This window comes from Haliotis rubra, unplaced genomic scaffold, assembly GCF_003918875.1.
Source record: "Haliotis rubra isolate DU_JTF1 unplaced genomic scaffold, ASM391887v1 Scf1481, whole genome shotgun sequence".
NCBI classification, from domain to species: Eukaryota; Metazoa; Mollusca; class Gastropoda; order Lepetellida; family Haliotidae; genus Haliotis; species Haliotis rubra.
The window spans coordinates 44,190-173,749 of NW_025765427.1; the positions used below are offsets into that span (position 1 = coordinate 44,190).

The 129,560-nt window shown below is 42.7% G+C and overlaps 4 protein-coding genes across 5 annotated transcripts; 2 read left to right on the forward strand and 2 right to left on the reverse strand.

Annotated features, from left to right (window-relative positions):
• The first annotated feature begins 14,983 nt into the window (after positions 1-14,983).
• On the forward strand, positions 14,984-24,005 carry LOC124269857 (bypass of stop codon protein 1-like). 2 transcript variants are annotated; one of them, XM_046704907.1, is made up of 4 exons: positions 14,984-15,055; positions 20,369-20,558; positions 20,946-21,321; positions 23,409-24,005. In XM_046704907.1, exons 1-4 carry the CDS (start codon positions 15,042-15,044, stop codon positions 23,990-23,992), a joined length of 1,164 nt encoding a protein of 387 aa, XP_046560863.1. In that variant the 5' UTR covers positions 14,984-15,041; the 3' UTR covers positions 23,993-24,005. The 2 variants fall into 2 exon arrangements, with proteins under 2 accessions (XP_046560863.1, XP_046560861.1); XM_046704905.1 differs by lacking the exon at positions 14,984-15,055 and adding an exon at positions 17,208-17,353.
• A 4,421-nt stretch (positions 24,006-28,426) lies between these two features.
• LOC124269862 (ras-related protein Rab-13-like) lies at positions 28,427-80,682 on the reverse strand. Its single transcript, XM_046704913.1, has 8 exons — positions 80,440-80,682; positions 77,715-77,889; positions 47,771-47,831; positions 45,748-45,808; positions 38,081-38,158; positions 32,678-32,794; positions 30,441-30,560; positions 28,427-30,026 (listed from the first exon to the last, which is right to left on the reverse strand). The coding sequence occupies exons 2-8, from the start codon at positions 77,845-77,847 to the stop codon at positions 29,850-29,852; spliced, it is 747 nt and encodes a 248-aa protein (XP_046560869.1). The 5' UTR covers positions 77,848-77,889; positions 80,440-80,682; the 3' UTR covers positions 28,427-29,849.
• A 2,274-nt stretch (positions 80,683-82,956) lies between these two features.
• LOC124269860 (RNA-binding protein squid-like) lies at positions 82,957-83,721 on the forward strand. The gene has a single exon (XM_046704909.1). It carries the CDS (start codon positions 82,957-82,959, stop codon positions 83,719-83,721), a length of 765 nt encoding a protein of 254 aa, XP_046560865.1.
• A 26,264-nt stretch (positions 83,722-109,985) lies between these two features.
• Positions 109,986-125,623, reverse strand: LOC124269859. Its single transcript, XM_046704908.1, has 6 exons — positions 125,518-125,623; positions 125,188-125,265; positions 121,324-121,391; positions 112,877-113,005; positions 111,141-111,215; positions 109,986-110,090 (listed from the first exon to the last, which is right to left on the reverse strand). Exons 2-6 carry the CDS (start codon positions 125,224-125,226, stop codon positions 110,045-110,047), a joined length of 357 nt encoding a protein of 118 aa, XP_046560864.1. The 5' UTR covers positions 125,227-125,265; positions 125,518-125,623; the 3' UTR covers positions 109,986-110,044.
• Positions 125,624-129,560: the final 3,937 nt, after the last annotated feature.

Consider the following 129,560-nt stretch of genomic DNA (forward strand, 5'->3'; position numbering starts at 1 on the left):
TGCAAAGCGGTATTAAACTCGACTAACTCACTCACTCAATCACTCACTCGCCGAATCACCCACTCACTCACTCACCCATCCACTCACTCACTCACTAACTCTCTACTCACCGTTTACACGCCATGATGGGAGCGACGCATTCTCAGAAACACACATATACATCTGTTTGACTAGCAGCAGGAAGCTAGTTACAAGATTGCTGGATTATTTTGGGATATGTTTACTTTCATTTTCAGAGCGTGTCAAGAACAAGGAAGTAGATGTGGTTCTTTCAAAGGACATTATTTGCACATTTCCAATTTGAACATAATTTCCTTAAAATGCAAACAATCAGGATGATTGTTATAATCAAGCAAAGTTTATTATTTGAAGCAATGGAAAACTCTTTTCGAGCTTGTTTTGACACGTTTGTATATGCCGTTTGAAAAAGTAAACGATGTAATGAAGAGCTTTTTATCATACAAAAGTTTAATATTATTAGACGATAAACCTTCTGCGTTGTTTTAGTGTAGTTTTAGGGGCGGTGGGGTAGTCGTGGTTAAAGTGTTCACTCATCACGCCGAACACCCGGGTTCGGTTCCCCACTTTTACAGATCAACATGCTGATTTTATAAATTTGAGTTCACTATAGATTCGATATTTCTTCTGGTTTGAAACTTCGATCATTAACGTTTTTTGACAATATCTCGTGAAAAATAAATACTTTTTTCTCTTTTCCAATGTTTCTTTTTTTTTAAACATTTATTTATTTTAGTTATTATTATTGTTTGTCTCATACAAATTCTTTGTAGAATAATAATACAAGAATATATAAGAATAACGGATTTGTATAGCGCCCAGTGCTGAAATTACAATCTGATTAATTATTATTACCGCGGATAACCCAAACAGCTGCCTGTGAGGTGCTAGAAGGTTAATAGTCACACCGGGTGACTTATCACACCGGGGACCCATTTTCTCCTGGGTGAACAGAGGCAATTTTGAACATACTGACACCTCTGTGCCTAGCTGTCTGCGTGCCTGTCACAGTTTTACATGCACACGAATGAACTCCGCAGATAAGGACCAAGGGATGTTTACCCAAAACGTCAGCTGCAAATAAAATGATTTGAAAGAAATATGTCAACCGAATGAGGTTCGTGTGAGATCAACTTATATCAATATTAATATATCGCGAGGTAGATAGTATCCTATTGGAAGCTCTGCATCATCACATGCTACTACAATAACGTGCGAACAACCCTGTTCGGAACTAAAGATCGGTCTGCCGAATGGTCACGAGTTGTTATTGAGTCATTACGACCAAATCCGTGAACGTATAAATATAGATCGGTTAATTCATGTATTTATTACTCAGACAGAGTCTCATGTTGATGATTACAGCGTATACAGAGAGATGTTACAAATGTCATTTTATAAAGGTTTACATCATGTAGAATACGTGATGATGTTAGCCAACTCCATGCTTGTAAGAGGCGACTATGTGTACAATGGGAACGGGTGGTCGGGCTCGCTGACTTGAAAGTGCAGCGTTAAACAGCAAACACATATCGATTAAAAGATTATGCAAGGACACTATGCTAAATACATTTTAGAACTGACACAGTTTTGTAATTGGATGAATTACGCCAATGACTCTTGATATATCCCGGTGTCAGGGGTTTTCGACGATGTAAGGCAAAAACGTATTTTTTATCTGTAATACCATTTAAAGTTCTTATTTTACTGACGTTGAGTGATAAAGGATATATTCATCTATTTCACATAAAAATATCAAGCGTTCCCTACAAATATAGTGTTGATGGCATCGTATCGGCGAAACTGTTGCCGCTCGTAACATGCGGGTATTTAGTATGGGTTTTCGACGAGCCATACTTTTTGCTCCGCACTACGAGGTAGTGTTGTGATCACGTGGCTTCCTATTTATATATTGCCTGTCACCAGCAGACGACTGATCTAACTGAATTTTCGCTTGCTATTTTTTGTTATAAAGGGAACTGATTTTGCATCGTAAGTGGTATTAACGATCTCGGGTAAATAATATTGATGTTTGTTTGCTTTTTATATAACTTTACTTCCCGATTTCCATTGTCAATAAAACTTCTCACGACACCGACTGGGCACCCGCCCTACCAGTGAAACTGTTTGTGCACTCCGATCGCACACGTACTCCCCCGATATAGCGCGTGCAATGCAATCGTCGAAATCACCAGAACGTCGAATTCAGCTCGTGTTGGGATATATAGTTCATAAACTCAACACGAAAGTGTTAAATTAAAATAAAATATATGCAAAACGCCTTGAATTCAAACTCACTTGTAAACACATCACCTGCTCTTCTGGTCCATGATATGCATACATACATATATGTTATTGCTTATATTTTTGCTTATATTTTGTTATTGCTTATTACCCGTGAAGACCCGGGTTATATTAGTGACTAACAGGATCCCGAATATGGTCAGGCTCGCTGACTTGGTTGACATTTGTCATCGAATCCCAGTTGCGTAGATCGATGCTCATGCTATTGATCACTGCATGGAGTGTCTGTTCATGCTGTAATCCAAACTCAATTATTTACAGACCGCCGCCACATACATACAGTTAGAATATTGCTGAGAGCGTCGTTTAACAACCAACCATCCAACCAATCGCATGCTTTTATTCAATTATTTTTCTTGCAGCTGATTAGCCGAAATATGTCGATAATGCACTTAAATCTCTCTCTTTCCTGTTTTCACCGTGTACTACCCGTGAAGGTTCGGGTTTGATCCCGCCAATCGCTATACTTACGTCAAGCATGCATGCATTTGGCTGTTGAAGACCAATTCTAACCTGGATCTTCACGTGTTTCATAATCTGTAATCATTGGCAATGTTGAGGGTTGCGGCCAATAATTCTGAGTTCGAATCCCATTTTCCCGAGGCCTAACTTTGGTTTCACCAAAGTAGACCAACGTCACATTGTTCCTTACCTCTCTTCCCCACATGGGTACAATGTATGGAACCCATTTCTGGTGTTCGCCGCCGTGATATTGCTGAAATATCGCTAAACGCAGCGTAAAAACATGCTCTCCCACCAATCCACTCACTCACTCACTCACTCACTCACTCACTAACTCGCCCACCCGCTCTTTCACCCACTCAACCACCCACCCATCCACTCACTCACTCACTCACTCACCCACCCACCCACTCACTTAGTCACCCAAAAAACCCCACCCACCTACCCACCCACCCAATCACTCACTCACTCACTCACTCACCAACCCACTCACCCACCCACCTTCTCACTCACTCACCCACCTTCTCACTCACTCGCCCAATTACTTACTCAATCACTCACTCACCCACCCACCCACTCACTCACTCACTCACTCCCGCGTCAAGTATACACGCCGTGATTCTGCTGGTTTACTGATCAAAGCTGCTTTCAACTAACTAACTCACTCACTCACTCACTGTAAGCTGCACGTTAGCATTTCGTATTTGATCTGCTACTTACTTGTACAAAAGTCTTACACAAAATGTTCTTTGAAGCATTTAATTACTACGCAGTTCATTCTCTCGAGTGCCTGACCTCCAGCTGAAAGGCCAGCCATATTAAACATCGTGTTTGTAAAAAGCCATACAGACAGCCTTCTATTCAACCATCTTTCAAGTTGTTTACATACATGACAGCAAATATGAATATTTCATAGCTCATCGTACTTCAGAGGATCTTAAGTGCAAACAAAACCCTCTTGCTCGAAAGTTCATTTCATGTTATCTGAAGAGGAAAATATCTAGTCTTTGTCACATAAAAGATGTTTTCGTTTACTCAAAAACGCATTCGGTGCATTAAATACAAACGTTCGAAAAGAACGGGATTAAGGGCGTTGTGCTGCGAGCAGCTGTTGCTCTCTGTTGTACTTCATAGCAAGTATAGGGCGGTGGGGTAGCCTAGTGGTTAAACGTTCGCTCGTCACGCCGAAGGCCAGGGCTCGATTCTCCACATGGGTACTATGTGTGAAGCCCATTTCTGGTGTCCCCCGCCGTGATATTGCTGGAATATTGCTAAAAGCGGCGTAAAACCATACTCACTCACTGTAAATTCAAGCATATCTGCATGGAATATATCATTAATATTGTGTTGAAGGTTTATATATCAGCAATTATAAATGGTTACCTTTATAGACATATATGATGTAATATTTCATATCAGCATATACGTATATTTTTCCAAATGAATGTTTTTCAATTGTTTCAATCATTTATCAGCAATAAACTTGGCCATAATGCGAAGAAAACCGGTGTCTGTTCATATCATGAAGTGAGTGAGTTTAGTTTTACACCGCACTCAGCAATATTCCAGCAATACGGCGGCGGTGTGTAAATAATCGAGTCGGGACAAGACAATCCAGTGATCAACAGCGTGAGCGGAAGACGATGACATGTGTCAACCAAGTCAGCGAGCCTGACCACCCGATCCCGTTAGTCGCCTCTTACGACAAGCAGGGCATGGGTTGCTGAAGACCAATTCTAACGGGTCTCATGTCAAGAAACAGTCCCGGTTTATATATATATAACTAAAACCAGCAATGCCACGAGATGTGCATGACACAGATAAGGATGGCCTGTTCCACCTGCAGCACCTGTCATTAATAAACGAAAAAAACAAACAAACCCAATTTAAAGTGCATGAGCCAGCGGCTAAACGAGTGTGACTTTTCCACATAAGAGTCATAGATTGGCTCCCCTCCCGCAGTGTAGTGGATAGAGTGAGCGAGTGAGTTTAATTTTACGCTGCTTTTAGCAATATTCCAGCAATATCACGGCGGGGGACACCAGAAATGGACTTTACACATTGTACCAATCGGTTACATTCTGCGAGGCCTAAAATTTACACCTAATAAATCCCACAAGTCCTAATTACAGTTTGCCCACATGACATAATTAATGAGGTATTTGGGGCGTGAAACAAGAGTGGGAGAGGCCACTGATCAGTGGACGGGGGTCACTCTGTTAGGGTTAGTTAAGTAATGAGACTTGTCTACTGTGAAAACATTAAGGTTGGATAGATGAAAGCACTTACTGTTAATCTTAATAAGATTAGATCTATTATCACTGGAGGAGTATTTACATGAAGTGGATATTAATCAGTTTCCTTCTCCACCTAACATGAGAAGGACGAAACTTGCTATAGATTAGACATATTTGACTTTGTGAAGCTGATCAAGCGTGAGCAGTCCAGGACCGAAGTGAGACTGATACAGTAGAGAGGTCACCCACGTGAACCAGCAAGGAGACGTCGCTATGTAGCAGATGACCAGGGCTTGCTGCGAGCCATGACCAGGCTACTCACTGGCACCATCACTGTCCTGGAGTACACACTTACTTGGTGTTGGGGAACAGTGAATAACAATACACATAAACAATATCACTTTGTCACCTGTGATAATATGCTAAAGGATACAGATTTTGTTGGGACAACATAATACATGATAATATGTTATGATTCCTGTGGTCAATCCACCCTTATCCAATAAAACCAGTGATACAAATGTAATAAATCACTGTTGAAATAAATATTTTACAATCATATTTGATTTTTGTTGTTTCTTATGATTCACCCCTTCTGTGGTCAATAATGGACCAGTCCAGCAATAATCCACCGTAATCCCATAAAACCAGTGAGGCATAAAGTCCCCCATAGCCTAATGAACTGTACGGTGTCCTCCCATTTGTGAGAACTCCCAGTTGTGAGACACATTAATTAATGGTTCAGTGCACATAGGTGGTGTTTCCACATCCCTACAATGAAAGTGTGATCTGCCCAGTTGTTGAAGAGTACCCACAATGAAATAGATTATCAAAGATTATATTTACACAGAAGAAATAGTTCATTAAATATTTTATTTATTCAGAAGAATATGTAATTATGATAACACATTTTTATTGACTATTATGAAGTTTGAAAGTCATTTTGGTTTAAACATATTTTATTATTATTTATGAAAGTGAATTGGGATTGGTGAAGTATTACTGCTTATGTTAGCACCGCTCCCATGCAACATAACATATAAAATGAAATGGAGGATGTGACGTCATCAATATTGACTATTGCAAACATATATCGGTCGCTAGATCCGAGCCTGAGGCAGCAATGAACGATTTGAGAAAAACAAGAGCCAATATACCTCTTGTTTTCGCTTTTTGTAATTACTTTTTAAATTTCTTTGAGACTGCATGACTCTTTGGAATTTGGTAGGGCATTCCATAAATTTATTGTGTCGGGTAGAAAGGGTTTGGCATAAGGGGCATTTCGACTGTAAATTTCAGAGTTATTTCTTAAACTATAGCTTGTAGTTTCGGAGACGGAGTAAATCTGAGTAGGTAAATTAATTTCTCTTTGATCACGAAGTTACTTACCCAAAGTGTTTAAGTATTTACCTGAGTATGTTAATCAATTTATCTTATAAAGTTTCATTAAGTTACCTCCACAAGATTCAGTTACATAACAAATCAGTAATTAGCTAGGGTGAATCCATTCTATCAGGCAGGGGAGTATGGTGTGTTTCGTTGTTAATTACCTACTCCACTGTCTCATAACTGGGAGTCTCACAACTGGGAGTTCTCACAAATGGGAGTAGACCAACTGTACCTACCTAATTGAATAATGTTAGGCCTCGTGGGACGACACCTACCAATCGAACCCGGATCTTCGGCGTGACGAGCGAAAGGTTTAACCATTAGGCTACCCCACCGCACCCTACCTGTTCTAACTGCGGCCTATCAGTATCAAGCAGTTATAACTGCGGACTAGTCGGCTCAGAGACAGTTTATAATAAATTGCATTGTATCTCATGGGACTACCTCGAAAAAACTAGTTCGAGCGAGTACAAATAAAACCGTCACAATTCCTGTGGGAAAATATTGTATTGAAAAGTTAAGTGCAGGTCGTCAATTTAAGTGAGAAAAACAACTGAAGTTGAATGTACTTTTTCATAAATACAGGTTGACCCCGTGAATTAACTTTTCTAGTATTTATTCGGCAGATTGCAAATATTTAGTACACACTGTGCCCCATTCATAGAGTTTGGAGCATTCGAGATAAAAAAAGACATCTTCGTTACAGGGAATGCCCCTGCCTAACATTTGGTGTTTGAAATGTCAACATTAAAATATTATTGTTTCAGAATTTCGTTTTCTTTACCTTTTGGTTTCACATTGACGTTTTTACAGTTAGTGTGAAGCCAAAGAACTATAGCTTCTTTCCTTTCCAACCCTTGTTCACCTTGCGGCAAGCTAATCCATGCATTCACACAACCATTGCCACGCATCTGTCCGTTTCAATTATTTGGACAACGTAAAAACCCTCAAGACAAAAACAAAATACTTTCTGAACCGAAGAGTGGGTGAGTATGGATTTACACCGCTTTCAGCAATATTCCAGCAATATTCCAGCAATATAACGGCGGGGGACACCAGAAATTGGCTTCGGAATTAAGGGGTTTGGTATACGATGTCTCAACCAATTGCAAGTCAGCGAGCCTGACAACCTCATCCCGTTAGCTGCCTCTTACGACAAGCATAGATAGCTGACGACTAATTCTAACCCGCATTTTCACGGGTATGTCCCCACTTTCAGAGACAAGATCCCATTGTGGAATGTGCTGGACAAATTAACCAGAACTCTTTGTAGTTATATTTTCTGTGTGATCTGTTCAGAAGTGGATCCAGGATTTGGGAGAAAGGGGGGCTGCACATCATGAGGTCTAAAGGTTAGGTGGATATGCTCCTCATGAAAAACATTCGGGGGGAGAGGGATGTGTGTGGTGGTGGGGGGGTGGGGTGGGTGTTTATTAGGGGAGGGGGTCTGGATCCGCCACTGCTGTTCCCCCTTTAACATCCTAACAGGCCCCATGTTGCCCTTGAATCTCACGGACGATGAAACGATGTTTACCTAGCGGGTGGGTCTCGTAATATGTATTGTAAACAGCCTTTTCTTCGTCATATAGAAACTCGTATATGACGCACGGGTACTAATATTTATCCCAAACTACACCATATGTGTTCAAAACGTGTGGACAACTTTTTCTTTCATATGAACTGTATTCTCTTCCAATGCTCCAGACATTTAACGACCGTCACCATGACACAGTCAACATGAACATGAGAAATGTCAATACTTCGCGTGAACTGATGATGAATGTGAATATGTGTAAGTCAAGGTTGCCTACTCTGACCCCTGTGATTCTATTCAAGCTTGTGTTAAGGGAGAACCGATTCACATGAAAGGATATGTTGAAGTACATATTTTATTATATTCTATCCATAAAATGAAACTGATATTTTTTTATCTGCTTCAGTGTTTCGCACTGTGTGGGGGTGGTGGGGTAGCCCAGTGGTTAAAGCGTCCGCTCGTCACACCGAAGACCCGGGTTCGATTCCCCACATAGGTACAATGTTCGAAAGGAACGGGATTAAGGGCGTTGTGCTGCGAGCAGTTGTTGCTCTCTGTTGTACTTCATAGCAAGTATAGGGCTGTGGGGTTAAAGCGTTCTCTCGTCACACCGAAGACACGGGTTCGATTCCCCACATGGGTACAATGTGTGAAGCCCATTTCTGGTGTCCCCCGCCGTGATATTGCTTGAATATTGCTAAAAGCGGCGTAAAACCATACTCACTCACTCGTATTGTGTATGTAAAGCATTCGTAAGCCTTAATTAACAACATGGATTATTTATTCACGTCAATTTGAAGTGCAAATTACGAGGCAATAGTTAGATCAATATGTTGCTAATGTACATATTTGTTTGGTATAGGCCTATGCACAATTCAGCAATGTGTCGATGTTGTGGTGTGTAGCTGCCCTCGTGTCATGGATAATGTACACACATTTCAAATACGGATAATGATTAAAGTAAATTTAGCACACACACACACACACACACACACACACACACACACACACACACACATATATATTGTATGTAAAAATGTTGGAACAGTTGAAATTTGAAGGTGTAAAGAAAGATGATAGCAAAATTAATATGCAATTAATTGACTAGAGAAGAGTATCGGGACCGGGTGGTCAGACTCGCAGTCTTGGTTTACACATGTCATCGTATCCCACTTGCGCAGATCGATGCTCATTGTGTTCATCACTGGATTGTCTGGTCCAGACTCGACCATTTATAGACCGTCGCCATATAGCTGGAATATTGCTGAGTGCGGCGTAAAACAATAAGCAAACCCGTATGTGTCTTACAAAGAAACCCCTGAAGATCCTGTTTGGAATTGATCTTCAGTGCTTGTCGTAAAAGGCGACTAACGGGATCGGTGGCCAGGCTCGCTGACTTGGTTTACACATGTCATCGTATCCCACTTGCGCAGATCGATGCTCATTGTGTTCATCAGTGGATTGTCTGGTCCAGACTCGATTATTTATACACCGCCGCCATGTAGGTAGAATATTGCTGGGTGCGCAATTAATTACCGAAAGACGTTTCGAGATTATAAAAAGAGAAGGTTCTAACAAGGACCTTCTGTCATCTTCTCATATAAATATGACAAATTTCGAAGCTTCCCCTGAACTTCTCCTAACTTTGAATGCCACATAAGATGTTACGAAAACGCTCCATTTCATCTCATCAACAACGCACGATACAACATCACGCTGTTCTGTAGAACATCCTGAATGTCCATTGATGCTCCACAAAGATAACAATACGAATCGTGCCACGTTCAATATCTGCCAACTCATCATGTTTTTACGAAAGGGGGAACCCGGTAATTAAATATTATATGTATTCACGTAGATTAGTTTATGTTTAACCTCACAGTTCATCAATGCAGAGTCGACATCCTTGTCGGGGGTCGAGTGGTTTGAGGTATGAATGCAGACTTCGTGAGGAGACTTACAGAGAGTAAACACTTACTTCCTTGGAGGTTGTGTTGGGTATAGTTAGTCCAACATGTGTCATGTTCATATTTGCGCAGTTTCGTTTCACGGTGCTTTCTCACCCGTGAAGATCGGGGTTAGAATTGCTCTTCAGCAACCCATGCTTGTCGTAAGAGGCGGCTAACGGGATCGGGTGGTCAGGCTCCCTGACTTGGTTGACACATCTCATCGTATCCCATCTGCGTAGATCGATGTTCGTGCTGTTGGTCACTGTGTTGTCTGGTCCAGACTGGATTATTTACAGACCGTGGCCATATGCATGGAATATTGCTGATAGAGGCGACTAACCAGTTTGTTTGCCATCTCAGTTGTATTTGAATAAAATACTGAAGCTAAAATCAAGACAGCTGACTTCAGAAAGATGTTTGACCGTCGAGCTGTCATCGGTTGACACACTAGCGGCGAGGGTTGTAGTTTAGTCAGGTCGTGGCTTGTGTTCAGTATATTTCATATTAAGGCACACAAACATTTCATATTAAGGGACACAAACATTTCATATTAAGGGACACATACATTTCATATTAGGGCACACATACATTTCATATTAAGGCACACACACATTTCATATTAAGGCACACATACATTTCATATTAAGGCACACACATTTCATATTAAGGCACACACACATTTCATATTAAGGCACACACACATTTCATATTAAGGCACACATACAATTCATATTAAGGCACACAGACATTTCATATTAAGGCACACATACAAACACATTTCATATTAAGGCACACATGCATTTCATATTAAGGCACACACACATTTCATATTAAGGCACACATATATTTCATATTAAGGTACACATACATTTCATATTAAGGCACACATACATTTCATACTAAGGCACACATATATTTCATATTAAGGCACACATACATTTCATATTAAGGCACACATACATTTCATACTAAGGCACACATATATTTCATATTAAGGCACACATACATTTCATATTAAGGCACACATACCTGTGGGTATTCACGGTAAACTAGTTTAATATCACGTGACATTTCAAACAACACGTGATGGGAGACATTGCTTGACAGAATGTTTCGCCTCACCACCAACGCTTTAGCATCAATGAAAGGGAAATCTTTAATCAACGCGTCAGTGTTTACCTTATGAAAGGGAATGTTTATTCAATGCGCCAGTGTTTACCTTATGAAAGGGAAATCTTTATTCAACGCGTCAGTGTTTACCTTATGAAAGGGAAATCTTTATTCAACGCGTCAGTGTTAACCTTATGAAAGGGAAATCTTTATTTAATGCGCCAGTGTTTACCTTATGAAAGGGAAATCTTTAATCAACGCGATAGTGTTTACCTTATGAAAGGGAAATCTTTATTCAACGCGCCAGTGTTTACCTTATGAAAGGGAAATCTTTATTCAACGCTTCAGTGTTTACCTTTTGAAAGGGAAATCTTTATTCAACCATCAGTGTTTACCTTATGAAAGGGAAATCTTTATTCAATGCGTCAGTGTTTACCTTATGAAAGGGTAATCTTTATTCAACGCGTCAGTGTTTACCTTATGAAAGTGAAATCTTTATTCAACGCGTCAGTGTTTACCTTATGAAAGGGAAATCTTTATTCAACACGCCAGTGTTTACCTTATGAAAGGGAAATCTTTATTTAACGCATCAGTGTTTACCTTATGAAAGGGAAATCTTTATTCAACGCGCCAGTGTTTACCTTATGAAAGGGAAATCTTTATTCAATGCGCCGGTGTTTACCTTATGAAAGGGAAATCTTTATTCAATGCGCTGGTGTTTACCTTATGAAAGGGAAATCTTTATTCAACGCGTCAGTGTTTACCTTATGAAAGGGAAATCTTTATTCAATGCGTCAGTGTTTACCTTATGAAAGGGAAATCTTTATTTAACGCATCAGTGTTTACCTTATGAAAGGGAAATCTTTATTCAACGCGCCAGTGTTTACCTTATGAAAGGGAAATCTTTATTCAACGCGTCAGTGTTAACCTTATGAAAGGGAAATCTTTATTCAACGCGCCAGTGTTTACCTTATGAAAGAAAATAATGAAGTTTCTTTTTTCATACAAATGAACTGATGGCATGTAGTACTTTCCTACAGTGTATCTTTGTGTGTATCTGTGTGTGTGTGCCTGTGTGAGTGAGTGTGTCTGTGCGTGTGTGTGTTTGAAAGAAAAGAACAAGAGAAAGAGTTAGTTCGTCAGTTCGTTCGTACGTTCGTTCGTTTTCTGTTCGTTCATAAGTTCAGTTGTTTATTTAGTTGAGCAATATTAGTTACTTTTGATCTTAATGTTACTTTAGTTTAGCTTCCCCGAAATAAATACATGAATGTGTGTGAGTGAGTGAGTGAGCGAGCGCCCGAGTGAATAATAAATAATTAAATAATTAAATGAATGAATGAATGAATATAAATAAATAAATAGTAAAATAAATAAATAAATAAATAAAAAAAATAAAAAATATAAATAAATAAATAAATAAATGAATAAATAAATAAATAAATAAATAAATAAATAAATAAATAAATAAATAAATAAATAAATAAATAAATAAATAAATAAATAAATAAATAAATAAATAAATAAATAAATAAATAAATAAATAAATAAATAAATAAATAAATAAATAAATAAATAAATAAATAAACCATGCAGCACCAGTGGTCATGTTTGAAAATAGGCCTAGCCTCGGAATCCAGGGTTAAAAGTGACCCTCACTCAACTGCTGATGAGACGTCTGTTCCTATAGCATCACTCTCATCATCTGGAACATTCTGTAAAATGTTTGGTTACACTTTGGTGGATTATTCCGGCAGTCCCATTAACCTTCACACTATTCTTAACTCACAGTCTGAAACCAGTATCGTAAATATCGCTTCCTTCTACACGACCACGTTAATATGGTTTTAGTCAAATCGAATTTTCAAGTTTCAATTTTCACTTTCTTTTGTCCGACAGTATATTTCATCGGAAGACTCGCAGTATCCAGGGTCCTTATTCTCGAAACGTTAGAAGACCTAAGAATTCTTAACTTTGATCGTAGCCAATGTGTTAAGAATGGGCTTAAGACGTTCGTAGGGCTACGAACGTTTCGAGAATAGCTAGCCAGGTATCCAAGGACAAACTATGGGCAGAAGTGGCCTGTATTTCCCCCTGTTCAATAGCAAATACTTTCCAGGTGTATTTCCCTAATGCTGACGGGGTTGTATGTGCAACCGCGACACACTTGTCATCATGGCGGCGTCTGTACACCATTCACCGACTTCGCACACGACGGCAATAGCAGTGACTTTCAAGTGTGCTATTCAAACACAGTCTGCACAATACCCATCTTGTACCAGATGAAATACAAAGTAGAATTTAGTTCCTCGCTCTAGATAGCCCTGTTCGGGCATGTACACTGGCGTCAGTCTCAACGGTACACTCGTCTCAACTCTGGACGGTCAACATGTCAACGTGTTAAGGTGTTTACACTCTTAACAGCTTTTATTCACGTTATCCATAACATGTGTCACGTATTCATGTTCCCCCAACTTCTAAATGCCAGTCAAAGACCTCTGCATATTAGTTCTGGAGTGTCTCCGGTTGGTATGGGAGCGTATTGGTGCCACAGTCTAAAACATGCCAAGATAATAGGTATATCAACGTAGAATATACACACTTGAATTCACCTGTATTATTATAATCTATTCTATGTACCATATGGTATCGAATTACCGTTGTTGGAGAAATATTTGTCCTTATCAGTAAAAGATATGGACAGAGGATGTCGCCCTGCTGTGGACCATATTGCCTCCCGCTATCAGCAACACTTCCCAATCTGTTTTATGCAACCTCTGGCTTGTTGAACACCGCACCTGGCACTGTTCCAGCTTTATAACGATCTGGCCCCGATTTCTCGAAACAAACTTAGGTCTGAGTTTTGACTTAAGTTAGAGTTTTTACTCAAATTTGAGAAAACGCATTTCCCAGAATGAACTGAAATCGATATCAAACTCAAACATAGTAAACAATTTGAGTTTGGTGGATAGATTGTTTGGGCTTTTTTATTTCAAAAATTGCACTTGAGTTAAATATTCAGCTGTTTCAAATTGTCAAACTCAGTTTGAAATTTGAGTAAAAACTTAAGTTTGTTTCGAGAAATTGGGGCCTGGTCTAATTAATAATGACCGATTTGCTGACTTTCAAACCCAGTGTGTCGTTATTGGTACTATCAAAACATTCAATATAGTTACCCTTCCTTTAAACGTGTCAAAGTTTTGGATAATGAGTTTTTGTTTCATTTTAATATTTTGAAATGATTACAGTTGTGAAAACATAACACAAAGTGAAAATATACGACAAACATGACAAACGTAAATTCTATGAAGTATATACAATGTTTTCTATAGCGAGGGTTGCAGCTTCACAACACGATACAATGCATTACAGACGATTACAAAATCATTTATTATGACGAAATTATCTTCTACATCGATGAAAGGGCCGAACATCTGATATTCTTAACCCAAAGGATTCTTCGCTGCTGAAGATGGACATCCTGATATTTTGGTAATGGTGAAATCTGTTTTTATAAAATGAAAGTAGTGACTGAATATATTCACTGAGCTACAGTTTACTACATTGCTATCGCCATTATATTTCCATATGCAAGACGCAATAACTGTCCGAAATGTAGCATTCCTGGTCAACATCCTGGTATACAACGCCTGGCTATTATGCACAAAAGACACTTATGGGACGTTTTTCCCAAATATAATTATATTTTTCTATTATGAGAGGAGTGATGGAGATCCGTGTATATTTTATATACGTATTTGCAATATCGTCACTCTCAAAGGCTTCAGAAGGGGTGCTTGGCAAATATTTGACGGCCTCGATGATATCAGACCAATAGACCCCCAGTGGTGTTCACAGAGAGAACTTGATCAAATAAATCCGGCTTTTGTTAGAAATTCTTTTCATAAATTACCTCATCTGTGCATACATGCTTACAAATTGGACTGTGTATATAAGAGAACTCAGATTGCGCTGCTCAGCTGCGCTCTTGCCGTTGTTGGCGATATTCGTGTCCTTAACAGCAAACCATAAGGATAGAGTATGTCGCCTTGCAGGTAAGTGGAACTGTTGCTTTTTCGTGTTAGTTAAACATACTTTTCTGATTACATTAGACTATTTACACGAATATTTACTTTATACATCTTTTTAGACTGAATTCTCATACTTTATGAGCTGATGATGAGCCTTACCAGCTTGACTGTGCCAGGATCACCCGAACCCTCTCTGCTGCATATTATCTTTAATCTGTAAAACATAATAATGAGGGCATTTATAACACGCCTTTTCCAGGCTATATATCCTGCTCAAAGCGCTCAATCTGATCATCACCCCAGATAACCCAAGCTGCCTGTTAGAGAAGGTTAATAGTCTCACGACTTATTTCACCGGGTACCCCTTTTTCTTCTGGGTGAACAGTGGCAATTTTGAACAAACACACTTGCCTAAGGTGAAACCACATCTATGACATGTGTATTCTTGTGGGGTATGACTGAAGTTCTAGGAACTCTCAGGAATCAAGCTGTCACATACGTCACCCATCCAAGATTCTCCGCTCCCAGCGTTGCTCAACTTCAACTGATTGTGACCTGAGCTCGAGGCCACTAATTAATTTATCAATATATTTATCAATATCCCCAATGATTTGGTTGTTTTTATGTTATAGCTTCACTATGTAAGCTAAAATAGACATATATTGGACAGTGATGAATTAAATATATCTGCGTGGTATTTCATGCTTTCACAACATAGCTGTTTTTCTCACGAATGTATTTTCGTGAGGACTTCATTCATCTGTATAAACTATATGGTATACATTTGTTGACTTGAAATCGTTTTGGAACAAAGAAGGTTCGAGATAACAAGGACACGGAAAGTATACCTATCCAAAACTGAAAAGCCTCGCAAGATTTTACGGTGTTAATTCAAACGTGTGCAAATGTCATTTAATTTGATTGATAAGGATGAATGTTAGCATGATGATCGTTAAGGTGTTCTGTAGACAAAATGAAAATACCCGCTTACGTTGACGGGGTGTGGAGGGGTGTGACATCCTGGCGTTCCGATCAGTACGTGGTGTGACTGTTGTGTCCTGGCCTGGACACCTGTTTGTTTTTTTGTTTGTTTGTTTGATTGATTGTTCGCATTTGAAGTGAGTGAATTTAGTTTTACGCCGCACTCTCAATAATCCAGCTATATGGCGACAGTTTGTAAATAATCGAGTCTGAACCAGACAATCCAATGATCAACAATATGTGCATCGATCTACGCAATTCGGATACCATAACATGTGTAAATGTAGTCAGCGAGTCTGACCATCCGATCCTGTTAGTCGCATCTTACGATAAGAGTTGTTAAAGACCAATTCTTCACGGATCCTTGACTCCTTTGGTGCAGACTGAATAAGTCTGCCGATTGCATGGTATTTACCTTCATTAACCCTGCAACGCGTACGCCAGTTGTGTAAGAGACTGTGGCGTATGTTGACGTTGACGTTGACGTTGAGATGAACGTCTATCGAGTTTATTCCACTGGGCGCTATCGGATTGAGATCCGTAGCTCTGGGAAATATTGGCAGAGCATTGACACTATGTGGTGAAGTGTTGTCGCCATGAAACAGCTCCACCTGTTGGTTGATAACCGACAGAAGATGATGATGATGCAAACTTTGGTCGATGGTTGACTTGCTGTCAAATTCCCAAGAACCACCTAGTTCACCATTGAAACAGACTCGCTGTTTCTCAGAGCCCATGCCTGTATGGGGTTGCTCTTTCGAAAACGTTGTCGGAGATTCAAACGTCTTAACGCTCCGACCTCTCGCAGACAATTCCTTTTTTGTTTGGTCCGATACTCACACCAGACGCTCGTCCTGCAGTCTCAGTTGCAGCAGAAGAACACGTAGAATAAAGACCCGGATGTAGCGGCCTTGCGCATGGGTGGTAACTCTTGGTCTACCCCGCTTGGACGGACCCGAGAAGATCCGGGCTAGAAGTGTAGAATAAAAGACGACTCCGAGGTTTTGGTTGAGAATGTAAAACCTCAGTGGACGCGCCCGAGGGATAACGCGCCCGAGGGATTTCCTGACACTGAGGTTTTACATTCTCAACCAAAACCGAGGAGGAGTCTTTTTATCAAACTTATAAACCGTCTAAGACAACAAAAATTACATATGTATTATTTTCAATTTGTGCATGTACTGAGTAGAACAACATTGATGGAACAGCCCGCAGATGATGGAACAGCCGGTGTCAACTGGGATGCGACTGGCAGCCAACACTTTGCCCCGCACGCGCAATGCTCGTGCCCTGCACGCGCTACCCGTGTCCTGCACGTGCGCTGCCCGCAGTACCTGTCTTGTGAGAAACACATGGTTCATACTGACAAACAATCTCATTCCTCACAGCGATCCTTCGTTGCGTAGTGGATAAAACCGTCAAGCTAGAGAGCGATGAGTTGCGGGTTGGAAACCAGTTATCGCCACTAAATATTGGAAGTTTTCAATAATGATATATTTTACGATCAGTCATAGCAAGACAAAGTTATAATGGTCATTTCGAAACCTCAAATCAGGGTATGAGGTTTTACAACGACCACTGTAAAACTTCGTACCTCGTATGAGGTTTTACAATGGTCATTGTAAAACCTCCTGCAATCGTAAAACCTCTACCGAGGTTATTCCATAATGCGAAGCAACTGCAAGAACAATAGACAACATTGGCCATAGGTTTATAACTAATCTTCTGCAACTCATGCTTGGCGACTAAGGGGATCGGGTGGTCAGACTTGGTTGACACATGTCATCGTGTTCCGATTGCGTAGATCGATGTTCAAGCTGGTAATCATTATCTGGTCAAAACTCGATTACTTACAGACCGCCGCCATATAACTGGGGCGCGGTGGGCGAGCTGGCTAAGACGCCAGGCTAGTGATCCAGCGAGGTTGAGGTGCCGGGATCGAGCCCACCTGTGACCGGGTGTAAAAACCTTGGAGTCAACTTTCTGTGCAGACTCTTTCAGTGTTGTCACAACCCCTAGTGTACAGTACACATCCCTGTGCACTTAAAAGAACCCACGAATCCGTTGGTATATGACCAGATGGTGGCCACATGAATACGTGCAAACACCTAGTTGCGGGTACAGCAACGTGCAGTGAACTTGGACAAAGTACTGTGACTATGTGTCCCAGTCCACCCAGCTGTGAATGGGTACCTCGTTAGGATGAGATAGCCACAATAACTCGGTGCGCCTAGTGGCTGCAAGAGTTGTATACTCCCCAGGGAGTTGAGATTGATAATACGATGTGCCGTTGAGATTGACATCCAATGATCGAGGGGAAAATACCAGCGCCTTGAGCATGCACTAGTTGCCTGGATATGTGCGCTATATAAATATCGTATAATAATAATAACTGGAATATTGCTGATAGTAGTGTTCTTCATAAATGTCATTTTCAATCTTGATGTGTGAGGTCGGGTGTTGTCGTGTTGAAAAAATACGTTACTTGTCTCATAATGGACAGGACGTGTGCCCGAAAAATGACGTTTTGTCATTAAATTGCCCGTGTGGGAGATGGCGGCCCACATCATTACACTTTCTCATCACTTCCTGTATGCAGTTTCGAGCATAACGTTCCCCGAGACGTCTGTAAACTCGGCGTCCCTTCCGCCTATGGGGGAAGAAAATAATGTGGCTCTACACTTTAAACCAAACATCGGTATTGTAGCCATATTCTGTGTCCTTGACTCGGGCGAATACCTGCGGCACGTAGACGGTACATCACTGTCTGGGCTGAAATCCTACGCAATCCTGGTACTGGTTTGTTGGTTTGTTGTTTAACGCCAGACAATCCTGTGATCAACAGCATGAGCATCAATCTACGCAATTGGGGATGACATCACGGCGGGGAACACCAGAAAAGGGAATTCGGGATTTCTGGGGTTGAAATACGATATGTCAACCCACTCAGCGAGCCTAACCACGCGATCCCGTTAGTCGCCTCTTACGACAAGCATGGGTTGCTGAAGATTAATTCTAACCCGGATCTTCACGGGTCTGTAGCTGTAGAGATGCCCGTGGTGAGTTTATCACGTTAGTGACGAGCCCGTATAAACCTGTACTAGGCGACCGGATATGGGGCGACCGGATATGGGAAGGTCACGTGTTGTCCCGTGCATCTGACAACGGTTCCATAGTCTTGTAATGGTGCCTTGAGACACGTGGAAAATCCTGTCTGCAGTCAAAGCCGAGTCGCCTGTCTGCAGTCGTCCGATGACGTTGTCGCGTTGAGCTTCTGTCAGTCGTGGCATTTGTTATCGTTTCACTTGCTGTACAATTTTGATGACAGACAGATGAAAACCCATCGTTTTCGAAGCCCAACAATTCATGTTGCACGCCCATCCCATGTCGGTGTGTTTGGCCGCCATGCGTTGGGCGTTACGCACACGTTTTCGTTATGTTTTGAATCACCCCCGATGCATCCAGGCATGAGAAATTCATATTTGGTATTCATTCTGTATGAATATCAGCAAAGTTCAGATATTTCCAATTTTTCTGCTTTTTCGTTTCTCATTTAGGCGTAGTTTATTTATGAGAGTGTGTGTAGTTTAACGCTACTAATAGCAATATTAGCACATGGGCACAATGTGTGAAGCCCATTTCTGGTGTCCCCCGCCATGCTATTGCTGGAATATTGCTAAAAGCGGCGTAAGACTAAACTCACTCACTCACTGTAGCAATATTCCAGCAACATTTCTCCGGGGGACATCAGGGTTGGGTTTTAAACGTGGGGAATCGAACCCGGCTAGACGAGCAAAGGTTTTAATCAGTAAGCTACTTTGCTGCTCCGTAATGCATTTATAGTCTGTTTGCAATGAAAACGTACCTATGAATTTCACCTTAAACAAAAAAGTAAATGAAAGTGAAAATAATTATGCGAATCTTCATAACTTTACCTCGCCTATTGAACATTAAAATTTCAGAATTTTATTGAACTTAGGATAAAAGTTGTTTAACAAACGATCATAGTTTCAAATCGCTATTATTGGTTTGTATTACAAGGGGGTATGCACATTAAAGGAAACCCCGAGAACAAGAAAGGTTGGTTTCTACGGTAGTCTATTTTAACACTTATCACGCACCGCATGCATTTGTTTCACTGTTCCAACTACTGCGGTTCCCAATTGCGCAGATCGATGTTCATGCTGTTGATCACTGGATGGTCTGGTCCAGACTCGATTATTTACAGACCGCCGCCATATAGCTTGAATATTGCTGAGTGCGGCGTAAAACTCAACTCACTCACTCTGGTGTCAGTGTTGGAATATTGCTAAAAGCGGCGTAAAACCAAACTCACTCACTCACTCACTCTTTCAGATTGAACCCGTCTGTTGTGCGTTCCGTTGTCGTGTGCACGTGGCTCGTGCTGGCGTGGACTGTGGTGACTGAGGTGGACGGCCATGGCTACATGCTAGTACCCCCTGGACGGTCAACAGCCTGGAGAATTAGCCTGGTGAACTTCCACGTCAACTACAACGACAACGCAAACTACTGCGGTGGCCGAGCTGTAAGTGATACTTTGAAACTGAGACCAATTGTTATGGGATTCAAAATGTATTTAAAATCCCGAGAAAGTTCTCACAAAATGGCGATCCAAAATGGCGGATACCCGTTAATCGCGCCAAATTCAAACCAAACTCACTCACTCATGGATATTATTTTAGAGGTAACAGTTTAAACAACATAAGAGAGTACAAAGCATCTGTGTTTTGTTTGGCAATGAAACCAGAACATAACGGACGGGTCTTGAGATTCTCTGTGCAAAGTTGCCTCCCTTTGAAGAGCAAGGATCCGTTTATCATGTGAATGAATGTGTCGTTTATTATGCCTGTTTGGGTTTTTCACGCCATATCTGTGTTTTCATCCCCCATCCACTTTTTATTTCCATTTTCAGACACAGCACGACATCAACAACGGCAGCTGCGGTATCTGCGGCGACGACTTCAGGACTCCTGTCCCACGTGATAACGAAAGGGGCGGGTTCTACTCAACTGGGAACATCGTTCAGGAGTACGCCCAAGGTGACGTGATCGAGGTCGCTATCGTCATCACTGCCAACCACAGGGGAAAGTTCTTCTTCGACATCTTCCCCACCAACGACCCCAACCAGCCGGAGCAGGAGGACTTGTTTCAGCCGCTGTACAATGCAGACACCGGGACGACGTACTACGACGTTCCTGACGATGCTGCAAGGACATTCACCGTTAAGCTCAAACTACCAGACAACATGCTGTGTAGCAACTGTGTGCTTCGCTGGAAATACGTTGCTGGTCAGTAAAACCGAGTCATGCAAAGGGAGGGAGGGCATGGGTGGGTGGAATTGTGTATGATAGCATTTGTACCGAGTGCATGTTCGACTCTGAGATTGGTTGTAGTGTCTGAAAAAACTAATATTCCAGCAATATCAGGGCGGTTGACGCCAGAAATGGGCTTCACGGACATTGTACCAACTTGGGGGATCGAACCCGGGTCTTAGGTGTGATGAGCGAACGCTTTAACAACTTGGCCAACCCACCGCCCGCACAAAACGAGAGATTGAATGTTTCTACATGACGTATGCTACAAGTTGTTACTACAAGTCACAGCGTAAAAACCTTTAGAGTCTTTAATTGGTGGGGCGGTGGGGAAGCCTAGTGACTGACTGACTGACTGACTGAGTTTAGTTTTACGCCGCTTTTAGCAATATTCCAGCAATATCACGGAGGGGGACACCAGAAATAGGCTGCACACATTGTGCCCATGTGGGGAATCGAACCCGGGTCTTCGGCGTGACGAGCCAACGCTTTAACCACTAGGCTACCCACCGCCCCGGAAGCCTGGTGGTTAAAGCCTAGTGGTTAAAGCGATTCCCCACATGGGTACAATGTCTGAAGCCCATTCCCCCGCCGTAATATTGATGGAATATTGCTAAAAGCGGTGTAAAACTAAACTCACTCGCCCTGTGGTGGGATCATTTCAAGAGACATTCGTCACCACTCGTCCCTTTCCGTAACCTCCAAGAAGACGCTATTCGGCTTGTCCCGGAATAACTTGAGTTGGTCACGAAGGCAACAATAGGCCATCAGGCAACAACCACGGATTTCCTTTCAGGCAAACTGTGAGTCGCGGGTGTTAAGGGTAATTAAGTGATCTGCTTTACCGGTAACACCCGGTGTCAACTTTACAAACACCTGAAATCTGTTTCGCTCGATCATTTACACTGACGTTTTGTAATATATAGTGTATTTATTACTCGCCCGTGGAGGATATTGCAGTGTAATATTTTTACGGCAAAATTAAATAGTCTATGTCGTTTTCAGACATACATTGAGTGAGTGAGTGAGTTAATATTTAACGTCACATCGGCAATATCTCAGCCATATCGTGACGAAAACAATTTATACAATATAAAGAGAAAACATTTTGAAGATTTAAACCTGTCGACGATGGACAGTAAAAATACTAGAGAATCACAGATATGAATAAAACTAGCGAGCAAAGCTAAAACATTTCAATTAAAGAGGACAATACAGTATAAAACACGGGCTATAGATCGCCAACAACTGAAGGTAGATCACCATACTAGGAAGACATACATTGAATACAAGCTTATCGATTATTTACTGTAACATATAGTCAAAAGTGGATAACATTATGATTTTATATTTAGTACTATTATTTATTATTTATTTATTACTTCTAGCTGTTTGATTTATAATATTAGCTTTATCTAAAGAATCTGTTTCCTAACATCCAAGCAATACATTCTCAGTGTAACTCTATGGTTTAAAATGTTTACAAAAAAATGATTGGTAATAGACCTTGCTTGACTCGCGGAAAGCTGTCCAGTCATGACAATGTAGGCAGTTTCTATAAATTTACGTTGGAGAGTAATGAACAGAATACTAAACTCGCTTCCGTGAAATACCATTTTTATTAAACTCGTGAAAGTTGTAGAATCATACTCGCTTTCGCTCGTTCGATACTAAATCATTAACTCATTTAATACAAATGGTATTACACGGTAGGTCGTTTAATATCCTCTATGTATTTGTTAATTTGATAGTTCACGTATGCCGGTGACGTCATCGTGTGTCTGTCAGTGACGTCATCGTGTGTCTGTCAGTAAGGTCATCGTGTGTGTGTCAGTGACGTTATAGTGTGTCTGTCAGTGGCGTCAACGTGTGCCTGTCAGTGACGTCATCATTTGCTTGTCAGTGACGTCATCGTGTGTCTGTCAGTAATGTCATCGTGAGCTGTAAGTGACGTAATCGTTTGCCTGTCAGTGTCGTCATCGTGTCTGTTAGTGACGTCACCATACGTCTGTCAGTGACGTCACAATTTGCCTGCCAGTGACGTCATCGTGTTGTTGTTGCAGGTAACAGCTGGGGCTGCAACAGCCCGGACGATTGCTGTTTGGGCTGTGGCAATCAACAGGAACAGTTCTACTCATGCGCTGACGTCATGGTCACAGAAGATGGAACAACGGGTATACCACCATGGGTTGAACTGAATAAAAACTCATCATCTGCCACTGAAGCAACTTCTTCATCAACCATTCCTACAACCACGACCCTTAAACCCACAACCACTACCCCTAAACCAACTACCTCTAAACCAAACACTACCGCTAAACCTACAACCACCACCACTACCATTGCCCCGAAACCTACAGTTGCCACGCCTAAACCTACAACCACTACCCGTAGACCGACAACCACTACTCTTAAACCCACAACTATTACACGGACACCAACAACCACTACCCGCAGGCCAACAACCACGACTACTACAACAACGACTACCAGCACGGCGGCTAATCCTCAGCGATTGACGACAAAGCTACCACTGTCTTGTTCAGCTTACTGTTTCGCTGTCTGTAAACCAAATCGTGTATCCATATTCTGCTACAAACAGCTTTGTGAAAAGTGCCCGGCGTATAAAAACATATTGAATAAATGATATACATGCTTTATTGCTTTGTTCCGTTTTTAATGTTTAAAATCAAATGCAGTGAAATGTCCAACTCATTCGTAAAAATATTTCGTTTAGAACGACAGAATTTCAATATCCAGGAATAATAATAATAATATAATGATGTCCCTTTTGACAGCACATTGGCAAGATTCAGGAAAAGCATGATAAGTATGCGGACCTCGCCTTTGAAATGTCTCGCTTGCATCCCAAGTACACTGTCGTCAGGCTCCCCATTGTTCTCGGTGCCTTTGGTTTTGGTATCTCCTGGTCTCTTGGCGCAGATCAGGAGAGTGCTCGGGTTCTCCACCGAGACCACAGCCCTTCTGACACTCTGGGTAATGCAGAGGGCTGCAGTGACGGGGAGTCTACATATTCTCCGGAAAGTTATTGGTGGGTTCGACTAGGCAGCATTTCCAGGGAGAAGTCCCATTTGCTGTCTGGGCTGCGTGTAGAGGGGGCGAGGGCCCTGAGCTAATGATGAGCCTTACCAGCCTGACTGTGCCAGGATCACCTGAACCCTCTCTGCTGCACTTTAAATCATAATCTCAAAAGCATAATATATTTATATAGCGCCGGACTTTCCACTAAGTTGCTCAGCGACGCCGTGGGAGGTCTATGGGAGTTCTGATGAAGAGTGAGTGAGTGAGTATTGTTTTACGCCGCATTTAGTAATATTCCATCAATATCACGGCTGGGGACACCAGAAATAGGCTTCATACATTACACCCATGTGGGGAATCGAACCGGGGTCTTCGGCGTGACGAGCGAACGCTGTACCTACTTGGCCACCCAGCCGCCCCTTCTGATAAAGAGGTAATGTGTTCCACTAAGTGGGAGAAATGACTGAGAAAGATCTTTCACCCAATTTTTGTTTTGGTGTCTGGTAGAATCAAGTACATTGATCGGTAGATCGGCTTGTGATTTGACAGTAGAGATTGAAGGCACTGTGGGTACGGAGGAACGTGAATGTCGTTGAGGTTGCTGCTGTGCAGCTCGGACTGTATCCGTTGTTTGACTGGCAGCCAATGGAGACACTGGAGTACTAGTGCCGCGCAATATAACCGGTTTACCGGTATTTACCGGTTCAGACATGAAAACGATACGTATTGCGCTGATCGAAAACCGGTATTTTGACATGCATTCGGAAAACACTCAGAAATCTTCGGATATTCCCGTTTTTTATGATGTTCCTTTCCTTTTTTTATTTGTGCCAAATATTATTTACATTTGTTTTTTGTCATGATTAAAAGTTTTTATTAAATCTTAATCAAGCAAAGTGATTTTGTTGTGATTTTGCTTTATAAATCAGGCATTAACTCGATTATACGTATTTTTTTGTTGAAAAACAATTCCTTGCAATTTATTGCAATACATATCGCAATATACGCTTTTGCATCGCAATATATCGCAATATGAAAATTCTCTGCAATACCCACCCCTATGGAGTACCGATGTGGTGTGTTCTGTTGGTTGGGCTCTTGTAATGATAAAGATTGCTCCCAGATTGCGTGCTTGATTGAAAGGTTGAACAATGGCTTCACCAACCTCCAATGATACGTGAGGAAATTTGAGAAGCCGTTGACGAGCTCCTAGGATCATGAACTCTCGTCTGCTCGTCATTCATCTTCGAAAAAAGTTGGGGGCATGGTGGGGGAGCTGTCTCAGGCGCCGCGCTAGTAAGCGAAAGGTGCCTGGATCGATCCCCACTTGTGACCGGGTGTAAAAACCTTGGAGCTAACATTACTTGCAGGCTCTTTCAGTGTTGTCACTACCCCAAGTGTGCAGTACACAACCCTGTGCACTTAAAAGAACCCACTCATCCGATGGTAAGCGACCAGATGGTGGACACACGAACACGTGCTGACACGTAGTTGCGGGAATTAACGTGCAGTATCACTGGACAAAATACTCTGACTATGTATCCCAGTTCACCCAGCTGCAAATGGGAATCTTGTGAGGATGAGGCTGTGTGATAACTCTCTGTGCCTTACAGATAACTCTCAAAATGGACAGTATTTTGATTGACTTATAAAGTGTTCACTGATTTAGGTTGTCACGCCATATCTGTTTATGGATATCAATACATCTTTGTTTAAAAGTTTGAAGGATTAACTGGGTATTTATAGTGTCATGATTGATCCATACTGATCCGAAGCCATAAGAAAAAAGTAACATCTTTACATTCAATGCCCAACACTCAATGTCTCTATTTGCAAGGCCCTTTTCATACAAATAAACATGATGTTTATGTTCTGGTTTAGCGTCCAAGCTCGCCCCGTCCAACTAAATTTGGAGTTGACCTGTACAAATGCAAAATGGTTTTATAAAACCTATCGCCAAGATTTGTAATATCATGGGGTACATGGAAGCCCCAAACTTCATTCCCATGAGTCATTATTGGCATAACCTTCACATCAAATATGTTGAGTTGAATAAGAAGAGGCAGTTTGTGAAAGTATTCGATATTAGATTTGATACATTGCAGGGCTTTATTACCTTGGTAAGCAAGTGTTTTTTGGTCTTATACCATGATCCACAGCTTGATAAGTGAACATCAAGGTATTTATAAGAAGATTCTATTTCTAGGGTTTCCCTTTTGAAATAGAATTTTTCTTATTTCCTTAGACGCCCCCCATTCCTAAAACAATAATTTTACTTTTTTCACTGTTGACTAACAACTGCCATTTGTCACAGTATATACTTAGTTTGTTTAGCCTTTTTGGAGACCTTATACTGTGCTATCAAGAATAGAAATATCGTCTGCAAATAGCAAGATAAACAATTGCACCAGGCCAATAGATACTGACCACTGATTACCTTCCCCTAAGAATTGTACCATGTCGTTTATGAAGAAAGAAAACAGGAATGGTGAGAGCTGGCAGCCCTGACGGACACCGAAAGCACAGTCGAAGAATTCAGTATAGCCTTCCTGGAGAGATACACATGCTTTTTACGTTTTTATACATATTCAACAGAAACTATGGTCTGGGGGTCTAGATTTGCTTTAAGTATCAAAGCTTATTGCAAGCATGGATCCTAGGTTTCAGTATGTCACTGCATCTTGTGAATCCCATACCTGTTATTGACAGGTGTTGTGCACTTGCCAATGACTCGTTCCATTATTTGCAAAATGGTTGGTGCCATGAAAACCATTCTTATGGTTACTCATGTATCAAGTGCATAAGGTTAGAGTGCTTCTATCAATATTATACTCAAGCTTTGGTGGATCTATACATGAAGAACTTAGTTAAGCACCCCTGACATATCTCTTCACACGATGAATGGCGTATACAGAGGATCAGGAAGGTGACAGGGGGTATGAGGAGGAGGGTGCTGGCTGTCATACAGTCACATGGAGATTACACTCGGTATTGACCTTGAATCGTGTAGGACACGCAAAATGACAATTTGAATGTTCATATTTTCCCAATAAATTCAACATTAAACATTCCAGGGCAATACTTGTACGGATACAGTTTTGTATGAGGGTCAGTCAAATGAGTAGTTGTCATCATAAAATGAAGATTACAATCTCTTTGTCGATTTTCATGAGTCAAAGGATCATACGGGTCAGAAAAACTCATGTTTTTCCATCGCGGTCACCACGAGAAGTTTTATTTAGGTGTTGAAAACCTATCATTGCAAAAATACAAGGGGTGCTTAATTAAATTCTTTGTGTATATGTTGAGCAAGGACAACTGGTTACATGTGAAGAACATTTATATGCTGATACAATAAAGTGTTCCCTGTGAAGCATGCACTTTACAGAGGCCAAGGACTGTCGTCAGTCGGGACAATTTACGCGTCTGCATGACAGACATTATCGCCCTCAGGAATATGCCAGGGCCTAGATTTTCGAAGCTCTTAGCGCTAAGATAGTCGTCAGTTAATGTTAATGCCCTAGCGCTAAGAGAGCTTCGAAAATCTAGGCCCAGCTATATGGCGGCGATCTGTAAATATCCGAATCTGTACCAGACAACCCAGTGATCATCACCATGAGCATCGATCTACGCAACTGGGATACGATGACATGTGTTCACCAAGTCAGCGAATAGGACCATCCCGTTAGTCGCCTCTCACGACAAGCATAGGTTCTTGAAGGCCTCCATTACCACAGGTTGTTCTTACCATTCCACTCATGGGAATCAGAAATGTACAATTGTTCACTGGAGCTAATGTTACGGTCACTATGGTAACCACATACCGTGCATCGTTGCTCGTGCTATCAACCACTAGCTTGCCAGGTTCAATTTCTGGGTCACAGTAATCATTTTCTACACAGTGAGTGAGTGAGTTTAGTTTACGCCGCTGTTAGCAATATTCCAGCAATATCACGGCGGGGGACACCAGAAATGGGTTTCCCGCCATTTTCAATGTGACAGGCAATACATGATTCCAATTCTTACAGAATCACTGACATTTGGATATAATCATTTTATTGCATAAAATGACACATATAATTGACATACAACTTTAATGAATTGCGAAAACATACATATTGCATAAAATCCCATTAAAATTCGTCTTCAATACTTCACTGGATTACATTCACTTCGTTTCATCGTCACCCGTGAAGGCTTTACGGTTCGTATCTGTCTTCAGTGACCTCACGAGTCCCTGCATGAACATTGTGCGAAGCCTACCCTTGCCTTCAATTGAAAGATGTGTGGAGTTTGACGGCAGTGAGGCTTTTTCACGTGTTGCACGAGAAAAATTGCTTATGTAATCTGGGCTTTGATTGGCCTCTCGCTGGGACCAGATAGAGGCTTCAAACGTATTTTTGGCACCACTTCCGGTTCTGAGCTGGTTCCCGGCTCCCTTGGAGCGCGCCAACTTGCGATATGCGAGACGGGGCCCAGCTTACTCCCGGTACAAGATTTCCGGTGGCAAGCGTATATTCAAGAGCCAGTTCTGGTTTCAAATTGCGCAACCAGCAAATATGACTTTACTGGACTGGAGTGTACGTCCATTCTTGGCTGTCACAGTTGGCTAATTTGGGGACGGTTAGATCGAACATGTGTTATTCCTGTAGGGATTATCAGTTCCTTACTGTCAACTGACAACCATGAGACCATTCGGAAAGGTATGACACGTTGTTTGTCACCGGAAGTACTAAAGTCTCGCTAGGTGCCGTGACCTACTTTTACCGACCCTATATGCGGCAACTGGACAGTGTCCGAATGTGTTCACGGGTAAAGAAGGAAGGGAGTATTCACAACCCAGTGAAGTATTAAAGGTGATTAAAATCATGCCTTATATTTCGATACGATATTATCTCTGTAAAACTCATATCCTCTCCCGCTAAACTCACAACGAACATATATCGCGGAATCATAATGAAATACATTGTATGAGATTTTAGTTTTTATCCAATCAGACATCTAATAGCAACGGATGTTGAACGGATTTTCCAGGACAACGATCTTCTGGGCAGTTTTGCTGGAGGCAAGCGGTAAAGACTATAGACACTTCACTGAAAACATCACCGAATTAACTGTGAAAATATAAATTTACCTCAGTACGGTCATTGTTATTGTTCATTCGGAACTGCCTGTTTACGTTCCTTTTATACATAGAGAAGTCGGATATACTGCCTGGAATTATTCGCTCCTCCGTTTCGAGAATTACGAAGTCTAGGCAGTTCATAGACGTGGTCTGCTCCAGAAAACTTACCAGACGTTGACTGACAGGTAATAGGTCTGATTGTAATGCATTCGTGACCCACTCGTGTTATTCCGGGAGAATCCGAGGTTATGGAAAGGTGCGAGTGGTGACGAATGATTGTAATGAGATGCTTTCATATTGTCATCCAATGGTGACACATATAGCTGGGCATCGTTCGTCACCTGAAACACCCGCAACACAAACTCTTTTTCTGTCTGACACACTTTTCCCTGTCTTTGGGTACAATTTTGTCTTTCTTGGTCGCAGTCTTTCTCGGTTTGATCTGGCCACGTGACTCCTCGGTTGTTTCCGTGTCGTCATAGCAACGTATCATGTAGGGGTGGTAGGATTTCATCTGTAATGAAAACAAACAAACATCGCTTTGAACTGTATACATGTATAAGGGCGCATTGAATTGCCGTGGGCGGAAATCTCACTTTTAAAGAAGCTCACTCACGCACGCACTATCAGGCACTTTCATACACTTTCACTCACTCATCCATCTCACCGACTCACTCACTCCACGTGATCTTACTCGTTAACCCATCTCACTCACTCACTCACCCATCAACTCACTCAATTGATCACTGGATTGTCTGGTCCAGACTTGATTATTTACAGACCGCCATATAGCTGGAACATTGCTGAGTGCGGCGTAAAAGTAAACTCACTCGCTCTACGTGATCTCACTCGCTAACCCATCTCACTCACTCACCCACCCACCCATCTCACTCACCCACTCACCCATCTCACTAACTCACTCACTCACCAACTTTGGGTTATGTATGTCAGTGACGTGGAATGCCAGACGCTGGAATGAGGGGAAGACGTTGGTTCCTGTCTTGGCGCTGGTCTCGAAGAACTCAAACGCCATTTCTTTCTCAGCCAACTGAAACACCAGACAAACGTTTATGTTCATTATCAGGTAGAAACTTCAGGGGGCGGTGGGGTAGCCTAGTGGTTAAAGCGTTCGCTCGTCACGCCAAATATCCGGGTTCTATTCCCCACACGGGTACAATGTGTGAAGCCCATTTCTGGTGTCCCCCGCCGTGATATTGCTGGAATATTGCTGAAAGCGGCGTAAAACCACACTCACTCACTGGTAGAAACTTCAAAAGTCACTGACAGAGGAGCAATAGCTTCAGAGCACGGGGTGGGATAGTAAATGCTGTCAACCCGTGAAGACCCTGGTTAGAATTAATCTTCAGTGACCTTTTCTTGTTGTAAAAGGGGACTGACGGGATCGGGTGGGTAGACTAACGTGATCGGGTGGGTAGACTAACGTGATCGGGTGGGTAGACTAACGTGATCGGGTGGGTAGACTAACGGGATCGGGTTGGTAGACCAGCGGGATCGGTAGTCAGGCTCACTGATTTGCATCATGACATCAGAGTGAGTGAGTGAGTGAGCTCCTCGCCGCTTTTAGCAATATTCCAGTAATTATCCATTATAAAGAAATAAAAAAAATAAAATAAAATAAAATAAAATATTCCAGTAATATCACGGCAAGGACACAAGAAATGGGCTTCACACAATGTACCCAGTTAGGGAATCGAACCCGGGTCTTCGGCGTGACGAGTGAGCGCTTTAACCACTAGACTACCCCACCGCCCTCGTGACATCAGACAGTGCTAGGTGTGTAAACACAATAGAAACTGTGCTGACAAATAAACAAATGCTTTCTAGGGTTCATCTGGCTCGGAATTTTCAAACAAAAACAGTGTCGTCATCAGCCCAAGACCCGACAGGCCAGTAGAGGCTGGCATAAAACAAAGCTCCGTCACCTTCAACCATCAAACTGCCCCCACAGTCCCTGAAGCGCATTATTTTGACTTCGCTCAACCCTTCTGCAATGCAAAACCCAGGAATACCTAGTTTCTATTGAGGCATCCTCCTTATCCACAGGGCTTGTATTTGGGTTAACCTAAACTAACTCCTGGGTCCATGCCCGTCGTTGTCGACTCACAAACAGCAACAACATCGACTCACAATACAGCTACATGGTTGATTCACGACCCCTATAGGACTACGTCGTCAACTCACATGCTGCTACATCGTCGACCCCCATACAGCTACATCGTCGACTCAAATGCTGCTATATCGACGACCCCTATAGGACTATGTCGTCGACTCACATGCTGCTACATCGTAGACCCCCATACTGCTACATCGTCGACTCACATGATGCTACATCGACGACCCGTATAGGACTACGTCGTCGACTCACATGCTGCTACATCGTCGACTCACATGCTGCTACATCGACGACCCCAATAGGACTACGTCGTCGACTCACATGCTGCTACATCGTAGACCCCCATACTGCTACATCGTCGACTCACATGATGCTACATCGACGACCCGTATAAGACTACGTCGTCGACTCACATGCTGCTACATCGACGACCCCAATAGGACTACGTCGTCGACTCACATGATGCTACATCGACGACCCGTATAGGACTACGTCGTCGACTCACATGATGCTACATCGACGACCCCAATAGGACTACGTCGTCGACTCACATGCTGCTACATCGTAGACCCCCATACTGCTACATCGTCGACTCACATGATGCTACATCGACGACCCCAATAGGACTACGTCGTCGACTCACATGCTGCTACATCGTAGACCCCCATACAGCTACATCGTCGACTCACATGCTGCTACATCGTAGACCCCAATAGGACTACGTCGTCGACTCACATGCTGCTACATCGTAGACCCCCATACTGCTACATCGTCGACTCACATGCTGCTACATCGACGACCCCTACAGGACTACGTCGTCGACTCACATGCTGCTACATCGACGACCCGTATAGGACTACGTCGTCCACTCACATGCTGCTACATCGTCGACCCCAATACAGCTACATCGTCGACTCACATGCTGCTACATCGTAGACCCCCATACAACTAATCGTCGACTCACATGGTGCTACATCGCCTACCCTGATATAGAGCCACAACGTCATCTCACAACGACATCGCCGACTCACTTTGTATCCCTTGTACGACTTCACTTGACGCTTCTCAACCATGTCGCACTTATTGCCGCAAAGGATGATGGGTATCGGCTCATATCTCCCGCGTCCACTGTGACAGTGCGCAACTTCCTGTAACAGGATTGTAGCACATTATAGATATTTAATATTTCAGTAAAAGAAGGTTACGTTTAACAACGAGTGCATTGTCGTTGCAGGCGTTGCTCGTGATCTCAGTCACTGGCTTTCATGGTCTGTTTTTGATAATATACCAGCCGTGAGTGAGTGAATGAGTTTAGTTTTACGCCGCACTCAGTAATATTCCAGCTATATGACGGCGGTCTGTAAATAATCGAGTCTGGACCACAATCCAGTGAGCAACAGCATGAGCAACGTTCTACGCTATTGGAATATGAGTGAGTGAGTGAGTTTAGTTTTACGCCGCACTCAGCAATATTCCAGCTATATGGCAGCGGTCTGTAAATAATCGAGTCTGGACCAGACAATCCAGTGATCAACAGCATGAGCATCGATCTGCGCAATTGGGAACCGATAACATGTGTCAACCAAGTCAGCGAGCCTGACCACCCGATCCCGTTAGTCGCCTCTTACGACAAGCATGGGTTACTGAAGACCAATTCTAACCCGGATCTTCACGGGTCTGTACCGGAATGAACAGGCTGAAATCTATAGCTCTAGCAGTCTATCTCAGAGTCTATGAACCACATTATTTTTCCGTTTTGGACAGTCCTTTATGCATTGCCATGACTCTAAACGAAGAAAAGCTACATTTCAAGATTGTCTATCTCATTGGGTTACTTTTCAATTTAAATTTAATTGTTTCTGTCAAAATTAAACATACTGAACAGCAAAAGAAACGCAAGTCTAGCTTTTTGTCAATTTTTTCAATAGAAGTTAACCAAAATTATGTCTAATCATGTATTCCATAGAAATCACTGTCAATTTAACAGCTGAAAGTTGCTGTTGACAATGAATTGCAATAGGTTCAAATTGATCACAGTCCGTCAAATGGAGATACCCCTGAACGCGAAAAGTGACAATCTCTTTAGTAGCGCGTATAGCCACCTTGAGCTTGCACACAGGCCGTGCAACGTCACCTCATTGAGTTCACTCGAGTCTGAAAGATTGCCTGAGGCAATTGGTTCCACTCAAACACCAATCTCTGTTCCAACTGTGCAAGTGTGAGTGGCTGTCTCCCTGCAGCAACCCTACGTCCAATGCCGTCCCAGAATGTTCAATGGGAGCCATATCCGGGGGGAAGAGACGGCCATGGAGGAACATTAATGTTGTTCTGAGCCAGATAATCCATCGACACCCGTGTTGTGTGAGGGCTGTAAACGTCGCTGGCGTTGTTGACGTGTCACTATTGCCTCACTATGGCCGTCGGCAGTGGATTCCAGCAGCCCGAAGACGACGCCCAATCGTATCGCTTGGCACTGCTCCCCTTGACCCATGAACTAGGGCTGATGTTACTGTTGCTGCTTGAGTTCGGTTCCTTAGGTGAGTGGCCCGGATGAACCGATCTTGCGCATGAGTTGTCACTCGTGGCCGTCCGGTACAGCCCAATTGTCTAGCTACAGCGGTTGCAGAGCTACCCCCGTGCAACATTCCCAATGGCCATTCCCCTCTGCTTAGTTGTTAGTCTTGGCATCGTTTGTGTGGCATGTACACCTCCTAGCATCAATACAGAGCCGTTTTTTTAGACAAACCTTTATGAAGGATACCTCAGAGTGAAATGCATGCTTTCCATCCAGAACCGTCGATGCACATGTTAAAATTATGGTTTTCCTGCACTGTGGGTGTGTTTGTGCGAATGTTTCGTATGGACGTCAAATTGCATGGCATCATCTCATCTGGGATCATTAAGTCACTTTACCATGAACGTTCCATAAACATGAACGCTTACTTGTATGAGATTTCATTTCTTCAAAACTTGCATTTCTTTTGCAGTTCAGTATATTTTCAGGCACTAAGCGTTAGTCTAAATCTATAGCTGACCCCGGCACTACCAGAAACCTGACTCTTATTTCAATCCTACCCAAAGATCCGACCGATTCACCCCGGCTCTTAAGAACTACACTGTTTGCAGTCAACTCACGTTGTCATCCTCTACTCTCGCGAGATCGGCCTGAGACTATCGGCCATATGTATCGGCCAATTTAATAGTGCTAATAGTGGCCAAGCTCCTCCCTCAGCTATTGATGTCGCTGAACAGAGTGTGGCGTTAAACGATGAGCAGACAATGTTGGACATTAAGAGTGGCCGAGGAAGTCAAGAGCCTGTTTATGGACGTAAGACATCCGATTCCGCCTCTTAAGGTATCCCAGCTAATTCGTACGGTCTCTTGTGTGCGATACTGTTTAGGCCATCAATAGTTTGTGTCTTATTCGCCATACTCAACCAAATATGGACAAAATATAATGATAAAAAATATAATGATAAAAATATAATGATAAAAAATATAATGATAAAAATATAATTATAATGATAAAAATATAATGATAAAAATATAATGAAAAAAAATATATTGATACAAATATAATGATAAAAAATATAATGATAAAAAATTGTAGGACGTTCCTCGCTTCTTGAGTTACCTTTCTGATGTTTTAAGTTTATAAATCTTTGTGGCTATAAATTAAATTATGACGAAAATGGTCTTTTTTCAGTAAACATAGCTGGAGAAAAATCAAGTTGATATTTTTGTACGATAGTGGCATGGTAGCACTTTCTTTTACCTGAGACTGACTGAGTAGAGGAGTGGCCTAGTGGTTAAAGCGTTCGCCCGAAGACACGGGTTCAATTTCCCACATGGGTACAATGTGTGAATGATGTTGCCCGACATTATATTGCTAAAAGCGGCCTAAAAACATACTCACTCACTTTACTGAATAGTGAGTGAGTGAGTTTGGTTTTACGCCGCTTTTAGCAATATTCCAGCAACATCACGGCGGGGGACACCAGAAATGGGCTTCACACATTGTGCCCATGTGGGGATTCGAACCCAGGTCTTCGGCGTGACGAGCCAACGCTTTAACCATTAGGCTACCCAACCGCCCCAAATGCAGATACGAAACCTTTCCACCATTTCACGTCGGAATAAAACTTAAGAATTACAGAAACAAAATACGGAGAGCCTAATAGAAAGTGGTACTTTTCCTTTCGCTCTGGAATTCTTCTTCAGGTTCCACGTTTAACGAAATAAAGTTCGTTTGTGTGTAGATGAATGCAACGTTTGTGATTTAATCCCTCGTCCAAATCCATGACATATTTGATCGCCTCCTTGGTGTAGTGGTTAGAGCGTCTGCCCGGAGAGAGGAAGGTCGCGGGTTCGATCCTCGACCGTGTCAAACAAAAAGACGTTAAAATATGGTACTTGTTGGTCCCTGCCTGACGCTCGGCATTAATGTGTACAACAAGGACTGGTCTGCTCGGAGTCGGAGTATAATGTGTCTGAATGCGGCATGGTACCTCAGTCAGCTAGCACTATAAACCAGCTTAAGTCTGGACTAGTACAAGCAGCCACACATACACACGCATGCATTTCGTCATGTGAGCGAAATATTCTTAAGTGCGACGTTAACCCCAATTTCACCTCACCTAACCTCGTGACATATTTGATAGATTTGTTTATTTAACCGCATTCAGCCACATCCCTGCCATGTGAGGTTGGTCTGTATATAATCGAGTGTGAGTCAGACGATCCAGTGATGAACGCCATGAGCATCGATCTCTTCATATTAGTGAAGGGGCCTAGTGGTTAAAGCATTCGCTCTCCTCGCTGAAGACCCGGGTTCGATACCCCACATGGGTACAATGTGTGAAGCCCAATTTCAGTGATATTGCTGGAATATTTGCTGAAATCGGCGTAAAACTAAAACTCACTCACACCCATAACATTAAACGTCCACTGATTCAACTGGAGGTCAGGTGAGGTGAAATTGGGTTTATCGTCGTGCTTGAGAATATTTCGCTCACATGACGGCGTGCATGCGTGTGTAAGTGTATGTGCGGTTGCTTGTACTAGCCCACACTTAAGCTGGTTTTATAGTGCTAGCCCACTGAGATACCATGCCGCAGTGAAGCATGAATACCCCCCTCAGACACATTATACTGACTCCGAGCCGACCAGTCCTTGTTGTACCCACAACAAGTACCATATTTTAACGTCTTTTGGTATGACGCGGTCGGGGATCGAACCCGCGACCTGCTCTAACCACTACACCACGGAGGCGGTCGATTCCACTGGAGTACTGTTCAATGTATCGTCAACCAATGCTCACTCACTCTGCCAATAAACTGAAATGCCGTGATGTTAATGAGACTGTTCAAAGCGGCTCACTCCATTTCACTCACTATAAAACATAAAACTAGATCACCTTGCAAGACCGAATAATCAGAAACAGCCTAAACTCGTTTTCTCTTTCGACGTAAAAATAGTTATTCTAAATTATTTGTAGCCGTTTCTGTTGCTACCGAAGCAGATGTTTCTTTCGATAAGTTTGCTTCCCAAACTCTTGAAATATTGGTCAAGAGAGTCAAATCCAATTCTCCAGAGAAAATCGGGCAAACTCCCAGATTATGAAACCTGTTCCAATCTGTGAGCATCTGTCAGTACCGCCAGCAAGGTGAAAGGCTCTATCAGAGCACGAACATGATTGGTGAATGTATAACAACAGATGCACGTGCAACCCGTGCAAAATAGAAATCACGACTTGCCACCTGTTCACGGATGGATCGGTCCATTAAGGTTTAGGGTAAGTTGATCACTTCCAATTGTGTCGGGGAACAGTTGTTGGAAGTGCCACTTTTCCCAACTGGCTTTGCTGGGAGATTTCCGGTATTTTCAGCCAAACATCTGATCTCTTTCTTGGTATAATTATCCGGGTTAGAATTGGTCTTCAGCAGTCCATGCTTGTCGTAAGAGGCGACTAACGGGATCAGGTGGTCAGGCTCGCTGGCTTGGTTGACCCATGTCATCGTATCCCAATTGCGTAGAACAATGCTCATTCTGTTGATCACTGGATTGTCTGGTCCAGACTGGATTATTTACAGACCGCCGTCAATATAGCTGGAATATTGCTGAGTGCGGCGTTAAACAACAAGCCAACCAATCTTGCTATAATTCCAGATGCAGAGTTTTGATTTAAGCAGAGGCAAAGTTGCGTCACCAAGACGTACAAGAAAGTTAAAGCTGATTCTTCGATTTCCGGATTTTCCGTGCTTGTGTTTTATGTAAGTTAGCACCGTGCTCGTGGGGTTTACAAAAATGTTAAACATCAAAGACGGGCATCACTTTAGGCTGTGCCAAACATTAAACCAACATGCCATGAAATACATGAAAAATCCTTCAAAACGACAATTAACACCATGTCACTCACATTTGGCAATACTTACATATTGTATACTCGAGATCCAGTACGTGAGATGTGAAAATGATTCGAAATTTGTGACGTCATACACGAGGACAATTCCCTGAAATGAGAAAAGATAACTGAAAGAAAGTTTTTTATCGTAGCCACAAATTGAGAAATATTTCACATGGAATTCCAAGACCATTCCAGGCATGTACATCCATATTTTGTGAACCGTATTTCCTCTGACAAGCCCCCGGGCGCATATTTTTTCAACGGTGCTTATTAGAGGAAAGACAGTATTTCATGTCTCCATTTAGAAGTGGTAATCTATGTCTGTGTATTAATGTGATATATGTGAACATAAGCTGACGTGTAAAGGAAAATACACACTAGGTGTTTGGGGATTATCTAAAATACACACTAGGTGTTTGGGGATTATTTAAAATACACACTAGGTGTTTGGGGATTATCTAAAATACACACTAGGTGTTTGGGGATTATCTAAAATACACACTAGGTGTTTGGGGATTACCTAAAAACACAAACAACGCCAATATTTTGAAAAGCGTTTTGAACCCCCCATGAAGGTAACGGTTAGAATCGGTCTTCAGCAATCCCTCCTTGTCATATTAGACGGATAACGGGATCAGGTGGTAATCCTAGCTGACCTGCTTCATGTATGTCGTATCCCAACAAGATCGGTGTTCATAATGTCAATCCCTGGATTATCTGGATTAATTTGCTAAACAACAAGCAAACTAACAAACAAAATCCTTCAGATACGGTCAGGATCATATTTCATTGGACAGTGGGTACAATGAGTGACGCCCATTTCTGGTGTCCCCCGCCGTGATATTGCTGGAATATTGCTAAAAGCGGCGTAAAACCAAACTCAGTCAGTCAGTCAGTCATTGGACGGAAATTGCCTTTGTTTCTGGAATGGGATAACAAAAATATATTCAAGCGAGCGAGTTGTCATATCTAGGGGTGGGTATTGCAGAGAATTTTCATATTGCGATATATTGCATTGCGAAAGCATATATTGCGATATGTATTGCAATATATTGCAAGAGTTTTTTTAACAGAAAATACTATTAAACGAGATAATGCTTGATATATAAAGCAAAAACGCAACAAACTCACTATGCTTGACTAAGCTTTAATAAAAACCTTTAATCATGACAAAATAATAATGTAAATAATATTTGGCACAAATGAAACAAGGAAATATCCGAAGATTTCCGAAGGCATGTCGAAATATAGGTTTTCGATCAGCGTATGCAATACTTGTCGTTTTCATGTCTGAACCGGTAAATACCGGTAAACGGGTTATATTGCGCAGCCCTAGTCATATCTAAAGGAATATTAATGGAACGACAGCTTAGGACTGACAGCTAATGAGGAATATACACAGTAATATTACATTCGTAACTACTTGTCCCTTTCCGTAACTGAAAGAAGCAGGTAACGGAAAGGGACGAGTAGCTACGAATGAGTGATATTATAGATAGGAACGACAAGGCAATTACGGCCGAGCATAAACATACAATTCCCCACTTCATCAGCGACATGTCAGCGGGCACGATGATCGATGCCCTGCCACGATCCGCTTATATCCTATTCCACTCATTCACTTTCATACTGCCTATTGGGGCGGTGGGGTAGCCAAGTGGTTTAAGATCTCGCTCGTCACGATTAAGGTTCGAGTTCGATTCAAAACATGGATTTGATATGTGAAATTCATTTCTAGCGTTTTTCGTTATTGGTTCTCTTGGTTTTATCAATGATTTTCCCCACAATCTTGTTCATCTCAGAGTGAGTGAGTGAGTGAGTTTAGTTTTACATATACCAGCAATATCACGGCTGGGGCCCAGAAATAGGCTTCACACATTGTACCCATGCGGGGAATCGAACCCGGATCTTCGGCGTGACGAGCGAACGCTTTACCCGGTAGGCTACCCCACCGCCCCGTTTATATCAGAAATGGCATTGTCATTGGAAACATCAATGTCATCATGAGTGAGTATAGTTTTACGCCGCACTAAGCAATATTCCAGCTGTATGGCGGCGGTCTGTAAATAATTGAGTCTGGACCAGACAATCCAGTGATCAACAGCATGAGCATCGGTCTGGGAACCGATGACATGTGGCAATCAAGTCAGCAGGCCTGACCACCCGATCCCGTTAGTCGCCTCTCACGACAAGCGTGGGTTACTGAAGATCAATTCTAACCCGGATCTTCACGGGTTGTGAGCAAGCCATGCATCGTGTATATGACTTTAAGATAAATGGGATAAAACACAACAAGTGAATTAATGGTTTTCTACATGATTAATTATTCATTTACGTTGGAAACCGTTTGTACATTTGAGGAGCGCTTAATACCCGCCTCAGAGATGCTCAGTGGCGTTGCTAGAACAGTGCTCAAAGCGGAGTAAAACCCGAATCACTCACTCACTCAGTGGCGTTAAGCGGGGCTGAGGGCAAATTATACACAAAGCGCTAGAAGGATTGTCTCGCTCAGTACCCCTACAATTAGTTAAAACAACACACAGCATTTACCTGTCTGACATAATGAACTAACCCAAAGGGGAGATTACAAGTGGAGCATACCGTGTGAGATTAAGCTGCACAGAGTATACAGAGGAGAAGGGAATAAGATTGTGCTGTTGTTATTAGGGTTTTAATAATTCATTTTAAATAATTGAAGTGAAGTAAATGCTGAACTAGGTTCCTGGTGTGGATAGTGAGTAGAGAGAATTTGCAAATCGTAATAATATCAGTTGTAATAGTGTTGGAGATAGTGGACTGAGTTAAATACAAAATGTAATTTCAGATGATTTGGGGTGGTATATACCAGGGGCGTTCAAAAAGTAGTCAGCCTAACTATATTCCCCATGTCCAATGACCAGATATTCAAGCTGGCATTGTTTACAATATTGAGATCTGACACTTGTGTGACCATTGCTTTTTATATTTTATGCACTTTAATGTCTAAGTTTGATTCTAGCGGACTTATGCCTATCTAAAACACACAAAGTGTTTCTTTCATATTTTGTTTAATGAAGCTTGTGATGTATTTAGTGCAGATTTCGCAAACTACCAAGATAAAAAGTGAAACAAAACGGGGGATCGAGAGGCTGGAACATGGCAAAACCAATTTGCTTGAGGTTGATAGATAATATGTAGAAAAGTAAAACATAAAAACATGTATTACGTTATGACATTATGATGTTTAATGAAGTTAATTGAACCTCAAGTTCAATATTATTGAACTTTTGTTAAAATATTTTTGTCATAATATGAATATCTTATCCCACCGGGTACCCATTCACTGATGGGTAAATAGATGTAATTTATGAACAAACTCACTTGCCTAAGGGGACGTGTCACGTGTGTTTCATCGTGGGGCAGTACTGACGTTCCAGAAACTCTCAGGAGTCAAGCTGCCAAATACCGTCACCCATCCAAGAACACTGCGTGACCAACGCTGATTAACTTCAACTGATTTATACACTTCCCAGCGCTCAAAGTAGCTACTAACCCGGTAGCCAAATGTTAGCTGATTGTGAATCGGGCCAGTAATAAACTCTGTCAAAAAAAGAAACGCAACCCCTGTCCTCAGATATGAAAAATTCGTTTGAATGAAGTTATTGCTTCCAAACTAAATGTTATTCGAATGTATTGAAATTATACACGTAATTAATGAAGATTACCATCCAAACAACTGCATTTGTACGCATAAGTGTATTTTATTGCTTATTCCGTCACAACGCATGAAATGACCCTCATGGTGACTTCGCACAAAAAAAACACATACAAATCATGAAAATGGCAGTTAATGTAGGGGTGTATAAAAGCCCATGTGCTTTCGTATTATATTCATTCATTTGTCGCCGAAAAGCTGTGTGAAAAATGCCACGATTGAGTGCTGCCGACCGAAATATCGCCATTGGTCGTGTTCAAGCCGGAGAAAGTTTTGGAACTGTTGCACGGCACCTAAATGTTCACAAAACAACGATATCCCGACTTTGGAGCCGCTACAACAACTTCAATTTGACCAACGATCGCCCGAGAAGTGGAAGGCCAAGAATCACGACCCCCCCTTCAAGATCGGTACATCCAGGTCCATCACCTGCGTAATCGGCATGCCCTACCAACCGTGACTGCCACACAAATACCAGGTTTGAGGAGAGTGTCAGCTCAAACGATTAGGAACCGTCTAAAAGAAGCGGGTTTACGTGCCTGTAGACCAGTTGTTGGACCTGTACTACGCCCCCTACATCTCCGCCGACGACTCAGGTGGTGCAACAACGTAAGGATATGGACTTTACAAAACTGGAGGCGCATCTGGTTTTCTGATGAATCCCGTTTTCTTTTGCAACATCACGACGGAAGAAAACGTGTGTATAGGAGACGTCATGAACGTTTTGCGCCCATCTGCGTCCGACAGGGGACAGATTTGGCGGAGAAAGCGTTATGGTTTGGGGATCCATCTCATACAACCAGAAATCAGACTTGGTGATCGTTGAAGGAACCTGACAGCCCAACGTTACATCAACCACGTATTACAGCCTCACCTTCTCCCGATTATTGACCAACAGACACAGATTTTTCAACCAGACAACGCCCGGCCTCATACTGCACGTGCAACAATGAACTTTCTGCAGAATTCCAACGTCAATGTCTTGCCATAGCCCTCTAAATCACCAGACCTCAACCCTATTGAACACCTGTGGGATACTCTGGGTCGACGCGTACGTCAACGTCAGCCGCCGCCACAGACGCTGCAACAGCTCGGCGTTGCACTGCAGGAGGAGTGGAGAGCCATTCCCCAGGAAAGAATCCGGCGTCTTATCCGTTCTTGTCCAAGGAGATGCCGTGCAGTGATTGCAGCTCGTGGTGCTCATACGAGATACTGAGAAAGACGCCCCCCTGGTGACAAACTGGTGTCTGTGAGATGACTTTTGAAATGACAATTTTAAACATGCCCATCTTGGTTATTATTCTGCCAAATTTCAGACTTCTGTCTTAAATAATAACAATGCTGTGTCGTCTTAAAACTTCAGATCAAAATCTCTAAAATACAGGGGTTGCGTTTCTTTTTTGACAGAGTTTATATTGCTAAAGCTATCCCGCCTGGCTAGCTGAAAACCTCAGATAGAAAGGAATCTTTTTGTGTTTGTTTGATATATATTGTTTCCAAGGGGGGACAATAACTTATCATCTTCAATTACCAAACATCACACCAATTCTGACCGATGTGCATTTTGATATTGATATAGATATTTTGCAGGGCCAGTGAAGTATGATGTGGGCTGGCACCATTTTATTTAACTAGCCCTCCTGGCCAGTGCCTTTTCAAAATTAATTCATACACTTGCACTACCACAACCAAAATTAACCAACATTCTTACGCCAGTGTTAGATCGGAGTGTTGAAATAGCGTAGAAATAGTTCATAGTTGTGGGTTTGAATTAGGGAGGTTCTTTATCACTTGTTCTTCTGTAGGGTTAATATTGTTTCACAATTGTGAATAATTTCTAATTCTGGGCAGAAACTGTCACCATCAGAGGACCGAATGACTGTTACATGGTATGAAGTAGATTCTCGTACATCACTAAATACAACTGCTGTGATCACAACACAGCAATTCTGCTACAAATTGAAAGCATTTCAATAATTCAGTCTATCTCCATGTGTTATCAGGTACGATGTAAACAGATCGATAACACACCCTTCATCCCCAGACCAATACACAAAGAGTTTCCGGTGGTCATTCCAGCGTCCAGATCCATCGCCTGACCACTCCAATAAACAACAGCATTTAACCCAGCGGTATTCAGATTTCAATACGCCATGCGTGGTCAAGGCAGTGAGTGACTATTGGTCAATCTGACAAATGCTATGCGATCATACAAGGTCGGTTCCACTCTGTCGCAAAGTGATAACCTGACTGTCTCCTCCACTTACATCGGGCATATTTCCTCCACTTACATTGGGCATATTTCCTCCACTTACATTGGGCATATTTCCTCCACTTACATTGGGTACATTTCCGCATACGCAAACAAGGACCACTTCACATTCCTTCAACATAAATATTCATTTACCAACGATACCTACTCCAAAATGTCAGCTCCATATGTGCGTAATTACAGAACACATTCACCAAATATACTCCTCACAAAATGTTAAGCTACACACATTTTAAGTCTCATTACATTTTCATTTCTTGAAATTGCAAATCATGGAATGATGCAATAGAAAGGTGAAACCTATGTACACACGATTAACAAGATGAAATGAAATGGTATTGAGCAATAATAGACTTATAAATCATCAAAAGCTTGTAGCCGTGAAACAGTCGTGCAACATGTGCTGCATTGATGGAGCAAAATGTTAACATTAAGTTTCAAGTCAGTCTTGGACAGTGAAGCAGTGTTCAGTAACGCGTATGACCACCATGAGCACAAATGCAAGCTTCTACACGTCTTTGCATTGACCAAATGAGCCTTTAAAGTTGCTGTTGTGGAATGTTCTGCAATTCTCTCTGTAACGCCCTCTAGGTCATCTAGAGCCTGGGGGTGAATATGGAAACGGTAAACACGACTTCCAATAATGTCACAAGCATGTTCAATGGGATTAAGTTCAAGTGACCTTGTAGGCCAGTCCATATGTGTGATGTTGTTGATCTAAACAACATCGTTAACAACACTTTCTCAGGCATGATCATCCATGGACGGGCATTATCATCCATAAAAATGAAGTTAGAACCGCTTGTTGTGCCAGAGGAATGATTACAGGTAGGTTTACACCGATCAGGGTGCATGTGTCAAGAGTGGAGCTCATTCATGCCACTCATTTTGCATGTTGTTTCTGATTGTGGTTGTGTTCGGGTAATGATGTCGATGTTATCAGATAAATCAATTTGATAGTCACTAAAGCTTATGTATTCTTTGAATATTTACCTTTCAGTAACATGTAGGCAAAAATCGCTATCGAGATTGATAAAGATATAACACTGAAAATACTTGTTGCTTAATTTTTTGTGAGGAGTATATGCCGACGGGGACACGGGCGGCCCAGTCGTCTTGGGCCATGAAATTTGCCGTGCAGAGTTAGGCATACCAGAATCCTCTGTGTATTGGAATCCAGGTTCGCCTGAGTGAGTGAGTGAGTGAGCATGGTTTTACGCCGTTTTTAGCAATATTCCAGCAATATGACGGCTGGGGACACCTGATGGGCTTCACACATGTTACCCATGTGGGAAATCGAACCGGGTCTTTAGCGCAACGAGCAGAGATTGTGTTTTTAACAGTGAGCCGACACGATGTGCTTTAACTATAATAGTGTTCAACCATTCCCACTGTCTCAACTTCTCGTCAATTGTACGGAATTCCCCAAGCCTAAACTCTACTAATTTATTCGACACGAATGTTTAGCTGAAATATTTTTTTCTGCGGCGATAGATAGCATTCACTCTCTCACTAAAGTCCCATGTCTAAACGAGTGAGTTTATTTGTGCGCCACACTCAGCAATATAACAGCTAAACAGTTTATATTGCGGCCATGTCTAAACGAGTATCTGCTTATAAAGAATTTCTTATGAAGAACAACACCAATGGTGTGAACTCAAATTGTGGGGTGTGCTCACACTATCGACCACCTGTTTTCCTGGTTCATTATCAGCAATGTTTTACCTACCTGTACTCCCCGATACTGGTACTTGGTGATAGACCGGAATCGCTCCTGTCCGGCAGTGTCCCTGTGTCACGAGGATGGTAAATATGTAAAAATCACGATTCGGGACATAAGAGTGAGTGAGTTAGTGAATTTAGTTTTACGCCGCACTCAGCAATATTCAAGCTATATGGTGGCGGTCTGTAAATAATCGAGTCTGGACCAGACCATCCAGTGATCAACAGCATGAACATCGATCTACGCAATTGGGAACCGATGACATGTGTCAACCAAGTCAGCGAGCCTGACCACCCGATCCCGTTAGTCGCCTCTTACGACAAGCATAGTCGCCTTTTGTGGCAAGCATGGGTTGCTGAAGACCTATTCTACCCCGGATCTTCACGGGGCTCAGGACATAAGATATCAGTGCATACATTTTGTTGTGACACGGTAATATATATATAAGGAAACGGCATGATGAATATCTTTTAACACTATGGTATTTCGGTGTTTATTACCCACGAGGTCAACGTATGGGTAGTTGCATACTAATCTCGTACGTCACACGAGTGTCGTATCGCGTTGACCTGTGTCGCAACGACTTGACCTGAGATTCTAACGATTTGATTGGATAACCGATGACCTGTCAATTAGTTCTCATTCTGACGTAACTATTTGTTCATTCATAACAAACACGTGAATTCATTCATTCTACAACTTAAATGCATTGTGGGAATGTAAACATTGCCACCGTTGCAATTGCCGTGTCGCTGTTTAATTGTGAGTCGAACTGAGACATTATATCCGTCGAAAAAATAAACGCAATGTTTCCCCCTGTGATGTTAGCCGAATGAAGCAACTGGAAACCAAGAAACAAGGTGCTACGGAGTAGTTTACTGTAGAAGGTTGTACGAGGCGATGACAACTGACATGCATCGTGACGTCGGTTACCATGGCAGTGACGTCATTACAGTGTGACGTCATGCAAATATTGTACTACAGTACAAAACTCTTCCGCAACCTCTTTATGAAACCGGTTTCGGTTTAGACCAAAAACATAACAAAAATGCGCTATTTTGCCAATTTAATGCATGTAAGACGTTGGTAATAAATAAAATACCACACTCGGTCTCATTACATACGAATACTACACCTGGAGAATACTACACGAGGTCTCATTACATACGAATTATACGAAACGAGTGTCCTTCCTATGGTATCTGACCGAGCGAAGTATTCTCCAGGCACCACATGCTTGCTGTAAAAGCCGCTTAGCGCTGATTGTATGATCAGACTCGCTGACGTAACTGACTGTCATCGTATCCAGATACGCTCTCATTATGAGTGAGTGAGTTTAGTTTTACGCCGCACACAGCAATATTCCAGCTATATGGCGGCGGTCTGTAAATAATCGAGTCTGGACCAAACAATCCAGTGATCAACAACATGATCATCGATCTGTGCAATTGGGAACCGATGACAAGTCAGCGGGCCTGACCGTCCGATCCCGTTAGTCGCCCCTTACGACAAGCATGGGTTACAAAAGGCCCATATTCCAACCCGGATCTTCACGGGTCTCTCTCATTATGAGGTGATGTGATATGGGGTTTAACGTCGTACTTAAGAGTATTTCGCTCACATGACGACGTGCATGCGTGTGTATGTGTGGCTGCTTGTACTAGCCCAGATTTAAGCTGGTTTTATAGTGCTAGCCCACTGAGATACCATGCCGCAGTGAAGCATGGATACCCCACTCAGATACATTATACTGACTCCGAGCCGACCAGTCCTTGTTGTACCCATTAATACTGAGCGCTGGACCAACAGAGGCCAACAAGTACCATATTTTAACGTCTTTTGGTATGACGCGGTCGGGGATCGAACCCGCGGCCTTCCACTCTTCGGACGGACGCTCTTACCACTACACCACGGAGGTGGTCGCTCTCATTATGATCCTTGGTCGCTTGGGGCCATTGCTAGCGGACACTGCTCAAAGCGGTGGTAAACTCAACTCACTCACTCACTCACTCATCATATCAGTACTCACCATATCACGAGTTGAATAAGTGCTCCATCAACTTCGAATATTTTCTTCACAAAGTCCACACCTGAAAGAGAAATAATTCAACACTGTTACAGTGACGTTTATAATTTTGATATCAAATTATTGTTATTGATATGTTTTTTTATTGATGTTGTTGGTTTTTTAGTTTTGTTTTTTGGGGGGTGATATGGGTGGGTGTGTTTTGTTATTTTGTTGGTTTAGTTTTTTTTAATTTGTATTTTTGTTTTGTTTTGTTGTTTTGTTTGCTTGATTTTTTGTTGTCTCGTGTGATTTTATTTGTTGTTGTTGTTCTCTTTTGTTCTTTCTTTATTTCCGTTTTTTTGTTTTGTTATATTTTTATCTAGTTGTTTTCCTGTTTTCGGTGTATAGTTTTAGGTTTTAGTTAGGGTTTCGACATTGTTCTGTCACTGAACAGCTGTACAGTTGTGTCATTGCGAAGTTAAATCTTCATCATTCGCTAAGTTCTATACTCACATTAATTATTATACATGATAGAATCTTGCTATCGCCAAAAGACAAATAACTGCCATTGGGTATAAAGGTAGGTTCTGTTCGTCCCGGCAAACGCTGGCACTAACCAGCTTATACTGCCTTAAACGAGTTGTTTATAATGGCGAAAAACTGAATATGCATGCGAGAATATATTGTGGATATCGATCGTATTGTAAGGGTAAAGCCCGAGGTCCTCCATTAACTGCCCGACTAAGGCTTTCGACTGGCAGATAATCTGGGTCAAACAAGTCAAAGCAACCCAAATTCCCGCTTTAAATAGCGGTAATATTGGCTTTCTTGTTGGTGCTAACCTTAACAATTGCACTATTAAGACTGTTGATGGACCAAAACCGAACACTGTCATAGTTTGACATGTTGCAGGCTATGGTCTTGTCAATGGCCAAGGTCGAATATCGTCGCTTTCTGTTGTGACGTCACTTGAATTGTTCGATAACGTAATTGCATTCGGGCAGTCAACCCCGTCAGAAGTTGATTTGGGTAAACTTACAGTCAAATTCCTTCATTGTTTCCTTTTTCTTTTCAACACAAATTCCATGTACTTTAGCAATAACGGTAATGCTATTTTTTGAGGGCATTATCATTTGCAGAAGCCCTCGGTCTTTATCAACTGCCCTCCTTCGTCGGGCAGTTAATGGAAGACCTCGGGCTTCTGCAAATGATAATGCCCTCAAAAATAGCATTACCCTTATAATACCATTACTACAACACTCTCGGCCTATGCGCCTGCGTAGATTCGTTTCGGAAGTGACGTCACCTCTCTCGACTCTCAAACCGAGCTGTTGTTTTGTTTGTTGTTTTACGCCGCAGTTAGCAATTTTCCAGTTATACGACGACCGTCTGTGAAAAATCTGGATCAGACAATCCAGTGATCAACATCATGAGCATCGATCAACGAAATTGAGATACGATGACATGACATTAACCAAGTCTGCGAGTTTGGCCACCTATCACAAAATTCTCTCGCACAAGCGAATGAGTATGGTTTTATGCCATTTTGAATAATTTTCCAGCAGTATCGCTGTGGTTGAAACAAGCAATAGGCTTCACACGTTGTACCGATAGGGTGAGCAGAACCCGGGTTTACAGGGTGCCAAACGCTTCACCGTTTGTATGCCCACTTTCGCGTATTTTAATCGGACGTTTATTTTTATCGCATGATTATTCGAGTCTGTATTAGTCCACGGTGTTTATGGCAACAAAATGGAGACTTGTGTTATAAATATACGTTCATGGCAAACACGGAAATCTAGACATACATTGTATAAATGCCATTCCGACTTCGGAAACAGATGCCACTTTTTAACAAACCATATCCGCTTTCAGGCTTTCAGACCTCGTTAAGCTTATCGGGTTATGGCCTATAGTTATCTGAGGCCGCAGGTGTGCGGGTTTCACCAAAGCTTGGAATAGGCAAAGTGGAAATGGGATCGTGCATTACATTTAGATGAGACCTCTGTATGTTTCTAATTCCAGAAGAAATTGGAGTAGAGTTTTAGTCCGACCGAATTAGTAAGACACGGTTACATTTCCCTGTAGGACCATTTCAGACCCCGTTATATATCGGCAATATCGTTCAGACGTGGGTAGACCACCAATAAACAAAACTACAATACCGCAAGACGCAGTGAGCTTGGTCACCCAAACCTCAGGCCCCAAGACGCAGAGAGCTTGGACGTCAAAAGTCAGGCCCCAAGCCGCAGTGAGCTTGGATGCCAAAAGTCAGATCCCAAGACGCAGAGAGCTTGGACGCCAAAAGTCAGGCCCCAAGCCGCAGTGAGCTTGGATGCCAAAAGTCAGGCCGCAAGACGCAGTGAGCTTGGATGCCAAAAGTCAGATTCCAAGACGCAGTGAGCTTGGACGCCAAAAGTCAGGGCCCGTTTAGTCTGGACGCCGTGAGTCAGGTCCCCGATAGTCTGGATACCGTGAGTCAGGTCCCCGTTAGTCTGGATACCGTGAGTCAGGTCCCCGTTAGTCTGGACGGCGTGAGTCAGGTCCCCGTTAGTCTGGACGCCGTGAGTCAGGTCCCCGTTAGTCTGGATGCCGTGAGTCAGGTCCCCGTTAGTCTGGATACCGTGAGTCAGGTCCCCGTTAGTCTGGATACCGTGAGTCAGGTCCCCGATAGTCTGGATACCGTGAGTCAGGTCCCCGTTAGTCTGGACGGCGTGAGTCAGGTCTCCGTTAGTCTGGACGCCGTGAGTCAGGTCTCCGTTAGTCTGGACGCCGTGAGTCAGGTCCCCGTTAGTCTGGATGCCGTGAGTCAGGTCCCCGTTAGTCTGGATACCGTGAGTCAGGTCCCCGTTAGTCTGGATACCGTGAGTCAGGTCCCCGTTAGTCTGGATACCGTGAGTCAGGTCCCCGATAGTCTGGACGGCGTGAGTCAGGTCTCCGTTAGTCTGGACGCCGTGAGTCAGGTCTCCGTTAGTCTGGACGCCGTGAGTCAGGTCCCCGTTAGTCTGGATGCCGTGAGTCAGGTCCCCGTTAGTCTGGATACCGTGAGTCAGGTACCCGATAGTCTGGATACCGTGAGTCAGGGTCCCCGTTAGTCTGGATACCGTGAGTCAGGTCCCCGTTAGTCTGGTCGTCGTGAGTCAGGTCCCCGTTAGTCTGGACGGCGTGAGTCAGGTCTCCGTTAGTCTGGACGGCGTGAGTCAGGTCCCCGTTAGTCTGGATACCGTGAGTCAGGTCCCCGTTAGTCTGGATACCGTGAGTCAGGTCCCCGTTAGTCTGGATACCGTGAGTCAGGTCCCCGATAGTCTGGATACCGTGAGTCAGGTCCCCGTTAGTCTGGATACCGTGAGTCAGGTCCCCGTTAGTCTGGTCGTCGTGAGTCAGGTCCCCGTTAGTCTGGACGGCGTGAGTCAGGTCTCCGTTAGTCTGGACGGCGTGAGTCAGGTCCCCGTTAGTCTGGACGGCGTGAGTCAGGTCCCCGTTAGTCTGGATACCGTGAGTCAGGTCCCCGATAGTCTGGATACCGTGAGTCAGGTCCCCGTTAGTCTGGATACCGTGAGTCAGGTCCCCGTTAGTCTGGACGGCGTGAGTCAGGTCTCCGTTAGTCTGGATGCCGTGAGTCAGGTCTCCGTTAGTCTGGACGCCGTGAGTCAGGTCCCCGTTAGTCTGGATGCCGTGAGTCAGGTCCCCGTTAGTCTGGATACCGTGAGTCAGGTCCCCGATAGTCTGGATACCGTGAGTCAGGTCCCCGTTAGTCTGGATACCGTGAGTCAGGTCCCCGTTAGTCTGGTCGTCGTGAGTCAGGTCCCCGTTAGTCTGGACGGCGTGAGTCAGGTCTCCGTTAGTCTGGACGGCGTGAGTCAGGTCCCCGTTAGTCTGGATACCGTGAGTCAGGTCCCCGTTAGTCTGGATACCGTGAGTCAGGTCCCCGTTAGTCTGGATACCGTGAGTCAGGTCCCCGATAGTCTGGATACCGTGAGTCAGGTCCCCGTTAGTCTGGATACCGTGAGTCAGGTCCCCGTTAGTCTGGTCGTCGTGAGTCAGGTCCCCGTTAGTCTGGACGGCGTGAGTCAGGTCTCCGTTAGTCTGGACGGTGAGTCAGGTCCCCGTTAGTCTGGACGGCGTGAGTCAGGTCCCCGTTAGTCTGGATACCGTGAGTCAGGTCCCCGTTAGTCTGGATACCGTGAATCAGGTCCCCGATAGTCTGGATACCGTGAGTCAGGTCCCCGTTAGTCTGGATACCGTGAGTCAGGTCCCCGTTAGTCTGGACGGCGTGAGTCAGGTCTCCGTTAGTCTGGACGCCGTGAGTCAGGTCCCCGATAGTCTGGATACCGTGAGTCAGGTCCCCGTTAGTCTGGATACCGTGAGTCAGGTCCCCGTTAGTCTAGATGCCATGAGTGAGGTCCCCGTTAGTCTGGATACCATGAGTCAGGTCCCCGTTAGTCTGGATACCGTGAGTCAGGTCCCCGTTAGTCTAGATGCCGTGAGTCAGGTCCCCGTTAGTCTGGATACCGTGAGTCAGGTCCCCGTTAGTCTGGATACCGTGAATCAGGTCCCCGATAGTCTGGTCGTCGTGAGTCAGGTCCCCGTTAGTCTGGACGGCGTGAGTCAGGTCTCCGTTAGTCTGGACGGCGTGAGTCAGGTCCCCGTTAGTCTGGACGGCGTGAGTCAGGTCCCCGTTAGTCTGGATACCGTGAGTCAGGTCCCCGATAGTCTGGATACCGTGAGTCAGGTCCCCGATAGTCTGGATACCGTGAGTAAGGTCCCCGTTAGTCTGGACGGCGTGAGTCAGGTCTCCGTTAGTCTGGACGCCGTGAGTCAGGTCTCCGTTAGTCTGGACGCCGTGAGTCAGGTCCCCGTTAGTCTGGATGCCGTGAGTCAGGTCCCCGTTAGTCTGGATACCGTGAGTCAGGTCCCCGATAGTCTGGATACCGTGAGTCAGGTCCCCGTTAGTCTGGATACCGTGAGTCAGGTCCCCGTTAGTCTGGTCGTCGTGAGTCAGGTCCCCGTTAGTCTGGACGGCGTGAGTCAGGTCTCCGTTAGTCTGGACGGCGTGAGTCAGGTCCCCGTTAGTCTGGATACCGTGAGTCAGGTCCCCGTTAGTCTGGATACCGTGAGTCAGGTCCCCGTTAGTCTGGATACCGTGAGTCAGGTCCCCGATAGTCTGGATACCGTGAGTCAGGTCCCCGTTAGTCTGGATACCGTGAGTCAGGTCCCCGTTAGTCTGGTCGTCGTGAGTCAGGTCCCCGTTAGTCTGGACGGCGTGAGTCAGGTCTCCGTTAGTCTGGACGGCGTGAGTCAGGTCCCCGTTAGTCTGGACGGCGTGAGTCAGGTCCCCGTTAGTCTGGATACCGTGAGTCAGGTCCCCGTTAGTCTGGATACCGTGAATCAGGTCCCCGATAGTCTGGATACCGTGAGTCAGGTCCCCGTTAGTCTGGATACCATGAGTCAGGTCCCCCGTTAGTCTGGACGGCGTGAGTCAGGTCTCCGTTAGTCTGGACGGCGTGAGTCAGGTCCCCGATAGTCTGGATACCGTGAGTCAGGTCCCCGTTAGTCTGGATACCGTGAGTCAGGTCCCCGTTAGTCTGGATGCCGTGAGTCAGGTCCCCGTTAGTCTGGATACCGTGAGTCAGGTCCCCGATAGTCTGGATACCGTGAGTCAGGTCCCCGTTAGTCTGGATACCGTGAGTCAGGTCCCCGTTAGTCTGGATGTCGTGAGTCAGGTCCCCGTTAGTCTAGATGGCGTGAGTCAGGTCTCCGTTAGTCTGGACGGCGTGAGACAGGTCCCCGTTAGTCTGGATACCGTGAGTCAGGTCCCCGTTAGTCTGGATACCGTGAGTCAGGTCCCCGTTAGTCTGGATACCGTGAGTCAGGTCCCCGATAGTCTGGATACCGTGAGTCAGGTCCCCGTTAGTCTGGATACCGTGAGTCAGGTCCCCGTTAGTCTGGTCGTCGTGAGTTAGGTCCCCGTTAGTCTGGACGGCGTGAGTCAGGTCTCCGTTAGTCTGGACGGCGTGAGTCAGGTCCCCGTTAGTCTGGACGGCGTGAGTCAGGTCCCCGTTAGTCTGGATACCGTGAGTCAGGTCCCCGTTAGTCTGGATACCGTGAATCAGGTCCCCGATAGTCTGGATACCCGTGAGTCAGGTCCCCGTTAGTCTGGATACCATGAGTCAGGTCCCCGTTAGTCTGGACGGCGTGAGTCAGGTCTCCGTTAGTCTGGACGCCGTGAGTCAGGTCCCCGATAGTCTGGATACCGTGAGTCAGGTCCCCGTTAGTCTGGATACCGTGAGTCAGGTCCCCGTTAGTCTAGATGCCATGAGTGAGGTCCCCGTTAGTCTGGATACCATGAGTCAGGTCCCCGTTAGTCTGGATACCGTGAGTCAGGTCCCCGTTAGTCTAGATGCCGTGAGTCAGGTCCCCGTTAGTCTGGACGGCGTGAGTCAGGTCCCCGTTAGTCTGGATACCGTGAGTCAGGTCCCCGTTAGTCTTGATGCCGTGAGTCAGGTCTCCGTTAGTCTGGACGGCGTGAGTCAGGTCCCCGTTAGTCTGGATACCGTGAGTCAGGTCCCCGTTAGTCTGGATACCGTGAGTCAGGTCCCCGTTAGTCTGGATACCGTGAGTCAGGTCCCCGATAGTCTGGATACCGTGAGTCAGGTCCCCGTTAGTCTGGATACCGTGAGTCAGGTCCCCGTTAGTCTGGTCGTCGTGAGTCAGGTCCCCGTTAGTCTGGACGGCGTGAGTCAGGTCTCCGTTAGTCTGGACGGCGTGAGTCAGGTCCCCGTTAGTCTGGATGGCGTGAGTCAGGTCCCCGTTAGTCTGGATACCGTGAGTCAGGTCCCCGTTAGTCTGGATACCGTGAATCAGGTCCCCGATAGTCTGGATACCGTGAGTCAGGTCCCCGTTAGTCTGGATACCATGAGTCAGGTCCCCGTTAGTCTGGACGGCGTGAGTCAGGTCTCCGTTAGTCTGGACGCCGTGAGTCAGGTCCCCGATAGTCTGGATACCGTGAGTCAGGTCCCCGTTAGTCTGGATACCGTGAGTCAGGTCCCCGTTAGTCTGGATGCCGTGAGTCAGGTCCCCGTTAGTCTGGATACCGTGAGTCAGGTCCCCGATAGTCTGGATACCGTGAGTCAGGTCCCCGTTAGTCTGGATACCGTGAGTCAGGTCCCCGTTAGTCTGGTCGTCGTGAGTCAGGTCCCCGTTAGTCTGGTCGTCGTGAGTCAGGTCCCCGTTAGTCTGGACGGCGTGAGTCAGGTCCCCGTTAGTCTGGATACCGTGAGTCAGGTCCCCGTTAGTCTGGATACCGTGAGTCAGGTCCCCGTTAGTCTGGATACCGTGAGTCAGGTCCCCGATAGTCTGGATACCGTGAGTCAGGTCCCTGTTAGTCTGGATACCGTGAGTCAGGTCCCCGTTAGTCTGGTCGTCGTGAGTCAGGTCCCCGTTAGTCTGGACGGCGTGAGTCAGGTCTCCGTTAGTCTGGACGGCGTGAGTCAGGTCCCCGTTAGTCTGGACGGCGTGAGTCAGGTCCCCGTTAGTCTGGATACCGTGAGTCAGGTCCCCGTTAGTCTGGATACCGTGAGTCAGGTCCCCGTTAGTCTGGATACCGTGAGTCAGGTCCCCGTTAGTCTGGATACCATGAGTCAGGTCCCCGTTAGTCTGGACGGCGTGAGTCAGGTCTCCGTTAGTCTGGACGCCGTGAGTCAGGTCCCCGATAGTCTGGATACCGTGAGTCAGGTCCCCGTTAGTCTGGATACCGTGAGTCAGGTCCCCGTTAGTCTAGATGCCATGAGTGAGGTCCCCGTTAGTCTGGATACCATGAGTCAGGTCCCCGTTAGTCTGGATACCGTGAGTCAGGTCCCCGTTAGTCTAGATGCCGTGAGTCAGGTCCCCGTTAGTCTGGACGGCGTGAGTCAGGTCCCCGTTAGTCTGGATACCGTGAGTCAGGTCCCCGTTAGTCTTGATGCCGTGAGTCAGGTCCCCGTTAGTCTGGACGGCGTGAGTCAGGTCCCCGTTAGTCTGGATACCGTGAGTCAGGTCCCCGTTAGTCTAGATGCCATGAGTCAGGTCCCCGTTAGTCTGGATACCGTGAGTCAGGTCCCCGTTAGTCTGGATGCCGTGAGTCAGGTCCCCGTTAGTCTTGATGCCGTGAGTCAGGTCCCCGTTAGTCTGGATACCATGAGTCAGGTCCCCGTTAGTCTGGATACCGTGAGTCAGGTCCCCGTTAGTCTGGATACCGTGAGTCAGGTCCCCGTTAGTCTTGATGCCGTTAGTCAGGTCCCCGTTAGTCTGGACGGCGTGAGTCAGGTCTCCGTTAGTCTGGACGGCGTGAGTCAGGTCCCCCGTTAGTCTTTATATTTGTACGATTCTTTTAGACAATAAATTGTCAATAGACATGTGTTGATCATTGAGATTTCAAAGGTACCTTCCTCATTGTCGAGGACTCGTGGTATATACGCTGAAGTTATACACACATGATTCTTCAAACCTGAAACATGTTCATCGAATTCAAACAATTACAGTTAACGCTGTTCTCTTACCAGTCAGGGGCGGTGGGGTAGCCTAGTGGTTACAGCATCCGCTCGTCACGCTGAAGATCCAGGTTCGATTCCCCACATGGGTACAATGTGTGAAGCCCATTTCTGGTGTCCCCCGCCGTGATATTGTTGGAATATTGCTAAAAAGCGGCGTAAAACCATACACTTTCACTCACTCACTCTTACCAGTCAGTTAACAGTAAAGACTTTCTTATTCACACCTTGGAGCAGATACGGAATGTGGTCGTTCGTGAATTGATGAAGTAGATCTTCATCCCTTGGGGACACAGTATTCTTCTGTATCCACTGTCAGTAAATATGGACTGGTCATTAACACTCCCGTGGGATATCGTGGACAGAGCTGATGTTTTATAGGCTACAATCACCGCCGGCCGCGTAGGTGTTTAGTTCGGGCGTAATGCGTTTAAATGGCATGCCGAACAGATGGCAAGTATGTATGGCAGATACCTTGAAGGCAGGTCCGTTTGATTCTAGGCACCTAGATTTATGATAATGCGCTTGTCTTGTGATTAGGTTTAGTTTGATGAGAAGTCTCGTAATTATACCTGATTCAGTACAATGCCAGTCTCGTTAGTACAACTGGTTTCAGTACAATGCCAGTCTCGTTATTACAACTGGTTTCAGTACAATGCCAGTCTCGTTATTACAACTGGTTTCAGTACAATGCCAGTCTCGTTATTACAGCTGGTTTCAGTACAATGCCAGTCTCGTTATTACAGCTGGTTTCAGTACAATGCCAGTCTCGTTATTACAGCTGGTTTCAGTACAATGCCAGTCTCGTTATTACAACTGGTTTCAGTACAATGCCAGTCTCGTTATTACAACTGGTTTCAGTACAATGCCAGTCTCGTTATTACAGCTGGTTTCAGTACAATGCCAGTCTCGTTATTACAACTGGTTTCAGTACAATGCCAGTCTCGTTATTACATTTGGTTTCAGTACAATGCCAGTCTCGTTATTACATTTGGTTTCAGTACAATGCCAGTCTCGTTATTACAACTGGTTTCAGTACAATGCCAGTCTCGTTATTACAACTGGTTTCAGTACAATGCCAGTCTCGTTATTACAACTGGTTTCAGTATAATGCCAGTCTCGTTATTACAACTGGTTTCAGTACAATGCCAGTCTCGTTATTACAACTGGTTTCAGTACAATGCCAGTCTCGTTATTACAACTGGTTTCAGTATAATGCCAGTCTCGTTATTACAACTGGTTTCAGTACAATGCCAGTCTCGTTATTACAACTGGTTTCAGTACAATGTCAGTCTCGTTATTACAGCTGGTTTCAGTACAATGCCAGTCTCGTTATTACAACTGGTTTCAGTACAATGCCAGTCTCGTTATTACAACTGGTTTCAGTATAATGTCAGTCTCTTTATTACAACTGGTTTCAGTACAATGCCAGTCTCGTTATTACAACTGGTTTCAGTACAATGCCAGTCTCGTTATTACAACTGGTTTCAGTACAATGCCAGTCTCGTTATTACAACTGGTTTCAGTACAATGCCAGTCTCGTTATTACAACTGGTTTCAGTACAATGCCAGTCTCGTTATTACAACCGGTTTCAGTATAATGCCAGTCTCGTTATTACAGCTGGTTTCAGTACAATGCCAGTCTCGTTATTACAACTGGTTTCAGTACAATGCCAGTCGCGTTATTACAACTGGTTTCAGTACAATGCCAGTCTCGTTATTACAACTGGTTTCAGTACAATGCCAGTCTCGTTATTACAACTGGTTTCAGTACAATGCCAGTCTCGTTATTACAGCTGGTTTCAGTACAATGCCAGTCGCGTTATTACAACTGGTTTCAGTACAATGCCAGTCGCGTTATTACAACTGGTTTCAGTACAATGCCAGTCTCGTTATTACAACTGGTTTCAGTACAATGCCAGTCTCGTTATTACAACTGGTTTCAGTACAATGCCAGTCTCGTTATTACAGCTGGTTTCAGTATAATGCCAGTCTCGTTATTACAACTGGTTTCAGTACAATGTCAGTCTCGTTATTACAACTGCTTTCAGTGTAATGTCAGAATCGTTATTCCAACTGGTTTCACTATAACGCCAGTACCGTAAATACCCCTGATTTCAGTATAATTCTAGTCTTATCACAACACAGTCTTACTGTACTCTCGAGTCTCGGTTTTAAAGTCTATCGTAATGCCAAGACTCATTATAACACCTAGTCTGTATATAATGCCAAATCTCGCTACTCCACTTAATCTTTTTATAATTCCAGGTCTCGCTACTAGACCCAGCCGTTACACGACCATGTTATTAGGCCCATTTTATTGCTAAATCGCTTTATTACAACTAGACCTTTCCACAACGCCAAATCTTGCTATTTCACATAACCATTTATATATACAGTATATATAAATGGTTATGTGTTATGGTTATGTTATGGTTATGTGAAATAGCAAGATTTGGCGTTGTGGAAAGGTCTAGTTGTAATAAAGCGATTTAGCAATAAAATGGGCCTAATAACATGGTCGTGTAACGGCTGGGTCTAGTAGCGAGACCTGGAATTATAAAAAGATACCCTACACTCGAGTATGTATATAACGCCATGTTTCACTATTAAACCCATTCTGCAATTTATCGCAAGAAGATGAGTACCATGTATTACTTATATGCCCGAAATATTTAGAAATAAGAGAAACATATTTGCCTTATTTTTTCTATAACCAACGGTCGAGACAAAAATTCTGTATGCTACTTCGCACAGAAAATATTGACTTGTTGTTTAAGGTAGCCCTTGTGTTGTACCACATACTTATGTTGAGAGGAAAAATGTAAATTGTGAATGGGTGTTTATGGATTTATTGATGTTCCTATAACTCGCGTATTTACAGGTTGCGCATAAATGCACTGTTATTATTGTACACATGTACTATTGGCCTCAGGGCCATATATACAAATAAATATGTCTATCTGTCTGTCTGTCTGTCCGTCTGACTATTAAACCCAGTGTTTACCGATACAAGGCTCGTTATTAGACCTAGTGTTATGTATCCCACGGGTTAGCGCTGAAAGACCTTCATAAGTCCGAATTTCTACAAGCAACCTCACACAAAAAGCATGGGCATAGCAATATGAGTGATCGTTACGTCAAACCAAATTGTACCGCTCCTCCATGTAAAATAATGAATGTCCTAATATCAATTCTGCCATCGATATGTTGCATCAGGCAGACCGCCCATGCATCAATTCCACCCAAGTCGATCGGCGTTGTCCATCGTAACTTCCCCACACCTCGCTGCAAATGAACTAGCCAATATCTATTTTTAGACCAATAAACACATTTTAGACCACGGGGTAGGTCACCGTGACCTGCGGGAATTATCACCATGACTGGAGTATCCGTTGACCATGCATCTATTAAAATATCGCTAATGTCTTCTCGATTCTGCCTTAGCTGTATTTCCGTTCGACATAACCAGATTATCCACGGTATCCATTCACAGCATGAACACGTGTTTGATAGGAAATGGAAGTGTGTAATCATCAAGCAACAGCTTGATCGATACAAAGCGATTCGATTTGCGGTTTCCTGGTGCAACGCTGTTTTGACCCAAAGTCGGACGCATTGACATCGAGATCACAAATTGGTTGGCATTTAGAACTGAACGTAGGAAATGGAGCTTTGTCACAGAAAGACCAGTGGCAATACGTACACTGTCTATATACGATATTGAATCCGGGGTAAAACTTTTCCAGTACGTCGTGGGGGAGATCCAGTTGAGTATCCAATCATGCTCGAGGGTAGGGTATTGTACTGATGTTTCGAACAATGCTAGCTCAGATCTAGGACCATCGACACATCCACATTTTATAGCAGGATACTTTCGACAGTCTGAAGAAGGAGAGTTAGGACAGTATCAGATCTACGATCATCTCCATCTAAAGTAGGAGAGTTGCGACAGTATGAGATCTACGACCGCCTACAGTCTAAAGTAGGAGAGTGTTACGACAGTATCAGATCTACGACCGCCTACAGTCTAAAGTAGGAGAGTTACGACAGCATCAGATCTACGACCGCCTACAGTCTAAAGCAGAAGAGTTACGACAGTATCAGCTCTACGACCGCCAACAGTCAGAAGTAGGAGAGTTACGACAGTATCAGATCTACGACCGCCTACAGTCTGAAATAGGAGAGTTACGACAATATCAGATCTACGATCGCTAGAGTCTGAAGTAAGAGAGTAACGACAGTATCAGATCTACGATCGCCTACAGTCTGAAGTAGAAGGGTTACGACAGTATCAGATCTACGACCGCCTACATGTCTGAAGTATGAGGGTTACGACAGCCTCAGATCTACGATCGCCTACAGTCTGAAGTAGTCTTTCAGGCCCAATCCGGTACATGCCCAAGCTGGTGTTGGCCCAAACTGGCACAGGGCCATGGTGTATAAACATGCCCACAGTTGAACACCCCCATGGTGTACATATAGGCCCAAGCTGGTACAAGCCCATGGTGTTTATAGAGGGCCCATCTTGTACAGGCCCAGCGTGTACAGGCCCAAGCTGCTTCAGGCCCATAGCGGTACAGGCCCAAGCTGCTTCAGGCCCAATATGCTTCAGGCCCATGGCGGAACAGGCCCAATCTGCTTCAGGCCCAGCTGCTTCAGGCCCATGGCGGTACAGGTCCAAGCTGCTTCAGGCCCAAGCTGCTTCAGGCCCATGGCGGTACAGGTCCAATCTGCTTCAGGCCCAGCTGCTTCAGGCCCATGGCGGAACAGGCCCAAGCTGCTTCAGGCCCATGGCGGTACAGGTCCAAGCTGCTTCAGGCCCAGCTGCTTCAGGCCCATGGCGGTACAGATCCAAGCTGCTTCAGGCCCAGCTGCTTCAGGCCCATGGCGGTACAGGCCTAAGCTGCTTCAGGCCCATGGCGGTACAGGCCCAATCTGCTTCAGTCCCAGCTGCTTCAGGCCCATGGCGGTACAGGCCCAAGCTGCTTCAGGCCCATGGCGGTAAAGGCCCAATCTGCTTCAGTCCCAGCTGCTTCAGGCCCAAGCTGCTTCAGGCCCAGCTGCTTCAGGCCCATAGCGGCACAGGCCCAAGCTGCTTCAGGCCCAGCTGTTTCAGGCCCATGGCGGCACAGGCCCAAGCTGCTTCAGGCCCAGCTGTTTCAGGCCCATGGCGGTACAGGCCCAAGCTGCTTCAGGCCCAGCTGCTTCAGGCCCAAGCTGCTTCGGGCCCATAGCGTTACAGACCCAAGCTGCTTCAGGCCCAGCATGCTCAGGCCTAAGCTGCTTCAGGCCTATGGCGGTACAGGCCCAAGCTGCTTCAGGCCCATTGCGGTAAAGGCCCAAGCTGGTACAGGCCCAGGTGCTTCAGGCCCAAGCTGCTTCAGGCCCATGGCGGTTCAGGCCCAAGTTGGTACAGGCTGATAGTGTATGTACCGGCTGACAGTGACTGTTAAATTAGCTCCAAACTAATCCTATTACATCGAAACGCAACGAAGCAGTTGTTTCGGAAATGCAAGAAACAGATGGCTGTTTCATTTAATATCCCTTCTGCTGAAATCTCATTCCAACTTTGTCAGGTCAGGTCAGGTCCCCGTTAGTCTAGATGCCGTGAGTCAGGTCCCCGTTAGTCTAGATGACGTGAGTCAGGTCCCCGTTAGTCTAGATGCCGTGAGTCAGGTCCCCGTTAGTCTGGTCGTCGTCGATCAGGTACTCGTTAGTCTGGATGCCGTGAGTCAGGTCCCCGTTAGTCTAGATGCCGTGAGTCAGGTCCCCGTTAGTCTAGATGCCGTGAGTCAGGTCCCCGTTAGTCTGGACGTCGTCAATCAGGTACTCGTTACTCTGGACGCCGTGAGTCAGGTCCCCGTTAGTCTAGATGCCGTGAGTCAGGTCCCCGTTAGTCTAGATGCCGTGAGTCAGGTCCCCGTTAGTCTAGATGCCGTGAGTCAGGTCCCCGTTAGTCTAGATGCCGTGAGTCAGGTCCCCGTTAGTCTGGGCGTCGTCAATCAGGTACTCGTTAGTGTGGATGCCGTGAGTCAGGTCCCCGTTAGTCTAGATGCCGTGAGTCAGGTCCCCGTTAGTCTAGATGCCGTGAGTCAGGTCCCCGTTAGTCTAGATGCCGTGAGTCAGGTCCCCGTTAGTCTAGATGCCGTGAGTCAGGTCCCCGTTAGTCTGGGCGTCGTCAATCAGGTACTCGTTAGTCTGGATGCCGTGAGTCAGGTCCCCGTTAGTCTAGATGCCGTGAGTCAGGTCCCCGTTAGTCTAGATGCCGTGAGTCAGGTCCCCGTTAGTTTAGATGCCGTGAGTCAGGTCCCCGTTAGTCTAGATGCCGTGAGTCAGGTCCCCGTTAGTCTAGATGCCGTGAGTCAGGTCCCCGTTAGTCTAGATGCCGTGAGTCAGGTCCCCGTTAGTATGGTCGTCGTCATTCAGGTACTCGTTAGTCTGGATACCGTGAGTCAGGTCCCCGTTAGTCTAGATGCCGTGAGTCAGGTCCCCGTTAGTCTAGATGCCGTGAGTCAGGTCCCCGTTAGTCTGGTCGTCGTCAATCAGGTACTCGTTACTCTGGATGCCGTGAGTCAGGTCCCCGTTAGTCTAGATGCCGTGAATCAGGTCCCCGTTAGTCTGGAGTCGTCAATCAGATACACGTTAGTCTAGATGCCGTGAGTCAGGTCCCCGTTAGTCTGGATGCCGTGAATTAGGTCCCCGTTAGTCTAGATGCCGTGAGTCAGGTCCCCGTTAGTCTGGATACCGTGAGTCAAGTCCCCGTTAGTCTGGACGGCGTGAGTCAGGTCTCCGTTAGTCTGGACGCCGTGAGTCAGGTCCCCCGTTAGTTTTCATATTTGTACGATTCTTTTAGACTATAAATTGTCAATAGACATGTATTAGTCAATGAGATTACAAAGGTGCCTTCCTCATTGTCGGGGACTCGTGGTATATACTCCCGACGCTGAAGTTATACACACATGATTCTTCAAACCTGAAACATCGAATTCAAACAATTACAGTTAACGCTGTTCTCTTACCAGTCAGGGGCGGTGGGGTAGCCTAGTGGTTAAAGAGTTCGCTCGTCACGCCGAAGACCCGGGTTCGACTCCCCACATGGGTACGATGTGTGAAGCCCATTTCTGTTGTCCCCCGCCGTGATATTGCCTGAATATTGCTAAAAAGCGGCGTAAAACCATACTCACTCACTCACTCACTCCTACCAGTCAGTTAGCAGTAAAGACTTTCTTATTCACACCTTGGAGCAGATACGGAATGTGGTCGTTCGTGAATTGATGAAGTAGATCTTCATCCCTTGGGGACACAGTATTCTTCTATATCCACTGTCAGTAAATATGGACTGGTCATTAACACTCCCGTGGGATATCGTGGACAGAGCTGATGTATTATAAGCTACGATCACCGCCGGCCGCGTGGGTGTTTAGTCCAGGCGTAATGTGTTTAAATGGCATGCCGAACAGATGGCAAGTATGTATGGCAGATACCTTGAAGGCAGGTCCGTTTGATTCTAGGCACCTAGTTTTATGATAATGCGCTTGTCTTGAGATTAGGTTTAGTTTGATGAGAAGTCTCGTAATTATACCTGGTTCAGTACAATGTCAGTCTCGTTATTACAACTGCTTTCAGTACAATGCCAGTCTCGTTATTACAACTGGTTTCAGTATAACGCCAGTACCGTAAATACCCCTGATTTCAGTATAATTCTAGTCTTATCACAACACAGTCTTACTGTACTCTCGAGTCTCGAGTTTTAAGTCTATCGTAATGCCAAGTCTCATTATAACACCTAATCTGTATATAATGCCAAATCTCGCTACTACACTTAATCTTTTTATAATTCCAGGTCTCGCTACTAGACCCAGCCGTTACACGACCATGTTATTAGGCCCATTTTATTGCTAAATCGCTTTATTACACCTAGACCTTTCCACAACGCCAAATCTTGCTATTACACATAACCGTTTATATATATATATATGTATATATATGTGTATATAACGCCATGTTTCACAATTAAACCCAGTGTTTACCCATACAAGGCTCGTTATGAGACCTAGTGTTATGTATCCCGCGGGTTAGCGCTGAAAGACCATCATCAGTCCGAATTTCTACAAGCAACCTCACACAAAAAGCATGGGCATAGCAATATGAGTGATCGTTACGTCAAACCAAATTGTACCGCTCCTCCATGTAAAATAATGAATGTCCTAATATCAATTCTGCCATCGATATGTTGCATCAGGCAGACCGCCCATGCATCGATTCCACCCAAGTCGATCGGCGTTGTCCATCGTAACTTCCCCACACCTCGCTGCAAATGAACTAGCCAATATCTATTTTTAGACCCATAAACACATTTTAGACCACGGGGTAGGTCACCGTGACCTGCGGGATTTATCACCATGGCTGGAGTATCCGTTGACCATGCATCTATTAAAATATCGCTAATGTCTTCTCGATTCTGCCTTAGCTGTATTTCCGTTCGACATAACCAGATTATCCACGGTATCCATTCACAGCATGAACACGTGTTTGATAGGAAATGGAAGTGTGTAATCATCAAGCTGTTGCTTGATCGATACAAAGCGATTCGATTTGCGGTTTCCTGGTGCAACGCTGTTTTGACCCAAAGTCGGACGCATTGACATCGAGATCACAAATTGGTTGGCATTTAGAACTGAACGTAGGAAATGGAGCTTTGTCACAGAAAGACCAGTGGCAATACGTACACTGTCTATATACGATATTGAATCCGGGGTAAAACTTTTCCAGTACGTCGTGGGGGAGATCCAGTTGAGTATCCAATCATGCTCCAGGGTAGGGTATTGTACTGATGTTTCGAACAATGCTATCTCAGATCTAGGACCATCGACACATCCACATTTTATAGCAGGAGACTTTCGACAGTCTGAAGAAGGAGAGTTACGACAGTATGAGATCTACGATCATCTCAATCTAAAGTAGGAGAGTTACGACAGTATGAGATCTACGATCATCTCAATCTAAAGTAGGAGAGTTACGACAGTATCAGATCTACGATCATCTCAATCTAAAGTAGGAGAGTTACGACAGTATCAGATCTACGATCATCTCAATCTAAAGTAGGAGAGTTACGACAGTATCAGATCTACGACCGCCTACAGTCTGAAGTAGGAGAGTTACGACAGTATCAGATCTACGACCGCCTACAGTCTAAAGTAGGAGAGTTACGACAGTATCAGATCTACGACCGCCTACAGTCTAAAGTAGGAGAGTTGCGACAGTATCAGATCTACGACCGCCTACAATCTAAAGTAGGAGAGTTACGACAGTATCAGATCTACGACCGCCTACAGTCTAAAGTAGGGGAGTTACGACAGTATCAGATCTACGATCGCTAGAGTCTGAAGTAAGAGAGTTACGACAGTATCAGATCTACGACCGCCTACAGTCTAAAGTAGGGGAGTTACGACAGTATCAGCTTTACGACCGCCTACAGTCTAAAGTAGGAGAGTGTTACGACAGCATCAGATCTACGACCGCCTACAGTCTAAAGTAGGAGAGTTACAACAATATCAGATCTACGATCGCTAGAGTCTGAAGTAAGAGAGTTACGACAGTATCAGATCTACGACCGCCTACAGTCTAAAGTAGGGGAGTTACGACAGTATCAGCTCTACGACCGCCTTCAGTTTAAAGTAGGAGAGTGTTACGACAGTATCAGATCTACGACCGCCTACAGTCTAAAGTAGGAGAGTTACAACAATATCAGATCTACGATCGCTAGAGTCTGAAGTAAGAGAGTTACGACAGTATCAGATCTACGACCGCCTACAGTCTAAAGTAGGGGAGTTACGACAGTATCAGCTCTACGACCGCCTACAGTCTAAAGTAGGAGAGTGTTACGACAGCATCAGATCTACGACCGCCTACAGTCTAAAGTAGGAGAGTTACGACAGCATCAGATCTACGACCGCCAACAGTCTGAAGTAGGAGAGTTACGACAGTATCAGATCTACGACCGCCTACAGTCTAAAGTAGGAGAGTTACGACAGTATCAGATCTACGACCGCCTACAGTCTAAAGTAGGAGAGTTACGACAGCATCAGATCTACGACCACCAACAGTCTAAAGCAGAAGAGTTACGACAGTATCAGATCTACGACCGCCAACAGTCTAAAGTAGGAGAGTTACGACAGTATCAGATCTACGAGCATCTCATTCTAAAGTAGGAGAGTTACGACAGTATCAGCTCTACGACCGCCAACAGTCTAAAGCAGAAGAGTTACGACAGCATCAGATCTACGACCGCCTACAGTCTAAAGTAGGAGAGTTACGACAGCATCAGATCTACGACCGCCAACAGTCTGAAGTAGGAGAGTTACGACAGTATCAGATCTACGACCGCCTACAGTCTAAAGTAGGAGAGTTACGACAGTATCAGATCTACGACCGCCTACAGTCTAAAGTAGGAGAGTTACGACAGCATCAGATCTACGACCGCCAACAGTCTAAAGCAGAAGAGTTACGACAGTATCAGCTCTACGACCGCCAACAGTCTAAAGTAGGAGAGTTACGACAGTATCAGATCTACGAGCATCTCATTCTAAAGTAGGAGAGTTACGACAGTATCAGCTCTACGACCGCCAACAGTCTAAAGCAGAAGAGTTACGACAGTATCAGATCTACGACCGCCTACAGTCTAAAGTAGGAGAGTTGCGACAGTATCAGATCTACGACCGCCAACAGTCAGAAGTAGGAGAGTTACGACAGTATCAGATCTACGACCGCCTACAGTCTGAAATAGGAGAGTTACGACAGTATCAGATCTACGACCGCCTACAGTCTTAAGTAGGAGAGTTACGACAGCATCAGATCTACGATAGTCTATAGTCTGAAGTAAGAGAGTTACGACAGCATCAGATCTACGATAGTCTATAGTCTGAAGTAAGAGAGTTACGACAGTATCAGATCTACGATCGCCTACAGTCTGAAGTAGGAGGGTTACGACAGCCTCAGATCTACGATCGCCTAAAGTCTGAAGTAGGAGAGTCACGACAGCCTCAGACCTACGATCGCCTACAGTCTGAAGTAGTCTTTCAGGCCCAATCCGGTACAAACCCAAGCTGGTGTTGGCCCAAACTGGCCCAGGGCCATGGTGTATAAACATGCCCACAGTTGAACACCCCCATGGTGTACATATAGGCCCAAGCTGGTACAAGCCCATGGTGTATATAGAGGGCCCATCTTGTACAGGCCCAGCGTGTACAGGCCCAAGCTGCTTCAGGCCCATAGCGGTACAGGCCCAAGCTGCTTCAGGCCCAATATGCTTCAGGCCCATGGCGGAACAGGCCCAATCTGCTTCAGGCCCAGCTGCTTCAGGCCCATGGCGGTACAGGTCCAAGCTGCTTCAGGCCCAGCTGCTTCAGGCCCATGGCGGTACAGGTCCAAGCTGCTTCAGGCCCAGCTGCTTCAGGCCCATGGCGGAACAGGCCCAAGCTGCTTCAGGCCCAGCTGCTTCAGGCCCATGGCGGTACAGGTCCAAGCTGCTTCAGGCCCAGCTGCTTCAGGCCCATGGCGGTACAGGCCTAAGCTGCTTCAGGCCCATCAGGGCGGTACAGGCCCAAGCTGCTTCAGGCCCATGGCGGTACAGGCCCAATCTGCTTCAGTCCCAGCTGCTTCAGGCCCATGGCGGTACAGGCCCAAGCTGCTTCAGGCCCATGGCGGTAACGGCCCAATCTGCTTCAGTCCCAGCTGCTTCAGGCCCAAGCTGCTTCAGGCCCATAGCGGCACAGGCCCAAGCTGCTTCAGGCCCAGCTGTTTCAGGCCCATGGCGGCACAGGCCCAAGCTGCCTCAGGCCTAAGCTGCTTCAGGCCTATGGCGGTACAGGCCCAAGCTGCTTCAGGCCCATGGCGGTAAAGGCCCAAGCTGGTACAGGCCCAGGTGCTTCAGGCCCAAGCTGCTTCAGGCCCAGCTGCTTCAGGCCGAGCTGGTTCAGGCCCAAGCTGCTTCAGGCCCATGGCGGTTCAGGCCCAAGTTGGTACAGGCTGATAGTGTATGTACCGGCTGACAGTGACTGTTAAATTAGCTCCAAACTAATCCTATTACATCGAAACGCAACGAAGCAGTTGTTTCGGAAATGCAAGAAACAGATGGCTGTTTCATCTAATATCCCTTCGGCTGGAATCTCATTCCAACTTTGTTCAGTGTCTATTAAAATAATCAGCGGTTACACTTCTAGTTTACAAGGAAACCATAGTGACCCATATTCTGTTTTTCTCACGAAGTTATTAAATTAACCAACTTTTGAGATTACATGATACAGATTGGCATTTGTTTACGAGGCTGAAAATATTGCCTTTTAGATTCTGATCGACAAGAATCAGCTGTTACGGGGATGCTGCTAGCTAGCACTGAATCATGTCCTGAAATATACGACTCGAAAATGGTTACTGGCCAACCGGCAAGACTGATTAGCAATAATAATATAAAAGAATCGAGTGGTACCCATCTGTGTGGTTAAAGCAATCGCTCATCACTCCGAAGAGTGAGTTTAGTTTTACGCCGCTTTCAGCATCATTTCAGCATGTCAGACAACATAAATGGGCTTCACACATTGTACCCATATGGGGAATCGAACCCGGGTCTTTGGCGTAACGAGCGAACGCTTTAACCACTAGGCTACCCCACTGCCCCTTCACTTCGAAAGCACGGGTTCGTTTCCCTTCGTGTGTACATACTGTGAAACCCATTTCCGGTGTCCCCCGATGTGGCATTGTTCACACGCTTGCTCACTCACTCACTCACTCACCCAACGAACATCCATCAAGATGAATTATATATGAAATGATGTTCATATCTGCTTAACCTGAATTAGTCTGTCTTGCAGTCCCTGTATTATGTTCCCTACAGCCTAGCCCTCTCTGTGATGCTAAAGCCGTAAATGGAGCAAGTCTAGATTTCCCAAGGCTCAGGCTCCCTGGGGCTGCTTTTCAATTTAAATGGGTTTATTTGTTACAATGAACGCAGCAGTTTTACAGTATTTCCAAAGTTGATGACTACAATTTGTCTTAATCACGGTGGCTTTCAGGGCCATTAGAAGAATCATATCCGGGAAGACGTTTATCATCCTTATCTAGTAACTGATATCTCTATTCCGTTACGACGTAAACTCTTGGCCCATTCGCCACAAAGAAAACCCCACCTAGTTCTGATTCCGATTCAAATACCACAAGCTGGAAATAGCCATCCAATCACGTTACACTCATGAGCGAGGTATAGTATGTGTTATGCAGTGTGCAAAATAGCCACTGGCCCGCAAGCCCGTGCCTAGTAAATATCCAGTAAATCACTGACCCGACTGGCGAGTGAATTGCCATGGGGTCAGTTTGTAAATATATCACACTCTCCGACTTTTTAGTTTTAATACACTTTTAAATCGAGTAAGATCATGGCCTGATAAAAATGTTCATCATATTAGCAGCTTAATGGTGAAACCCGTGTCATGCCGACAATATCTTATTCTCATCTTTTTTTGTAATCTTTTGCTTAGTTTATACATTCAAATTTTGGGCTAGTGAATTATTTCGGGCTAGTAACTTTCAGGCATAGCTAGCCCAACTGGCTAGCAATATTTGGAAATTATACTATCCCCATAAAAACGCATAGGCGTTTCGTATTTTTAAAAATCTAATAATTGCCTTTGTGTTCATACTATCGTCAAAATATGCATCAATGATAACATGATTTTACACAATTGCACAAGTAAAAAATCGACTTCACCTGAAAATGATGATTTTGATAATATTTCTTCCAAAGTATTTAAAGGCATCGCCACAACGCAACAGAAATCACCTTCAAGTTGAAATTGTGCAGCAAACAGCATGCACTGTCTGGCTATAAAAATCCAGATAACTTTCGGAAATCGGCATTCGTTTTGAAGGAATTTCAAGGTCAAATCACTACGCCACGTCTTGACGCTGCGACACGGAACATCGCCATTGAAAGAATACAACGCTGGAGATTACCAATCTTCTGTTGCCAGCCATGGGCACAATGTGTTAAGCCCATTTCTGGTGTCCCCCGCCGTGATATTGCTGGAATATTGCTAAAAGCGGCGTAAAACTAAACTCAGTCAGTCAGTCAGTCTGTTGCCAGCTGGCGTCTGAATGTTAGTCGGAGCACGATATCACGGCTTCCAGCTCGTTACAACCAAACAGCTATAACAAGCGGCCGTTACCGTACAGGCAGACCTCGAGTCACCACTGCAGCTCAAGATCGGTAGATCCGGGTACTACATTTGCGTGATCGTACTGCCACGGGTGAGAGCACAGCAGCCAGGGTGCCTGGACTTCGGAGAGAGAGAGAATGGTCTGAGAGCCATGAGACCCAATGTCGGGACCGTGCTACATCGTCACCATCGCGATCAACGTCTCCGTTATCTAAAATTGTCCACATGGTTTTATAGATATTTCCTTCTTTTAAGCTGATGTTAAATGTTATATACTAAAGTCTGTTTGTGGACGAGTTATACATTTTTGAAAATACAACATTTTCGCAACAGATTTCTGGCCTATGCGTTTCTTTTTATTGATAGTATATTTTGTAGACTGTACACTAATGAGCGAGGTAAGCTAAGTTAGTCATAATAGAAATGATGAAGTCACTTCCGAAACGAAGCTTGGCGAATTGGCCCAGGGTATTTGTTATATATTTCCCTGAATCAAAGAGGATGATACATGATAAGATCACAGCCTGTACAAGCAACAAACTGCAAGTTGGTCTTTGATGTGTCGAACCACAAGACTTAAAAACACTGATCTGATATCAGGTTACAATCTAAAGTAACACTACCGTTAACACAAAACAAAACATACCTCACGTAATAGAGAATGACACACATTCCAAATACCATTAAATGACGTTGGAAATGAGTGCGCATATATAATCACTGAGTGAATCAGACAATATAGATAATCCCTGGTTTTACATATTCACTGTAACAAATATATACCGTTTATTAGGACCGACACTGTTCTGTCGATATGGGCGACATCAGTCTTCGTGTATTAATGCGACAGTATTTATATGCAAATAGGGCACCCCCCTGTCTGGAGCCCTGAATATATTCTGACGAAATTCCCTTTTCGTATGACCTCCCAGCATAACAAATAGAGTAGTATCTTCTTATTCCATCAGCTATGAGTGGAAGCTGCAGTAACAAATATCGAATAGGGAAAAATAATTGAGTATGCAGTGAGGTGTTGCCGAATCTAATTAAACAATTGCTACATTCGTGCGAGTGCAGATTGGTTGTTTGATTGTTGGTTGGTTTGTTGTTGGTTGGTTTAATTTGTTGTTGGTTGTTGGTTTGTTGTTGGTTGTTAGTTTGTTGTTGGTTGGTTTGGTGTTGGTTGTTGGTTTGTTGTTGGTTGTTAGTTTGTTGTTGGTTGGTTTGTTGTTGGTTGTTGGTTTGTTGTTGGTTGTGGGTTTCTTGTTGGTTGTTAGTTTGTTGTTGGTTGGTTTGTTGTTGGTTGGTTTGTTGTTGGTTGTTGGTTTCTTGTTGGTTGTTGGTTTGTTGTTGGTTGTTAGTTTGTTGTTGGTTGGTTTGTTGTTGGTTGTTGGTTGGTTTGTTGTTGGTTGGTTTGTTGTTGGTTGTTGGTGGTTGGTTTGTTGTTGGTTGTTGGTTTGTTGTTGGTTGTTAGTTTGTTGTTGGTTGGTTTGTTGTTGGTTGTTGGCTGGTTTGTTGTTGGTTGGTTTGTTGTTGGTTGTTGGTTTGTTGTTGGTTGTTAGTTTGTTGTTGGTTGGTTTGTTGTTGGTTGTTGGTTGGTTTGTTGTTGGTTGGTTTGTTGTTGGTTGTTGGTTTGTTGTTGGTTGGTTTGTTGTTGGTTGTTGGTTTGTTGTTGGTTGTTGGTTTGTTGTTGGTTGTTAGTTTGTTGTTTGGTTTGTTGTTGGTTGGTTGGTTGTTGTTTTGGTTTGTTGGTTGGTTGTTGTTGGTTGGTTGGTTTGTTGTTGGTTGTTGGTTTGTTGTTGGTTGTTGGTTTTGTTTGTTGGTTGGGTTGTTGTTGGTTGGTTTGTTGTTGGTTGTTTGTTGGTTTGTTGTTGGTTGTTGTTGGTTTGTTGTTGGTTGTTGTTTTGTTGTTGGTTGTTGGTTTGTTGTTGTTGTTGGTTTGTTGTTGGTTGTTGGTTTTTGTTGGTTGTTTTTGTTGGTTGTTGGTTTGTTGTTGGTTGTTGTTGTTGTTGGTTGTTGGTTTGTTGTTGGTTTTGGTTTGTTGTTGGTTGGTTTGTTGTTGGTTGTTAGTTTGTTGTTGGTTGGTTTGTTGTTGGTTGTTGTTTGTTGTTGGTTGGTTTGTTGTTGGTTGTGTTGTTTGTTGTTGGTTTGTTGTTGGTTTGGTTTGTTGTTGGTTGGTTTGTTGTTGGTTGTTGGTTGGTTTGTTGTTGGTTGTTGGTTTGTTGTTGGTTGTTGTTGGTTGTTGGTTTGTTGTTGGTTGGTTTGTTGTTGGTTGTTGGTTTGTTGTTGGTTGTTGGTTTGTTGTTGGTTGTTAGTTTGTTGTTGGTTTGTTGTTGGTTGTTAGTTTGTTGTTGGTTGGTTGTTGTTGTTTGTTGTTGGTTGGTTTGTTGTTGGTTGGTTTGTTGTTGGTTGTTGGTTTGTTGTTGGTTGGTTTGTTGTTGGTTGGTTTGTTGTTGGTTGGTTTGTTGTTGGTTGTTGGTTTGTTGTTGGTTGGTTTGTTGTTGGTTGGTTTGTTGTTGGTTGTTGGTTTGTTGTTGGTTGGTTTGTTGTTGGTTGTTGGTTGGTTTGTTGTTGGTTGTTGGTTTGTTGTTGGTTGGTTTGTTGGTTGGTTGATTGTTGGTTGGTTTGTTGTTTAACGCCGCAATATTCCAGCTATACATATCGGCGGTGTGTAAACAATCGAGGCCGGACCAGACAATCCAGTGATCAACAGCATGAGCATCAATCTACGCAATTGGGATACGATGGCATGTGTCAAACAAGTCAGCGAGTCTGACCACCGATCCCGTTAGTCGTCTCTTACGAAAGGCAAGGGCTGCTGAAGACCAATTTTAACCCGGATCTTCATGGGTTGTGCTTGGCAATGGGAGTTAAAATACGTTAACATATTGGTTAATTTTCCACACCCAGTGGATAATTGATTAGATCAGGAGATCTTCCTGATCTCCGCGAGTGAGAGATTAACCAACGTTATCGTGATTGCTGAGAACACCTGTGCACGTGAATTCCGTGCAGATATGTATAGAGCGTGAAGCGATTGTTGTCACGTGCAGCTGCAGGTGTTCTTACGTTAAAATATGGTACTTGTAGGTCCCTCCCTGGCGCTCAGCATTAATGGGTACAGCAAGGACTGGTCGACTCGGAGTCAGTATAATGTGTCTGAGTGGGGTATTCATGCTTCACCGCGGCATGGTATCTCAGTGGGCTAGCACTATAAAACCAGCTTCAGTCTGGGCTAGTACAAGCAGCCGCACATACACATACACACGCATGCACGTCGTCATATGAGCGAAATATTCTCAAGCACGACGTAAAACCCAATTTCACCTCACCTCACCTCTGATTATGTACCTGAGGCGTAAAATAACATTCATTCAACCGATCCCATCACTCAGACTGTGGGCGACTACAGCTGCCTGTTTTCGAGATGCATTCATCATTATTGACACTTCGTTGTTTACCGACAACTCCTGGGATGTAAATTTAATCTCTCAGCAGAGACGAATCGAACGGACAATTTGGTCTTCCCTTTTCCCAGTCAGAGACAGATTGATGACAAAAATTGTACAAGACCAGATTAATGTTGTTGTTTCAATACAACAAGCTAAAGACGTGTGGAAATAATGTGAGATTCTTATTTTTTGGATTGTATATTTTTTCGAAATTAGTGCAAGCATGATTTTGCATATTGTTAAAGAAATACAAGATATATTACAATATCATGTTTATGAATTCATTTCACATTTACGAAATCACTTTTAAGTACATTTAATTAAGATCGAGCCTTCAACAGTCCCAAAATAGACATCTGCCTGATCTCCGCGAGTGAGAGATTAATCGACGTTATCATGATTGCTGAGAACACCTGTGCACGTGAATTCCGTGCAGATATGTATAGAGCGTGAAGCGATTGTTGTCACGTGCAGCTGCAGGTGTTCTTTATCAGTGGCGTCAAAGGTTGCCATGGCGATTAATGTCAATAATGCTGTCTGCAGGAAGTCAGCCTTCCTAACAAGGTGAGAAATATTTTATCAAAATTAATTGTGTTCGGAAATCGTATGAACATCATTGATTTTTTTTCCCCTTCTCAATTGGCGTTATCGTAAAATATCTTATATCAGAGTGTAATTTTGAACGAAAAGTTGTAGCCTAATGTTTGCCATACTGAGGATCTCTAATTTCTAAAAGCTCATGGTATGTTTGGCAGCCCAGTGGATCAACCGTTCGCTCGCCACACCTAAGACCCGGATTCGATTCCTAATATGATTATAAGTGTGAGACCCATCTTTGGACTCTCCATCCTTGATATTACTGAGACAACACATTGATACAACACTTGGGGCGACGGGGTAGCCTAGTGGTTGAAGTGTTTGCTCGTCAATACTCGGCGAAGACCCGGGTTCGATTCTCGAAAAGGGTACAATGTGTGACACCCATTTCTGGTGTTCCTCGTCGTGATATTGCTGGAATATTGCTAAAAGCAGCCTGCAACTAAGCTCACTCACTCACAATCCCACCTACTCACTCACACATCCACTGAACTCACCCAACTCACCCACCCCCTCACTCACTCAAACTTCTCACCAACCCATCCATCTTCTCTCCCACCCACTCCCTCCATTCACTAACTCCCACTCACCACCACCCCTTCCACACGCCCCCCTTCCACACACACACACACACACACACACACACACACACACACACACACTCACTGACTGACTGACTGACTGACTGACTGACTGACTGACTGACTGACTGACTGACTGACTGACTGACTGACTGACTGACTGACTGACTCACTGACTGACTCACTCACTCACTCACTCACTCACTCACTCACTCACTCACTCTCACACACACACACAGATCAATCATGAATGTTATGTTCACGGAGATTTACAAATAATCATAAAACAAAACAACACAGCAATCACTTAAGTTGTACTGACAATTAGATCGTTTCAATGTCCACTCATCACTCGGCAGCATCACAGAACGGACGTGGAAGAAATTACTGTTTGCCCGACTTGTCCCACTATCCCATTAACGTGATGAAACACCCCACAGCAAGCCGCGATAATTAACCAAGTGAACATTGTCTCATACTTCTCGCTCTGATCTCCCCATGACTACCGCTCCCCACGTAAACCGAGACCTGTGGGTGGGCTGGGGGAGGGTCAGGCCATGGTTGTTTATCGTAAGCTCGAATGTTCGTGGGCGTTGGATGAAAAAGGGTGTTCGTCCATTTTCAGATTTCATATACAAAAGGGTTATATTAATCAACGTGTCAGTTTAGTTTTATGCCACTTTTAGCAATATTCCAGCAATATTCCAGCAATACCACAGCAAGGGACACCAGAAAAGGGCTTCACAAATTGTACCCATGTAGGGAATCGAACCGGTGTCTTGGGCGTGACGAGCGAACACTTTAACCACTAGGCTACCCCGCCCTCCTTATTAATCAACGAGATAGCAAGTGATATATACTCATGGAAACGAATAAGGGGACACGTGAAGGTACAAGTGTTCCTTTATTCTTTTCCAGAATTTTACCCACAGGTGGAGAAACCTGGAAAAGAATAAAGGAACACTTGTACTCTCATGTGTTCCCTTTTTCGCTTCCATGAGTATATGTGTATGTGTTCTGTAATTACGCACATATGGAGCTGACATTATGGAGTAGGTATCGTTGGTAAAGGAATATTTTATGTGGAAGGAATGTGAAGTGGTCCATGTTTGCGTAAGCGGAAGTATACCCGATGTAAGTGGAGGAAATAGACCCAATGTAAGTGGAGGAAATAGACCCAGTGTAAGTGGAGGAAATATACCCAATGTAAGTGGAGGAAATATGCCCAATGTAAGTGGAGGAAAGACCCAATGTAAGTGGAGGAAATAGACCCAATGTAAGTCGAGGAAATATGCCCAATGTAAGTGGAGGAAAGACCCAATGTAAGTGGAGGAAATAGACCTAATGTAAGTGGAGGAAATATGCCCAATGTAAGTGGAGGAAATAGACCCAATGTAAGTGGAGGAAAGACCCAATGTAAGTGGAGGAAATAGACCCAATGTAAGTGGAGGAAATAGACCCAATGTAAGTGGAGGAAATATGCCCAAATGTAAGTGGAGGAAATATGCCCAATGTAAGTGGAGGAGACAGTCAGGTTATCAATTTGCGACAGAGTGGAACCGACCTTGTATGATCGCATAGCATTTGTCAGATTGACCAATAGTCACTCACTGCCTTGACCACACATGGCGTATTGAAATCCGAATACCGCTGGGTTAATTGCTGTTGTTTATTGGAGTGGTCAGGCGATGGATCTGGACGCTGGAATGACCACCGGAAACTCGGTACTCTTTGTGGATTGGTCTGGGGATGAAGGGTGTGTTATCGATCTGTTTACATCGTATCCCATAACACATGGAGATAGACTGAATTATTGAAATGCTGTCAATTTGTAGCAGAATTGCCGTGTTGTGATCACAGCAGTTGTATTTAGTGATGTACGAGAATCTACTTCATACCGTCTAACAGTCATTCGGTCCTCTGATGGTGACAGTTTCTGCCCGAAATTAGAAACTATTCACAATTGTGAAACAAGATTAACACTACAGAAGACTTGTATTTTCAGGTGTTCCCTTATTTGTTTCCACGAGTATATGTATCCCTAACAATATAAAAACATGCATTTACAAATTCATCATCTTGCTAAGATCCCGATAATGACCACACGTGAGGCTGATAATCTATATAACATTATCTCACAAACTTCGTGCGGATGAGATTGCAATGACAGAGTGATCAAAGCTCCTCAGTTTACTGTGTCAGGATCCGGTGACTGTCGGTTCGAGTCCCGGGTCGAGTATGGCCGGGTCGAGTATGGCCATGGCGAGCCAGCACCACACCCGTCATCGTTGCTTCACTAACGTGGTGACATTTACAACTATTTTCACTTCGGCCATTTCGCCCAAATTAATGTAACGCGTGAGTTGTGTGAGTGAGTGAGTTGGGTTTTACGCCGGTTTTAACAATATTCCAGCAATATCACGTCGGGGGAAACCAGAAATAGGCTTCACACATTGTTACCATGTGGGGAACCGAACCCGGGTCTTCGGCGTGGGAAGCGAACGCTTTAACCACCAGGCTACCCCACAGCCCCTTGAGTACGTGAATGGTTAGGGGGTGAGTTTCGTGTAAACATTCACAATTAAACCACTCACCTATAGTTGGAACCATGCTCTCCCTGAATTCTCGCCCCACGAGATTGTTGATGAGAGCCGTCTTCCCGACAGATGTTTCCCCGACCACTAACACTTTATAAGAGGCAAGGCAGTCTTTTTCACCCAGGGGCATTATCCCGTTTTAATAAGCCTGTCTGTCAATCCTGGACCCCATCTGGAAAGAGGAGCGCAAGTGTGTCAGAAGGTGAGTACCGTTCATTATCTGAGTTCAACTAAGGAACCAAGTTCCCAGGGACGCTTCACCTGGCGGTGTTTGAACACTAATGAAGCAAGTTTTTTGTCTATGACCCGAGAGAATAAATTAAAAAAAGAACTCCGACTCAGGCACCCTTTTCACAAAGCGATCTCAGCGCTACGACTGTCGTTAGTCTATGTTGAAGCATGGGAGTTACGATCATCTCAGCGCTACGACTGTCGTTAGTCTATGTTGACGCATGGGAGCTACGATCATCTTAGCGCTACGACTGTCGTAAGTCTATGTTGAAGCATGGGAGTTACGATCATCTTAGCGCTACGACTGTCGTAAGTCTATGTTGAAGCATGGGAGTTACGATCAGCTTAGCGCTACGACTGTCGTAAGTCTATGTTGAAGCATGGGAGTTACGATGATCTTAGCGCTACGACTGTCGTAAGTCTATGTTGAAGCATGAGAGTTACGATGATCTTAGCGCTACGACTGTCGTAAGTCTATGTTGAAGCATGGGAGTTACGATCATCTTAGCGCTACGACTGTCGTAAGTCTATGTTGAAGCATGGGAGTTACGATCATCTTAGCGCTACGACTGTCGTAAGTCTATGTTGAAGCATGGGAGTTACGATCATCTTAGCGCTACGACTGTCGTAAGTCTATGTTGAAGCATGGGAGTTACGATCATCTTAGCGCTACGACTGTCGTAAGTCTATGTTGAATCATGGGAGTTACGATCATCTTAGCCCTACGACTGTCGCAAGTCTATGTTGAAGCATGAGATTTACGATCAACTTAGCGCTACGATCGCTTAGAGGGACGGGGAACAGGTCAAGATGGCGCTCAGCTCTGAACTAAAGATTTACCCATTTTCGATATTATCTATTTTTATACACATTTTGAAATGGTTTGTTTGTTTCTTGTTCAGCAATATTCCAGCTACATGGTGACGGTCTGTAAATAATAGATAGAGACTGGACCAGACAATTCAGTGATCAACAGCATGAACATCGATGTACGCAAATGGGATGCGATGACCTGTTTAATCTTCTCGGGTCCACTTTGAAATAAGAACAATTAGTAAATGTAAATACAAGTAAGTGCTAACGAATACCCAGTAAAGAATAGCATCTGTAACATATTTCCTGTGTTGTAAAGGATAAATAACTGTGTAAATTATACAATTTTATCATTCTCTGCAATGAAAAGAAAATAAGACGTCCAAGAAAAGGAATGGTGTGAATCTGAACATGCTAGTGAGTGAGTGAGTTTAGTTTTACGCCGCTTTTCGCAATATTCCCGCATTATCACGGCGGGAGACACCAGAAATTGGCTTCAAACATTGAACCCATGTGGGGAATCGAACCCGAGTCTTTGCCAAAGCTTTAACCACTAGGCTAATCCACGGCCCCTGAAAATACTAAGAACATGATTGTTTCTTTCGCCTTTGAGTATACTGTGTACACGAGCAGGCTGGCGTCAGTTGTCTGGTTCCATATGGTTTTATAGAGTTCCCTGTTCATGTACTGTTTATGTGCTTGAATTAACGGTGAGTGAGTTTAATGTTACGCCGCTATGAAATATGTATCAGTAATGAGGCTGGGTGTATTAACAGACCGTCGCTATAAAACGTGGTTGAAGCGTTCGCTCGTCACGCCGAAGACCCGGGTTCGACTCCCAATATGGGTACAATGTGTGAAGCCTATTTCTGGCGTCCCCTGCAGTGTTTTGCTGAATATTTGGTGAAAGCGGCGTAAAACTAAACTCACTCACTATTCACATGAACGCACTTAAAACCTGTGATATTACTGAAACATGTTTCAAACGAAACATTAACACTTAAATCATGTGAAGGTCGCGGGTTCGATCCCCGACTGCGTCATACCAAAAGACGTTAAAATATGGTACTTGTTGGTCCCTGCCTGGCGCTCGGCATTAATGGGCACAACAAGGACTTGTCGGCTCGGAGTCAGTATAATGTGTCTGAGTGGGGTATTCATGCTTCACTGCGGCATGGTATCTCAGTGGGCTAGCACTATAAAACCAGCCTAAGTCTGGGCTAGTACAAGCAGCCGCACATACACATACACACGCATGAACGTCGTCATATGAGCGAAATATTCTCAAGCACGACGTTAAACCCAATTTCACCTCACACCTCACTTAAATCATGTGATCAAATTGGAACACTATAGAAGAGACACAGTACAACTGAAACCTTTGCGGAAGTACCCTACTTTGTTTTGAAATTAGGGATGGTATAACGGATTAATTTAACAGTTTATTTTATTAAATTTGATTCAAAACAAGGCAGCGTAATGTTTTAGATGTGAAATGTAGAACTATTGACAGTATTGTATCCATCATACTACCTCTAATAACTTTTCAAACGACAAAAAACAATAAAATCACGCGATATCATTAAAAAACTATTAAACCGACACTTTATCACGTGATGTTACTATTAAAACCATCTACATCATCACTCGGCTCTGTGACGTAACAACGTAGTCGTACCTGCAACATCTACTGCCTTTCCTGCCGCCGCCTGTGTTGAATATCCATCCCAAAGAACAATTTTCTTGACCAGCCACAATCTATTAAATACACCGACAGCAAAACACAAGAAACTGAAACACAGTTCAATCCAAAACTGCACAATCCCACTGCGTGCTCATGGTAAATCCAAACATCCCTTCCCAAATCCCATCGCAGGTCTGAAAGAAAACGGCCTGATGAGCCACAGTGTTGCTACTGTTTAGCTTATCGCGAGATGAATGAATGTTTGGAAGATTAACAGCGCCTTCTGGTCACGTGACTCGCAGAACGCCGATAAACATGCTGCGCTGCCAAGGAGAATGTTAGCGATTTGAATGGGGCGAAGTGGTTCGCCATTCCACACACGTTAAGCTTTGTTTAGAGCCGGACTCTGTATCTCGAACGAGTATTTCCGCTTAGTACTGAGTAAGCTAATATGAAGGATCCGATATTGTTTTATGCCGCATCGGACACATCGAACAAGGTATTCTGAATAACAAAGTGCATCAGTTGTCATCCAAGCCTCGCTGGAACATTGCGCCGTCCCCAGCATAATGTAGCTACATCGCTAGCTGACGAGGCAACACAATGACCATCGCTTCTTTAGGAAGAGTGACTGAGTGAGTTTGGTTTTACGCCGCTTTTAGCAGTATTTCAGCATTATCACGGCAGGGGACACCAGAAATTGGCTTCACACATTGAAGGGAATCGAACCCGGGCCTTCGGCGTGACGAGCGAACGCTTTAACCACTAGCCTACCCCATCGCCCCGCTTAATGTGACTACTTCGCTAATTGATGAGGGTATACAATGACTCACCGCTCCTTTAGGATGTACCTCGTGGAGATTCTGAGGACACATAGTACCCCACTGACCAGTGTGAGTGAGTATACTTTTACGCCGCCCTCTATCAACATTCCAGTATTATCACGGCGGAAGACACCGGGAAAGGCCGGGTTCACACAGAATACCCATGCGGGGAATCGAACAAAGGTCTTAGGTGTGACGAGCGAACGCTTTACCCATTTAGCTATCCTACCGTCTGGAGACTCGGCTCCTGTGACGTGGATCTCTACTCATCATTTCCAGTCACTGGCTTGTCTGGTCCTCGGTAATCCACAGACTGGATAATCATACATATAACTGGTATATACGGATTGCGTCATGAAACTGCATTCATTCTACATTATTCGCTTTATGTTTCACATCTTTAAAATATGAACTGTTTGTTTCCAAATTTCATACAAATCTATCACAAAAAGAAAATAGTAAGCTAAAATAATAAATTATTAAATAGGCAGAAAAATGTTTAAATAAATATTGACGAAAAGCATCAGTGAAATCAAACCGTTTACTAGAAGCAAAGAGCTGTGGGCGGAGCCTCTTTTGTTGCAATAAATATGAACCCTTATCGTGTTCACAATAAATCATTGTTGCTAATTGTTTGCAGCGTTAAAACAAAACCTTGTACAGATTGTTTCTGGACGAGTAATTGGTTAATTAAAGGAGAGAATGGCCCACTGACACGTACAGGTGTACAGGTGCAAAGGTCAGAGTTCATTTGACCTAAGTATCCTACTATACAAACTCGAGGTAAACACAGCTGACATTTGAGCGGGTCTGCGTGACGTCATTGAGACGTGAAGGTGGGAACAGGTTCTCTCCAGGCACGGTTTTCAAAACGGTGTGGGTCCGAGTATAAATATGTATGTGACTGAGGTTAGCACATTTCTGGTTTCCAGGATTTAATGTATTCGACCAGAAAGAAGCCCGGTTTATCCATCTAAATTAGGGAAGCATCCACAGTATCTACCACAATGACCATCGCAGCGGTTACCACAATGGCTACCACAATAGCTACCACAATGGTTACCAATGGCTACCACCATGACTATCGCAGCGGTTACTTCAGTGGCTACCACAATGGTTACCAATGGCTACCACAATGACTATCGCAGCGGTTACCACAATGGCTACCACAATAGCTACCACAATGGGTACAAATGGCTACCACAATGACCATCGCAGCGGTTACCACAATAGCTACCACAATGGTTACCAAAGGCTACCACAATGACCATCGCAGCGTTACCACAGTGGCTACCACAATAGCTACCACAATGGTTACCAATGGCTACCATAATAGTTACCAATAGCTACCACAATAGCTACCACAATGGTTACCAATGGCTACCATAACAGTTACCAATAGCTACCACAATAGCTACCACAATGGCTACCAATGGCTACCACAATGACTAACAAGCGGTTACCACAGTGGCTACCACAATAGTTACCACAATGGTTACCAATGACTATCGCAGCGGTTACCACAATGGCTACCACAATAGCTATCACAGTGGCTACCACAATGGCTACCAATGGCTACCACAATGACTATCGCAGCGGTTACCACAGTGACTACCACAATAGCTACCACAATGGTTACCAATGGCTACCATAAAAGTTACCAAAAGCTACCTCAATGGCTACCACAATGGCTATCATGGTGGATACAACAGTGGCTACCACAATGGTTAATGCGGTGGATACAACAGTGGCTACCACAATGGCTATCACGGTGGATACAACAGTGTTTACCACAATGGCTATCACGGTGGATACAACAGTGGCTACCACAATGGCTATCACGGTGGATACAACAGTGGCTACCACAATGGCTATTACAGTGGATACAACAGTGGCTACCACAATGGCTATTACGGTGGATACAACAGTGGCTACCACAAAGGCTATCGTGGTGGATACAACAGTGGCTATCACAATAGCTATCACGGGTGGATACAACAGTGACTACCACAATGGCTATCGCGGTGGATACAACAGTGGCTACCACAATGGCTATCGCAGTGGATACAACAGTGGCTACCACAATGGCTGTCACGGTGGATACAACAATGGCTATCGTGGTGGATACAACATTGGCTACCACAATGGCAATCACGGTGGATACAGCAGTGGCTACAACAATGGCTATCGTGGTGGATACAACATTGGCTACCACAATGGCTATCATGGTGGATACAACAGTAGCTACCACAATGGTTATCGCGGTGGATACAACAGTGGTTACTGCAATGGCTATCGTGGTGGATACAACAGTGGCTACCACATGGCTATCACGGTGGATACAACTGTGGCTACCACAATGGTTATCGCGGTGGATACAACAGTGGTTACCACAATGGCTGTCACGGGTGGATACAACAGTGGATACCACAATAGCTACCACAATGGTTAACACATCGAAGTGGATACCACAATGGATACAAGTCAGCCTTAAATACTGCTGTGTCGTTTTAAGGCCCGTGCGTAGATACTTCGAGATATCCGAAGTACAACCCGAAGAATAGAAGAATAAACTAAGAGTAAGAAGGAATCAAGCTTTAACTTTGTAAGGAGAGTTAGTTCGACACATTGATGTTCGACACATCGATCTTTGACAGCAAAATGTAATACACTGACGTACAAAAAGAAAGTACACACCTGGTGTTTTGGGATTATTTGAAAAGTGTGGTGATTTTGACTGGCAACTTCGCAATTGGGCACGATATCTGTGGTGTTTTGGCAACATATTAGGAGTGAGTGAGTGAGTTTAGTTTTACGCCGCACTCAGCAATATTCCAGCTATATGGCGGCGGTCTGTAAATAATCGAGTCTGGACCAGACAATCCAGTGATCAACAGCATGAGCATCGATCTGCGCAATTGGGAACCGATGACATGTGTCAACCAAGTCAGCGAAACTGACCACCCGATCCCGTTAGTCGCCTCTTACGACAAGATAGTCGCCTTTTTTATGGCAAGCACATGGGTTGCTGAAGACCTATTCTACCCCGGATCTTCACGGGTCGCAACATATTAGGAAATTCTGTGACTTATATATCACTATAAAAATTCTTTTCAAAACATTTACGTTGCTCTTTGGAAACCTTAAGACAATAAAGCGAGTCATATCTTGTATATTTTGTTCATCTTTTCATCTTCAATAAACTATGGTTATAACGAAATCAAATGGATCACTAATTTTAGTTCGTCATAACCGAAGTTCACTATACGCATTTAGACTTAAATATACAGCTAGTCACTTGGGTTTAGATTGTTGAAGCTCTGTTAGCGCTAAGGTAGTCTTAAGTTAATGATAATGTATAGCACTTACGACTGTCTAAGTGCTAAGAGAGCTTCTAAAATCTAGGCCCAGGTTTGGCCAGTTTGTTCTATCTGACAGGGTGCCTTTATACAAAGCGACCTTAGCGCTAAGGTGACCGTAACTCCCACATCTTAACATAGACTTAAGGTAGTCTTAGCACTAAGGTGACCGTAACTCCCACACCTGAACAAAGACTTAAGGTAGTCTTAGCGCTAAGGTGACAGTTACTCCCATAACCTAACACATACTTAAGGTAGTCGTAGCGCTAAGGTGACCGTAACTCCCATACCTCAACATAGACTTAAGGTAGTCCTAGCGCTAAGGTGATCGTAACTTCCATACCTTAACAGAGAATTGAGGTAGTCCTAGCGTTTAGGTGACAGTAACTCCCACACCCTAACATAGACTTAAGGTAGTCGTAGCGCTAAAGTTCTTTTGTACAACGGCACCCAGTTCTTTAAAGGCATATTCGTTATAATTGCAGTATCCCGTAACAGTTTCTTTTTCCTAGCCGCACTCAGCAATATTCCAGCTATGCGATCTGTAGAGAAAGACAACGAGCAAGGAATCGAGATTGGCCAATCTAGTCCACAGAGAGTCTCAACACTACGACATTGTATTAAGTATTCACCAAGACAGGCAAGTACTGAATATAAACAGCGTATGTGTATAATCAGCAGACAACTTTGCCACTGAGCTGACAAAGCATTTTGTATTTTTTCTCGTACCACACGCAGGGCAATCCATCAATAATATCCCCATGCTGTAGGCGGCTGTCTGCTTAAATTGTAAATTGTGGGCGATCTAGGGAGATTCGTGACTTTTTATGGTGCTTTAGTCTAATTTTAGGAAACTACCGACTATAAAGCTAACAGCAAGTTATGTCAAGAGTATGATAAATTTTTAAAAATGCAATACTTATAGATAGCGTGGTCGCAAAACGAGTAGGGCTGCACGGTATTAACGGTATACCGGTATACCGCAATACGCTTTTCAAACGATACGTATTGCAATATTTTTTTCTGGTGAGTGAGTGAGTTAATATTTTAAGTCACATCGGCAATATTTCAGCCATATCGTGACTAAAGCAAGTTATAAATATATCGACAATTTAAGTGAAATTATAAAATTCTGCCGACGAAGGACAGTAAAATAACTAGATTATCACAGATATAGATATAAAACTAGTAACAAAAATCTAAAACATTTGAACTATACAAGACGATACAATATAAAAAACAGGCTATTGATCGCCAACAACTGAAGGTAGATCACCATACTAGGGACCATGGGGACTTACAGTACATTTGCTTCCTGCATGGACCCTAGCTGGATTTACACCATCCCTTCAGCCATTGGCGACAGAAGAGAAACCCAGCCATAAATTAAAAGTACACATATTCTACGATTAAAAAACCTGGTACACTTAAATTGACTAAATGTTTTGGGACTTATGTACCCTCTCAGGAGGACAATAATTTTACGCTGCTTCAACCCCCTTTGAGGGTACAGCCACTAACAATATCAGTTACTAATTTAAACTACCAATAATAAAATATATATCTATTTACAAATCAGTTAGCAAATCTAATTTTTTTAAAAAGGCAATAATTAAATGAGAACTTATATGACTAAAAAGATCCTTCATAGTTTTTTACTTTGAAATAAATATCCCTTGTGATGGAATATTCAACACAGTCAAGCAGGACATGCTTGACCGTGATTCTTTCATCACAAGGGATACAAAACGGAGGATCCTCACCTTTTAATAGGTACTCATGAGTATATCTAGTGTGGCCAATACGACATCGTCGTATGATGACCTCTTCAAATCTGGACTGACAACCCAAGTAGGTGTAACCAATATAGGGTTTTATTTCATGTAACTTATTTACACCTACTTGGGTGTCCCACTTCTTCTGCATCAGATCACGGATGTAGGTTCTAATGCTTGCTTTGTAATCAGAGTAAGGAATAAGAAGTGGTGTCACAGATTTGTTGAGTGCTGCCTTAGCAGCAATATCAGCCATTGTGTTCCCAGAAATGCCAACGTGGCTGGGTAACCAACAGAGGACGATGTCGCATTGGCCAGTTGCAAGATCATTAGATAATTCTATAATTTCTATTAAAAGTGGATGTTTACAAGAAATATTTTTAATCGCCTGAAGGCAAGACAGAGAGTCAGAAAAGATTATGTATTGTTTATATTTAGGGTGTCTATTTATATATTTGAGAGCTGTTAGGATTGCGTTTGCTTCAGCTGTGAAAATGGAACTGTCAGTGGGTAATCTGGAAGAGATTGTTTTGGACCCAATGACAGTGGCACATGCCACTGCGCCACCATCCTTGGACCCATCTGTAAATAAGGATTTGTATGTAGTATATTTATTTCTTAATTGACTAAATTCTTGTTTATACTGTAATTCATTTGTTTCTGATTTTTTAAATGTAGTTAATGTTAGGTCAACTTGTGGCCTAACCAATTGCCAAGGCGGAGAAGAAAGAAGACGGGAAGGAGCTATATTTTCCAGCTCAATGCCGGCAGCAGAAAGAAATGGTTTAATTCTTAAACCAAGAGGCGGAACAAGAGAAGGCTTTTTTGTTGTACAACTCCTCATAAGAAGGATTGAAAACACAGTTAAATGCAGGATTAGACTCGTTAGAATAGAGTTTTGTTATATACTGTAAAGAGAGTTTGATACGACGTTGGGTAAGGGATGGCTCATCAGCCTCAACATAGAGACTATCAATAGGAGAAGTTCTAAAAGACCCAAGACAAAGTCTCAGACCTTGATGGTGGACTGAATCTAAGAGTTTTAAGTTGCTTTTACAGGCTCCACCATATACGATGGAGCCATAATCAAGCTTCGAGCGGACAAGTGATCTGTAAAGGTGTAGGAGCGTAGTTTGATCCCCTCCCCACCTTGAATTAGACACGACTTTCAATAAATCGAGTGCCTTCAGGCATTTAGTTTTTAGGGATTTAATATGCGGAAGAAAGGTTAAATGGGAGTCGAAAATCAGACCCAAGAATTTGGCCTCTTTGACAACCTTGATGGGAGTGCCATTTAAAAACAGTTCTGGGTCTTTATGAGGCTTATATTTTCTACAGAAGTGTAGACAATTTGTTTTTTGATTTAGAAAATTTAAAGCCGTTTTCAAGACACCATTTATTTATTTTATTTAAACACAACTGCAGTTGGCGTTCAATAGTATGCATATTCTTACCGCGACAAGAAATGTTAAAATCATCCACAAAAAGTGATCCATCAATGGAATCGTTTAAAACCGTTGATAAACTGTTGATCTTAATGCTGAATAAAGTGACAGACAAAATACTGCCTTGTGGGACACCCTGATCCTGATTGTAATGGTCAGACAGGGTTGAACCCACTCGGACTTGAAATTGCCTGTCTTTTAAAAACTGTGATATAAAAAGAGGTAAACGACCCCTTAAACCAAAATCATGTAAATCCTTTAAAATGCCATGCTTCCAGGTTGTATCGTACGCTTTCTCGAGATCAAAGAACAGCGATACTGCATGTTGTTTATTAACTATTGCATTTTTGACAAAGGATTCTAATCGTACCAAATGATCAATGGTACTACGATTTTTCCTGAAACCACATTGAATATTTGTTATGAGATTATTGGTTTCAAGATACCATGTTAATCGATTATTTACTATTCGTTCCATGGTTTTACACACACAACTCGTTAAAGAGATTGGTCTGTAATTAGACGGATCAGTATGATCCCGGCCAGGCTTTGGTATAGGGACTACTATGGCTTTACGCCACGAAGTTGGGAAATTCCCTGAAGTCCATATTTGATCAAAAATTCCTAAAAGGATTTCCAAACATGATTCAGGTAAATGTTTCAAGAGCTGATAGTGAATGTTATCAGCTCCTGTTGCTGTATCATGAGCTTGCTCAAGGGCGGTATGGAGCTCATGTAACGAAAATAGTTCGTTATAATCTTCACCATTGTCAGAGTTAAAATTTATTCTTTTCTTCTCCTGTTGTTTCTGATACTTTTGGAACTCAGGGACATAATTTGATGAAGATGAATGCTTTGCAAGAGTTTCACCAAGTTTATTTGCAATGTCAGGTTTATTAGTCAATAAATTATCACCGTCCTTCAAATGATGAACAGTACATTTGGAACCTTTGCCCTTTATTCTTTGTATCATGTTCCATACCTTTGACACAGGTGTACGCGAATTTATTTTAGAAATATAATTTCGCCAAGACTGACGCTTATTTTGTTTAAAAGAACGTCTAGCCTTAGCATTAGTAATTTTGACTTTGTCTAGATTATGGACAGTAGGGTGTTTGCGAAAATATTTTTCGGCTTTCTTCCTACATTTTCTGGCCTGTTTACATTCATTATTGAACCATGGTTTACGAATATGTGGAACTGTAGAGGACTTAGGAATTGTTTTGTCAGCAATGTGATTTAGTATATCCGAAAAAGACTGTATAGGATCTTCACTGTTCCTAAAAAGATCATGCTTCAAGTGTTCAACACACAGAGTCTTATATAATGACCAATCAGCCCTGGCGAAGTTCCTTCTTGATACAGGTGGATCATCACCAGGCCTGATGTTTTTGAGAATGGTGGGGAAGTGATCACTCCCACATAGGTCATCACAGACCATCCATTCAAATTCATTAAATAAGTTGGAATCAGCTAGCGATAAATCCAGGGACGAATATGTTCCCGTAGCTGGATGTAAATAAGTGGCTGAGTCGTCATTGAAAATGCATAAATTATTATCGGAGATGAATTCCTCAAGGATTTTGCCTTTATTATTAGTATGGACACTTCCCCAAAGAGGGTTGTGTCCGTTCAGGTCGCCCATGATAACACATGGCTTTGGAAGCTGATCATAGAGATTTTGAAGATCTGATTGTCGAATATTTGAAGAAGGAGGAATATACAAGCTGCACAGGGTCAATGCAATGTGCAGGGTTAAACGAACAGCAACTGTCTGAAGATTTGTATTAAGTGGGACAGGGCTATGTATGACACCCTGCCGCACCAAAATTGAAGCACCTCCTGTTGCTCTATCTCCTGGAGGAGAGAATGAGTGGTAATCGCTGTACTGCCGTAAATCAAAATTATCTGTATTTTTTAGATATGTCTCTTGGAGACATAATACTGACGGTCGAAAATCTTGAATTAGTAACTGTATTTCGTTAAAGTTATTTTTAAGTCCTCTGCAGTTCCACTGAATTATATTGGCCAACTGAGTCATGGTGGCTCAATTGGCGATCGTTCACGGGTATGTGAGGAGGAGCTATCCCTCCGCCTGTCCTGAGAGGACAGAGCAACCTCCATGTCTAGAGGTTCAAACGGGTTTTGAAGAGGAACCTCGGAAGGTGAAGAGACAATAGGTGGTTGTTTTCTGTTTAACTTTTTTCCTTTTTTTCTTGTTGGTTTGGTCAGTAGCTGGTTGAGAAGATGGCTGTGAAGCAGACGTCTTGGATGTCGCAGGCTGAATTCCAGTCTGAGATCCAGACGCAGTCTGAGTAACTTTAGAAGAAGGTGGAAGGGTTGACGCTGTAAGGGTAGGTTGTGTTGATTTGAGCCATGTGAAGTCGGTCTGACATGAAATGGAGGACGTTGCAACATGGCGTGTGACTGCAGTGACGTTGTTAGATGTAACAGCATGGGAATATAAAGTAGTTGAACTGGTTGGAAGAGGTACCAGCTTTTTAGCTTCAAAATATGAAATATTGTTAGTGCATTTGAGTTTCTGAATTGTTTGCTCACGATGATACAAGGGACAGGACTTGGAAGAAGCTACATGATCTCCTTCACAGTTTGCACATTTGATGGTATTAGTGCATTCAGTTAGGTCATGAGCATCACCACAACGGGAGCACACCGTATGATTGCGGCAGAACTTGGCTCCATGACCAAACCTTTGACATTTGAAACATCGGAGTGGAGTTGGCACATACACCTCTACTCCAATGTTAAAGTAACCAGCCTTTATGCACTTCGGAAGAGCCGAAAGTGCAAAAGTAAACAAGTATGTGTTCAGTTTAATAACTGTTCCATCCTCTTTCTTTTTTTGAAAATCGCTTTACAGCGACTACCCCTTGATTCTGTAATTCAGTCACAATGTCCTCCTCACTCATGTCAGAAAGACAATGAGCCCTGTCTCGTACTATGCCTCTGCAGGAATTCAGAGTCCTGTGTACAGAGACAACAACCGGTGTATTCACAAACTGTTTTAATTTCAACAGATTGTCCGATTGCTGCCTCCGTGTACATTCCACTAACAGAGAACCATTACGGAGTCGTGTTACATCCTTAACTTCTCCACAGACACCTTGTATGCCCTTGGAGATAGCGAAGGGGTTTAATTTTAAAGGATTTTCATTTGCAGATGTGATAACAATGAACCTAGGCCATGATTCAACAAATTCAGTAGATTCTTCATCAGAAGATGAAGATTCTATGCACCTACGTTTATGCTTTGAGGAACCAGATGGAATTGTAAGAGCCATAGTGTAGGGAAAGTGTTCAACATCCCTGCTCCCCACCCACCATGGAGTGTCAACAAGGACGATGGTACAGCGGAAACCAGCATGTTCCACCAGGGTTACAAGGATGCTATACTCCAGCAAATAAACACTTGAATAGCTGTCGAATCTAACAGAATAAATGTCAGACTGGTTCGCCCTTGACACCTTTCTGGAGAAACACAGAATTCAGAGGTCTCTATTGCCAGATTGGCCCATGAGCCACCGCCTTCTGGCATAGGACTCTAGGCAATTAAATGGATCAATAATTTATAAGTACAAATCAAAATTTCAATAGAACATTTTATTGATGACATTCATTCAATCACAATAGTGTTGAAAAATACACAATTTAAAATGAATGTTTCCATGCGCAGGGCATGACGTGACCAGCCGATTGGTTGAACCGGGCCAGTTCAACCACCCGTCTAGGTGAAGTAAGGGGCGAAGTGGTGTGTTGGGCAAAGGAACACTGTTCCTGGCCCCAGTGCCCTCAACCACCAGCCTCCCGTCCTCCACCGACACAGGGGCGCAACCCACGGCCAACAGGTTGGTGGACCTAATATCCCCCCGGGTCCACAACGGGGGTTGAAGGGCGCTTAGCGTGACCCAGCACCCACCACGAGGAGGTGGCCCTTCATGGGTAACATGTATGAAAATCTACACATACTTTCATTCAGAACAAAGTTTTCCTTCATTATTTGATGAAACGGCATACTGTAATACTATAAATTGCATACAAATAAAGTAAAGCCATGATGCAACCTAATATTGAGATTGCAGAGCTATACCATGTATGTGGATACAACAGTGGCTACCACAATGGCTATCACGGATGGATACACCAGTGGCCACCACAATGGCTATCCCGGGTGGATACAACAGTGGTTACAACAATGGCTATCGCGGTGGATACAACAGTGGCTACCACAATGGCTATCACAGTGGCTACAACAGTGGTTACCACAATGGCTACGACAAGGAATTCTACAACGTTCTTCGCAATGGCTAACGCGGTGGATACAACAGTGGCTACCACAATGGTTATCGCGGTGGATACAAAAGTGGCTACCACAAGGAATTCCACAACGTTCTTCGCAATGGCTATCATGGTGGATACAAAAGTGGCTACCACAATGGCTATCGCGGTGGATACAACAATGGTTATCATGGTGGATACAAAAGTGGCTACCACAATGGTCATTGCGGTAGATACAAAAGTGGCTACCACAATGGCTATCCCGGTGGATACAAAAGTGGCTACCACAAGGAATTCCACAACGTTCTTCGCAATGGCTATCATGGTGGATACAAAAGTGGCTACCACAATGGCTATCACGGTGGATACAACAGTGGCTACCACAATGGCTCTCGCGGTAGATGCAACAGTGGCTATCACAATGGCTATTGGGGTGGATACAACAGTGGCTACCACAATGGTTATCCCGGTGGATACAACAATGGATACCACAATGGCTATCGCGGCGGATACAACAATGGTTATCCCGGTGGATACAACAATGGATACCACAATGGCTATCACGGTGGATACAACAGTGGCTACCACAATGGCTCTTGCGGTAGATGCAACAGTGGCTATCACGGTGTCTATCACGGTGGATACAACAGTGGCTATCACAATGGCTATTGTGGTTCATACAACAGTGGTTACCACAATGGCAATCGTGGTTGATACAACAGTGGTTATCACGGTGTCTATCACGGTGTATACAACAGTGGCTATCACAATGGCTATTGTGGTTCATACAACAGTGGTGACCACAATGGCTATCGTGGTTGATACAACAGTGGTTACCACAATGGCTATTGTGGTTCATACAAAAGTGAACCGGTACGACAATGGCTATCACGGGTGGATACAACACTGGCTACCACAATGGATATCACAGTGGCTACAACAGTGGTTACCACAATGGTTATCGCGATGGATACAACAGTGGCTACCACAATGGCTATCACGGGTGGATACAACAGTGGTTACCACAATGGCTATCACGGGTGGATACAACAGTGGTTTCCACAATGGCTATCACGGGTGGATACAACAGTGACTACCACAATGGCTATTGTGGTTCATACAACAGTGGTTACCACAATGGCAATCGTGGTTGATACAACAGTGGTTATCACGGTGTCTATCACGGTGTATACAACAGTGGCTATCACAATGGCTATTGTGGTTCATACAACAGTGGTGACCACAATGGCTATCGTGGTTGATACAACAGTGGTTACCACAATGGCTATTGTGGTTCATACAAAAGTGAACCGGTACCACAATGGCTATCACGGGTGGATACAACACTGGCTACCACAATGGATATCACAGTGGCTACAACAGTGGTTACCACAATGGTTATCGCGATGGATACAACAGTGGCTACCACAATGGCTATCACGGGTGGATACAACAGTGGTTACCACAATGGCTATCACGGGTGGATACAACAGTGGTTTCCACAATGGCTATCACGGGTGGATACAACAGTGACTACCACAATGGCTATCACGGGTGGATACAACAGTGGCTACCACAATGGCTATCATGGTGGATACAACAGTGGTTACCACAATGGCTGTCACGGGTGGATACAACAGTGGTTACCACAATGGCTATCACGGTGGATACAACAGTGGTTACCACAACGGTTATCGTGGTTGATACAACAGTGGCTACCACAATGGCTATCACAGTGGATACAACAGTGGTTACCACAATGGCTATCACGGTGGATACAACAGTGGCTACCACAATGGCTATCACAGTGGATACACCAGTGGCTACCACAATGGCTATCACGGTGGATACAACAGTGGCTACCACAATGGCTATCACGGTGGATACACCAGTGGCTACCACAATGGCTATCACAGTGGATACACCAGTGGCTACCACAATGGCTATCAGGGTGGATACAACAGCGTTTACCTCAATGCCTATCACGGGTGGATACAACAGTGGCTACCACAATGGCTATCGTGGTGGATACAACAGTGGCTACCACAATGGCTATCACAGTGGATACACCAGTTGCTACCACAATGGCTATCACAGTGGATACACCAGTGGCTACCACAATGGCTATCAGGGTGGATACAACAGTGGTTACCACAATGCCTATCACGGGTGGATGCAACAGTGTTTACCACAATGGCCATCACGGAGGATACAACAGTGTTTACCACAATGGCTATCACGGGTGGATATAACAGTGGCTACCACAATGGTTATCGCGGTGGATACAACAGTGTTTACCACAATGGCTATCACGGGTGGATACAACAGTGACTACCACAATGGTTATCGCGGTGGATACAACAGTGGTTGCCACAATGGCTATCACGAGTGGATACAACAGTGGCTACCACAATGGCTATCGCGGTCGATACAACAGTGGCTACCACAATGACTATCACGGTTGATACAACAGTGCTTACCACAATGGCTATCGTGGTGGATACAACAGTGTTTACCACAATGGCTATCACGGGTGGATACAACAGTGGTTACCACAATGGCTATCGTGGTGGATGCAACAGTGGTTACCACAATGGCTATCGTGGTGGATGCAACAGTGGTTACCACAATGGCGATCACGGTGGATACAACAGTAGATGAATACAACCGATTTGTGGAGACGTGGTAGATGAATACAACTGATTTGTGGAGGCATCTGGTAGATGAATGCAACTGAATTTAGGAGACATCTGGTAGATGAATGCAACTGAATTTAGGAGACATCTGGTAGATGAATGAAACCGATTTATGGAGATATCTTGTAGATGAATACAGCTAATTTGTGGATACGAGGTAGATGAATACAACTGATTTGTGGAGACATCTGGTTGATGAATACAACTGTATTGTGGAGACATCTTGTGGGTGATTACAACTGATTTGTGGAGAAATCTGGTAGATGAATACAACTGATTTGTGGAGAAATCTGGTAGATGAATGCAACTGATTTGTGGAGACATCTAGTAGATGAATACAACTGATTTGTGGAGACATCTGCTAGATGAATGCAACCGATTTATGGAGAAATCTGGTAGATGAATACAACTGATTTGTGGAGACATCTGGTTGATGAATGCAACTGTATTGTGGAGACATCTAGTAGATGAATACAACTGATTTGTGGAGACATCTGGTTGATGAATACAACTGTATTGACGAGATATGTGGTTGATGAATACAACTGATTTGTAGATTCTGCTACTGTTAGACTGTGTATTTCAAGGACAGTTCATTGCTCACAAGCGCTTTTGAGCATTTTATTATACTGGAGACAACCGCTGTACAAGTGTATATTTATTATTATTATTATGAATACAACTGATTTGTGGAGACATCTGGAAGATGAATACAACTGATTTGCAGAGACATCTGGTAGATGAATACAAGTGATTTGTTGAGACATCTGGAAGATGAATACAACTGATTTCAGGAGACATCTGGCAGATGAATACAACTGATTTGTGGAGACATCTTGTTGATGAATACAACTGATTTTCGGAGACATCTGGCAGATGAATACAACTGATTTGTGGAGACATCTTGTGGATGAATACAACTGATTTGTGGAGACATCTGGTAGATCAATACAACCGATTTGTAGAGACGTGGTAGATGAATACAACTGATTTGTGGAGACATCTGGTTGATGAATGCAATTGTATTGTGGAGATATCTGGTAGGTGAATGCAAGCGATTTATAGACAAATCTAGTAAATGAATACATCTGATTTGTGGATCAATGTGGTAGATGAATGCAACTAGTTTGTAGAGAGATCTAGTAGATGAATGCAACTGATTTGTGGAGACATCTGGTAGATGGATACAACTGATTTGAGGAGACATGTGGCAGATGAATACAACTGATTTGTAGAGACATCTGGAAGATGAATGCAACTGATTTGCGGAGACATCTGGTAGATGAATGCAACTGATTTATGGATACATCTGGTAAATGAATACAGCTACTTTGCGGAGACATGTTGTAGATGAATACAACTGATATGTAAAGACATCTGGTAGGTGAATACAACTGATTTGTGGAGACGTGGTAGATGAATACAACTGATTTGTGGACACATCCGGTAGATGAATACAACTGATTTGCAGAAACATCTGGTAGATCAATACAACTGATTTGTGGAGACATCTGGTAGGTGAATACAACTGATTTGTGGAGACGTGGTAGATGAATACAACTGATTTGTGGACACATCTGGTAGATGAATACAACTGATTTGCAGAAACATCTGGTAGATCAATACAACTGATTTGAAGAAACCTATCGTAGATGAATGAAACTGATTTGCGGAGACATCTGGTAGATGAATATAACTGATTTGCGGAGACATCTGGTAGCTGAATAAAACTGAATTGAGGAGACATCTGGTAGATGAATACAGCTATTTTGTGGAGACGAGGTAGATGAATACAAACGTTTTTTAGACATCTGGTTGATGAATACTACTGATTTGCGGAGACGTGTGGTAGATGAATACAACTGATTTGTGGAGACATCTGGTAGATCAAAACAACTTATTTGTGGAATAATCTGGTAGATGAATGCAACTGATTTGCGGAGACATCGAGGAGATGAATACAACTGATGTGTGGCGACGTGGAAGATGAATGCAACTGATTCGCTGAAATATCTGGTAGATCAATACAACTGATTTGAAGAGACCTATCGAAGATGAATGAATCTGATTTGCAGAGACACCTGGTAGATGAATACAACTGATTTGTGGAGACATGTGGTAGATGAATACAAATGATGTGTAGAGACATCTGGTAGATGAATGCAACTGATTTGCGGAGACATCTGGAAGATTAATGCAACCGATTTATGGAGATATCTGGTAGATGAATACAGCTAATTTGTGGAGACGAGGTAGATGAATGGAAACGTTTTTTCTAGACATCTGGTAGATGAATACAACTGATTTGCGGATACATGTGGTTGATGAATATAACCGAATTTTAAAGACATCTGGTAGATGAATGCAACTGATTTGCAGAAACATCTGGTAGATCAATACAACTGATTTGAAGAAACCTATCGTAGATGAATGAAACTGATTTGCGGAGATATCTGGTAGAAGAATACATCTGATTTGTGGAGACATGTGGTAGATGAATACAACTGATTTGTGGACACATCTGGTAGATGAATACAACTGATTTGCAGAAACATCTGGTAGATCAATACAACTGATTTGAAGAAACCTATCGTAGATGAATGAAACTGATTTGCGGAGACATCTGGTAGATTGATACAACTGATTTGTGGAGACATGTGGTAGATGAATAAAACTGAATTGAGGAGACATCTGGTAGATGAATGGAACCGATTTATGGAGATATCTGGTAGATGAATACAGCTAATTTGTGGAGACGAAGTAGATGAATGGAAACGTTTTTTCTAGACATCTGGTAGATGAATACTACTGATTTGCGGATACATGTGGTGGATGAATATAACCGATTTGTGGAGACATCTGGTAGATGAATGCAACTGATTTGCGGAGACATCTGGTTGATGAATACGACAGATTTTCGGAGACATCTGGTAGATGCATGCAACCGATTTATGGAGACATCTGACAGATGAATACAACTGATTTGCGGAGACATGTTTTAGATGAATACAACTGATTTGTGGAGACATCTGGTAGATCAATACAACTGATTTGTGGATACATCTGGTAGATGAATACAACCGATTTGTGGAGACATCTGGTTGATGAATAGAACCGATTTGTGGAGACGTGGTAGATGAATACAACTGATTTGTGGAGACATCTGGTTGATGAATGCAATTGTATTGTTTAGATATCTGGTAGGTGAATGCAAGCGATTTATGGAGACATCTAGTAAATGAATGCATCTGATTTGTGGAGAAATGTGGTAGATGAATTCAACTGATTGGTAGAGACATCTGGTAGATAAATGCAACTGATTTGTAGAGAGATCTAGTAGATGAATGCAACTGATTTGCGGAGACATCTGGTAGATGAATACAACCGATTTGTGGAGACATCTGGTTGATGAATACAACTGATTTGCGGAGACATGGTTTAGATGAATACAACTGATATGTTGAGACATGTTGTAGATGAATACTACTGATTTGTGGATACATCTGGTAGATCAATACAACTGATTTGTGGATACATCTGGTAGATGAATACAACCGATTTGTGGAGACATCTTGTAGATGAATACAACTGATTTGTGGAGACATCTGGTAGATGAATGCAACTGTATTGTTTAGATATCTGGTAGGTGAATGCAAGCGATTTATGGAGACATCTGGTTGATGAATACAACTGATATGTGGAGACATGTTGTAGATGAATACTACTGATTTGTGGATACATCTGGTAGATGAATACAACCGGTTTGTGGAGACATCTGGTAGATGAATACAACCGATTTTTGGAGACATCTGGTAGATGAATGTAATTGTATTGTTTAGATATCTGGTAGGTGAATGCAAGCGATTTATGGAGACATCTAGTAAATGAATGCATCTGATTTGTGGAGAAATGTGGTAGATGAATGCAACTGATTGGTAGAGACATCTGGTAGATAAATACAACTGATTTGAAGAAACCTATTTTAGATGAATGAAACTGATTTGCGGAGACATCTAGTGGATGAATACAACTGATTTGTGGAGACATGTGGTAGATGAATCCAACTGATGTGTAGAGACATCTGGTAGATGAATGCAACCGATTTATGGAGATATCTTGTAGATGAATACAGCTAATTTGTGGATACGAGGTAGATGAATACAACTGATTTGTGGAGACATCTGGTAGATAAATGCAGCCGATTTATGGAGAAATCTGGTAGATGAATACAACTGATTTGTGGAGACATCTTGTAGGTGAATACAACTGTATTGACGAGATATGTGGTAGATGAATACAACTGATTTGTAGAGTCTGCTACTGTTAGACTGTGTATTTCAAGGACAGTTCATTGCTCACAAGCGCTTTTGAGCAGTTGATTATACTGGAAACAAGCGCTGTACAAGTGTATATTTATTATTATTATTATGAATACAAGTGATTTGTGGAGACATCTGGAAGATGAATACAACTGATTTCCGGAGACATCTGGCAGATGAATACAACTGATTTGTGGAGACATCTAGTAGATGAGTACAACTGATTTGTGGAAACATCTGGAAGATGATCACAACTGATTTGCGGAGACATCTAGTAGATGAATACAACTGATTTGTGGAGACATCTGGTAGATCAATACAACCGATTTGTTGAAACATCTGGTAGATGAATACAACTGATTTGTGGAGACATCTAGTAGATGAGTACAACTGATTTGTGGAGACATCTGGAAGATGATTACAACTGATTTGCGGAGACATCTAGTAGATGAATACAACTGATTTGTGGAGACATCTGGAAGCTGATTACAACTGATTTGCTGAGACATCTAGTAGATGAATACAACTGATTTACGGAGACGTGGTAGATGAATACAACTGATTTGCGGAGATATGATGTTGAACAAGGCTAAATGCGTTTAGCGCGATGGTGACGACGTAGCTCAATCCCGACTTCGGGTCTCCTGGATATCCTCAGAAGTCCAGGAACCCTGGCTGCTGTGCTCTCACTTGTGGCAGTACGATCTATAAAGGATTAATAGTATGTTAGGAACATAAATTTCCTAGAGTCATTAAGATAAATTCAGTCATGACTTGGAGCGAACTTTTAGTGCTTATGAATCGTAATATTTATGACACAGATAAAACCAACCTTGTGAATATTATTGTTAATGCAAACATGTGTTCCAAAATTGTTTGTGTTCGATTATGAGAAACACGATCGATTGCTTGATCGTTTAGTCACTGCGACCAATCTTCGATTATTTCAATTAATCGGACCACCACTAATGACTACATGTAATGAATGTTGAAAATGTATATTGAATGGATGTTGGTAGCAAAGATCCACAATACGTTCTTTGTTGCCGCCAGGAGACGATTGCTTCTTGTGCCTATTTTGCCAACATATGAAATTTGTTTTAAATACCACTGATGTATGACTTCTTTGAGTGGCATTTTAGAAGCTGGAAGTCAGATAGAACAAGTAAGTATGTGGCTGACAAATTCTTTTATTCTAGAGCACGACGTTTCGATACAGGTCCTTTATCGTTTTCAAGTATCAATGGTACAGGGAGAGAACAGGTGATATATATATATACAACAGGACTAATTAACAAGACAAGGCGGAATAACAATGTGGTATTAACAAATAAAGGGATAACAGAGGATTACAGGGATGAACATGGAGGCGAGTGGAAGCCAATGATACACAAAGCATAGAATCAAGGCATCACCCTCTCCGCCATCAATAACCACTATACCAGCCTCAGCGCCACCATGGAGTCCCAGCTATTCTTGTCTATAAGGAATGCTCAGACATCAGCCAACAACAAACTTGACTCCTCTACCAAGATGACACACGTAAAGAAGTTCCATCTCCTCTGCCAGTGCCACCAAGAAGACTACATCAACTACCAACAAGGCTATCGTCAACCTCAGCCAGAAACAATTCACCAGCAGCAAACCAGCCTCTTAGCCAAAGGAGCGGTTGGCTTCAGGAGGGCAGGTCGATTATCTCCGCCATCAGATCAGTAACATCCTTCAGAAGGCCAAACCTCAGAAGCTGAACCTAACACCATCCGACCGACAGGCCATCAAACAACTAAAGGAAGACCCAGACAACGTCGTTGTCCTAGCAGACAAGGGCAGAGCCACAGTGGTGTTAGATCGGCCCAACTCCCACTCCATGGTGCAAGACAGCTTTACCTATCAGAAGCTCGGGAAGGACCCCACCGCAAAACTCGACCGGCAACACAAGGCCCACCTTAGGACCCTACGTGACAATTATCAACTTTCAATAGATTTGCACCGTAAACTGTCAGTGTCCCATTCCCAGGCTGCAGTAAAGATCCATAAGAATCCTGTGAAAACCCGGCTCCTTGTTTGTTCTCGTGATCCTGTTTTGTACAATACCGCTCAGCATCTTACTCATGCTCTATCACCCTCAGGTAAAACAGCCAAATCCTTCATTACAGACTCAACTGACTTTTGCTCTAAGCAGCGTGAACTATCTGATCCTGGTCCCATCGTCAGCTATGCTGTTATCGACTTGTTTACTAATGTTCCACGTGAAGGAGCCCTTTTAGCCTTAAGAGAACGACTCAACCAACTTGAACAGCCACTTGACACCAGCCAACCATAGACTCAATCATTAACCTCACCTCAGCCTGACCGCGACATACCAAAAGACGTTAAAATATGGTACTTGTTGGTCCCTGCCTGGCGCTCGGCATTAATGGGTACAACAAGGACTGGTCGGCTCGGAGTCAGTATAATGTGTCTGAGTGGGGTATTCATTCTTCACTGCGGCATGGTAACTCAGTGGGCTAGCACTATAAAACCAGCCTAAGTCTGGGCTAGTACAAGCAGCCGCACATACACATACACACGCATGCACGTTGTCATATGAGCGAAATATTCTCAAGCACAACGTTAAACCCAATTTCACCCCACCCACCCCAACCCACCCCACCCCACCCCACCCCACCCCACCCCACCCCACACCCACCTCCACCTCACCTCCCCACCCACACCCCACCCCACCTCACACCTCACCTCACCTCACCTCACCTCACCTCACCTCACCTCACCTCACCTCACCTCACCTCACCTCACCTCACCTCACCTCACCTCACCTCACCTCACCTCACCTCACCTCACCTCACCTCACCTCACCTCACCCTCACCTCACCTCACCTCACCTCACCTCACCTCACCCTCACCTCACCTCACCTCACCCTCACCTCACCCTCACCTCACCCTCACCTCAGCCTACATCAACTCCACTTACTTCACATGGGGTGACGGTATATATGAACAAATACATGGACTACCTATGGGCTCGCTATTATATATCACCATTATATATCGACACGTCCGAGAGAATACTACTACTGTGGACCTGAACATGAGCTCGTCTCAAAAAGACATTCTACTCATCCTTAACAACGGTGTTGAACTGTACGTACCAGTTCATGAAAAGGAGACCAGACATCAAGTACCAGAATATAGAAACAGTTGTGTGATATAACTTACACAAACAGGCACATTTCCTTACGAATGTATATTTATTGTCTGTAAGACATGACGAACTGTGAGAATGTGTATAGTCTGTATGCAGTGAAAACGTACCGATGGATTTCACTTTCATGCACATTAAATGAAACACCGAGAAAAAGCAGGGTTGGTCTAAGTTAACGCTCATCACGTACCGCACGTGCATTTGTTTCTCTGTTCCAACTACTGCTTTTGTCCCCTTGTAATACACACCAATAATAGCGATTTAAAACTATGATCGTTTGTTAAACAACTTTTATCCTAAGTTGAATAGAAATCTGAGATTTAAATGTTCACTTGGCAAGGTAAAATAAGGAAGATTCGCAATCTTAATTTCACTTTATTTGATTTACTATTTTGCTTAAAGTGAAATTCGTCGGTACGTTGTCACTGCAAACAGACTAAAGAAATTAAAGAAAATATAACTTTTCTAACAAACACAATTACATGTACATCAAAAAGGAGCTCTAGTGAAGGAGGAATTCAAAGAGGAAATTCTAAACTTCAATAAGACTTTTGGTGTACGTGTACATCTGAAATTTCTAAAGCAGATCAGGGAAAGTCAACACACATCTGAATGGTCTTCGGGGAGGGCTTATAATAAAATTAAATATAAAATTGATATCGCACACTGGAACAAAGTAGCATGTGGTCACCCAAACAATATAACTGCCTCATTTATGCTCGATTATATGATTAGTAAATGTCCACATGTATTTATATCCTGTTTTAAAATTACATTGAATTTATTTTACCAAATTGTGGTGTTCCTATGCTTTTGAAAATCCAGATCATTTCTCGAATGAATTGAGAACCGCGAAATAGTTCTAATCTTAATGAATAAGTTTTTGGAGCCATTGGGAAGCGATGTTAAGTATTCTTCTGCAAATTCATGTTATCCCTTTACTGAAGATCCACTTCGTTTGGAAATGTATTTACTACTTACAGAAAACATTTCTAAACCATTACTTTATTTCAGAACAAACAACCACAAATAACCAATTGAAAAGTGATGAAAAGTAGAAAAACATTTCTCAGAGATTCTGTACATTATATACACTTCATAATGATGATTATCATTTAACAAATGTCATCGCATCCCGATTACGTAGATTGATGCTCATGATGTTGCTCACTGGATCGTCTGGTCCAGACCCGATTATTTACAGTCAGTGAGTGAGTGTAGTTTTACGCCGCTTTTAACATTATTCCAGCAATATCACGGCAGGGGACACCAGAAATGGGCTTCACACATTGTAACCATGTGGGGAATCGAACCCGGGTCTTCGGCGTGACGGGCGAACGCTTTCACCACCGCCCCGATTATTTACAGAAACTTGGAATATACCTGGAATATTTGAGTGCGTGCTGTGTCAACCAACCTACCTACCACCAGTCAACAAACAAACAAACAAACATTATTTAACAGGCTGGCTGAGTGTTACTAGAAATGTCTCAGCATGTCAAAATCGTGATAAATACAAACCGAAACACGAGTCTCATTAACCTATTCAGACAATGACCTACTTTTCAGCCAATCCGAATTTTCTCGTGTGAAAGTGAAAATAGACATCACAAACAACTATGGTTACACTGAATATAAGAAAATGGTATTTACAAATGAATTTTAATTTCTAAACTTTAATAACATCCTATTTCTATGTTTTATGGCGAGGTGTAGGCAGCATGACCTCAACTAAGACGTCACAGACTGCCCAAGTTTGATGAGGTCGTAAAAAGATTCACAATGTATCTGGCTCATGGGTTACACCTGTAATGGGTTTTTTGCGCTAATTCAGTGTAGTTCTGAAACGCACAATGTTATTGATATAATACTAAGTCCGTACCAAACGCCAAACCTTTCTAGCTGCAGAGCCTCGTTTTGAGATTTCCACTATTTCCAGGTCTCCGTTTGTCAGTGTTCGCAGTACGACAGAGCACGCTGCAAGACATGTTTGCAAGGATTATAAGGAGCGTAGTGTCGCAATGTACAAGTGCTTAGATATATCAAATAATACTGATTAAAATTTAAGTATCCAGTTAAATGAATTGGTCTAAAAATTCTGGACTGCTTATTGTACTAAGTTGCGCAATAGGACGGAACCCAGTCAACAGGAAACGAGACTGTTGTGTATTCAATGTTTTGACTTGATGACAGTTTTTATGGATATACAACTTCTTTTATTCTGTGGAGGCGAAGTTTCGACAAAGATTCTAATGTCGTTGCCACTTGCGTCGAAACGTCGCCTCCACAGAATAAAAGAAGTTGTATATCCATAAAAATTGTCATCATTCTTCGTCAACTCAACTTCTAAAATGCCCATAAAAAAAACGTCAAAATCGTGTTGGGAATAATTGGATACATGTGCTGAAAAAATTCTCCAAATTTCTAAACCATTTATCTCCCGTCTTGTAATAAAACATCTCATATACCGCCGTTACAGAAAGTACTAGTGGAGGGAAAATAATATTGGTTAAGAATTGTCAGACTCCTCCCCCGTCTAGTGTGCCCTACCTACCGGTCACATCCACTCAAATAAAAAACAATAAGGCCAGACCGATTTTATTTCTTGTTTTACGGATTTTTGTCCTCAGAAAACCTAAAGGCAGGAGGGGGAAAAATAAAATAAAAATTAAATGTATATTACTGTTGACAATTTATGAAGTGTATATGGGGCAAAAGACAATCTTTTAAAAAAACTTTTCTTGTTAATTTACATGTTTGACCAATGAAACATTAGGGTGTTATTTTTTGAGCAGGGAAAATTAACTTTTATGGTTTTTCTTATTCGTGAGAAAAGACGACAGGCGGATCCGTCAAACAAAAAATAAAATTGGTCTGGTCTAATAATACTTTATTCAAAACTGCAATACTGTTGTGATACTGCAAACCGTTAAAAACTACATATATTCAAACGATCGAACTGCTTCAATTTTTGCCCAACGTACATTTAAACATACGATGTATTCCCTCTTATCATAAAACCTCACTCCGGACAGGACCCTTAATTCTCAATGCTATCAGTAAATGTCAATTAATTATTATAATCTATTTATATAGCGCTGATTTGCAGATAGGCTCCTCACACGTGCTTTTGTTTTTTCCGCTTGATCATAGGATGTCAATCTCAACTCCCTGGGAAGTATACAACTCTTGCAGCGACAAGGCGCATCAAGTTAATGTGGCTTTCTCATCCTTTCGAGGTACCCATTCACAGCTAGGTGGACTGGGACACATAGTCACAGTACTTTGTCCAAGTTTACTGCACGTTGCTGTACCCGCAACTAGGTGTTTGTTCGTATTCATGTGACCACCATCTGGTCATATACCAACGGATTCGTGGGTTCTTTTAAGTGTACAGGATTGTGTACTGTACACTAGTGGTTGTGACAACACTGACAGAGTCTGCACACAAAGTAACAGTTGACTACAAGATTTTTACACCCGGTCACAGGTGGGCTCGATCCCTTCACCTTAAGCTCGCTGAATCACTAGCCTGGCGCCTTAGACAGCTAGTCCACCATGTCCCATACATTTTGGCAGATCTTACTTATGTACATAGGTCAGTGGCCTTGTACCACATGGGTAATGGCCCCATCTATAAAACCTGACTGATTAGTCTAGGAGACGGGCCCAGATCATCGATAGAAGTGTACGGATTGTGCGGCTAGTCGGGGCTTCGGCTAAGGCCATCGTCTCACCACCGACTACGTCGACGATGAAGAATTGCCGTCTGACTTCTGCATGTGTGTTGGTGACAGAGCGGATATCCCTGGGAACATTGGCCACTCGGTCCCGGTGTGAGATCTGTCACGTGATATCTATCAACTTCTACCATTTTGAACCCATTTCCCCCAACTATAATAAACATGGCTGCTGTCGTTATAAATTCCTCGACTTCCGTATTCCGTCCCTTGTTCACCACCTAAACTACCTACCGAGACAACGATACTAACGATCTTGAACTGGCGCAAACTGAAGTGGTGGGAAAATTACTAAACATGGGCGCCGCGATGTTGCTGGAATATTGTAACAAGCCGTGTAAGACTAAACTCACTCACTCACTAAACAATGACTTCACTGAAGCTTGATATTCACGTAATGAATCTCATAGCAAGCTGTCCTTATGACAGGAAATAACTGATTATGAAATCCACAGTTATCATTTTTGTGGACATGGAACTTCCTGAATCCTGGTCATGGACGTCTTTCAATATTTTCAGTTTGCTGATGCAGTCATCCCTCTTGTCACAAAATCCGTGGTATTCCACGAGAAACTGTCTGACTTTCGACAGTTCCCCTGATGACACCATGTTGGCTAGTGACGGCCATTCTGAAGTTTCGATGTCCATCTTCAAGACATCAATGTATTTCTGGAAAACAAACAGAGAGGCTTTAATGTATTAAACGACATCCTTACAAATTTCTTGACAATATCAGGAACAGCAAAGCAGTGAGTGAGTGAGTTTAGTTTTGCGCCGCCATCAGCAATATTCCAGCAATATGATGGCGGGGGACACCAGGAATTTGTTTCGCACTTTGTACCCATGTGGGGAATCGAACCCGGGTTTTCAAGGTGATAAGAGGACACTTTAACCACTAGGCTACCCCACCTGCCCCGAATACTAAGGAATAAACTGAAGATGTTGTTGAGATGGGATAGAATCACACACCAGGTGCGTAATAAAATAAACCAAAATGGCCGCCTTTTTCTTCTATTTACCCATCTCTACACCAATAAGGTTTGTTGTGTTGTGTTGTGTTGTCCTCAAGGGTTGACATTTATGTATAGTTGGGTCTTGTTGTACTAGTGCTGACGTGTGTCTGCTTGGTAGTGTAGCCAAATTAAAGAGCAGTTCGGCAGGGTGTCGATTAACCCTTAATTTGTCCCTTTTTGCAGTAAGAGGCGACTAACGGGATCGGGTGGTCAGACTTGCTGACTGTGTTGACACGTGTCATCGTATCCCAATTGAGTAGATCTATGTTCGTTCTGTTGATAACTGGATTGTCTGGTCCAGACCCGATTATTTAAAGAATGCCGCCATATAGCTGGAATATTGCTGAGTGCGGCGTAAAACTAAACTCACACACACTCCATTTTTCTGAGCGCCAGTTAGGGTAACAACAAGTCACACGGTAATCACAACATTTTTGTGGAAGCTTAGTCGGTTAGATCGTTACTTTAATATAATTTTATTTTATGTTAAAGATCGCGACCGACTATATGACATGTAAACAAAATGGCGTCTGCCTCTCGACTGTGAAACATATTCTGACAAGCTTAAAACGGCTATAGAAATTGTTAAAGGTCACATGCAACCAAAAATCAAACATAATTAAAACACAATTATCACTTATTCATGACATATAATATACATTGCTGGTTATGAAAAAGCATATAAACAAAAACTATAAGCGTACAATCGCAAATCAAAAGTGCAATATATTGTGTACATCGGGTTTACTTCCCAAGAAACGAAGCAGCCGGGATACCGAACCCAGTCAGAGCGGGTGGATGTGTACTCAAGTGTAACGGCTGGTTCATTTGCAGATGCCCTTACGGATCATTGTGTGTGTATATATAGAGATGTTGGGTTTTGTAAATACATGCTCATTTTTTGTGTATAACATTTTGCAATCAACAGACATCATAACATGTCATGTGTTCAAGTATCACACCTGCCTGTCTGTGTAATTACATAATGTGACAGAGACCGAACTCGGGCCATAAATCAATGCATTTTGTTTATGGTGTACAGCCTGATTGGTGTTAAGTTACAAATTGCATGTGGTCAGTGATAGCAGCTGTGTATTGAATATTGTCATTAGCAGACAGGCAGGCAGACACACAGGTGTCAATAAAACAAGACATTGAGTTTAGTCTGTGACAACGACATATCTATATCACAGCTGGAAATTCTGTCAACGCTAAATAATGGCATTGCTTTTAAGTATCGAACTGAGAAAGTGACTCGGTAAGAAGAACGTGTGGTGAAATAGACAAATGAAATTATATAAACAGTTAATTTACTGTCATAACATATAAAAAGCTCGCGCCTGTGAGATATCAACAAAACATTAGAAAAATAGCTCACACCAAAGCCTTCACCGAGTATTCACCGGACAACCGCTTCCAAGCTGCGCGAACCTACTTCACTGCGCACGTGCTATAAGCGCAGCCCAGCTGTTGAAACCCGTTTTCCCCAGAAAAGTCTGGGGAAAATTAGTGAAACGTTTGAACTCCGATTTCGCGCGTTTTTTTCATCGCGTTATTTTTCAACTTTATAAGTTGAATTTGCATTTTTGACGATTTGTTTCGGTAAGTCCATACCGAAAGGTATCAGAATCTGCAAAGTTGTGTTTTACGTTGCATGTGACCTTTAATTATGTTTAAGCTGAGTGTGCAAACCACTCAATGTATAAAATAGCTTAAGTAAAGCAGGAAAGTCGGTAAAATAAATCTGTACAAAGTGAACACAAAAACAGCTGATCGAACGGTTTTCGAACTCCGGGCACGGCATGCGTCATATTAATAAGTCATACGATTGTTAGCGCTCCAGCTTCTCGGCGAAGAGCTTGGCGGTTACCGTGGCAGCGGGTAATATTTTTCCAGTTGTCACCCTCCTGGGAGGGTGACACGGAAAAGTGTTAAAGCGTCATTGACCAGTGAAATTAAAGTATTTTACATGAAGGTAAGATAAAGTACGTGATCTGAACTTCCATGTTTGGAAGCTGAGTGGGTTGGATCGTTGACTTTCTGAGCAGGCGATTTAGGTGAGTCGCTCCGAGTGTTTTGGTTTAAATTCCGGATGGGATTCAACCCACAAATGTACTCAGATCTGTACTTTACTAGGAAAGTGTAATTCCAAATATAACATATGTTCGATATATTGTGAAAATTGTGGATTGTCTGTAGGTTCAAAGCCGTGTCTTTACACCATCAAAGGGACCAAGAAACCTTTTGTGATTAAGAGTGCAGGTCCTAGTGACTTACACTAACGAGGTGACCGAATGGGCTGCTTGTTAGTACAGTTCATCGTATCCTGATGGCGTGCTAATCACTGGATTGTCTGACCCAGGCTCGATTATTTACTGACCGCCATCATATAGCTGGGATGTTTCTGCATGCGGCTTTTAAACTGGCCCATAGATCATTCAAATCGAGGCCCCATTTGCCGATTATTTAATTATGATTTCGTGATTATAATGTCGCGAAAATGACCTGTGTTGAGACATTAAAACCAACTTCCAACTCTGGAACCTGAGTGGACCCAGCCGGAAGTACGTGATGAAGAATACCAGTTGTGGGAGCTGGGATGGCTGAGGGGGTTAGATCGCTGATTTCCTATGGCGATTTGGTGTCTAACTCTGTGAACGTGGTTTCGAAGCGCAGATCGGACCCATCCCCAACAAATTAACACCCCAACTTTAACACTTGTTACGTTTGACCACTTTCTAAATGACACATAGTATAGAGTATGTGAAGATTCCTAGTTCATGGGGAGCTAATTTCCGAATATTTGTAAAAGATATTTCAGATTATTCAAAATGTCACTGACCCTGGTGTGGTTCAACATTTTCTTGATGGTCGTCAATGTCTGTAACTCCCAGGAGTTCTTCTTATAATCCTTTCCGTCAAGGCCTGATTTAAAACCGGACACGTGGCGACCTCTGGTAGGATGCCTCGGTCATACTGAAATATGATTATTATCACTATTATTACTATAATACAGCATCAACGCTAATAGACGATGTTTATGACACAGTTTGTCCAAATATCACCAATAATGATTGATACACACAAATGGTAAACTCTCCGCAAGTCAGGTATGTTATTCGTAATATTTGTTGGTGCGTGTGATGTACACGTAGCTATGTCATCCGACCCGTTTGTGTGTGTGTGGTGTGAGGTATCGAGCCTTACGGCTCAGGGTACACAAGGGTACATACTGGTACACAAGGGTACATACTGGTACACACATGGTACATCACATAGGCGCTCATTGATCGGATGAACACGAATAAATTTTACCGACATTCTTTCTCTCAGTTCCAAACATACGTCCGCATATTCATTGCATTAAGAAAACAAGTAGCAGAACGAACCGAACGTACCTCCATGTACCCAACGCATCTGAAGAACATCGGTTAATCCAGAAACCCAACGATACGTATTTCAGATAAACAATTACCCAAGCTGCGCTGCGATTTGTTCCCTCGCACGTGAGCAGGGTATATGGAAATTATATACCTGCACCTTTCTGATGTTTCTAATCTGATATTTTTAATGTATGATTACATTCTGAACAATCAGTGGGTATGACAATCAAAGAACATTTTTGTTGCTTCAGTGGTTATCAGCAGTTTCTGGCTTAGAAAGAAAGTCACCGCATATATCACCTATCCAAATCGTTGGATCTCCAGTTTTCGCCAAAATAACCCCCCAAAAACCAAAAAACAAAAACAAAATAACAACACAAAACAACACACCCCAATACTGTTCGTTGAATGTGACGAACATAGGTAAAAGAATGTTGTGGAATTCTTGTTTTGGCACCTCCTTCGACAGATAATACGTGAATATAATTTCACTCCGCTTTTAGCAATATTCCAGCAATATCATTGTACCCATGTAAGAAACATCAAACGAATGAAGGAACAAAGGAAAGAAAGAACAAACGAACAAAAACGAACGAACCAGTACATAATGTACCAGCAGAGATTAACAAGCGTATATACAAACCTCGGATCAAAGGAAGAGACATCACACTCATAGTGTTTGGCCGTGTCATCGTCAAAAGAAAAATCGTTGTTGATTCTGTATTAATAGAAAAAACATCATTACTGATGCTCCAATTGACCACTTTCTAAATGGCATAGTATATTCATGAAGAAACATTGCCACAGCAGTTTCGCGTAATATCCGTAAAATCTTTTATTTTTTTATTGGGTAGGTACATCTTGTTGACAGCCTAATGAAAGCGAAGGATGCACGGACCCTTGACACAATCACAACACAGATCTGAAAAAGGCCAACACGGTATAACTGAATATTTGAGGCCATTTGAAAAACATTCATTCGTTAATGCTCCACATTCAAATTCGAGTTTCCTCATTACCTCGCATGCATCATTAAAATAATACTCTGATGCCCGAAATAGAATTTATTTTATGGATGATGAAATCCCGAAATGGATGATGTGGTGTCTTTGTACTTTGGCGTCTGTGTCTTAGACTAATACGTATTCCAGTCAGTTGACTACTCACCCAAACGAGTACACGATACAGGGCTTTACTGGACTGTATTCGGGCGTCTTGTGTCTCCAGTCAGACTACTCACCCAAACGAATACACGATACAAATACGAATTCCAGTCAGTATTCCACTCACTACCACCCAAACGAGTACACGATACAGGGCTTTACTGGACTGTATTCGGCGTCTGTGTCTTAGACTAAAACGTATTCCAGTCAGTTGACTACTCACCCAAACGAGTACACGATACAAGGCTTTACTGGACTGTATTCGGCGTCTGTGTCTTAGACTAATACGAATTCCAGTCAGTTGACCACTCACCCAAACGAGTACACGATACAGGGCTTTACTGGACTGTATTCGGCGTCTGTGTCTTAGACTAATAGGTATTCCAGTCAGTTGACTACTCACCCAAACGAGTACACGATACAGGGCTTTACTGGACTGTATTCGGCGTCTGTGTCTTAGACTAATACGTATTCCAGTCAGTTGACCACTCACCCAAACGAGTACACGATACAGGGCTTTACTGGACTGTATTCGGCGTCTGTGTCTTAGACAAAAACGTATTCCAGTCAGTTGACTACTCACCCAAACGAGTACACGATACAAGGCTTTACTGGACTGTATTCGGCGTCTGTGTCTTAGACTAATACGTATTCCAGTCAGTTGACCACTCACCCAAACGAGTACACGATACAGGGCTTTACTGGACTGTATTCGGCGTCTGTGTCTGAGACTAATAGGTATTCCAGTCAGTTGACTACTCACCCAAACGAGTACACGATACAGGGCTTTACTGGACTGTATTCGGCGTCTGTGTCTTAGACTAATACGAATTCCAGTCAGTTTCCAACTCCACCCAAACGAGTACACGATACAGGGCTTTACTGGACTGTATTCGGCGTCTGTGTCTGAGACTAATAGGTATTCCAGTCAGTTGACTACTCACCCAAACGAGTACACGATACAGGGCTTTACTGGACTGTATTCGGCGTCTGTGTCTTAGACTAATAGGTATTCCAGTCAGTTGACTACTCTCACCCAAACGAGTACACGATACAGGGCTTTACTGGACTGTATTCGGCGTCTGTGTCTTAGACTAATACGTATTCCAGTCAGTTGACTACTCACCCAAACGAGTACACGATACAGGGCTTTACTGGACTGTATTCGGCGTCTGTGTCTTAGACTAATAGGTATTCCAGTCAGCTGACTACTCACCCAAACGAGTACACGATACAGGGCTTTACTGGTCGGTAGTTGGCATCGTCACAGATCTCCCAGCCTCCATCTCCAAGTTTGCCCATGCGCAGCTTCCGGTAGCACATTGTATCTACGTTGTCAAGGTAACTAAATAACCAATAGTGTCAGACATTAGTATTCATATAGTCATTAATTATTGAGGTTGTCAATCACAGGATTATGGTCAAGAATGCTTACTAGCCCACTTTATACAACTAATATATTTCTGGGCCAACAAATCCCACAAAACGCCACCATCGGTTCCACTGTGTCACCTCCCATTGTCACGAAACCCAAAACAGCCTTCCAAACAAATCAATAAGCGAGAAATATTCTGTGCTGAATATGTCACTAAAAATGACAAGGTCATCACGTCATTTCCGGTACGGAGATATCTTTGCGAATGCGTATAGCGTGTTGTAATACTTTGATATGATAGATCATCTTCGCTAATCCAGTGCATATTATCAGTATTTCATGTTGATAAATAGAAGATTCATTGTCATTTGGGAATATATACCATTCGAAATCTTACGTGTATTTCGTTTGTACAATGTTTACCATTGTGAACCGATACAAACAACCTGTTAACGCCTTTTGGGCATATTTATTTGGTTTTTGAAAACAAATACTCTAACAGAATTATGCAGAATAATTGAAACTATGGTAAATGCAACAAATTCTGTGTTATTGGGTGACCATGTTTGGCAGCTTGAGTACTGAGGGTTTTTAGGACTTCAGTTCTGGGCCCAGATTTTCGAAACTCTCTTAGCGCTAAGATAGTCGTAAGTTAATGTTAATGTATGGCACTTGCGACTATCTTAGCGCTAAGAGAGTTTCGAACAACTAAGCACATGTGATACATGTGGTCTCACCTTAGGCAAGTAAGTTTGTTATAAAATGCCTCTGTCCACCAGCAGTTAAATTTGGTACCGGTTGTATTCTCCACAGGAGTGTTCTGTACTCGTTGTCCAGGGGTAATATGGTAATATAGTAATGTCTGGTACAATTTCACAAATGTTTAGTTTTAGAGTGCAACAGCGAAAAACCCTCACTAAATTTAATATGCATACTTACGTAAATGCGGTATGACATAGGTTTTTATGTCACAGATAAATGGTTAAATGCAAAATACCCCCGAACCAATTCGCTCAAAAGTTTCGTATCGGAAGTGACGTAACAACTCGATCGTTCGTATAGCGCCATTCGTAACCCACTTATACATTCGTGACCAACTCGTGCTATTCCGGGACAAGCCGAATAGCGAGCGACTCGTGCCCCTCTGGAAGGATTTCAGATTTGCGTAGCACCTCTTTGTTTGATTCCAGTGGTACTTAATATCACCGAAGTAATAATAATAATAATAATTCACTTGTATAGCGCCTGGTATCCATCTGTCTAGTGCATATGTAGAAGTATATTGTATTGCTGTAAACCCAATGTTAAAGATTTAATTTCATCGGTTTTATATAATATATTTTATTTAATCTCGTAACGATCTTTAATTAAATTTCCTAAAATGTCGGAAAGCGGACGTAAAATCTCCAAAACCAGTCCGCAAGATCGCCAGAAATCGCCATCTGAGAGCCGAACACTTGGGCTCATTTTCAGTTTAAATGGAGTTAGGTATCTGTTTCTGTCAAATTACAAAGAGAATAAACGTTAGTGTTACGTGCAGGATCCTGTACCTATCGGCAGAAACATGCCCCAGTAATGCTTAGTATATTATATATAGCTTGTCTTCTTTGATGGGCATATTTTAGAAGTTGAGGTGATGAAGAATGATGTTAATATTATGGCTATACAACTTCTTTGTTTTGTGGAAGGCGACGTTTCGATATAGATTCTAATGTCGTTTTCGAACGAGTGACACATGAGTAAAATGTTGAGAGGATAAATACATGTGTTGTATATACAATAGATGAGGTTGATGAACAAAGCTTGTATAAGAGATTATAGTCTGTTTGCAGTGAAAACGTACCAATGAATTTCACTTTAAGTAAAAAGGAAAATCAAATATAGTGAAATTAAGATTGCGAATCCTCATAATTATACCTTGCCAACTGAACATTTAAATCTCAGAATTTTGTTCATCTTAGGATAAAAGTTGTTTAACCAGCTATCATAGATTAAAATCGCTTTTATTGGTTTGTATTACAAGGGCTGTCTCTTCTAGATGGGTCATGTAGATCTCGGTGATGAGGGGGGAGAGTCCCATGGGTCTGTTGAAATATGTTATCTGGTTCATTTCAGAAGACATCAGCTCAATCACCTTGTTGATTGCATAGGGCCTCTAACTGTCCTACCTGGTTATAATGCCACCCTGGATATGCCATGTCTTCTCCTGGACAAACGGTGGCATTATAACCAGGGTATACTGTACCTATTAGTAATGTAGCTTTGAAAAAGTTGCAAACACAAATAATTATACAGATGTTTTGTTTCTTATTGAATACAGGAATCATGTATTAGATAGTCATGTTAGTTCAAATGCTCAACTTTCATGATTGACAAATGACACAATGTAAGTCGTCAATTACAGCTCTATCTTACGGTACCCATGTGGGGAATCAAACCCGGGTTTTCAGCGTGAAGAGGGGACGCTGTAACCATGAAGCTACCCCACCGTCCCCTTTAAGAAATGGACTGGTGTAATGAGTTGAGAATGTCAATATTAGTTGAGTTATTAAATGCGACGTTACCGTATAAAGTAGTTTTAACATCATATCCTTGAATATAAACATACACAGTTGTTCTCAAATTTTGATAGTTCCGACATGTAAAATGGTAGTGAATAACGTCTTCGTTATAATGACCACATGAACTCTAGGATATAAGTCGATTATATCTGTCTACGTTTACATCACGACAGACGAGTTTTAGGTGACAATGGATTATTTGGCAAAATATTGTCCCAAAATTTAAATCAAAATAATTGTGAGTTTCCGTTAGGAGGAGGAGGAGAAGAAAACAACAACAACAACTTTATTACCCCAAATTGGAATTTGCAGTAAACCATCACAGGGCACACATATGAATATACGATAAATAAGATAAATAAAAGGACGTTTCTCATACGTAAATGTACTGTACAATAAATTATTGAACACGTTTTAAGAATATGATGAATATAACAACAACAATATACACATACAGGTAAACTTCCCGTGTGTGAGCTCTAAGGCTGTCGGTCGACACAGCGCAGCCCCTCCTACTTGAAGTGTAAAGTTTACACAAAGTGTACAGTGCAATGCAAGCATATGCAGTGCGTGTAACACATTTACCCAGGGCAAATTTAGGGGACCCGTTTCACTTTCGCCTTTAAAACCCATAAACTTTGAAAATAATGGACTTGTCGCAGAGATGAATTTCATTGTCTCATGTACCGCGTCAGTACATCGATTGGCTATATTTGATGTGACGTCAGAATTGCACGTGCTTCCCGTCAATTTTTAAAATTATTTTCAATTCTTTATTCTCATAAATTAAACCACCTTGGTGGTACAAAAGCATATATTGTAAACATATATACAAATACAAATTCAAATTCACGGTGGCAGTAAACAACATATTAACATTTTCTTCTGACGAGTCGATAGATGTAGGATATATTTTGGTAGATTTACTATGTGTCGAGATGTTTTTACAAATAATAGTTTCGTGAACTTTGTTTCATTGGGAAGAGAGGTTAGATGGGAGGGTAAATACTGTTTCCTCAAAGCATCTAATGCTTTGCAATGAAAAAAATAATGATATTCACCTGCGATGCTTTTAGAAGTGTATAGTTGACACGTTCTCTCGTCCCTTGGAATATTACGCCTAAAAAAATATATGTCTTGTTTCTGGTTTCCGCCCTCGTCGGTTTCAACCCAGCGCGTCAAGCGTTTTTTCCGGATTATAAATGGGCAAAGGGAGTGTGTACGATTAGCTGATCACTTATCAGTACTTTCTGCTGAACTTGCAGCAATCATTGAAGCTTGGAATCATATTTTGAGACCTGTTTCGGCGGTCATTTTCAGCGATTTTGTCAGTGCTTTACAAGCAGTTCAGACAGGTTTCTCCTCAGCATATTATTAGCATATTATTATACTCGACACTTTAATGAATTAGGTAAAGATCTTTTAAATGTAGAATTTTCATGGATACCTGCTCATATGGGACTATTTGGAAATGAAAAGCTGATAAATTGGCAAAAGCTGCATTAGACTTTGGTGGATCAGAACAGGATGAGACAATATTGCCCTCTCCTGCAGAATTATGCACCGGCAGCAGGACCCATGCTCAAACGAAATGGCAACAGAGATGGACCTCATCCTTAAAAGGACGCCATCTGTATGGCATCGAGCGTTTTGTAACTAAATCCAAATTATCAAGAAGCAACCGTAGAGAAGAGGTTCTTTTAACCAGACTTCGACTTGGGCATTGTGGTCTTGGTGCATATCTAAATATTATTAATAAAGATATTTCTGCAAATTGCACAGTGTGTAATAAGCTAGATAATGTGGCTCATTATTAACTGCATTGCCAAAAATATGTAAATCAACGTAAGGCGATGGTGGAATCTCTTACATCTCACAATATTAACATCTCATTGGCTGGACTTGTGCTCAAGGAATATCGTTCACCATGAAGTTCAGAATGTCATTATGGTTATATTAAAGCATGTGGCAGCTTTACTACTATATAAAAGTTTAGCAACTTAGCAAACCTTTATGATGGGCAAGGTTTAAATGGACCCTGTTGCCCGAACACCGAATTAAACTTTTAATTATCTATCTGTCAGTCAGTCAGTCTGTCTGTCGTAACTGGGGAAAGCGTGCAGCAGGGAAAACCAAAATGCTACTTGTTTCAGTTCAAATAGAGTGTGGGGTAAGATTATAAGGTCGTTTGGCTTTGTGGAATGTAGTCTAGATGCATCGCGCACTTGATTTATACTGAGTCACTGAGGAAAGGGCATTTTTCGACCTGTGACAAGTTTGTTTTACCAGCTGAGTATGATGACTGCGTGGTCGCGGTTTCAGTTGGAGATAAACAATCTGGTCAATTCCAGTCAGTTCCATGGACCGTAAACTTGAATGACACCTGGGAATTTGGTAAATACATGGTTTACCACTTACAATTCAGCGATGACAAGGCGCAAGGAACGCATTTGCCAAAGGAAAATGCCTTTCAAGCTCTTATGAAGTCGCAAGTTTCCAAAGTTTGGTAAGCATTCAGGCCCATACATAGACCAAATAGACGTTTTGAACTGCACAACAGTATCATAAGATGGCTACAAGAAATATATTTTCATAAATATAAGTAGTCCTAAGTATCTATATATTAATTTGAATTTCATTTCAAATTTTAACAAATACATAAATATTTCACTGTAATATTCTAAATTACTTTCAAACAATGTATAATCATCTCATGGATAAATAAATATTAAAATCTAATTCATTGTTTTTATTTTTCCTTTGATATTTCAGACAAATAAATTGACAAAATATAAAAGTTTCCCATTGCAATAGTATAAAAGTATACACATCCTTCAATTCGTTATTTCATATGTACATTTTAAACTTGCCTGCTACTAGGCGATGGCCTTTGGATGGTTGATCCCCATACAACAAAATTGAAGCTGCAGCAGTGTATGCTGCCACCAGAGTTTGATATTTTTCAAGGGTACGACATCCCCCCACAGTCACCAACATGTCCCTAAAAACCTCCCAGCAGATGAACCACCAGTTCTTTTTTATTGCTTTCTGCGAAGAACAAGTAGCATCATTATTAAACAAACGACATTGTGAAAAAATAAAAAAGTCGCGTCATCGCATCATTTTAGTCTGTATGCATATACCAGAAACATTTATTTTTTCTTGGCCTTATACCAGCGGCCCGTCTAGATAGGTAAACTATGGTTACATGTTCTAAATCTCAATAATGGTAAAGAAATGCGTTTTGGAAGGAGGAGATATACATCAAACTTGCGAAATGGCTTTAGGTGCTGATAGTGTATTCCCTTGGGATTAGAAATAATGGCATTGTGCCAGTTTAGGATAAATTGATCTTTAAGAATATATTCAACTTTTGAGATCAGCCACTGGGTTGTACAAATTGAGGGGTTTTCAAAACCGGGGAGTCCAGTATTGTCTAATATATTTTTAACGTGCGAGAGCCAGGGATTATCTTTTTTATTTATTGTTCTTTGAAGTGATAAATACTTGTAACTTAAGTTCGTAAGCTTAAAAACACCTTCTTGGTAAGTTAACTTATGCCAAAAGATTAATAAACATTTATATATCATAATTCTAATAGGGAATCTTCCTAGTTCCCCATACAGCATAAAACGAGGGGTTGAATTTCTTAATCCTGTAATGAGTCATAAGAATGTTAAATGGATTTTCTAAAAATTTCAAGGTTTTCGAAAGACCAGACTTCTGCAACATAGGTCCAGATAGGTACTACCATTAAGTCAAATGCTAACAATAAACAGTCTAAAGGCAAGTCTAATATTCTAGCTTTTTTTTCACTAAACTATACATTGCTTTTTGAGGCACTATTGCTTACAGTTTTAATACTTGATACGAGTTTTCTATTTTTTTTATGAAGTGTTATACTGAGGTAGGTATAACTATCAACTATTTCAAGTAATTTCCCATCCAAATGAAATATAATTTTGTGCTTTTGATGGTCCTCCCCGAATATTACTAGTTTAGTTTTGTTTATATTCACTTTTAGCTTTCATGAATCACAATAGTCCTTAAATGAGTTCAAAGCATCTTGTAGTCCCTTTGACGATTCATCAAATAATATTGTATCATCTGCATATAATAAAATTAACAACTTTACAAATATCACCAATTCGTCGTCTTCAATATAGTTTAGATTTACACCATTACAGTCTGCAGTAAGTAAATGAGATTCAATATCATTTATGAAAATGGAGAATAATAATGGTGACAGATTTTCCCCTTTTCTGACGCCGTTGTTACATGAGAAGTAGTTTGATACATCATTATTACATTGTACAAGCGATTTGATATTGCTATACATCGATTTAACAAGATTCAGGAATTTACCCTCTATACCAATCGTTTTCATGTTTTTCCACAATCCCACTCGCCAAACAGTATCGACAGCTTTTGTAAATTCTATAAAGGCACAATAGAGTTTTTTATTCCTATCTTTCAAAATTTGCATCAGATTATAAATTAAAAATACATTGTCAACAGTGGAGAATGATTTTCTAAACCAGGCTTGGGCAGGTGTTAAAACATTATTAGTATCTAAGAAATCTGAAAGGCGGTTGTTTAATATTTTAGTGAACAATATATACAATACCTAAGTAAACATCTTCTTGAACATCAAATATGGATTTACATATTTTTATCCATAATATGGATTAAACAAATACAAATTATTAATGACTGTCACATATTTTTCGTATTTACGTCTAAAAGCAACGCCAATACCACTGGAATTCCTTGATGATGTCTTTCTGTTTTGGAGAAATAGCTTATAACCATGGATATCAATATCGTCTAAGGTATCAGTGTTTGTTTCTTGAAATCCTACAATGTCATTGTTTGATAGAATTTCTTGTAATTCTGTGTAATCTAAGCGTTTTTTCAGACCACATTCATTTAAGGAGAGTAATTATAGAGTGTCATTTGAATTATTAGAATCATCGTCATCACCATCATCATCGTCATCATCATCGGCAACATCATCATTGTCAACAACATGATCAACATCATCATCAACATTATCATCAGTTTTCTCATTATCGTTGTCACCATTCTGGAAAGCATATTATTTACATGTAATTCATCTGGAATAGCTGACATATTTTGGCATGTTTAAAATGGTCAATGTTTACATGGTAGTCATCATCATCATCAACAACATCATCATCATCATTATCATTGTCAACAACATCATCATCATCATCATCAGTATTTCCATTAGCATTTTCATCATTATATGACCATTCTGAATAGCATTATGTACAATATTGTCCACATGTAATTTACTTAGTATATCTGATTTAGTTTTGGCATGTTCCAAAAGATCAGTGTTTACATAGCAGTCAGTATCATCATCATTGTCAACAACAACGTCATCATCATCAACATCATCATTATCATCATCATCAACCGTCATTGAGGCTGTTCCTGCAACAGTTTACTGTTACCTTGCCCTCGTAAAACGTCACACGAAAAATCAAAACAAAGAGATGATAGATTGTTAAGTAACTTTTTGATTTTGGAGCCAAAGGCTATGAAACCTTTTTTTCCAGAGTTGAAATGAATGTTTGATCATGAACCAAATTTGAGTTAGATTGTGATCCATCAGCGTCAATTTGACCCAAACAGACTTTAGTGCTAACATAAGAAAACATACAAATTGTTATACTAGTATTTAAAACAAGTATACTGTACCTGTTGTATGTTCTAAACGCTTGACCGACGGTCATTTTCGCTATTGCAGCTTTCTCCGGTAGAACAATCTGAATCAAAGAAACACATGTCGTAATTTATAATGATCAAAGATACTGGTCAAGACTCACTTTCACGATCTATTGAGGCAGAATGTCTGAGTGTTACAGCAGTAAAACAATATAGGATATAGCTCCGCTTTTAAATCAAGGTGTCTGTTGGCAATTGCACCCTTGAAAATATTTATATGTTATTTAACGAAGCACTGACACCAGAGTGAGTGAGTTGAGTTTTACGCCGCACTCAGCAATATTCCAGTTATATGGCGGCGGTCTGTAAATAATCGAGTCTGGACAAGACCATCCAGTGATCAACAGTATGAACATCGATCTGCGCAATTGGCAACCGCAGTAGTTGGAACAGTGAAACAAAAACGTGCGGTGCGTGATGAGTGTTAAAATACACTACCGTAGAAACCAACCTTTCTTGTTTTCGGGGTTTCCTTTAATGTGCATACCCCAATACAAACCAATAATAGCGATTTGAAACTATGACCGTTTGTCAAACAACTTTTATCCTAAGTTCAATAAAATTCTGAGATTTAAGTCTGAGGAGAACAATGAGTGAGTTTAGTTTACACCGCACTCAGCAATATTCCAGCTATATGGCAGCGGCGTGTAAATAATCGAGTCTGGACCAGACAAACCAGTGATCAACAGCATGAGCATCGATTTACGCATTTGGGATACGATGACACGTGTGAACCCAGTCAGCGAGTCTGACCTCCCGATCCCGTTAGACGCATCTTACTGCAAAAGGGACAAATTAAGGGTTAATCGACACCCTGCCGAACTGGACTATAACATTAGACTTGACAATTACTGTTTGAACAAAGCACTGCAAGCTTAAACCACTGCGTTGACATATATGATCACTAAAACAGTTGTAAAGGACTGTTGTAAATAGAGTATCAGACAGTAAATACATTTTGGCAGGTAATATTTTGAAATTACCAGGCTTGATGTGTGGCTGAAGTTTTGTTTTATTTCATACACTGAGTCTTGTCTATAATCCGACACGCGCAGAAACCCCGGGTATGAACTACGAAAGCTGACACAAAGGAATATAAATGTGAAGAAAGACAAAGGTGAAACTTGATAAGATCGTATTCGCGACGTACATTACGGATTACACAGCGACGTTCATAAAGAGAAAAAGCAGGTTGAAGAAGGAGGTGAAGGAGTTTGTGTTCTTTGTTGGTCAACAATTCCTCGCTCTAGTTAAAGTATAGGCTAATTATTTCCAGTGGAATGTTGCAAAACTGGTTTGATGCCTATCACCATTCACAACGCACACTGCAGGGTATTGTACGACATGCTTTAAAGCTAAAATTAAATTACATCGGGGGCTTACAATACAATTGTCACCTGCATGGGCCCCAGCAGGAATTACATCTCCTTAGGTGTTGACGACTATTGACAAATTCAGCCAAATGAAAGGAACATATACTAAGCAGCAAAAGAAACGTCAGTTTGGAATTTTCCTTCGCGGAAACGGATAACTGTAAACTCATTTAATGTTTTGATTGTATATTTCTGACAACATCCCCTTTTTTTACCTGAGCAAGAAGTTCCTTCCCAAACTCAGAATGGAACCTAGAAAATGGTCTCAAAACGCAACCTGATCTCGGAGATGGTACGGTGTTCTCCATGTTTTTCATGCAACTCATGCTGCACGTGCTGTTCACAAAGACCAGCCCTATAAAATGCACCCCCAACCTGGTTGAAACATTCACATTACAACGTCAGCAGGATGCCCCTTTTGTGGACAGGTCAGAGGAACCAGGCGCTAGGAAGACTTGAAGCTGGCCACACTGCACAAGCAGCAGCAACGTTTCCGGGTCAACAACACCACAAATGATCGCCCCGTACTGGCAGACCAAGGGTGACCACAAGACAACAAGACCGCCATGTTGTGCGACAGTATGTACAGAATCCCTTCATGCAGGCATCCGAAACAGCACGCCAGACAGTGAATCATAAGGAAGACCCAACAATACTGACACAGTACGCCGACGTCTTAACAGCGGGAACCTCCATTGTCGTAGACCTTACCGTGGACCTATCCTCACCCCTCGTCATCGGCGTGAACGTCTACAGTTTGCCTTAATGGATTCCTAATATGGATCCCTGACAAAGTATGCTTGGCTCCATTTAAAGGATTCTAAGTATCAATATCGGGCCAGGTATCAACAAGTGCTTTACTCTCTTTGGGAATTCCAAATAATCCATCCTTACTCCATTGTCCGGTACGACAAAGCATGCACCACAAAACAGAAATAAATCAATCATATTTCTCAATATCCATTTCCATGATTTCAAATTATTTCTTTTTGTTGCGTAGTTTCTTTAGTGTTTGCATCTCAGGGATTCTAAGTATGCTGTTCGAGTCGATATTTAGAATTACAGTCGAGCACCGTTGTCTCGATATTCATGGAAAAATCCAAGAAACAATATCGAGTCATCCGACATCCGATCAGGGCATATCATGGCATACCACTACTATGAAAGAAAACAAAACGCTTCTCAGTATGTTTTGATTCGAAACTATATTAATCGATTATCAGTAGTGTTTAGTCGGAACAGTGAGTACTTCCTTCTTAGTTAATCCTAATCAAATAACAAACAAGTGACCCCTTCAACTCAATTAACCCTGATTAGTTTACACTACCGCACCCCTTTGATTCATGCCGCACCGTGTGTAAACGTGGGGAAACAACCTCAGTCCAGAGGGATGCTTGCCCACGAAAAGTAGGTGAAAATCTAGTTTCTTTGCAAATATTGAGTTAATGGGGTAATTTTGATTGTTGGGACCATGGAATTATATCGAGATATCCGAAATATTGAGACATCCGTATCGAGTTAAAAGAGCTTGAATAATGATAAATTATGAAGGATTTTTGCCGGAACCGAGATGTTATATCGAGACAACCGAGTTATCAGAGTTCGACACAATGGTGCTCGACTGTAGTTTTAGTCATGACATGACTGAAATATTGCCGATGTGGCAATAAATTTTGACTCCCTCACTCATTTCTTTTTATTGTTTACATTTCAGGGATTCTAAGAATGCTGTTCGCGTCCATATGTGATAAAATGTGTCAAATTAGATGAAAAATCAATCGCTCATCGATATTTGTTTTGAAATGAAGTACATATGGCATTATACATAGAATGGATAGGAAAACGTACGAATATTTTCTTCAACATGTATATATGAAAGGTTTCTTTCACAATTTTGGGTAGTCTAGATGTGAATGTACCTGCTGAATTGAAAGTCCATCCGTCTCACACAATTATTGTTAGAACAGGTCATTTCAAGCATAAAAATTACCATAACACACGTAAGATATAGTAGTACATTCCAAAGATAAAATATCAAAACAATATGGTTTGTAATAGATGAGGCAATGAAAACAAATCTTTTAACGTGAAACATTTTTCTTTACAAAATTTCCTTAAACAAGAATGACCTGTAAGTGGAGTGAGCGGATTTGCAGTATCTCAGCTGTGATAAATGTACTTCATAGATATATAGCCACGAGTAGACCGGTATTCGAACCCGGGTTTCCTGCACGCCCATAGTGATCGAGATGTCACCGTTTTATCCATGATGCAGTATGTGTGTGTGTGTGTGTGTGTGTGTGTGTGTGTTGTTAACAAACCATAAAAAGATCCGCGGAATCAGCCCACCAGCCATTAGTCACGGCATTTTGAAGCAAGGTAACTCTGCACGGCGAATTTTGGCACCATTTGCATCGACACCTTTGACCCTTCAAAATGGGATGATGCAAGGGGAATTTCATACCTGTCCCTGCTGACGGAGTTCTTTGAGTGGTCCATCCATGTTTCTTTCTGCATGCAACTCCCAGTCGGATTTTCTTTGCTGAAGTAAAGATAGGAATACAGTGCTTGTAGTTCTGGATGTTGAATAGTCAGGACTTTAAGAAAAAAATCATTTGTTTCTTTTCTGAATAGATGAATGGCACATTTTTTTATTACTGCAACAGAAATTCGTTCTGCAGTAAAATCTGTTTATCGTTCCAGACATTTTTGTTGTGGCTGTTGTTTGATTTTTCTAATGGCAAAAATTGCACATAAAGCTTATGATTAATAAATGGAGATTCTTTTAAATTACCGTTTTGTCCAGGATAGTCACCGGGGGATGTTCAGTGGTTGTATCCGTCCTAACTGCGACCTGATGCTGAAAAAAGAATTAATTCGGAATTTAAATGTTTTGATTTTTTTTTGAAAGATGCAATTTGATATATATAGGGATGCTCTCCTGCCGGTGGGCCATCTTTTCTGTTGTGAAAGGAATGGCTACTTTTCATCTGTGGGTATATACAGGAGTACAGTTTGATGTTTTGTGACGAGCAATATTCAATAAATAAAACAAATCATGACATGGAAAACATATGGATAATTTTTGAGACAAATAACCAAAATTGAATTTGATTTCAAGGCAGGACAACACATACTGCCCTTAGAATATTTTAATCTATTTATCCTTCTTTTGTATTGCCTCACTTGATGCTCTTGTCGTTTATTTGTCTTGTTTGTTTTACAGGACGCCGTCGAATTTGCTTTGTTTGTTTGTTGTTTAACGCAGCACTCAGCAATATTCCAGCTATATACACTCTTAAAAATATTTCATGTGATTTCAATCATTATTGTAAAAGGTGAAAATTCACACCTCTATAGACAGAGAGTTCGCCAACCCAACATCAGCCTTTATTGTTGTGTTCCTGTTTATTTGAGTCCACAAGATGGCGTCAAAGTCAGTCATTTTTGTGAGGCCACCATTGTGATAATTCGACGAAGCCGCTCTTGCGGAATTCTTCCCCACTCTTCCTGCAATGCAATGGCCAGTTTTGGTAGTGTCAGATGCGTGTTTTCTCATTGGCATACACGAGGATCGAGTTCATCCCATGGGTGTTCTATCGAGTTTAGATCTGGTGATCGCGAAGGCCATGGCAAGACATTGGCGTTGGAATTGGCGATGTAGTGGACAGTGACGCATGCCGTATGTGAAGTAGCGTTGTCATGTTGGAACAACTCCCCCTGTCGGTCCATAATCGGACGCATGTGACGTGCAAGGACTTCGTTGATGTACAGATTTGCTGTCAAATTCCCTTGAACCACCACTAAATCAGGTCTTTGTGTGCTGGATATCTCACTCCACGTCAAGACACGCCTTCCACTGAATTTGTCTACCTGTCGAATGTAATAGGGGAAAAACCTTCATTTGTCCGACGGTAAACACGCTGTCTTCCATCTTGAAGAAGAAATCGTAATTCATCACTTGAACCAGACTCGCCTCCAGTTTCTAAGGTTCCAGTTCCGGACTCTCTACGACACCACCGTAAGCGATTGCACTGATGGAAGTCTCTCAAAAACAGGGGCGACAAATGGCCTTGTTGGTCGAAGCCCCACTTCACGCAATCGATTCGACAGTTTGTTCGGAAGTTCTTCTCAAACCAGAGATGCGTTGTGCAGTCTTGCTGTGCAACGATGACTCAAGTGAGCAGCCAGGATGTAGACTGCGACTTCCACGCTTTCAAGGGGACCTATGGCGATGTTTCGATTGGCGGATGAATTCCTCTTTTCCAGGCAAAACGAATGACAAAATTAAACACAATGTTTACCTTTTATAGTAATCAATACCGCATGCTTTTCCGCTCAATTCCACGTGCATTTTGCTTTGCATGTTTTCTTCATGACGTTCTTGATACTTCTTCAAACGCATCTAACACAAGGAAATCGCATTTTGGCTCTGGAAGCTGTTTACAATCACAGATGACGTTTCGGAAAGACATAGTATATTTGTGTTGCTTTTTTGACACAGCTACATGAGTCCAGTATTCTCAAAAGTTTGGACCAGACAATACAGTGTTATACAGCATGAGCATCTGTATACACAGATTGGGATACGATGACATGTGTCAACCAAGACCACTCGAGCCTGACCACCCGATCCCGTTAGTCGCTTTTCAGGACAAGCATGGGTTGCTGAAGATCAATTCTCACCCGGATCTTCTTGGGTCAACAGCAGGATTAATGCTGTGCGTCGTTAGGCAACAGATCCTTACTTGTTTTACAATTTGATGAGTGTTAGCTTGTAAAGATGAGGTTTACAACATATTTACAATTTTTTTAAAACTATTCGCAAAGGAAGATAACTGGTGTGAAATGTTAAACGATTTCTCGGCATAGGGTAACTGCAGTTCTCTCGTGATGCTAACATAACTGAAATTTGCTAATGAGCACTACATTGTGTTAGATAGATCACATTCTCTCCTTCGTCTGATACTTTTCTTCCGGGGCGGTGGGTAGCCTAGTGGTTAAGCGTCCGCTCGTCACGCCGAGGGCCTGGTTTCGATTCCCCATATGGGTGCAATGTTTGAAGATTTCGATTAAACGAGTAAGGTTTACGTTGCATTTAATCAAATTTCTTCATACAAATAACAGGTAGGTGTCGATTGCCACATTGACATCAACACGCGATACGTTCTTCATCTTCATGCTGTACAGCATTGCACTGGCACTTTCATAGTTACAGACCGCCTCCGTGGTGTAGTGGTTAGAGCGTACGCCCGGAGTGCAGAAGGTCGCGGGTTTGATCCCCGACCGCGTCATACCAAAAGACGTTAAAATATGGTACTTGTTGGTCCCTGCCTGGCTCTCGGCATTAATGGGTACTGGTCGGCTCGAGTGGAGTATAATGTGTCTGGTGGGGTATTCATGCTTCATTGCGGCATGGTATCTCAGTGGACTACCACTATAAAACCAGCTTCAGTCTGGGCTGGTACAAGCAGCCGAACATACACATACACACGCATGCGTCGTCATATGAGCGAAATATTCTCAAGCACGACGTTAAACTCCGAGCAGACCAGTCCTTGGTGTACCCATTAATGCCGAGCGCCAGGCAGGGACCAACAAAGTACAATAATTTAACGTCATTTGGTATGACGCGGTCGGATATCGAACTCCCTCGACCTTCCGCTCTCCGGGCGGACGCTCTAACCACTACACTTAACGGAGGCGGTTTTGCGAATGTTACAAATACATATTTTTTAACAAGGGGACTGTGAAGACTAATAACTCTAAAGACGACGACACTCGTAGAAAACAAAGATCACGCTTAGGTTTTACATATATTTCTGACTTATTTCAATCTGCATGCAAAACTATCTTTCGAGGAACAGAACTGCTTAAAGTTTAATACTAAATCCCCATCTGTGGTTTATTGTGTGCGTGCGTACGTGTGTGTGTGTGCGCGCGTGTGTGTGTGTGTGTTTGCTCATATGTAACATCTAAACTGATAGTTAATTAAAATATAATGACGATGTCGGTTGAAACACGTATAGTATCTGCAGAAGAATTGATACTTCAAACTGAACTGAACAGAAACATGTTTGGCGCTATCACATGCAGCCGCAAGATATTGAACGGATATATGTTGTGTCACAGGGTGAACTGTTCATATAGCACAGCAACCCAAACACACGTCACAAATTCACAATTTTGTCCTAACAGCTTGCCATACAGATGAGCTGGCTGCCAGCAGGTACATCCTGGGCTCTGGCACATGTTGCTCCTGCAGACTGTGCACTCAGGTGCTGTATAAAGCTGCATGTGCCATGTGTCCGGCATACACCATGATGGCAGTGGCAGGCCCTCAACGTGTAATTTCCTTAATTACAGGTATAGCAAGATTGTTTGAATGAATCGTTAATATTAAAACGATTTCTCATTTATAGTGTGAGTATAGTTTAAGCCGCACTCAGCAATATTCCAGCTATATGGCGGCGGTCTGTAGCCAAATAATCGAGTCTGGACCAGACAATCCAGTGATCAACATGAGCATCGATCTGCGCAATTGGGAACCGATGACATGTAATCGTCAACCAAGTCAGCGAGCCTGACCACCCGATCACGTTAGTCGCCTTTTACGACAAGCATGCCAAGGTTACTGAAGGCCAATATTCTAACCCGGACCTTCACAGGTCTTTCTTCTCATTTATGTCAGGTGTAATCCTGTATTCCAGGTAATTATATTTAACAATGGTTTAGTAACTTTCATAATTATTTCTATTTAGTAAATGTCACAATAGTTTCGCACTTTATCATATTAATTCATAATTTATGACACACCATGCTGGCAGTGGCAGCCCA

What these genes read in the sequence shown, in the direction of transcription:
- LOC124269857 (XM_046704905.1), top strand. Translation starts at nt 17,292, where the DNA reads ATGCTCGTGCCCTGCACGCGCTACCCGTGTCCTGCACGTGCGCTGCCC. An exon ending in CTGCCCGCAGTACCTGTCTT is followed by an intron (nt 17,354 to 20,368) that starts GTGAGAAACACA and finishes TCACTCTTTCAG; the next exon opens with ATTGAACCCGTCTGTTGTGC. An exon ending in TCGCTGGAAATACGTTGCTG is followed by an intron (nt 21,322 to 23,408) that starts GTCAGTAAAACC and finishes TTGTTGTTGCAG; the next exon opens with GTAACAGCTGGGGCTGCAAC.
- LOC124269862 (XM_046704913.1), bottom strand. Translation starts at nt 77,847, where the DNA reads ATGCCCCTGGGTGAAAAAGACTGCCTTGCCTCTTATAAAGTGTTAGTG. An exon ending in GAGCATGGTTCCAACTATAG is followed by an intron (nt 47,832 to 77,714) that starts GTGAGTGGTTTA and finishes TTTCTCTTTCAG; the next exon opens with GTGTGGACTTTGTGAAGAAA. An exon ending in CTTATTCAACTCGTGATATG is followed by an intron (nt 45,809 to 47,770) that starts GTGAGTACTGAT and finishes CTCGTGACACAG; the next exon opens with GGACACTGCCGGACAGGAGC.
- LOC124269860 (XM_046704909.1), top strand. Translation starts at nt 82,957, where the DNA reads ATGGCTATCATGGTGGATACAACAGTGGCTACCACAATGGTTAATGCG.
- LOC124269859 (XM_046704908.1), bottom strand. Translation starts at nt 125,226, where the DNA reads ATGGATGGACCACTCAAAGAACTCCGTCAGCAGGGACAG. An exon ending in GCGTTTAGAACATACAACAG is followed by an intron (nt 113,006 to 121,323) that starts GTACAGTATACT and finishes TTGGTTATTTAG; the next exon opens with TTACCTTGACAACGTAGATA. An exon ending in GTCTCTTCCTTTGATCCGAG is followed by an intron (nt 110,091 to 111,140) that starts GTTTGTATATAC and finishes ATCATATTTCAG; the next exon opens with TATGACCGAGGCATCCTACC.